This window comes from Choloepus didactylus, chromosome 18, assembly GCF_015220235.1.
Source record: "Choloepus didactylus isolate mChoDid1 chromosome 18, mChoDid1.pri, whole genome shotgun sequence".
In the NCBI taxonomy this organism is placed as follows: domain Eukaryota; kingdom Metazoa; phylum Chordata; class Mammalia; order Pilosa; family Megalonychidae; genus Choloepus; species Choloepus didactylus.
In genome coordinates this window covers 2,201,786-2,345,964 of record NC_051324.1, presented here as the reverse complement: position 1 = coordinate 2,345,964, position 144,179 = coordinate 2,201,786, and the positions used below count along the sequence as shown (strand labels likewise).

Sequence of the window (144,179 nt, the reverse complement as noted above, 5' to 3'; positions counted from 1 at the left end):
TTCTTTTGATTTTTTCATCTTTTTTTTTTTTTTTGTCAGAGTTTGGCAAGTCTTGCTTTCTCACATAGCCTTTTGCTTTTCCTTTGTGTTTTCTCAATTTGGTTGTCCTCACAGCATCACTGAAGTTTTCATTTGCTTGTTTCTCAGCTCTTTGTCTCAGGCAAAGGCAGAATATCCAACAGCAGGTTGCCAAACCTCATTTTCACAAATTCCTTCAACCACAGCATGTCGACCTGGGGCCCGCGGGCCTTCTGGGGGCCCCCCTTTCTTCCCTTTGCTGGCGCTGAAGCCCTCTCTCCTATCTTCAGATCATGAAGGATTTCATTAGCAGCACTAATGAAAAGCCTCTCTGAAGATTTTTACCCATCACAGCAGATCCGGTAAGTTGTTTTTCTTACCAGGCCGTGCTCCCACATAATCCACCATTCTTCCCAGGGGTCCTGGGGAGGAGGTGTATCTCTTTCAGAAAGATTTTCTTCGTTGCTTTTCCTTTCTCCTGCCTTTCTAGAATCCCAGTTTGCACCAGATGCCTCCATTGCTTTGCATTTGTCTGTGATCTTCTGTGTGAAACCCACAAGGTACATAACTACAGTTCTTTACCTATAAAGTCTCCTTTAGTAATTTTTTCATGTAATTTGGCCTTCCAGTTTTTCCCTTGCTTTCTCTAAAGTCTTCTGTTCCTTTATCTTCTGTCCAGCATCTTTTTTAACTTGATTTGAAACTCCGGCGTTATGTGTTCTCCAGTTATGTGGCTTCTTTTGAGTTTTTGGTTTTCCCAAAACTCTAGAATCTTTTACAAGTGTTTCTTGTTTGAATTCTTCTTGTTTTCAGAAGAATTCAGCCTTAACAGTTTACCAGCTGCACTATTCACACCAGAATGTCCTGGTCTGAAGGGGTCCTCCGTGGGTCCCTGCAGGCTGCACCCACCCACAAGCTTACAGTTTATTTTGTGTTTTCAAACCCTGATCATTAATAGAGTACTAGTAAGTATTGAGTTTTGAGAAGGGTGTATCTTAGAGGCTTCGGAGATTATGAGAACTTTGATTTCAGGACAAGAAAGATCATTTCAAAACTAATACTGATGTCATCTGGGAGGAAGCATAAAGAGAAGGAGTTGTAAAAGGTCCCTGTCCTGTTAGAACCCTGGTGCTTGAGTCGAACATTTAACATTGTGGCTTGTTGAGTCTGCTCGGCAGGAAAATTTGGACCAGTAAACAAGCCTTTAGCGAATAAGGATTACTGAGGCAAAAGGCTCTAGTTTTTTTATTTTTCATGAATACTATGTGTAGTTCTATCCCAATCATTGAATTAATCAGGCTGTTACCTCAAGAAATCATCTACCAACAATCATTCAGTTGGTTTAAGGAAAAGTTAGGAAGTGAGCTTATTTGAACTAATAAAAAATAAGCTGTGTACTCCTTGGCCGTTCCTCGGTGGGTGAGCTGTGTGTGCTAGGAACTTAGAGTGACCGTGGCTGACGCTGACCAGAGACCCAGCCTGCACAACGTGGTCTGCGCTGACAGCCCTTTTCTACAGGAACTGGCGGGAAGTGCTGGCGGATTGATGTCTTCCTAAGCCAGTATCCCCGTCAGTGTTTTATTTTGCTTTTTAAATGTTTGCTGCAAATACAACAGCAGATGATGGTTTCTTTCAAGCAAGGAGAGAAGAAAAATCTAGAACTCTAAAACAGTTTTTCAATTAAGTACTCTATTATGGAAGAAACAACAGTTTTTATTAATGATAATATTCCTTAATGCTTTGACTGGAATTATGTAAGTAAAGAATATCAATGTCTGGAAGTAACAGCTTTTTAAAAAGAGCATTTTTTTAAGTAAAATTATACATGAAATCTACATTCAATTTTGGCTTCGTCTACTAGGATTCATGTTCTCACAAGCCATGAAGAAATGGGTGCAAGGAAATACTGATGAGGTAAGTTCTACTTTTAGTGAAAAAGATTCCTGTTCTTAAAGGCCACCTTGTCTAAGTAAGGTTTCGAGTTTCCTCTTACTTTAGTTGCCATGTTTAAACAGGCGACGGGTTGATGCTCTCTTATCCAGAATGGAGCAAGGAGGGGTGGCCCTAATAGCTTCTAACAGTTGCCTGGTGGCAGCAGTGGAGGCAGTATCCATGCATTCAAGTTTACATAAACAAATAAGCATTGAAACCAGTGTAGAAACAAAAGCTCACGTGTTTTTCTCTGAAAGTTTTACTTTCAGAAGTGGAAACTTGATTTTTTGAATATTCAAGTACAATATTGAGAGATGGGACTGGAGAAAGAAGAGTGTTTTATTTTGACCATTAAACATGAAGATCATTAGGGTATTGAGAACCCAGTAATGGACTCTGGAAGACAGTGAATGCGTGTTAGTGTATCACAGCCGGGGTGGCCCAGATCCTTGCATATGTGGGAATGTCCATCTCATCCAAATAAATAGATAAATGATAAGCACACACAGGTGTGTTTAGAGTGGTGATAGTGTGCTTCTTGATTCTTCTAATAAATAACCATTATGACATTATGAATTACTTCTTTTAGGCCCAAGAAGAGCTAGCTTGGAAGATTGCTAAAATGATAGTCAGTGATGTTATGCAGCAAGCACAATATGATCAACCATTAGAAAAATCTACAAAGGTAAGGAGATTCACGGTAAATGTGTGTGTGTGTGTGTGTGTGTGTGTGTGTGTAGAGAGAGAGAGAGAATGAGACATAAGGGGACTTCTACTTCTGCCTTTGAGGGATTAGCTGCTGTGGGAATTGCCCTCTCCTCATGCAACTAGAAAACTGATGACAATAAAACAGCTGTTTCCAGATATTGGACAGTAGGCAATATAGGATTGTAATCTTTGAAAGAGGGTTATATTGAGGTTGCCCTAGCTCACTGCCTAAAAGCAGCTTCCGAAGTGCAGACAGGGGAATGCCTCACAGACCCCAGTAGTCTTGCTGAACTGAGAGTGAGAAAGTGAAGATTGGAGAGCCCAAGGTGGGGCTACAGGTTATAAGCCAGGATACCAGAAATGAGGGCTCCAGGGGCCTGTAATGGGAGGTCCCCTAGAGTCCTTGACTGAATACTGAACCTGCATGGGGTCGAAATGCACACGACCAGGGGAAAAAACTACCAAAAAATAGATGCCCTGAACATTTCCTGGAACGTAAGGCCAGCAATAGTTTGCATTGCTTCGGGCCAGAGTGGAGATGCCTGGTAATACACGAGGCGTTGGATAGTGTCCTCTGAAAATTACACGTTAATAGTGGAGCTAAATTAGTCCTAGACGAAAGCACCTTAAGTCATGCTTAAGAGCAGATTGTAAAAGGTTCAGATGGATTTGTAAGTAATCTAACTGCATGCCAAAACAAAGGCTAACCCTCTTTAAAGGAACACAGCAAAATACAGCACTCAACAGTGTAAAGCTCACAATGTCTGACATCTAATATAAAATTACCAGACCTGCAAGGAAGCAGACAACCTTGGCCCATCACCAGGAGAAACGTCAATCTTTAGAAACAGATCCAGAAATGACAAATAAGATGAATTTAGCAGACAACACTTAAAACAGCTATTTTATGTGGAAATATTAAACTTCCCCACCTGAGGAACTCCTGATACTCTCTCAAGCCTTCAGGACTCCCAATTTAATAAGTCAAGCCCTTGATCTTGAGGCTTGCCTTTCTGAAACTTATTACTGCAAAGGAGAAGCTAAGCCTCTTATAATTATGCCCAAGAGTCACCCCCAGAGAACCTCTTTTGTTGCTCAGATGTGGCCTCTCTCTCTCAGCCAGTTCAGCAGATAAATTCACTATCCTTCCCCTCTACGTGGGACATGACTCGCAGGGGTATGTCTCCCTGTCAACATGGGACAGGACTCCCAGGGATGAGCCTGGCCCTGGCATCATGGGACTGAGAAAGCCTTCTTGACCAAAAGGGGGAAAAGAAATGAAACAAAATAAAGTTTCAGTGGTTAAGAGATTTCAGATAAAGTTGAGAGGTCATTCTGGAGGTTATTCTTATGCATTATGTAGGTATTCCTTTTTAGTTTCTAGTGTATTAGAATAGCTAGAAGGTAATACCTGAATCTGTTGAACTGTAATGCAGTAGCCTAGATTGTTGATGATGATTGTATAACTGTATAGCTTTTATTATGGGACTGTGTGATTGTGAAAACCTTGTGACTCATGCTCTCTTGATCCAGTGTTATGAGCAGATGAGTAGTAAAATAAAGACAAAAAATGTATATAAATAATGCGGGGGGTTAAGGAGTATGGGATGTTTTGGGTGTTCTTTTTTTATTTTTATTTTTTTCTTTATTTTGGAGTAATGAAAATGTTCTAAAATAGATTGTGGCGATGAATGCACAACTATATGATGATACTGTGAGCCATTGATAGTATTCTTCGGATGGATTATATGGTGTGTGAATTTATCTCAATAAAAAACATTTTTTAAAAAGCAGCCATTTTAAATATTAAAATATGTTCATGAATATCAAGGAAAACATAAGTATAATGAGTATAGAGATGGGAGATACATAAAAATTACCCAAATGGAACCTCTATAAATAAAAAATTCAGTATCTGAAATGAAAAATACAACTGCATGGGATTAACAGCAGATTAGAAACTACTGAAGAAAAGGACAGTGAAAAACAGTGGAGACTATACAAAATGAAGTACAGAGAGAAAAAGAGACTGGGAAGAAAAAAATAAAATCAGAGACTCAGGGAAGTATGGGTAATATCAAGTAATATCACATATGTTTAATTTGAGTTCCAAACAGAGGGAGCGAGGTGCAGGGAGGAAGATAAATTGAAAAATTTCCAAATGTGATGAAAACTGTAAGCCCACAGATCCAGGCAAAACAAAAACAAACACACCGAGGCATATCATATCAAATTGCTGGAAGTCAGTACTAATGAGAAAATCTTAAAAATATCCAGAGAAGGAGATATTATATTACATACAGGCAAACAAAAATAAGAACAGCAGACCTCTTGTCAGAATCTGTGTAAGCCAGAGGACACTGTAGCAACAACTTTAAATTACCCAAAATGAAAGGCCATCAACCTAAACAGTGAAGATATCTTTTAAAAATGAAGTTAAAATAAAGGCATTTATCAGTCAGACAGAAGCTGAGAAAATTCTTTCCCAGCAGACCTACAACTAAAAGAAATCTTAACGTTCTTCAGGAAGGCGGGAGTGATACCAGGCAGGAAAACGGAAGTACACAAAGGAAGTGGTCAATAGGTGGGTACATACATGTAAAAGACTCTTCTCATTTCTAAATCTGTTTTAGAGATAATTGTTTAAAAGCAATATAATGTTACATAGAAGTAAAATGTTTGATGATAATAACACAAATGACAGAAGGGAGAAATGGAAGTTCAGCGGTTTTAAGGTTCTTACACTAAATGTGAAGTGGTATGTTTTTTGAAGATATGTTGTGATAAGTTAAAGACATACATTGTAAACCTTGAGAGCAACCACTAAAAGATAAAATGGAGAGGTATAGCCAGTAAACCAATAGTGAGAGATAAAAGTAAACCCTAAAAAAATACTGAACCTAAAAGAAGACAGGGAAAAAAGGAACAAAGAAGCAATCGGGCAAATAGAAGACAAATAGCAAGATCAAATCATGTTGATAATTCCATTACATTTAAATTATCTAAAAAGTCTAGTTAAAAGGCAGAAATTACTGAATTGGATAATAAGGCAAAACCCAGTTGTATGTTATCTACTTTATAAATAAAGTCAAAGTAAACTTCAAAAATAAAGTATTACTAGGCACAAAGAGGAACATTTCATGATGAAAAGTTTAACTCAAGAAGACATATCAGTTCTAAATGTGTATTCACCAATAACAGCTTCAAAATACACGAAACAAAAATTGATAAAACTGCAAGGAGAAATACACAGTGCACAATCCAAATTATTGTGGGAGATTTCTACCCTCTGCTTTCAGTAATTGATAGAAAAGAAATAGACAAAATCAATAAGGACATAGAGGACTTGAACAACACTATCAACTAACTTAAATGACATATTCTTTTCAATTGCACATGGGAACAGTCACCAAGATGTGTCATATTCTGAGCCATAAAACAACTTCTAATGAACTTTAAAGGATTGAAATCATACAGAGCCTGTTCTCTAGCCACAAGAGAATTAAACTAGAAATCAGTAATAGAAAGATATCTGGAAAATCCCTAAATACTTGGAATTCTTTGATGCAAGTAACCCATGAGTCAAAGAAGTCAAAAGGGAAATTAGAAAAGATTTGGGACTAAGTTAAAAAGAAAATGCAACATAACAATATTTGTGGGATACTGCCGAAGCAGAAATCTATAGCATTAAATGTTTACATTACACAAGAAGTAAGGTCTAAGTCTTCAACTTAAGCTGGGAAAAGTGTACATTAAGCCCAAAGAAAGCAGAAACAAGGAAATAATACAGGTGAATGGTTATCGATTACATATAAGCCAGGCAAACAGTTGGAAAAACTCACAAGCTGCCTCTTTAGGAGAAAAAAAACAATTAAATTGATAAACCTCTACCCAGAATAATTGAAAAAAAAAAAAAAAGATGGGAGACCCCACTGCTGACCAAGGTGGCAGTGGGACATGCTTCAGGATGCCCTTCCCCTCCGGAATCTGTGGGCATCCAGCAAAGACTGATAGACCCAGCTTCCTCAAAACTCCAGAAACGAGTTAAATGGTTGTGGGAACTGGGTGCATGCCTTATCAAGAAAACACAGCTTTACAAGTGGCCAGAGAAGCTCACTGTGCCCTTCCTGGCCCTTCCTCACCCTCCCTCCACCCTCTTCACGGCCCGGTGTGGATGGCGCTGTGCTCCCCTTGTACTCCCGGGCCCTTGGCAGGCTGGAGCAGGTGGAGAAATGGAAGTTGCTGACTGGCGGGCTGAATTAGAAGGTATTTCAGGGGCCAGCTGGATTTTTAGTTGCAAACCTGGAAATGTCAGTATCGGTAGGTCTTTTTTCTCATCTGTTTGCATTTCTTCAAACAAGAATCTACCGTGCCTTGCCCAGCTCCAGCATTCTGGAGCAGAAAGGGCCTGGAAGGAGTGGGGACAGGGGAGAAGTCCACCCCACTGTTCAATGTCGAGTTTCCCTGAACCTCGCTGCTTTCACTCGCGCGTCTCCTGGGCTGCCCTTTGGGCCTGCCCTCACCGAGCCTGCCCACTCGGGTCGAGTTTCGGGAATGTACCTCCTGTCTCCTGCAAGGTGGGCGAGGACAGGCTGGAATGGGGTGGGGACCTTACTTTCAGACTCTTGCTCTGCTTCCCCGCCCCCTTGACCGCCGTCTGCTTCGTACCTGTTACCTGAATTCCTGAACCTTTAGGATTCTGAAGGGCAAGTTGGCTCCGTCTGTAGACCTGCCGGTCACTCCTCAGGCTCTGGAGTTGACCTTCTTTTCCCCTGCTCAGTCGTTTCACATTCCCTGCCTGCTTGTTTGGCCTTGTATAGGTGTTTGCTAAGTGCACAGAAGATGGGTTTAATACTTTGTTTCTAGTTTTTCTTGTCATTTTGGGTTGGGTTTGTGTTTTTTTTTTTTTAAGGGGAAAGAGAAACGTAAGTTTTTGTCTCAAAACTGAAAGTCCTTATATCCCTTTTAAAAAGTAATTGTGTAAGTTATGATTGATTCGCGAGCCTGATTTTTTTTTTATCCCCTGGCTTAATTTTTATTTATTTTATTATTTTTTTAAAGGTAAGACATTCTATTTTACATACAAAAAGGATGAAAACTGAGTCCGTTTCTCCCCAAGTTGAGGAAGAAGTAACTTAAAGATCACATTTGTGTTTTCATGGTGCCCTAGGAAATGGGCTATTCCAGGATAACATATTAGGACCCATTTTCCATTTTCTCCAAAGAAGGCTACTTCCTCTACAGAGGAGCCTTTCCTAATGGTGCACAAACCTCTCTTCTGGAGGAACTATTTCAAATATACTTTAAAATGACATTCAAGTTCAAAAATACTACATGTTTCATTTTTACAGCTGAGCTTTGCAACCAGTGCCAGGGTTTACCAAAACATTACATATCTTTAAAAAAAGATTTAAAAAAAGTTGTTTTTAGTTTTATTTTTGAAACAATGTAGGTAGCAATAAAGTGAGCTATGCATAGTAGAACAAGAAATCAGTAGTAATCCACAAGCAATGAAGTTATTTTGTAGAAATGTTGAAACTTTTTTTAACTATGGCAAAATATTCAGAACAAAATTTAGATTTTTTTAAGTGTATAGTTCAATTGCATTAAATATTTAACCATTAAATATTGGCAATGTTTTTAACCATCACCACTATTTCCAGAACATTTTCATTATTCCACACAGAAACTCTGTATCCGTTAAGCAATAACCCACTGTTCCTCCCTCCCACACCCCCTAATAACCTCTAATCTACTTTCTGTCTATGAATTTGCCTATTCTAGATACCTCAAATACGTGGAATCATGTGGTATTTGTCCTTTGTGTCTGGCTTATTTCACTCAGTATCATGTTTTTAAGGTTTATCCATGTTGTGGCGTGTATCAGAAACCATTCTTTTTTATGCCTGAATAGTATTCCAATGTGTGGATATACCTCATTTTATTTATCCATTCATCTGTTGATGGACACTTGGGTTGCTTCCACCTTTTGGCAATTGTGAATGAACCGTGGTGAACGTTGGTATACAAGTGTCTGTTCGAGTCCTTGCCCTCAATTCTTCTGGATATATACCAGGGATTGGGAATGTAATTATATGTCTAACTTTCTGAGGAACTGCCAAACTGTTTCCACAGCAGCTGCACCATTTTACATTCGCACCAGCAATGCACAAGGGTTCCAATTCCTCTGCATCCTCACCAACACTTATTTTCTGTGTGAGGTGGTATCTTGTGATTTTTACTTTGCTTTCCTGGAATGACATGATGTTGAGCATCTTTCCCAGTACTTATCAGTCATTTGTATATCTTCTTTGGAGAAATGTTTATTCAAGTCCTTTGCTTTTTTTAAATTGGGTTGTCTGTCTTTTTGTTGTTGAGTTGTAGGAGTTCTTTATATGTTCTGGAAATCAAACCCTTATGAGATATGTGATTTCTAAATATTTTTCTGTAGTTGTCTTTTACTTTCTTGACAATGTCCTTTGCACTAAAGTTTTTAATTTGGGTCAAGTCCAGTTTGTCTATTTTGTCTTTAGCTGCTTGTGCTTTTGGTGTTATGTCTAAGAATCCGTTGCCAAATATAAGGTCATGTAGATGTACTATTATGTTTTCTTCTAAGAAGTTTATTGTTTTAGCACTTCTGTTTTGGTTGTTGAGCCATTTTGAGTCCATTTGTTTATATGATGTTAGGTTGGGGTCCAACTTCATTGTTTTGCAAGTGGATTTCCAGTTGTCCCAGCACCATTTGTTGAAGAAGCTGTTTTTTTCCCCCACTAAATGGACTTGGCGCACTTGTCAAAAGTTAGCTGGCCATAGATACGTTTTATGGATGTTTTTATAAAGTTTAGAACCAGTTTTAAATAGAGCAGAAGCTTTAAGCAAAAATGTGTAAAGACATACAGAAAAAAGTGCACTATGTTAAACCTCAATTTGATATCAAGTAATTGCCAACCCCATAGTTGAAACACTGACTGCCCCTGTGTCCACACCACCTGTGTTAGGTCCCTCAGTCTTTGTGTGTGCTTCCCTCTGCTTGGCTAATTCCTTCTTTGAGGTCTCAGCCTAAATGCAGCTTCCTAAAGAAGCCTCCCCTGCCACACATCTGTCCTGTTCTACCTCTCTGAAAAGTGTTTTTGTAATTGGTCCTTTTCACTATTTGCAAGTACATCTTTGTGTCTTTATTGATTTAGGACATGCCCCCCCCCCACACACACACACACACACACAGGATTGTAAGTGCCATGAGGACAAGTTCTTCACAATACTCAGCTGCACTTTCCTTTTACGGCCTGAAGAGTGATCCCATTTGCCTGAGTAGCTCCAGAAGCCGAGATGCTGAACTTCGACTTCAGCCCATTAAATGCAAACTCAGCAGCTATAATTATTTCTGCTTTTCCCCCCAGCTTTTATTTATAAAAGTTATAAACCACATAAAGTGCCCTATAGTCCACAAGCCTGGTTAGGAAGAACAGCATTCTCCCCTTCCTCTGTTTAAGTTTCCTAGGGTGCTCGCAGCAGATTCCAGAAGTGTGTTGGCTTGAGCAGTGGGAATGTATTAGCTCACAGTCTGGGGTCCTGAAAATGCCCACATCACGACCGGCTGCCGGCGATCCTGGGCTCCTCCGCTGCACGGCCAGGCACACGGCGGCATCTGCTGCCGTCTCCCTTCTCTTCTGGGTGTCGTTGCCTTCAGCTTCTTGCTTCTGTGGCTTTTTTTCTCTCTCCCTGTACTCATTGCGTTTATAAAGGGCTCCATAAGAAGATTAAGAGCCATCCTGAATGAGATGGGTCTTCCTTAACGGAAGGAGCCGCATCAAAAAGTCTTACTTAGAAAGGATTTATGCCCACAGGAATGGATTAGATTTAAGGACTTGCTTGTCTGGGTTCTTACAGCTTCAGACCACCACACTCGCCCTCCCATGTTTCCATCCTGAGGCAACACCTGCAAGTCTTTTTGTAAATCTGTCGGTGCTTCCCTCCATGTCTTTAAATACCTGCCTGCGTGGGTTTTCTTGGTTTTTCCGTTTTTGTCTCTGAGGACCTCCTTCTCTGAAAAATGAGGATGTCGGTGTTATTTATCACCCCTCCCCCCACCTATACACTTGACCCAACGCCTTGCCCTTCCAGCAGTGGTTAAATCAGTCCCCAGTGTCTACGTTATTAAGACTGTAAACGTGACTGATAGTTGAGCCAAGAGTATAACATGATTACTTTTCCTTTTCTGAATAAATTTTTGTTTTTCCTGGAGATAAAAAAATAGTTTTTCCTTCCGTTTACTTGATTTTCTATGTATTTATCACTGATGCAACACTGAACTTGGCACCAGTTTTCTAACTCCGCTCTCAGTGTGCTCGGAGCTGTTGGGTACCATTGGTACCACGTTCTCGGTGAGCTCTGTCCCGGAGCCCCCGGCGGGCTCCTGGTCACCCTCTCTGCCCAGGGTACGTGCTTCCTCCGGGGTCCTCCGTTTCCCGAGTCTCACGGCATCTTTGTTGGCTTATTTGCTTGTTTTGGAGCGAGACATTTTTCTTATATCTTCCTAAGAAAAGATACTTTGGTTGGGATGGTAACTTTTCTGAGAACTTGGATATCTGAAAGCTTTTTTCTGTTTGTTCTTTGGCCTGGCGTTGTGTTCTAGACTGGGAGTCGTTTTCTTCCAGATTCTGGTTCTATCCTCTGTATAGCCCCTGCCCCCCGCCCCCTGCCCCCTTCTGGAAGATTGCAGGATCTCTTCTTTATGCCAGTCTGAAATTTGAGGAAGTGCGCCTTCGGTATGGGTCTAGTTTTAAGCCATTGTGCTTGGAAGCCCCTTTAGGCTGGAAATACAAGATATTATCTTGAATTCCCTCTTTGCTCCCCACCACCCCTTTTTTCTCTCTGTTCTGTCTTTCTGGGATTCTTATTCAAATACTGAACCTCCTAAACTTGTCTTCTAATTTCATCTTTTCTCTGTTTTCTAGTCCTTTGTGGTTTTTGATCTGGGAGATTTTCCCAACAGGAGATATTCCAAACTTCCTATTGGGTTTTTTATACCTCTCTCCTTTTTGTGAAATACAGCGTACATACAGAAAAATGCATACAATATACATACATAATTTGATGAATAATTGCCATTTATTTTTCTTGTGTGTTTTTAATTTTCAAGCACTTTTTGTTCTCTGAATGTTGCTATTAAATAACTTAGTTTTGTTTTTTGGCTGTGGTACTTCTTACAACCTCTTGGAGGGTGGTTATAAGCGTCCTCTGAGTTTTCTTCTCTGTTTCATTGAGGTTCCTTCCTCTCTCTTTTTGTCTCTGTCTTTCATGTTAGAGGCTTTCTTCAGATTTCTGTTGTTCTCTGGTTGTCTACTCGTACATAGTGTGAGGTTCTAAAACACTGTTTGGTGGCTCTGAGAGTGTGGTTGGGATTCGTCTCTGTAGAGGACCCGGCCAGGCATTTCCTTGGGGAACCGTGATGTTGGAAACTTCTTTTTAAGTTTTTTCTTCTTGGACTGGTCATACTCCCCAGAGAAAACTCTGCGAAAGGCCAGGCTGCCAATGTTCTAAAAGCCAAAAGGAAGGAAGCTAGTGGGGTCTCAATATTCATTATATACACCCCTCCTTCATCTCCCTGTTTTCTGTGCAGCAGCCTTCCCCGCTGCCAGGCCTCCTGTCCCTTAGCCCAGAGAAGAAAGCTCAGATTTTTCTGCTAGGGTTGGGGTAGTGATGGTTGGGGTAGTGCCTTGCTGATCAAAACTGCAAAACAGTAACTGTGGATCTGACTGCTTCTAAAGCAGTCTTTTCACAAGTCCTCACGTTTGCAGCACTCTCATTCTCTTTGCCACGGGTACTGGTGCCACCCGTTCCCCAGTTTTTGAGGGATCCTGCAGTGTAAGGATTGGGCTTACCGGGGTCCAAGTCCTTTACCACATACTCATTTATTTCCAGCTTCTGAAGTTGTGTTGCTCTTGCCTCTTCTCCCGTTTTTCCCACTCGTGTGTGTTTATGCTTTTAAAAAAACAAAAGTGTTATTTGGGGAAGGAGTGAATTTAATGGGTGTGCCATCTTTACCTGTGAGTCAGACAGCTATAATTATTGGGGAATTATGACTCCTGCAAACTAATTTTCTGTTTCTCTGTAGCTTCACAACCGGTTCTCATTTGGCCCAGGAGGTGCACACAGATCAACTCGGATCCTTCTCTGTGTGGCCTCTAGAAAGGTGAAGGCAGCCACTGAGTCCCTCACCGAGTCCCTCTGAGTCTTTCCTCAAGCCAGACATTCCCAGTTCCTTCGACAGTTTTACCTTCTCTGACTCCATGTGATAGGAGAGTCTCTGCTCATACTCTTGTGAAGGCATTCTGCCTCTCCTCTAGTGTTTACATTACGCAGAAGTTAGGAATCAGAGGAAAATCATGTTCACACGACTCCCAAATAACTGTCAGTCGTTTTGAGGGCTTGGATTTAGGTTTCAGTCCAGCATCACTCCTTCGTAGCCAGCTTTCTAGCTGATACTTTACTCCATTTTAAGAACTTTATTACCAGAGTTTAGTTTAATTTTGGATTTTGTGCTGAGCCAATTCATCTCACCAAAGCCCTGTTCACTTTTGCAGACTCTATCCTCTTTCCTGTGGAAGGGTGATAATTTTTGTCTATATTTATCTTCACTGGCTCCCTCAAACCTAAAATAGCTAGGAGCAAAATAAAGGTGTATCAGTGAAGTGCAAGATACTTATTTTTGTGTTTATTGTGATGATGCTCAAATGTTTGACAATATGAAAATGTTCCTTAGAAACCATTTTGGAAAGCAGATGTTTAAAATCAAGGCTTTTGAGTTGTATGTGCAGATGTCAGTACCATGCTTTTTCTTTTTTGGAACATCCATTTTGCTAGATTGGGTTTTTGTAAGTCGGCCAGGCCTGCTCGTGAGTGGGCCAGGGTGTCTCCTCCTGCTTCCTTCAAGGATGAGCAGTGCATTCGTGTGAGAAAAGCAGCGGACTAGCCAGTGCAGTCCCTAGGTGGTCAGTCTGTGTTTCCTTCTCCAGTCCCTCGTCTCCTCCCCATCCTCGTTGTGTGACTTTACGCCTGTGAAAATCCTCACGTCCACGAGGGATTCCAGCCTCTTTAGCCCGTACTCTTCCCCTTGGCTCTGAAGGCCGTTTCTCCATGGGACTACGTAACGGGCTGGTGCGTGTGCTGTGAACTGCCACATCCATACTCGGTCGTTTCGGTGTTTTCTCCCTGCTGCCACGGGCAGAGGAGGGACTCTGCCTCTGAGCTCGGTCCGGGGACGAGATCCCAGTTCTGGTTTTCTTTCTGAAGGCTGTGGGGTGTTCCGTGCTCTGGCTCTGACAGCACTCATGGCTCCTCTGTGCGTGGCCATTTAGGTCGGTTCTGGGCTCCCCGTTACAGACAGGAGTTCGGTGACTGTGTGCCTGTGTCCCTCCCTCCCCTTGAGTGTGCCGTGGGGTTGACACCCAGAAGGAGAACAGCTCTGTCAGGGTGGGACTGTCGCGCACTCTGATGGCTAATGCAAGGAGAGAACGAAACAAGCAAGCCTAGGCGTTAACCCTTGCTTGTGACGCTAGGTAAGTTACTCAGCCTCTGGCAGCTTCTGTTCATCTGTAAACAAGGATAATTAGAATATTTTACCTCACAAGATTGTAGTCGCTTCTGCCTGTCATAAGCTCTAGCACATAGTAAACACTCACCAGGAGCTGGTTCTCTTCCTAATCTGTAACTATAATATGTCACTGATTTTAGAAATGTACTTTACCTTTTCTCTGTCTCTTATTTTTTTCAGCTATGACTCAAAACCTGAGATAAAGGAAATCTGCTTTTGAAAAATACAAGAACTTTTTTCCTTTGGTTGGATTCTTCAACACAGCCAATGAAAACAAAGCACTGTATTTCTTTTCACTGACCTGTCGCTGCTGTTCCCGAGAAAGAACAGCGGACAATCCGAGACTTCCACCCCAACCCCGAGTAACGTGTAGACGCATTTGATGCACATGATGTTCACTCAGTGAGAGTCACAAAGAGACTAAGTGGCATTGTTTACACTGCTAGAAAATTGTTAGTTTTCCAATGGCAATAACCCGTTCACGAGAGTGTTTTAGCCCACTGGGCTAGACCAGGGCCAAATGCTGCGGGAGGCGGCTCTGCGTGGAGCTGATACCCGATGCCCATTCCTTTAGCACATCATAAAGCAAGTACCACAGGTGCGTTGCTTTATCCTCCTAAAACGAGAAGGTGAACCGGTGGCTCGGAGTGGCAGTGCGGGGCTGGCACATTGTTTGTCTTCGTTGGCGAGGGTGAGGGTGCAGCGTGCAGTCTCCTTTGCAGAGGCGTTGGTTTAGAAGGAGGCCGACAGGTCACGGGGAAAGACTCCATGACACTGTCCTTCCCTTTGGGGGCAGTATACAATTTTCACATTTGTTTGCTCCTGAGAGGCAGTCTCCATAAAACCAGGCTCCCCAGGGCAGCCCTCTGCTGACAAAAAGATGACCCTAGTTTATGTGGAGCACTACAGCTTTCTCTGGTGTTCTGCACTCCAGTTACTTAGCTTCCCCTTCAGAGTACACGTGGAAAGACAGACAGAATAGCGAGCACTCCAGTTTTTCCCCTGTGGTACCCTGAACAAATTGTTTATTCCCAGATTGTACTATTTTTTCTAAGAAGGTGGAGAGGGTGGGGAGGAAAGCACCCAACGTTGTTTGCTGCCCCCTTTCTTTGTGCTGTGCGCTGGGAAGTTTGCAGTCGGTGGCCTTTTTCCTTTCTGTCTTTAGGACAGTAAGAAACTCACTCCCTGCCCCTTTGCTTAGTTGGCTGGCATCTGCCCCACGGAGCCACTAGCAGGGCTGCCCCTGGGGCAGCAGCTCCACCAGCCCCGTGGGCCGAGGCTTCTGTGTGCCAGGCGTCTGCTGGGGGAAAGAAAGTTCTCTCGGGCGTTACTGCTTTTGCTCAGACTTCGCAAAAAATATATATATAATTATATATATATATATAATTATTAATCACCTCTGTCCTTTGGAAAGTCTTGAATGAATAGAGAATTTATTCCATTGCAATATTTGATTGTATAGAGGCACACTATTTCATCAACAGAAGAAGCGGAAAGGCTGTGTATGTTTTTGGTACTATGTACCACCTCTGTTATTCTGAAGCTGAAGTATTCATGTACTTATTCCGTATTCTATTTAATTGTGTTTGATTTAAAATATATATATATGAATTATATTTAAAATGGTGTCAACTTTCTGCTTTCAGGGGCTTTATGGCTCTTCTATTGAAATATCTTGATCCTTCCAAATTACCCATTTGCTTTACAAAAACCCACAGTATGAGCCCTTAGCCTTGTGTTTGGAGTGTGTGGCACAGACCCTGATGTTTTTATTAGATTTATATGCTGTGATTAACTCACTTTGCTCTTTTAACAAAAGACTTCCATCTGTTTCACATTGCTTCAATCTTTAAGTAGCAGCAGAGCAAGATAAAGGTCACAGAATAAAATGTGGTTTTGGTGACTCTTGCTGCCTCTGCATGTTCTGGAATGACAATTTCTGTAAGACTCCAGCCTATTGAAACAACTAGTGTTTTTAGTCACAATCGTTTCTGATCACTTCCGTGTAGACATCTTGTGTCTGAGCTGGAGGTGCTGTGGTTATAAGCGTCTTAGAGAGAAAAGAAGGGGGAACCTGAGGCTTGGTTACCATGTTCTGCCCCACCAGCCACGGGGCCCAGAAGCTAAGTGTGCCGGAAATCGTCAGCCAGTTTATGGTTGATCCAGAGTGGATCCTTCTGCTAGTGTTTAACTTGGAGTTGGACTCCTCCACGGTGAGCACCCACTCGCTTCCCAGCCCCACGCAAGGTGCCCATCTGTGCTTCCCTGGCAGGTGCTTATTAGTTCGAGGAGTCATTTGAACCCCTTCCTCTGAAAGGGTGGTGGTCCTTATCATGTCGTTGACATCAGCACACGTTTTTGAAAGAGAAGGAGGAGATGTTGGAGAGAGTGAAACCTTCTGTGACCTGACGTGTCTTCCCCACTCCTGTAAAGTTCATGCAAGTAAATTGCAAATGTCAACAACAACAAAAAAGCAATGTCCACCAAACCCAGTGAAGAACAGTAAAACAGGAAGCAACTGCTGTAACTTTTTCTCCTTGGGTTTCCATAATCAGTAGAGCTTTATGAAATGGGAACAGTTTGCAGTACTGGAGCTTTGACTAGTAATTGGAATTTGGAGGGGAACGTCACTGAGCTGTAGAAAAGTACAACTGTCTTTGCCATTTTATGTATGTGCTGATACCTGCACACCTGGTGAAAAGGCTGACTTCTCCCTGGTGACACTGCCAGGTCCCTGCCCGGCTCACAGCGACACACACGGCAGGGGACTGGACCAGGGATGAACTGATCCGAGCAGGCCCAAGCTCACCAAGCTCATTCCTTATCTGAGGAATTTCGCCTGGGGAAGGAGAGACTCCCCCTCTGGGATGGCGCCTGGCTGGGCCCTCGTGAAGCCGGGGCCCCGGAGCTGCCCTGTGCCCGGCATGCGGCGAAGGCCGAAGGGGAGCTGCAGAGAGAGCCGCTGCCTCTAGTTCGAGTCCTGCATTCCTCCCTGGAGCTCTGTTAGTCCCTCAGATATCCGTGAAATGAATTTTTGTGTTTTGTTTTTCTTTAGTCAGTGTGAAGTGAGTTTTTATTATGGAAGGATCCTGACATGCTCACATGCACACAGCATGTTTGCAGCTCACACAGAACCACAGGATTCTGGAGAATAATTTTTCTTGCATAAATGCTCCTCATCATTTCGTATGTTCTCTCAAAATGGAATCTGAAACGGTTGAAGTGCAAGGCTCACCCTCATTTTGACAGTGAGGCCTCACCAGGCCCCGAAGGGGCAGGCCATGGCCCTGTCGTGGCACTGTCACCTTCAGAGCCCAAGGCCTCAGGGTCAGGGCCTTCCATGCTCCCAGCATCCCCCCCTCCCCCCCGCATGCAGCCACTATGATAAACCCAGAAAGGGGCGTTTTCAGCTCAAGGGAAACAGGCTTACAGCAGGGGAGGGGAGGTAATGGAAATATCATAGATTTTTCACATGCTGCCCCTTTCTCAGCACCACATGAATCTCCCACCCTTGGAGAGTAACCCCTGGTCAGGGCTTCACGGTTACAACGGGAGTGACCCCCCATTCGCTGCCCCGAGGCCCAGTGAGCCCCAGATAAGCTTCGTGGGCACAGGGAAGAGCAGAGCTCCCCTGCCTGGGCAGGCTGGGTCCCAGGGAAGGTCAGGGTTTGGGACAGGTAGTAGAGGCCACGAAGGGCAGGGGAGGGACAGCTGTGAGCCACAGCCCAAGGGCTGACACATTCATGGAGTGGCAGCTCTGCCTGTAACAGGGTGGGGTTACTTCTGCCTCAGAAACTGCAAACAAGTATTTCCTCACTTGGTTCCCTTCCATGCAGCCCACTCAGCACCTCAGGGCTCATCTGGGATGGCCAAGCCTCTTGCCTGGGGGTGGGGGTGCACCTAGCCCCTGCACCCCCGAGGCACCCGAAGACAAGCCTTGAAGTGAGCCCCAAATGGCAGTACGAGCCCAGGCCTGGGGGCAGCTGTGGGGGTGGGGAAGGTACTTGGAAGGGTGGGCTGATGGAGCTGGGATTTGTGGCCTTTCCCCCCAAGTCCCCTGTACTGGATGTACCTCACCCCAGAAATCCATCCTTCGAATTTGCCCCCCCCCTAATCAGGCTCATCCCTCAGTGACCCCAAGCTGGCCTCTGGCTGCCTCACAGTCAGCCCCACATGTCCCATAACTAGAGAAAAACACTGCAGCCCCTAGAAGTACCTGGTGGGGGCTTGGTCCCCCCACCAAGCTCAGCTCCCCACGGCGGCCAGCGGAGGAGCACACCAACCTCCAGTGGGCTCTACCCAGACCTCCCTCTTCCTCATTTTAGCAAAGAACAGCCTGGGTCTCTAACTGCAGAACCATTGGCTTAGCAAATGCTCCTCTGTTCAAAATTATTTTACTGCTGCTGAGGCCAGGCACTGTTTCCAGTTCCTGGCACTTCTTTCCACTGAGGAGATGTGAACTGGAAGTTCCACCTGAAATGTGTGCCAGTGATTGGACTCAGTGGGCTTTCTGAACCCAGATTTAACCCCAAAGTTCTAGAAGTCGCAGGCCCTCCCGCGGGCCCCTCGCTGCAAGACTTGGGGACTTGGCACTTGCCGGGTACAGGCACCTACTTGGCACACTGAGAAGGGCGAATTCTTCCAAATGGGAAATGAGATTCGTGGGAAGTCATTGCCTGTGTGTGATAGGAAGTCACTACCTTGGAAGATCCCGAGCAGTGCTCCGCTCCTTCCAAGCTCAGCTCCAGTGAGGCTGCTGCCAACTTCCAGCATTGCTGAGCACCTGCCGAGTGCCAGGCATTCGCTCACTGGATCCTTAGGACAGCCTCACCAGGTGAGCTTTCATTTTTTCCCTTCTTGTAAACAAGTCGAAGAGGGAAAGAAATTTCTCTGGGGTCTCGGCCAGGAATGAAAGCCAGGGGGTGAGACTGCTTCTTACCCACTTCCACACCCTCCTGCAGACGTGCACTTGCTGCCCATGGGTGCCTATCGCAGACGCGTCTAGCATATGTGGCAGGTTTAAGAGAAAGGTGGGAGCCTGGCAGCTTCCAAGTTGAAAACTTCCATCCCTTACCTTGAAGCAGTGGCTCACCGGGGTGTGGGGCTGAGAATTTGTAGTTTTAGCAAATCCCCAGGTGATGTAGACGCTGCCTTGGACACCACGCTTCCGAGAACCACTGCCTTCAAAGTCTTTCCTGTAAATCGGGAGCTGAGCATCTCCATTCCCTTTTATTGGAATTGCCGTGCTACCCAGAGATGTAATTTGAGACCTCTTGCTCCTGATTTACTCAGAGAAGCCCAGAAATCCTTTATTGTGTTTATCAAGGCGAGAGTGCCCGGGCACCCCGCCTTCTCAGTCACTGGAAGCCTGGGCGAATCTGAGACCGTAAAGCGAGGGTCTAAACGGGGTGAGGCTTAGAGGTGACCCCAGGATCAGCTCCACTCCGGAGTGGTCTGCTCCCCAGCCCCCAGGGCACCCGGGATCACAGCCAGGGCTGGGCGGGAACTTGGGCACACACCCTCTGGCCCCGTTCACCACCAGGCCCCTTGCGTGCGTCCTGAGGTCCTCGCCATTCGTTTCCTGATCTCTCCCTGCCCGGCCTCCTCCCCAAACCCCTCTGCTGGACACTCATTCCTCCCCTCTTCCTTCATCTCTTCCTCCCTCCTGCTCTCCCTTCGGCAGGTACTTCCTGAGGTCCTGTCCTAGCCGGTGGGGACACAGCAGTTTCCAGGACAAACTTGCCACCCGCCCTCGGTGTGGGCTAGAGAACAGGTGGGGACAGGCCAGTACCCAGTTGTGATTCACAAACCTGCAGCCTTCACCCAGGGCACCCCCCGTTCTGCATGTGCATCTTCCTTCTGGGGATCCTCTTTTCAATCCTGACCTGCAGGGGACTCCCCCTGCCCCCCACATTTCACATCAGCATTGACCCTGCCGCTTCCCTTCCTCGCTCCAAGCCCTGCACCGAGTTAAAACCCTCCTTACCCGGAGACTGCACCTCTTAGTGCTGCCGTCTGCTCGGCTCCAGGACCCTCCATGTCCTGGCTCCACCTTCCCAGCCCCCTCCAGTCCTCTGTCCTGTCCCGGGAGCTCTCGGTGCCTGGTTTCCACCTGCCCGCGCTGCTCTGGGTTCTTTGGCCTTTGTTGGTTCCCAGCAGTTGTCTCCTACTCCTCGGTGCCCGCCACGTCCAATTCCCTCATCCCCGCGATTGCTCCTCTCACAGTTCAGCCCCAAACAACCTCAGACGACGCAAGGTTTGTGTCCGTAGACTTCCCACGCCAGTGGCTTAAAGAGGAGAGGGAAGAAATTCAGTAATTATTGCAGGGGGTGTTCCCTCACTATTCCAAGAGTCTGGTCTTGTAAACCAGCCACCTTAAAAGCACTAAATTTTGTTTTACGGATTATAAACCTACACCCATGTGATAAATGGGGCATGGGAGGTGGGGAAGGACTGTCCCAAGGTAATGTGGGATCATACTTTCCGGTGAATGTCACACATGTATTTTTTTTTTCTTGTGCGTATTGTAAGTAGGACCTTTTTTTTTTTTAAATAATTCAATTTTATTGAGATATATCCACATTCCGCACAGTCATACAAAGCGTACAATCAGTTCACAGTACCACCATATCATTGTGCATCCATCACCAAAATTAATTTTTGCACATTTTCATTACCACACACACAAAAGTAATAATAATAAAAATTAAAGTGAAAAAGAACAATTAGAGTAAAAAAGAACACTGGGTGCCTTTTTTTTTTTTGCCCCCATTTTTCTACTCATCCATCCATACACTGGGCAAAGGGGAGTGTGGTCCATATGGCTTTCCCAATCACATTGTCACCCCTCATAAGCTACATTGTTACACAATTGTCTTCAAGACTAAAGGGTCTGGGTTGTAGTTTGCTGGTTTCAGGTATTTACTGCTAGCTATTCCAATTCACTAGAACCTAAAAAGGTTGTCTATATTGTGCGTAAGGGTGCCCATCAGAGTGACCTCTCGGCTTCTTTTGGAATCTCTCAGCCACTGAAACTTACTTCATTTTACATCCCCCTTTGGTCAAGATGTTCAGACATGTATTTTTGAAGTGCTGCACCTCAACCTAGTGCAAGTATGACGCTTCCGGAAACTTCCACTCTGGATATGATAGAGACACTGACGCCAAGGTGCATGCAGATAGTTTGAATAAAATTGTTCTTTGAAATGTGCGAATGGAAAAAAAAAAGCAATGTTTTTATTAATGTGTTATTATATATAATGTTATTTTAAATATGCATGTATAACTGAATCAATAAATGAGGTATAACTAGGCATCTCACTATTTCATCAACATTCCTCAAAGTTTAAATATTCAGATTGATAACTCCAATTTAAAAAAAATTTTTTTCATTAGAGAAACAGGGATTTGCCTTAAATATAGTATCACCTGTATCTTTAATGAATTTCCTACTGTCCACAGAATAAAGTCCAAATCCCTTATTTAGCATTTAAGGCCCCCAAGTGATCCAGCCCCTGCGATCTCAGAACACTGGGGCTTTAAACTGCGCCACTGTCCACTCTTTCCTCAGTGGATTCTACGCCGGAGCCGGAGCCTGTGCTCCAGCACTTCCCACAATTTAAAATACCCTCCCTCATTCTGCCTCGAGAAGTCCTTCTCCTCCTCTGGCAGCTGGCTGGCTTCTTCCCCTGCTCCTCTGAAAGCCCTCCCAGATGCCCAGTCTTTTCTTGAAAATGTGATTCTTCTAGCAAAAAAGCCAAATTTCAGGAAACGTATTCACCATTGTGAGCTTCATAGCTTCCCAATATTTAGACATTTCTGATGAGATCCAAATAGCAAATTGCAATATTTTTGATATTGTATAATGAAACATGTCAACATCTGGAAGTTCTGCATAACTCAGTGAACCGACATTTTCTAAATGACCAATTTGTGATGTGCGGACCCAGGCACAGGGAAAAGATCCACTCAAAGGGCAAGATCAGCCAATGGATTTTCACGTAATGGTATGAAAAGTGCATCAATGTGGTCTCAGATTCCACATCGTAAGTAACCTTTAGGAAACATGCCAAAGAAGAGTTCCCCCAGTCACCTAAAAAGGCTATTAAGACCTTCCTCCTCTTTCCAGCTGTGTATCTGTGAGGTCAGGTTTTCCTCATTTCCTTCAACCAAGACAGCATATCTCGGCAGATTGAATGCAGAACAGATATTGAATGAATCCAGCCATCTTCTCAAGCCAGACATTAAAGAGACTTAGAAAAATATAAAACAAGACTCACTAATTTTTTTTTGCTTGTTTTGGAACATATAGTTATATTTTAAAATATGTTACTCACGTGTTAATATCTAGTAGGCTTATCATTCCTTTTAAGTGAATCATTAAATAAATAATTTTTTTAATCCTCAGTGCTAATTTCTAATACATGTCAATAGATGTGATCCACATTAAAAAAAAGCTCTTTGAGGTCTTCAAGCATTTTTAAAGCAATTTTATTGAGATATATTCACACACCATACAGTCATCCAAAGTGTACAATCAGTTCACAGTATCATCATATAGTTGTGCATTCATCACCACAATGAATCTTTGAACATTTTCATTACTCCAAAAAATAAGAATAAAAATTAAAGTAAAAAAGAACATCCAAACATTCCATACCCCACTGCGGGACACTGATTACGTGCTTCAACTTGGCGGGCCTGGGCTGGGGGACCTGATCAGCCCCTGGGGAGGGTGGTGGGCACGGGCGACAGCGCCCTCCGCAGCCCCCCAGGCCTGGGAAAGTGAGGCCGGAGGCAGGCCCCATTTCCTCACCCAAAATACCACTGTTAGGGGAGGCTTGCCGGAGGGAACCGCCTTTTCCCCCACCCCCTTATCTTGCCCGGACACTCCCCGTTGCCAGTGCAACTCCCATTACCACCAGTGCGCATACATTGTTGCCAGACACCGTTACCAGAGCAACTCTCGCCCCTTTTCAATCAACCTCCGCGCCCTCTCAGAACCAATCCAAGCCTTTAACCTCTACAGCTACCCCGCCCTCTAAACGCCCGATATAAGCTTGTACTCTCCCCTAATAAAGCTCTCTCTCTCTTGGTTTCTTCACCCTAAAAAGAAACGTGTCCCGCCTGTTCCTTTCTCGCCGCCCTCCATACTTTGCACGCCACCCCGCCGGGGACCTGGCCAAGTCCCCCGCCTCGCCCTCGCCTCCGGGAAAGAGCCCCCGCCGCCGGTACCCTCCAAGCAATCCTGAGAGCCTAGGATTAGCAACCGGCCGCCACTCCCCCCCCCCGACGAATCAACTGCGACCGCACCCCTCCTCACCCCCTATTGTTAATTTACTTCTTAAAATACAGTTTTATTGAGATATATTCACACACCCTACAATCATCTACAGTGTACAGTTATTCACAACACAATCATACAGTTGAGTGTTCATCACCAGAATCCATTTTTGAACCTTTTCCTCACTCCAAAAAAATAAAAATGAAAGCAAAAAAGAACACCCAAAACTTTCCATCCCCTCCATCCCACCCTATTCATCATCCAATTTTTGTCTCCAGTTTTCCACTCATCTGTCCGTACACTGAATAAAGGGAGTGTGAGCCACAAGGTTTTCACAGTCACACAGTCACACTGTGCAAGCTACATAGTTATACAGTCATTTTCAAGAATCCAGGTCACTGGGTTGCAGTCTGACAGCTTCAGGCATTTCCCTGCAGCCATTCCCACACACTAAAGACTAAAAGGTGGTATCTGTATAGCACATAGGAAACACCCTCCAGAGTGACCTCTCGACTCCATTTGAAATCTCTCAGCCACTGGAACTTTATTTTGTTTCATTTCGCTTCCCTCTTTTGGTCAAGAAGATTTTCTGAATCCCACGATGCCGGGTCCAGGCTCATCCCCGGGAGTCATATCCTGTGTTGCCAGGGAGATTCACACCCCTGGGAGTCAGGTCCCATGTAGGGGGGAGGGCAGTGAGTTCACCTGCTGAGTGGGTTGAAGACTTCTTTTTTTTTTATGTGTAATTTTATTGAAATATGTTCACATACATGCAATCATCCAAAGTGTACAGCAGTTCACAGTTTCATCCTGTAGTTGTGCATTCAACACCACAATCAATTTTTGAATATTTTCATCACTGATAGTTCTTCTGTTTCTTCAATTTGGCATTTGCAGAGTCTTACTCCAGTCTATGTCCTCCTCCAGAATTTTAAACAATTCAGAATTGTCCCTTTTTCCATTGAATCTCTGGAGAGAAGTTTTCGGTAGCTGTTTACATTGCCATGTTGGTGACGTCACTCTCTTCAAACATTTTTAAGAGTGTTGAGCTGTTCTGGAATGAAAGGTTCCCTGGTCTGACCGCAGGCTGGTTGGCAGTAGCCAGCCACAGAGGCCAGATTGTGTCTGCACTGTGCTGTTTGCATGGAAGTAGACTCAGTTCCGGGGTGCTCTACATCCTTGTGGGAGCTCGGCCTCCCCCTCACCTCCCCGGGGCTCTGTGTCTTCTGCAGAAATGGAGAAAATGCTGCCTCAGCGGCTAGTGATGTGGGCTGCAGGGTTGGTTCTCCAACGTTTGGTGACGTGGGCTGCAGGGCTGGTTCTCCACCACTTGGCAGTGCTATCAGGAGGCCTTGACAGTTTATTATAGTGTAAGTAGCATGAAGAGTTGGTTCTCTTTGGTGTGTTACAAAGAAAGACCCTCTCCAATAATCTCATTTCCAAGGCTGCTCCCCCAGTTAGACCCAGTGGTTCCCCATTAGAGAAGTTTCTCATTGTGAGGATCTATTTGTTGCTGTTGTGTAACTGCCAACACAGGGAAACTGAGATTTCCCCTTTTCTCCCACTGTGGTGAGAATCGCTGAGCTTCACCAAAGTCGAGGGGAAGTGGGCATCCTGTCCCTTCGTGGGGCCTGAGGTCAGCCGCAGAGTGCAGCTGGCAGCCCGGGCCCCCTGAGGAAGGACGCCCTGTGGAGGCCGTGGCCTTCCTCAGAGGAAGGAAGAAAACAGAAGCGGCAGCAGCGGGGGCGAGGGCTGTGGGCCCTCTCGGCCCAGAGACCAGTGCCAACCAGGACGCCCAAAAGCAGGCTGGGGGGTGACAGACCAGGGGCGAGACCCCCACACGCTAGCACCCCAAGGCCCCATGGTGGGACCATCCCGCCAGAGCGTCCGCCCCGGTTCAGGATCCGGAGCTCGGCCCGGCAGGTCCACGAGCCTGACCTCAGATCCCCAGGGATGGAGAGTGGGAGCAAGTCCCTCTCAGATTTTGTTTCCAGTTTCAAAGTTAGAATGCATGGTTTAGAAGGAAAGAAGGAAAAGAGAGCTGGTTACAGGTTTGAGGGAATTGAGGAAAAGGGAAAAGCAGAGAAAGGGGGACAAGTTTGGGGAAAATCTTGACACACGGTAGAGGCAAGAGGGCCAATGTTTGATTATGAGAAAAAGCTTGACTTGGAAGGTAAAACAGGTCACGTCGCTCCATCATAACCCAGGGAAAATGACCCGTTTTTCAGCTCCTGCCTCCCTGCCTCAGGGCCTTTGCACTGTGACTCCTTCTGCTTGGGATGCGCGTCCCCAGGTGGCCCCTGACCCTTCCTCCGGCCATCCACATGGGTCACCCTCCCTCCTCTGGCTCCTCACTGCGCTGTCCCCGGTCACCTTTCCACTCCCCTGCCTCCTTACTTCCTGCCTCCCGCCCCAGATTCCCTGTTCTCCCTAGCGTCCTGTGCATTGTCCTTACTTCTCCCATGTATGGCCCGTCTCCCCCACTAGAGAACAAGCTCCTTGTGGAGTTGTGATCACTCACAAGTACTTGTTGAGTGAGTGAGTGAGTGAATGGGCTGCATGGGGGCTGGAATACTCGTCCCGGTGATCATCACGGACCCTCTCACGGGAAAGCTGCTTGGGAGGCCTGAGTGAGCTGGCGTCGGAGCCGAGGGTGCCCGCTGGCCTAGGTGGTGTTTGGGGTGGCACCCTCACCCACTCCGGCCTTGCCGGGCAGCTAAAACCTTCACCAGAACTCCCCTTTCCCCGAGTTGACTCCGTGACCCCACCTTTTGCTTCCTCCGAGGTTCCCAGCCCCTCTCAGATTGGCAGCGTCTTTCTTAAATACGCTCAACCTGGAGGTCTTGCTAAGCGTGGGAGTTACGGTTTTTTCCTCTGTGAACTCCTGTGTAGCCTCGCTGTGAGCCATCGTGTGCTGACTTTGAACCTTGCCTTCCAGAGCCAACCGTAAACACACAGACTCGTAGCCCTCCCGTGAAACTACGTCTCTTTCGCACGTCTCCGTCTCGGCAATCCTGGTGAGCGCGAGTGCTCGCAGCACAGCTGGTGCGTGTTGAAGACTGAGTGTGGCTTCACGATACACGTGTGCCTCCTCTAACAAATCATCCGGGGAAAACTAAAGAGCAACTTTGAAAAATAGGGATTTCATTCTTTAAAATTATTGTTTAGATAGTTATTAAATAGGGGTTTCCTTTTTAATACCTTAGCCAAAGCTAAATTTCAGATGGATTGAAGAAGTAAATGTAAAAACAAAATAAAAGGGTCTTCCAACAGAGACAGGAAACCCAAAAGCTACTAGGGGGTGGCGGGGGACAGTGACAGATACTTGAAAATTGAAACCACATCATGAAAGATGCCGTTAACAAAGCCAACAAATGATAGATTTTGGAAAAACACGTTTTCAAGGCAAATGACAAAGTGTGTGTGTGTATATACACATGTGTGTATATGTATAGACAACATATAGATATATTTTCACAAGGAGCTCTTACACATTGCCAAGCATTAAAATAGGCAAATCACAAAAGAACAAATCTAAATGGCCTAAGAAGATATGAAAAGTTGTACACACTCCTTGGTTTCTAGGGAAAGGCACAATAAAGAAAAATGAAATACTGCCATTAGGCTGGCAAAAATCAGAGATGGAAAGAAGTATGGCAGCATTTCAGAAAAGCAAACTGGAAAAATCTATTGTAGTTAAAAGTCCATTACCCTTAGACCTAGCAATCTTACTCCTAGGAATCTATTCCAAGAAATGAAAGCAGCACATAAAGGATTAAATAATGAAGTAGAGCATTCCCACTGTCAGAGCTCTACCTCAGTAAATAAAAGCATCAGTATATGAAGGATAATAGGAAGGTAGTGGCTGGGTTTGCTATAGCTGACAAAATGCAACATACCAGAAACGGGTTGGCTTTTACAATGGGGATTTATTAGCTTACAAACTCACAGTTCTAAGGCTGTGAAAATATCCCAGCTAAGGCATCAACAGGATGACACCTTCTCTGAAGACCGGTTACTGGCAAGCTTGCCAGACAGACAGGCACATGGCGAGGTCTGCAGGTCCTTCTCTCCCGGGTTCTGTTGCTTCCAGCTTCTGGCTGCACGGTCTCTCAGTTTCTTTGGGTGCTTCTCTGAAATTCATCTCTCAGCTTCTGTATGTATTTTATCCTCTCATAAAGGACTCCAGCAAGACGATCAAGACCCACACTGAATGAGGTGGGTCACATCTCAGCTGAAATAATGTAAACCAAAGGTCCCATCCCCAGTAGGTCTGTACCCACAAGAATGGATTAAAAGAACATGGCCTTTCCTGGGGTACATAACAGCTCCAAACCAGCACAGGTAGCATAGCGTTAAATACACACACACACACACACACACACACACACACAGAGCAAGAGTCAATGTCTAACAATAAAGGAATGGTTGATTATTTTATGGTACATACACACAATTAAATGCTATTGCCTCTACCATAAGTAAAGATAAATATGATTTTTTAAATTAGGAAAGATGTCTTAAGGCCCTCCTGCTAGATGCTTCGATGGCTCCCTCTTCCTCACGAGATCCATTTTGGGTTCCCGAGGCCTGTCCTCCCCTCCTCTTGTCTCGAGCGCCTCAAACTCTCTCACCGCTTTATATCCTGAATGTTCTCTGGTGGCTCCCAAACGTCCCTCTTGTCCAGGTACTCAGCACATGGTTGTTGAATGAATAAGTGATGTGGCTCCTCGTTACCTTCTTCACGTCACCTCCCATCTTCCCCTACTCAATCCCTGCCCCCCAGCCCTACAGAGGTATCTACAGCTGCTCTCCCTGGCCACCAGCTGCTGCCTTGGCCTGAGCACTTTTCCTCAGTCCACCCAATTCACTTCCCAGGTTCACTGAAACACCATTTCGGCCTCACTGACTCCATCCAGATGGGATCAGTTGCTTCTGACCTAGTTCCACTTCTAGTTCTGCTTTCGCCCTGCCCAGTGGGAGGCCCCTCGTCACTACATGACAGGCCTGGGGCTGGGATTGGAGGATAAAGATGCCTAAGACATCATCCTCAAGACCAAGGAATTTGTAAGTTAGTGGGAGAAAGACAAGAGGAAATAGCTGTGTATTAGTCAGGGTTCTCTAGGGAAACAGAACCAGCGGGAGATATCTATAAATATGAGATTTTATAAAAGTGTCTCATGCAGCTGTGGAGATGTGCGAGTCCAAATTCCATAGTGCAGGCTGCCAGCTGACAACTGTGATGAAGGTCTTCGATGGGCTCCCCAGGATAGGCTGGCTGGCTGAAGGAGAAGTGAAAGTTCTCTCTCTTCTCCCTTTAAGCTGATTGGATTAAATCCAGCTGATTTAATTCTCTCGTTGCAGAAGACGCTCTCTTCTGTTGATGTAATCAGCCACAGATGCAATCAACTGGCTGATGATTTAATAAACCAGCCTTCTGGTTTATTAATCAGCCACAAATGTCCTTGCAGTGATGGTTAGGCCAGTGCTTGCTTGACCAGACACCTGGGCACCATCACTTGGCTAAATTGATACATGAACCTAACCATTGAAAGCTGCTACAACAGGACCGAGTGACGAGGTAAATCAAGAGACAAAATTTATTCATTCAACAAATTGATCCTTGTCTACGTGTCTGGCACTTTTCTAGGCATGGGGGAAACAGATCCCTGCCCTACTAGAGCTTATCTTTAGTGAGAGGAGACAGACACTATACAGGTGTAATGTAAAATAAAAATGGCCACCCTTCTTGGGCATGGCCAGGAGGGACACCTTTCTAAGAAAGGATTTTCCAGAAGACAAAACACTTGACCTGCACGGGCTTCCCAAGACAAAGGAATAATGGAGCCCACCCTACAGAAATGCAGATAAGCAGCCCTGATGATAAACCAGTTTGGGTCCAGGAGAGAGAGTTTATCAGACTGGACACATCATACTAAACCCCCTATGGATAATGGAAACTTAATGTCAGCCAATCGGAATATTGCCTCGCTTGATTCCGCGCTGGCCCTATATGAGCTTCAACTAACCAGTCCCTCGGTGGAGCTCCGTCCACTTTCTGAGCAGGATGCCGCCCGATTCACGAATCACCCAATAAGGCTGTGTGTCCTAAATTGCATGAAAATCATTCTTTTATCAGGCAGATGGTTAAAATAGATTGGAAGGAGGGGAGGGAGCAAAGCCAGGTGATAGAGGAGTGCTCCAGGCAGATGGAAACAGGATGCAAAGTGCCGATGTCGGGTACATAACATGCTGTGGGGAGACAGTGGAAGAACTGGAAAATCAGAGAGCACTTCCCAGAGCGGGGCCTTGAAGAATGAGAAGGGTTTGGGTAGGCAGACTAGAGCCAGGCCAGGCGGAGGGATGACAACAGCAGTCCATGTCTCGGAGGGGTAAGGGGCAGGTGCGTTTGGGGAAAGGCCAGTGCATGGAGTGGCCGGGGCAGAATTCAGGTGGAAGGTGAAGATAAGGTGTTCTCGTTTCTCAGCTGCCAAAGCAAATACCAGGCGATGACTTGGCATAAACAATGGGAATTTATTGGCTGTGTTTTGAGGCTGGGAGGAGTCCAAAACTGAGGCATCAGCAAGATGACGCCTTCTCCCCGAAGCTGTGGTGTTCTGGGGCTGACTGCCGGCGATCCTTGGTCTTTGGCTTTTCTCTCACATGGCAATGCACGTGGCGGTGACTTCTCCTTTCCACTGTGGGCTCTCTTGGCTTCCAGCTTCTCCTCCTCCATGGGGCTTTTCTCTCTGTGGCCTTCTCTAGGTAGGTGGACTCCATTGAAAGGTTAAGACCCATCCCGACTGAGGTGGGCCACACCTCATCACAGGTCCTACTTTCAGTGGGTTCCCACCCACAGGAATGGATCAAGAGGAACATGTTTTTCTGGGGTACTTATAGCTCCAAACCACCACCCAGCGTTAGAGAAACAAGCTGGAAGGGATCCAGGAGCTCTCAGCATAGGAATTTGTTGATGCCAGGAGACTGGGAGAACCAAGATTAAAAAAATACTATCCACCTCCACCAATTAACTTCAACTGATTTTCAAATCACCTCTGTCCACCAGTTCGTAAGATGTTGTGATGCTCCACCTCTGTCCCCAGTTCCTTGGGATGTCCCTGGGCCTTCTGATGCCACTCATGACCTCTGAGGATGTGATTTAGGCTGCACTGTCAGGACCAACAAATAGGGAAAAAGAAAAAGACTGACAATACTACATGCTGGTGAGAATGCAGCGTGGCTAGAACCCCCATAGTCTGCTGGTGGGCGAGTAGATTGATACGCTGCTTTGGAATTTCCAAGCCATGTTCATAGCTGGACTGTTTGAAATAGACATAATACACTAGACATAATAGACCTCAATGTTCCTCAAGCGTAGAATGGATAAATTGTAGTTTATTCACACAGTGCACCACTAAACAGCCGTGAGAATGCATAAAGAATTACAGGAAACAGCAAGGAGGGACAACATGGATGGATCTCCATATACTGCTGAGTAAAAGAAGCCAGACATAAACCAGACAAAACTAAATTAAGAATTTGGGGTAGGTAACGCATTGGGGGATAGTGACTGGATGGGGCATGAATTGGTTTCTGGGGCAGGTGAACTGAGTTTCCAGATATATGAGTGAATCTAGTGCTCAGAAGAGACTTAGCTCTCCCAGTCAGCCCCTGGCTGTTCAAGCCATGACTTTTTTGTGGTGCTAAACATTAGAGTGAGGCTGTCTTGGATCCTCCAGCCCAACTGAGCCACCACAGCCGATACCACGTGGGACAGAGGTGCACCAGCCACCTCTGATGAGCCCCGTCCAAATTCCTAACTCACGGAATTGCAGCGAAAAGCAAATGGTTGTTGTTGCATAGATGTTATCACAGTAAAGTTAAAAGCAAACAAACAACAAACCAATTAGAGCAAAACTAAAAACAAACAAACAAAAAAACAGCATTATTTCATCATCATGGATAATCTTTCTTTGGGATTCTCTTTGATCCAAAGGAGGATGACTGTAGAGAGAAATTTTGTGTTTCGATAGAAACTTCTAGCACACTCTTGTAGGTTATCCAATTGTCTTCCTGTTCATTGTCTTTGGGCTATTGCACCCCTTTCTAAACTGCAGGTAACTACATGGTTTGTTCCTACCTGTAAATTAGACTGGATCCTGTCATCTTGCACGTATTGTCCATCTTTACCAATTTTTCAATTCTTACAGTCTCCTTCAATATCTCCAAACCAATGTTTTCAAATTTCCTCCTACCCTCTTGATTTGATGTCACTGAAAACTAAAATCCAACTGACCAAATCCTTAGTGAGACTCTAGGCTGCCTTGGAGATGGCCTTTGGTCCATTGTGGTTTGGAGCTCTGCACCCCAGAAAAAACATGTTCTCAAACTTAATCCATTCCTGTGGGTGTGAACCCATTGTAAGTAGGACCTTTTGAGGTTACTTCAATTAAGGTGTGTCCTTTAATGAGTCTTAATCCCATTACTGGAGTCCTTTGTAAGCAGAATGAAATTTAGACAGAGAAAGCCATGGAAGCAAGAAGGTGAAATCCAGTGGAACTCAGAAGAGAACGGAGAGGCCAGGGGAGGCCACTGTGCGCATCGCCACGTGACCGAGGAGCCCAGGATCAGGGATCGCCGGCAGCCGGCCCCAGAACAGTACTCTTCGGGAAGAGAGCATCACCTTGATGACAACTAGATTTGGAGTTTTTCTAGCCTCAAAGCCATGAGCCAATAAATTCTCATTGTTTAAGCTAATCCACTGCTTGGTATTTGCTTTGGCATCCAGGAAACTAAAACACCCAGTGTGTAAGGGAGCACCATGAACTAATGTGTTATCTCCGAGGACTCAAAAGACTCAGACCACAAAGGGCACATCAGATGTGCAAATCACATGTACAAATCCACAGAGGCATCAGCTGGATTTCTCCCTGGACACTTCTGGGTCACTAAGGAAATCTGACGTCCCTCTTTTTTTTTTTTAATTAAATTCAGTTTTATTGAAATACATTCACACACCATACAATCATCCATGGTATACAATCCACTGTCCACAGTATGATAACATAGTTATGCGTTCATCACCACAATCTATCTCTGAACATTTTCCTTACATCAGAAAGAACCAGAACCAGAATAAAAAATAAAAGTGAAAAAAGAACACCCAAATCATCCCCCCATCCCACCCCATTTGTCCTTTAGTTTTTATCCCCATTCCTCCACTCATCCATACACTAGATAAAGGGGGTGTGATCCACAAGGTCTTCACAATCACACTGTCACCCCTTGTAATCTACATTATTATATAATTGTCTTCAGGAGTCCAGACTGCTGGGTTGGAGTTTGGTAGTTTCAGGTATTTACTTCTAGCTATTCCAATACATTAAAGCCTAAGAGGTGTTATCTATATAGTGCATAAGAATGTCCACCACAGTGACCTCTCGACTCCATTTGGAATCTCTCAGCCACTGAAACTATTTCGTCTCATTTTGCATCCCCCTTTTGGTCAAGAAGATACTTTCAGTCCCACGATGCCGGGTCCACATTCATCCCCGGGAGTCATATTCTGCGTTGCCAGGGAGATTTACACCCCTGGGAGTTGACATCCCTCTTTTAAGATGCCTGACCCTATGACAACTGACCATTTAAACCACCTTCTTGTGGATGGTTTGACTTGTTTTCCACCAACAAAAAACCATTTCAACAAGGAGCAGTAGGACCAAGTTGTTCAAGGAAGAGCCTGATGTTGTTTTTGAACAAGAGGCGGGACTGATGGAGACTGTTTTTCTTTCACTTGACCAAGCTGCCCGCCATGATTCTCACCACCCCCCGCACCCTCCCCCACCCTGACTGCCTTAAAGTGGATCTTGAAGTGCCACTTAAAGTGGGAAAGTACCAGTAGGTCAACTAGTGAAAGATGCCAGAGAGAGGTCGGGAAGGAGGTTGATAACTTGGAATAGCTAGTACCTGAAGTTGTCCTTTTTCCCTGAAGTCTGAGTTGTTTTTCTCTGCAGCCCCACAGCCACAGGATCCAATGTCCAGAGGACTCACCTTTTACCGGGACTATAAGGAATAAATTTGTGAGACTAGCTCCATCATCCCTGAAGAGCTCTGTAGTCGCCCTTCTCTGTAGGTCAGATATTACTGTAGGAACTGCTGTCACTGAGCTGGAATCCTTAAACACAATGGGGATAATCGGGTCCCGAGTCAGCAGAAGCCAAGTAGCTGCAGTTAATCGCCACAGACAAGGTGGACAGGGCTACCATAATGGGAAACAGGCTCAAAGCAGCAATCAAAATAATGACTCGCAGAGACTTATGGCGTTGGCTAGTGGATCATGGAGTACCAAGTAGTAAAATAGATGGGCAATCGACTAAATTCTTGTTTGAACTATATAAGCAGAAGAATTCTAGGTCAAGTGAACGAAAATCTCCCTTGAATTACAAAAACAGAGAGTCACGGCCCCTTAATCAATTCCCAGACTTGAGACAGTTTACAGATCCAGAGCCCCTTGAATGAAGGGAAGGCCGGGTACCCTTGGGGAAGGACCCTGTCACACTGCCAAAAATGTATACTGTTAATCTTCCTCCCAGCCTTCCCCAGAGGGACCTAGGCCTTTTACCAGGTTAACTGTGTATTGGGGGAAAAGGAAATGATCAGATATTTTGTGGATTATTAGACACTGGTTCAGAAGTGACGTTAATTTCCGGAGACCCAAAACGTTACTCTGGTCCACCAGTCAGAGTTGGGGCTTATGGAGGTCAGGTGATCGATGGAGTTTTAGCTCAGGTCCATCTCACAGTGGGTCCAGTGGGTCCCCGGACCCATTCTGTGGTTATTTCCCCAGTTCTGGAATGCATAATTGGAGTAGACATGCTCAGCAACTGGCAGAATCCTCATGCAGGTTCCCCGTCTCGTGGAGTGAGGTCTTATGCTCACAGCAGTGGATGCCAGTTTTCCAACACCACTGGTAACCTCTAGTCTACTTTCTGTGTCTATGGTTTTGCTTATTCTAGCTGTTTCTTTTTTTTTTTTTCTTTCCAGCATTTTATCATGAAATTTTTCAAACACAGAGAAAAGTGAACACCCATATACATACCATCTAGCTTCAACAATTACTAAAATTTGGCCAAATTTGTCTAGCTGTTTCATATAAGTGAAATCAAGTATTTGTCCTGCTGTGAATGACTTATTTCACTCAACATGATGTCTCCAAGGTTTATCTATTTGTATCATGTATCAGAACTTCATTCCTTCTTACAGCTGAATAATATCCGGTTGTATGGATGGGCCACATCTTGTTTACCCATTCATTTGTTGATGGACACTTGCATTGCTTCCACCTTTTGATGCTTGCGAATAATGCTGCTTTGTATATTGTTGTGCAAATACCTGTTTGAGTCCCTGTTTCAGTTCTTTTGGGTATATACTTAGCAGTGTAATTGCCGGGTCATACGCACTCTGTGTTTAACTTTCTGAGAAACCACCAAGCTGTTTCCCACAGTGATTGCGCCATTTTATATTCCCACCCCAGCAAGGATGTTCTGCAGTGAAACTGGCCTTTTGGTCTTTGATGGTGAGCACATGGTGTGAGGAATTCACTGACTGTTAGTTCAGAGCCTCCACCTTTATTCAGGCAAAGGTGACCACAGTTTGACCCTCCCTTGCTTTTGCTCCATCAGTGCAAGTACTGATGCGGTGAAAAAGCCAGGGAATGTCATACTGTTATTAGGAAAACAGCTCTGACCTCGCAGAACCCCTGGAAGGTCTCGGAGAGCTTCAGGAGTCCTCGGACCACACTTTTTTTTTTTTCCCAATAAATCTTAAGAGCATTTAATACAAAAAATTAAAGCCAAATATAAGATTTTACACTTAAAAAAAAAAAAAAAACTCACTTGCTGAATATTTATTATAATATCCCAACTGTTAAAGAGAACAACATTTAAAAATAACAATGCCAAGGAAATTGAGGAAGTCAACTTCTTAAATATAAAATAACAAGGCCATCTAAATCAGTAAAAAAATTAAACTTTAGGGCAAGAAAGTAAAAACTTTAAAAAACCCCAATAAAACCCTTTTGCCTTTTCAAATTAGTATACAAATTTCAGAAGGTTACAAATGTCAACAGCAAAACACAGTTAATTCACATGTAGATTACCTTCTGGATGAAATTTTTCCTCTGTCCATTTGTTTATTTTTATTTTTTTTTTAATTAAATTCAGTTGTATTGCGATATATTCTCATACCGTACAATCATCCATGGTGTACAATCATCTGTTCACAGATCCATCATATAGTTGTGCATTCATCACCCCAATCTATTTTTGAACATTTTCCTTACACCAGAAAGAATCAGAATAAGAATAAAAAATAAAAGTAAAAAAGAACACTGCAAAGGAGAGGCTAGGCCTCCCTATGGTTGTGCCTAAGAGCCTCCTCCCGAATGCCTCTTTGTTGCTCAGATGTGGCCCTGTCTCTCTGGCTAAGCCAACTTGAAAGGTGAAATCACTGCCCTCCCCCCTACGTGGGATCAGACACCCAGGGGAGTGAATCTCCCTGGCTACGTGGAATATGACTCCCAGGGAGGAATGTAGACCCGGCATCGTGGGACGGAGAACATCTTCTTGACCAAAAGGGGGATGTGAAAGGAAATGAAATAAGCTTCAGTGGCAGAGAGATTCCAAAAGGAGCCGAGAGGTCACTCTGGTGGGCACTCTTACGCACACTTTAGACAACCCTTTTTAGGTTCTAAAGAATTGGGGTAGCTGGTGGTAGATACCTGAAACTATCAAACTACAACCCAGAACCCATGAATCTCGAAGACAGTTGTATAAAAATGTAGCTTATGAGAGGTGACAATGGGATTGGGAAAGCCATAAGGACCACACTCCACTTTGTCTAGTTTATGGATGGATGAGTAGAAAAATAGGGGAAGGAAACAAACAGACAAAGGTACCCAGTGTTCTTTTTTACTTCAATTGCTCTTTTTCACTCTAATTATTATTCTTGTTATTTTTGTGTGTGTGCTAATGAAGGTGTCAGGGATTGATTTGGGTGATGAATGTACCACTATGTAATGGTACTATAAACAATCGAAAGTACGATTTGTTTTGTATGACTGCATGGTATGTGAATCTATCTCAATAAAATGAAGATTTAAAAAAAAAAAAAAAAAAAGAACACTCAAATCATCCCCCCCATCCCACCCTATTTTGCATTTTGTTTTTGTCCCCATTTTTCTACTCATCCATCCATACGCTAGATAAAGGGAGTACAATCCACAAGGTTTTCACAATCACACTGTCAGGCCACACTTTTTGAACCACTGAATTAATCTCTCAGCTTCACCAATATTCTTGTAAAGGTTAAAAAAAAAAAAAAAAGAAAAGAAAAAAGTATTGACGTTTCTATTGTATCATTTCTGGAAGCGAAACTTGCAACAACTTTTGACGATGTTGAGCCTTTTCTGAGCCCTGTGATCCTGGAAAACAGCCAAGGTGAGGACCCCCTACCCCCATCCTTGTGTTCTGGAAAATAGTTACTGCGAAGAATGAGCCTTCCCCTCACGTGACCCCTTTGTTTAACTAGGTTGAGGCCGGACACACACACTCCGAATCTCCATACTTTGCTTCCTAAAGATTATTAGCTGAACTGTTTGTGTCCACTGATCAGTCGGATTAAAACACTTGTTGATCAAACTTTGGTTAAGCTTCTGTCCTTACCCCAGGCTTCCAAACTTTGGCCACACACAGCCTGAGCCAGCCTGGGCCCTTCTGAGAACACCCTGGGCTCCCGGGCAAACCACTCCCCGGTTCACTGTCTGATCCACACTTGCATCCCACTTCCTCACCCCAGGTTCTTCCTAGAAACGAAAACCCTTTTGCCCTAACCCTTGAGGTGCTTGCAGATCTTATGGGCAGTGCTCTCTCTTCTCCCCCGTTGAAATAATCCTTTCAAATAGATCCTCCCCTACCAAGTCCAGACTTGTTTTTTATCAGACACTTTCATTTTCCAAATGTTTAACCGTTCCCATTTTCATAATTTTCATTAAACTCAGGGTAAGATTCATAGAAGTTTTTCATTCTAGGATAGCCGCTGTCTTTCAAGGTCCAAGTCTTCGTCGAGTTGTCGTTACTTCACCCCAACTTTCAGATATTTTATTTCCTTCTTTTTGCTATGTGATATGTGGTCATAAATAAAAATTTTTTCAGGAAAGATTTGAAGTGTTTGACTTGATTTACACAAGTGTGGTATCATCCAGAAAGGACTGAACACAGTGACTAAGCACCAGATTAAAGCATCTGGAAGTTTTCCTAAAAACCAGGCTGAAAGACGGGACTTTCGCTCTGGCCTTACCCTGGCACTGTCGGCACAAACTCCCGTGACATTTTCACATACTTATTTCTCATCAAAACCCATCTTCCTTGAGTATTGATAATAATATTTGATATATGACTTCAGATATTGGTCCCTCTGCCTCCACATAAGGACTCATTAAACTATCTTCAAAGTCATAAATTTTGCATTTTAAAGTACATTATTAACATACTTTTATGTGAAGCGATAGATGTGTCATTGAGAATTGAAATTTTATAAGCATCACTCATAAGGATTTTCAAAAAGTTGCTGAGTAGCCTGGGAATTGGGCTGCCCCAGAGCCCTGTGGGAGGAAGCTCGAGCTGTCCGGGTGGGGAAACAGAGTAGGCAGAGAGCAGCTCCTGGGCAGCCACTTTGGCCCACTGTGGGGCAATGCATCTGGACATTACTGGCTCCACAGCTTTCTGCTGGGTGCCCCAGGCTTTGCCAGGCCTGCATCCCATTCTTGTCTCTGTCCAGACCTGCTCCCACCTCCTTCCTTTCACAGGTATTGATCTCTAATAAACATCTTGCACCCCAACTCCATCTTGCACCCTAACTTTGGGTCAGCCTCTCTTTCTGGAAAACCCAACCCGGGACAATTCATCAGTAGATGGATGTTTTACAACAACAGGGACCATACATCTCAATTGCAATGATAAATCTGTATTGATATTCTTATTTTGTGGCGTTCTAATAAATGCATTATGACTGAAACTGTTCTATTTTTTTTCTTTATTAGAGAAGTTGTGAGTTTACAGAACAATCAAGCATAAAATACAGGATTCCCATACACCACCTGTGCTGGTTTGAATCTGTTATATACCCTATAAAAAGCCATGTTCTTTAATGAATCTTGTGGGGGCAGACCTCTTCTGGGTGGGATCTTTTGGTTAGGTTGTTTCCATGGAGATGTTACCCACTCAATTGTGGGTGGGAACTTTTCAGATTATTTCCGTGGAGATGTGACCCCGCCCATTCAGGGTGAGTCTTGATTAGTTTACTGGAGTCCTTAAGAGAGTTTAGGGGCTGACACAGACCCAGATGCTTGGAGTTGAAGACAGAAAGATGTTTGGAGATGCTAAGCTAAGAGAGTTTGCCCTGGAGAAGCTAAGAGAGGACTCCTGGACACTTAGAAAGCTACTGGAATCAGAAGCTGAAATCAACGCAACCTGGGAGCAAAGGACCAGCAGACACCAGCCACGTGCCTTCCCAGCTGCCAGGGGTGTTCCAGACGCCATCGGCCTTTCTTCAGTGAAGGTGTCCTCTTGATGCCTTAGTTCAGACATTTTTATGGCCTTAGAAGTATAAATTTATGAATGAATAAACCCTCATTGTAAAAGCCAATCCATTTCCGGTTTATTGCATTTCCAGAAGCTTTAGCAAACTGGAACATCACCCCAGCACCAGCAACTTGCATTGGTGTGGAACATTTGTTATATTTTCCTTGATGATAGCACGTTTTTATAATTGTACTGTTAATTAAAGTCCATGGTTTAATGTACACTGTGTAGTGTAGTTCCATAGATTTTTAAAAAATTTTTATCCTGTTACCTTATATACACTCTAACATTTCCCCCTTTTAATCATATTCAGATACATATTTCAGTGCTGTTAATTGCATTCACAAAATTGAGCTACTCTCACCACCATCTACTCCCAAAACATTTCCATCACTCCAAATAGGAACCCTGTACACTTTAAGACTCAACTTCCTGTTCCCTGTCCCCACCCTGTCCCCTGGTAACCCATATTCTACATTCTGACTCTATGAGTTTGCTTTTTCCAATTATTTCAAATCAGTGAGATCATACAATATTTATCCTTTTGTGTCTGGCTTATTTCACTCAACGTGGTGTCCTAAAGGTTCACCCATGATGTCACGTGCATAAGGACTTCATTCCTTTTTATGGCTGAATAACATTCCACTGTATGTATATACCACATTTTATTTCTTCGTTCGTTGATTGATGGACACTTGGGTTGCTTCCAACTTTCGGCGATAGTGAATAATGCCGCTGTGAACATTGGGATGCAGGTATCTGCTCGAGTTCCTGCTTTCAATTCCTTTGGTGTATGCTGAGTGGTGGGATTGCTGGGTTATATGGTAGTTCTATACTTAGCTTTCCGAGGAACTGCCAGACCGTCTTCCACCGCAGCTGCACCATTTTACATTCCCACCAACCATGAATGAGTGTTCCTATTTCCTGCATCCTTTCCAAAACTTATTTTCCATTTTTTTAAATAGCAGATATGCCAGTTTGATTGTATTATGTCCCCCAAAATGTCATTATCTTTGATGCAATCTTGTGTGGGCAGACATATTAGTGTTGATTAGATTGTAATTCTTTGAGTGTTTCCATGGAGATGCGCCCCACCCAACTGTGGGTGATGACTCTAATTCGATAATTTCCATGGAGGTGTTGGCCCGCCCATTCAGTGTGGGCCTTCACTAGTTCACTGGAGCACTACATAAGCTCAGACAGAAGGAGCGAGCTTGCTACCGCCAAGAGGGACACTTTGAAGAATGCACAGGTGCTGAGAGAGGAGCTGTAACTTAGAGAGATATTTTGAAGATGGCCATTGAAAGCAGACTCTTGCTCTGGAGAAGCTAAGAGAGAACAAATGCCCCAAGAGCAACACTTTGAAGAATGCACAGGAGCTGAGAGAGGAGCTGAAACACACCCCAGGATCAGCAGATGCCAGCCACGTGCCTTCCCAGCTAACAGAGGTTTTCCAGACGCCATTGGCCATCCTCCACTGAAGGTACACGATTGCTGATGTGTTACCTTGGACACTTTATGGCCTTAAACCTGTAACTGTGTAACCAAATAAACCCCCTTTATAAAAGCTAATCCATTTCTGGTGTTTTGCAAAAAGGCAGCATTAGCAAACTGGAACAGCAGACATTCTAATAGGTGTAAAATGGTATCTCACTTTGGTTTTGATATGCATTTCCCCAATGGCTAATGATGTTGAGCATCTTTTCATATGCTTTCTGGACATTTGTATATCTTCTTTGGAGAGATGTCTGTTCAAGTCTTTTGCCTACTTATTAAGCGGGTTGTTGGCCTTTTCGTTGTTAAGTTGAAGGATTTCTTTATATATTCTGAATATTATCCTTTATTGGATATGTGATTTCTAAATATTTTTCCCATTGTGTAGGTTGTCATTTTACTTTCATGATAAAGTCCTTTGAGGAACGAAAGTTTTTAATTTTGATGAGGCCTCATTTATCTATTTTTTGTTGTTGTTGCTTGTGCTTTGGGTGTAAAGTCTAAGAAACCATTGCCTAACTCAAGGTCCTGGAGATACTTCCTTACATTTTCTTCTATGAGTTTGCTAATTCCAGCTCTTATATTATTAAGGTCTTTGATCCATGTTGAGTTTATTTTTGCATGTGGCGTATGGTAGGGGTCCTCCATTTTTGGGCAACGGTTCTATTTTTTAACCATACAGTAGATTCTGTTTACATTTTTTATTATACTTTTCAAAAATTTAAGATGGTTTTCATTTTTGTTATTGTCACATCAATAAAATGTTTTTTCAGGTGTTTTAATAGTTTAAGTGGTTTATTTGGAAAATGGATACATGATGTTCTTTAAAATTTATATCAGTGATGTTTGCAAATATTCTTTATTTCAACCACTAGCAGTAACAGACTTTATTGTCACTCCTATAAAATATGTTTAGCACTGTTAACTTTTTTTTTTTTATTCAATAAGCTTTAATGCTTTTGTGCATTTTTTACTATAGTTTCCATCAGTAATTGCTGGCATGTAGAAAAGTGCTATTGATTTTCTAACACTTTCTATTTTGAAGTAATTTCAAACTTACAGGATAGTTGCAAAAACAATACAAAAATCTATACAGACAACTCCACCCTACTCCCATGCAGATACCCAGATCCACCAATTGTTAACATTTTGCCACATTTCCCGTACCACTCTATCCATCTATCCATCCATCCATCTATCTATTTTTTTATCTAATTTCTAAACATTTGAGAGTAAGTTGTATACATCATAGCACTTTTATCTTTTAACGATACAACTTTTGAGCACCATTTGGATCCATGGATTATGACAATAGCAAAAAAATAAGCCATCTTGGTGTTTGGTTGAAACTTTCAAATTGTTTTCATTTTAGAAAGTCAAATTTTATAATGACTTTGCACAGCATAAAAGATGTTCCACAGTATTCTGATATCTATCAATTTATTATTGACATCATTTCAGAAAATTTATGTTTATGATTCAGAAGATTTGTGGTTATGAGATTTGCAAAATATTTTAAGGAAAAAATATACACCTTGCTATCTCTTCCTTTTATGTGCTTATTTTCAATATTTTACCATAAATTCTTGAATGTATAAATATCAAAACACTGCACACTCACTCTACACCAGACTATCAAAGCACCAGCAGTGTAATCAGGGTTGAAACAATATAACCAAAATAGGAGCAATAGCAATGATGTAATTTGAAGATAATGATAAACTGGTGATTCTCCTAAATCTCAGCTTCCAACCCTGCCCACCAGAACATGGGGTCAACTCTCAACTCAGGCTGTGAACATCTCAGGTGACATCACCAGGAGGTCCCTTTATCATCTCCACTACCTATAGCAATGGCTGACAAACTGAGTTCACGTGACACTTTATATTGCTAATTAATTTTACTTATTGCAGTTACCACTATACTGTTTACTAACTGGTAGTGAAACATTTCAATATTTGCTCAGTATATACATATGCACACACAGTTAATAGGTGTTCTGGTTTGCTAAAGCTTCTGGAATATAATATACAAGAAATGAGTTGGCTTTTACAATGAGAATTTATTAGCTTACAAATTTACAGTTATAAAGCCATGAAAATGTCCCAAGTAAGGCCTCAATAGGACGATGCGTTCTCTGAATAAAGATCGCTGGCATCCAGGGTTCCTCTGCCAGAGAGCAAGGCACATGGCCAGCACCTGCTAGTCCTTCGCTCCGGGATTTTTTTGCTTTGAGCTTCTGACTTCAGCGGCTCTCTCAGCTCCTCCAGGGGCTTTTCTCTGTAAACTCTCTCCAAACTTCTCTGGGTGTTTCTCTCTGAGCTCTCTGGTTTTTTTTTTTCTGTCCTTCATCCTCTCATAAAAGGCTCCAGTGAAGGATTAAGACCCACCTTGAATGGGCTGAGTCACGTCTCAGTTGAGCCAAAGGTCCCACCCACAGGGATGGATTACAACAACGTGGCCTGGAACCTAGAATGAGAGCTTGTTATTCTGTACAGGTTAATATGATACCCTGATGCACCCCAGAGTACCTGGGGCAGAAAATAAAAAAGTATTTGCAAAGTCTCCTTGAGGGACTGGGTAAAAATGTGGAAATATTAAATTTCCCCACCTGGGGAATTCCTGATATTCCCACAAGCATTAGGGAATTCCAATTTAATAAGTCAAGCCCTTGATCTTGGGACTTCCCCTTTTGATACTTATTCCTGCAAAGGAGAGGCTAAGCCCAGTAATAATTATGCCTAAGAGTAATCCCCAGAGAACCTCTTTTGTTGCTCAGATGTGGCCTCTCTATGCCAACTCTGCAGGTAAACTCACTGCCCTCCCCACTACGTGAGACATGACTCCCAGGGATGTAAATCTCCCTGGCAATGTGAAACATGACTCCCAGGGATGAGCCTGGACCTGGCATCATGGGATTGAGAAAGTCTTCCCCACCAAAAGGGGGAAGAGAAATGAAACTAAATAAACTTTCAGTGGCTGAGAGATCTCAAATTGAGTTGAGTGGTCATTCTGGAGGTTATTCTTATGCATTATATAGAATACATAAGATTCCTTTTTAGTTTCTATTGTATTAGAATAGCTAGAAGGAAATACCTGAATCTGTTGAATGGTAATCTGGACTTGATTCTTGATGACAATTGCATAACTGTACAGCTTTTATCGTGTGACTGTGTGATAGTGAAAACCTTGTGACGGACAATTCCTTTATCCAATGTATGGGCAGATGAGTAATAAAATAATGACAAAAATATATATAAATAATGGAGGGGGGGCTAAGGGGTATGGGATGGTTTGGGTATTCTTTATTATCTTTTTTGATTTTTTATATATTTTTTTCCTTTATTTTGGAGTAATTAAAATGTTCAAAAGTTGATTGTGGTGATGAATGCAGAACTATATGATGATACTGTGAGCCATTGATTGTATATTTTGGATGGATTATATGGTGTGTGGGTATATTGCAAAAAAAAAAAAAGAACCTGACCTTTCTTTGGGGTACATTACAGCTCCAAACTACCACACTAGGACAAAGAAAGATCAATAAAAATGAACCAAATTGTCATCTTTGAGTGATTTTAGAAGCAAATGGGAAATCCCTTTTGCCTCGTTACAGAAAGAAGCCTAAATGTGACCAACGGTGAACACTGACAGGTTGGCGGCCAGCCCCTTCGTCCAGAATTGCATCCTCGGACCCTCGTGGGAGTCCCACGACCAGGCCACACAACCCTGCCATCCTCAGCGCCCCTCGCCTCAGCTGAGCCCACCAGAATCCCTTCCCCAGGAATTTGGATCTGAGACCGCCATGTGGAAGGTAAACCGAGGCAAGCAAAGAATGAAGCAGATGCACAGGTGGACGGGCTGCCCTCCTGGGGTCGCTGGTTCTTCTGTCAGTGTGCCTTTTTTTTTTTTTATTAAATTCAGTTTTATTGCGATACATTCACATACCATACAATCATCCATGGTGTACAATCAACTATTCACAGTACCATCCTATAGTTCTGCATTCATCACCCCAATCTATTTTTGAACATTTTCCTTACACCAGAAAGAATCAGAATAATTGAATAAAAAATAAAAGTAAAAAAGAACACCTGAATCATCCCCTCATCCCACCCTATTTTTCATTTAGTTTTTGTCCCCATTTTTGTACTCATCCATCCATACACTGGATAAAGGGAGTGCGATCCACAGGGTTTTCACAATCACACTGTCACCCCTTGTAAGCTACATTGTTATACAATCGTCTTCAAGAGTCAAGGCTACTGGGTTGGCGTTTGGTAGTTTCAGGTGTTTACTTCTAGCTATTCCAATACATTAAAACCTAAAAAGTGTTATCTATACAGTGCATAAGAATGTCCACCAGAGTGACCTCTCGACTCCATTTGGAATCTCTCAGCCCCCTAAGCTTCACTTCATTTCATCTTGCATCCCCCTTTTGGTCAAGAGACTGTTCTCAATCCCAGGATGCCAGGTCCAGATTCATCCCCGGGAGTCATATCCTGCGTTGCCAGGGAGATTTACACCCCTGGGAGTCAGGTCCCATGTAGCAGGGAGAGCAGCGAGATCACCCACCAAGGTGTCTTAGCTAGAGAGAGAGGCCACATCTGAGCAACAAAGAGTTTCTTGGGGAGACTCTTAGGCACAATTATATGCAAGCTTAGCCTCTCCTTTGCAGTAATGAGCTTCGTAAGGGCAAGTCCCATGATAGAGGGCTCAGCACATCAAACCACCAGTCCTCAATGTTTGTGACAATATCAGCATCAGTCCAGGTGGGGATGTCCAACACTTCCGCACTTTCCCCCAGATCCTCAGGGGGGCCTTGTAAATATATTTTTATTCTCTGCCCAAATTACTTTGGGATGTGTCACTATTTCACTCTAACCTATACTAACCTACCATATGTCACTTCCTATTCAAAGTTCCATGTAATTGTGGTGTTTGAACAAACCGACTGTAGAGTTCTACTGTTTAGAAAATATAGATCCTGGCAGTGTGTTTTTGAGGCTGTGAGCAGGCATTCTGGAAGGCACACCTGAATCTATATTCATTCCTTAAAAAAAATTTGTTTTAATTTATTATATTTGGCATTTGATATTTGCTGCCAAATTCTCCTAACTAAATATTTCTTTAGCAAAGCCCCTCTCCCTCCCCAACCTCTTTTTTCCGATAATGAACCTCAGAGGGCAGAAATCCTTATGTGTGCAAGTGCTTAGGTTTTGCTCTTCAATGACTTTATTTTCAAATACATCAAGTATTTTTTTTAAACTTTTATATTTTAAATTTTATTGTAGCAACATATATACTATATAACATTTACCATTTTATCCACTTTCAAGTATACAATTAAGTGGTGTTAATTACACCCACAATGTCGTGCTCCTGTCACCACCATCCATTACCCCAAACTTTTCTATCACCCCAAACAGAAACTCTGCACCCACTAATCAATTACCCCACATTCCCCACCTCTGCACCTGGGAACCTGTAATCTACTTTCTGTCTCTGTGAATTTGCATATTCCAGTGATTTCATATACGTCAGATCATACAATATTTGTCCTTTTGTGTCTGGATTCTCATACTTGAGTTTTTGAAGCAAGGTGTGCTCCTGGGATATCTGCCTGCCCTGTGAGTACAGGACATGATGCCTAGAGCAGCTTATTCTTTTCTGTAAACCTGCAACTGCTCTAATAGCAATTAAAAAAAAAAAAGAAAAGAAAAGAAAGATCTCACTTGGGAAGACGAGGTAGGAGGGAAGGGGCACTGTTCTGGGGTTGTGGAAAGAAGCTGGAAAGAAGGAAGTGCCTGGGGTGGGGCAGGGGGTTAAGAGTAGAGATGGAACTTACCACACCTCACCTGCTTCCTGGCCCTGCCGAAGGCTAGCTTTATCCCACTGGATTTATACAAGTAAAGTATGACTCTTCTTAACAACCCAAGGAGGTAGCTGATGCTATTGTACTCATTTTATAGACAAGGAAACTGAGGCACAGGAGAGGAGAACCAGAAAGTTGCTCAGGGACCTATACCGTTGTAAGATACATATATATTCCTGAAGAGCTATTATTTACTGAATTTTAACATTAAATTTACAGAATTTTGGCATATTAAATACACAGTATCTTCTGAATATTGGCATATTCAATTCTACTTAAATATCCAGTATTTAAAAATATATATAGGGAATTTTTCAATGAGATAAGGAATCAGCCCCAAATCATTCTTGGGTATATGTGCAAACCTGAATGTTGGTATTTGGGTTTGCTTAACTAGCCCTGGATTGAATTTTTGAAGGCTCAAGTTGGGCCACATTTTCAAGTAGGGGTGGAATTACACAGGTGTGTACAGGTATAGCGGGAATAGAAACCCAAGGCCTTGTTTTTTGAGCTTGCAGAGAAGTGAGGTTTGGAGGATCTCAGGGTCGCTGTCCACCTTCAGAGGTCAGTTTGCAGGATGGTCTAGGGAGGGCAATACGACTGCGTTGCTGAGATACAACCTGACAGCAAATACACTAAAAAAAACTGAACACGCAGTGTGGTATTGGGGCTTGAGTTTTCTATGACGTCTTCATGTGCCTTGTTTATAAAATGATTCAGTAAGGCACATCCTGGAAGGAAAGTTCGCAAATAAGATCCTTGCCACTTGAACAACTTTAATAATCAGGCAGGAAAGAAAGGTCTTTGAAGCCATTCAAGGTGAGCAAGAGGTCAAACTGGTGTGACGGGTGGAGAGCCTCAGTTTGAGAAGCAGTTCTCCTGGGAGCCCTGGAAAATAAATGCAATGCTGAATCTGCGGGATTTCCTGGCAAGAGGGTCTCGAGTTTTCACCAGCTTCTCAGAGTGCTCAAGGGGACCCCCCCCCCCAAAGGTGCATCAAATCCCTTGCACCATCTCTTCAGGGACCCTGGCTTAGGAAACGCAGAAGGGCCAAAGATGACCAGAGTCAGGGACCCTGGGTGAGTAAACGCACAAGGGCCAAAGACGACCGGGGTCAGGCCGCACGGCCTCTGGCGTGGCCTCGCCGGGTCCGTGGAGCCCACACTGCGCACGGGCCACCCCCAGCCTCCCGGTCCCCCCGCGGCCAGAGCTAGAGCCCAGCTGCTCTCCAGCCCGCCCGCCGTACCCTCGAGCCCGGGGCGTGGCCTGCTCTGATCTGCTCCCCGGCCCAGCGCGGAGGCTGCCGAGGGAACCCCGCCGTGGCCACCGAGAATCGCGTCCGCATCCCCGGCCCGCGTGGGTGAGCGAGCCCGCCCGACGGCTGCCGCCCGCGCGCCCCGAAAGCGCGCACTCCTTTCCGTGGCGGAGGGAGCGGGCGCGGCTGCGCGCTGCGGCCTACAAGAGGCGCTGACGGCGCGGAGGGCCGGCAGTTGCGCGGGAGCGGGCGGCGCGCGCGGTGCGGTGGGCGCGCGAGGCAGACGGGCGCGGGCGGCGCGGCCGGCCAGGTCCGAGGGCGGTGGCCGCCTCCTCAGCAGCGCCGCGGGCGGAGAGGGCCGCCGAGCCGGGCATGGGGAGGCCCGGGCGCGCGCGCGGCCCCGGGGGCGCACAGTGACGGCGGCGGCGCCCCGGGCCCGGCAGCGCCGAGGCCGCTTCGCCAGGGAGCCCGCGGCCGGCGGCGGGCCGGGCCATGAAGAGCGGCCGGGGCCGGGCCGGGCCTCGCTGACCCCGGCCCCGCGCGGCGGCGGCCTCCCCCGTTTCCGCCCCGGCCTCTCGGCATGAGCGTGCGCCCGGGCCCGGGGCCGCGGCTGCCCCAGGCCGGCCGCCCGTGGGCGCGCTCGGGGTCCGCGGGCCCGCGGCGCTGATCCCGGCCCGCAGCCCGCCGGCCGCCCGCCCGGGGCCGCGCCATGGAGGTGGTGGGCGACTTCGAGTACAGCAAGAGGGACCTCGTGGGGCACGGGGCCTTCGCCGTGGTCTTCCGGGGGCGGCACCGCCAGGTGAGCGCCTCGCGCGGCCCGGCCGGACCCCCGAGGTGGGGGGGGGGGTGTCCCCAAACTTTGCGGAGCCGCCGGCTCGAGGCCCCTGCCCCCGCGCGCCGCCCGCGGCCTCCATTGTGCGCGCTGTCGGGGTCGCGGGGCTGGTTTGGGTCGCGGGAGGAGGGTTCGGAGGCCGGAGCCGCCCGTCCGCCGCGGGTGTCCTCCCCGCGGGGAGAGCCGCCCCCAGGGCCGTCCAGAAAAGCCCCCTCCCTCGGAGTCACCCCGAGCCCCGAATCCCCGCGCGGCCCCGAGCCCCTCTCCGGGCGCAGCGCGCACCGTGGGTTCCCTGCCCCCGCGCGCGGCTCCCGGGTCTACGCCCGTGGGTGGTGGTCGCCGACCCGGCGGAGAGCGGGCGGGTTTCCCGCTGTCCGGGGCCTCCGCCGGCTCCCCCGCACCCTACGCCCCTTCCCCTCCCGGGGTGCGGTCCCCGGGCCCCCGGGGGACAAAAGGAGTGGCCGCTTCACTTCCAAGCCAAATAAGCACGAAAGCGTGTTAAGCCTCTTGGGTGAGTGTGCGTCTCGCAGACAGGATCACAGGAGGTTTTAGAAATTAAAGGATTTTGGAAAGGGCATATCGGGACTGGAGATAGTCATAAAGGGTTTGGCTGTTCGTCTGTTGCCAAGGAGCATGTTAAAAGTGGGCTGGTTTTGGTGCTTATCAGATAAAATCAATGCTATTTACTTGTCATTTGTTATGAAAATAACTTAAAGCTCGAGGAAAAAAAATTAAACCACGTGATGGTCCTTGGCAGGATGATAACAAATACGGTTTTCAATTAGCCATACCACCTTTTGGGTTAATTTTCCACATTTCCCCATAACTTAAGTGTTTGTAAACTGTTTTCTAGAACACTTCGTGGTCTTCCTGTCTGTTATTTTTAGTGGCAGCGTTGTAGGACATTAATTGGCTTGTGTCACCATAATTTATGAAATAATTTTCCTGCTGTTGGAGATTCAGGTTCTTTCCACTTTTCTCAGTGTTTGTACATTAAGTTGCTAAAAACATCTTTGTGCTTACAGATTTTTCTGTGAAATAACTTCCAGAGAAGTAACACTGTTTTTCCTTTTCAGAAAACTGATTGGGAGGTAGCTATTAAAAGTATTAATAAAAAGAATTTGTCAAAATCACAAATACTGCTTGGGAAGGAAATTAAAATCTTAAAGGTATGTGGTGTTTCATACTAAGTTAAAATTTCTTTTGAATTAAGTGAATGCGTGATGACATTCTTTGCCATTTTGGTGGTTGGACCAAGTTTGAGAATTTTCAGCTGTTGCTCTCATTTTTTGCATGCTCAGTTTTTTTTGAAACACTGAGGGGTCTCAAACTATTTTTAAGAATAGATGTTTATGGCTCTTAGCCAAAGTTTGGAGGGATTCTATGAAAATTAACTTCAGCTTTTCGTGATTTCTTTCCTTCTTTTTTCCTAGTTATTGTTACAGTTTGAGGCCAGGCAGTCCCTCTGACTCATTGTTTACATCTTCTTTTGACCCTTTTCATATTATCATTAATTTTTGGGGGGGAGGTGGGGGTTGGGGGGGGAGAAGAGGTTGGGGTCTTCCTTGTAAATTGAAGAAAGTTATTTTCCTTGGAGGTGACTTTTCTAGTTCATTCCTGATCAGTGTTATCAAGTAGAGATGCTTTGAGAAAAAAAGGCTTTCCTGGTCAGATAAGTTTGGAAAATCCTGTTTACTGAATACTTTCTTGGGGAGTCACAAAGCACTTGGCTCATTCAAGAGAATGAAAATAAAGAAACCAGTTTGAGTATGCTGAACCCAGTGTTTCCCAAATTACTGTAAATACGTAACCTTTATCTAATACTTACCAGCTTTCTTCAAAACCAATATTCTGTGGTAAATTAATATTCTCTTTGGTAAACATTGTTCTTGAGCAAAGAATTATACTTTTTTTTTTTTTTCCAGGCAGATAGTGCACTTTGTAAAAGCACTTTGGAATTTTGTGCCTCTTGCTGTTAGAAATTGTATTTTAAATTTAGAAGACTTAGCAGAAAATCTGGGGCCATAATAACGATAGCATTTATTTAGTAAATGAAAATACTCAGCTTCTTGGGAGTCAAAAAATGATGGTGGTACAAGAAGCTTTTAGGCCCCCACTGAGTTTTGATCAAGCACATTTCTTGTTCTTTAATAGATTGAATTGTTCTTGTCTAGCAATAGAAGTATGTAACATACTAGAAATAGTATATGTATGTGTGTGTTTGTGTCTGTATATGTGAATCAGTTTTACTTGCATGTTACATATATTAAAATTATTAGAATAAATGAAAATATTTTAAATTCCAAATTTCCTTTACAGGAACTTCAGCATGAAAATATTGTAGCACTCTATGATGTTCAGGTACCTTATTTTGGACTTCTTTAAAAGTTTGTATGTCTGATAATAAATAACTTAAAGTAAGTTTCTGTTTTTCATACAATTTTAAGTGAATCTTAATGGAGATAGCAAATGGCCTTAATTCTCATTGAAAAGATATGTAGCGTGAGTATATGTTTATTAATCAAAGAGGAGTCTAAAATAGCGTAGTGCAATAGGCTAAAATAAGTAATGTGCTGAATGAGTAAAATTATTAACAATTGATAATATGCTGATGGGGTATTTATTGTATTCTAGATCAGTTACAGGAGTATCGACACCACCAGATAATCTGTAACAAACCATGCGGATTCATCCCCCAGATATATATGAATATTGAATTTTATTTAGGGGTAGGGAGGCTGGGTTCTCAGGTCATCTTTTAGGGCAGAATTTCTTACTGTCAGAAGTACCCTTGGAAAAATATCCCCTGCGTGGAATGGTTAGGGTGGGGCTGAGCACCAGATGAAGTAGTTGGCTTATCCGTAGGGGCAGTTCTGTTTCTGTAAAGATCCTCCTTTTGGTTTGGGGTGCACGGTTGGCGGGTGCAGTGCTGGCCCTGTGAGGTGCTGTGGGGCCCAGGACCTCGGGGAGCAGCAGAGCCGGGTGCTCTCAGTGCTCCCTCCAGGGCCGAGCTCTGCACATTGTTGTCATGCTTTCTTTCCTTCTTTAGTTTTGCTCAGTGGACAGTTGAATTCCAGCAATGTAAACAGACATGTTATGTGATTCTGTTTACATATTTCTAGCTGAAACATTTTCTGTATAAACTTCATTATTCGAATTCCTTCATTTTGTGAGTTTTTGAGTGGCTTCTATGTGGCAGGCCTTGTTGTAAGTGCTAAGAATAAAGCAGTGAATACAAGTGAAATCCTTGCTCTCGGTGTGTTTAGTTGTAGTGGAGTGAGACAAATGAAGAATTTTATATATAGTTTTTTTTTTCATGTAGTCATTTGAAAGACTACATTATACCCCAAAAGTATTTAACTAATAAATCTATATTTTAACATGTTTAGGTTTTTTCCATTACAGAAAAATGCTGTCAAGAAATGCATACCTTCTGATCATATCTTTGGTTATTTCTTTAAGTTCACTTTCTAGAATTAGAATTATTTGGTCAAAGAGTACACAGAGTTTTAAAGCATTTGATTGTAGACTATGGTTGCTCTCCAGAAAAACTGCAGTTTAACCTCCCATGCATAGAATGTGTGAGTGCTGTGTGGTTTATTTTATTTATCTGTTTAAATAAATGTAACTCATTCCTACACTGGAGAAATTCAAAGCAATGTAGAAAGAGCGAAAAAACTTGAAAGTCAAAACTAAACTCATCTCACAAGCCTTGGTTGAAATGTCCATTCTCCCCTGTGCTGCTTGTGTAGTTTGTCTTAGTCTGTGTGACTAGAGGACACCAAGTGGTACAAGTCAGTGCCTAATACATAAATCATTCAGGAGCATTAACTCTAAAGTTCCCGTTCTTGGAGAGGTACAGAAAACCCTGCCAGTTGTGGAGCAGTCTTACTTTCAGGGTGGAGACTGTAACTGGATGTTTTTCCCATTAGAATGAAAAGTACTTTTCAGGACCAGCTTTGGTTATAGAACGAGATGTCATTAGTGAGAACATGTCCTCCAGAACCTGAACTGTCAAACCTACCAGGAATTCAGGGAGCCAGCGTAGTTTATTTGTGCATTGTGTGCTACTGGAGCTAACATAAAACTAGGCTCGGGAAATACCAGTCAAATGAACGTAGCCTTGAGCATTTGGCTATCGGGTAAGCAGTGTCGATCTCATAGTTTGGATTTGCTTCCTGGATACTAATTGTTCCTCAGGAGGCATAGTTCCTCGGATGCCAGTGCAGCAGTTTTGTCAACTTGAGCATAATTTGCATTGGCCATTGGTTTTGGAGATACTCTAAAATGCGTGTACATATTTCTGTTTGTTACAATCATGTTTTCATTTAGATGACACTTTAAAAAGCCACATTTTCCACTCTAATTACAAAAGTGATATATGCTCATGGTTAAAATCATCAAACATTGTCATCAAAAATGAATAAATTAGAAAGGAAATGACAACTCCCAGAGGTAACCACAGTTTGGTATATTTCTGTTAGAGTTTTCTGAAAACACACACACACACACACACACACACACACACATATTAATCTGTAGTCACATGTGCTTAGTTTTTTAAGCTTTTCATTATGAGACATTTATTAGAATTTTTACAGAAATGCAGTTTGTTTTATTATAATTTAATGTATCTTGGATACTTTTTCATATTAGTATTAAATTGTAGGACTAAATGATTATTTAGTTACTTAAAACCCATAGTAGGCCATTTGGGTTGTCTCTTATTTTTACCTCTGTTTCTGCAGAGAAAGCTGTGTACATATATCTTTGCATATTTGTGTGAGTATTGCTGCAGAATAGATTCCTGGAAGTGGGATTGCTAGGTCAAAGATATTACCAGGTTGTCTCCCAACTAATGACACCAGTGTATTTTGGACAACAGTGACCTGTCCTTTTTTTTTTTTTTTTTTTAACAATCTCATAGAAGGAAAATATCTTAAGTTTTGTTTGTAATTTCTTAAATCATTAGTGCATTGATCATCTTCATGTTCTATTTGCCTTTTGGTGATTCTGCTGTGACTCTCCTCTTGCTGTTCTGAGATGCTTCTGTTGTGTTCATTTTTCGTACTGTTCTCTTGATTAGTATTTCTTGGGCCAGTTAATGAGATTTGCAGGGGTGTAGTGGTGAACAAAACAGAAATAGTCCTTTCCCTTGTGGAGCTTACAGTTTACTGGGAAGTTGACAGGAAACAAATAGTTACTAATTCCAGGTGTACAAAGCGCTGTAAGGGAGAAACAGTACAGGGGTTAGAGTGGGGCAACCCACTTTGTGGGCTTAGGGAAGGCTTTCTGAAAAAATGGTGTTTAAACAGACTTGGTGGGCAAGTGGGAGGAGGCTGGGCTAGGGGTTGGTGGGAGAAGAGCAAGGACGCTTCCCAAGCAGACAGAGCCTTCTGTAAAGCCCCCAAGACCAGACCAGTTGCTGAGTTGAAGGAAGGGAAACGAGGCCAGTGTGACAGGAGCACAAGAGTCGGGGAGAGCACTGCTCGAGATGCTGGAGAGGTTAGCAGGGGCCAGATGAAATCTTTATTCTGGGGGCTCTGCAAAGCCATTGAAGCATTTTTAAAGGAGGAGAGTGATGTGTCTTTTTCAAAAGATGAGTCTCCATGAGCATCCTGAGTGAGGAGCTTACCAGCATGTTCGTCAGTGGTCTGGGTACACAGTCACCTCTTGGTAATGTTGAGTATGGCAAGAAAAAGACGATTCATTCACTAGATGGTGCTGGCAAAACTGAGACAGCTGAGAAAAATAAAGTTGCATCCCTGCCTCTCATTTTCTAAAATAATTTCTAAATGGGTTAAAGGTTTAAATATATAAAATAAACAGTAGCAATTTTAGAATAACATTTAGACAACTATACATAATCCAGGAGATAGGAAGGCATTTAAAATCAAGATGAGAAATTCAGGCCCAGTGCCTCGATCAGGATGGCAGAGAAGCTTCAGGGCTTACTGACCGGATGCAAATCAACTCAGACTCATGGAATAACCTTCCCTTAGTATATCTCAATAATACCAGCTACACCAAAAGTTGCAAAATATTCAGAATACAGAACACTGATCTCAAATAAATTTATAAATTAAAAACTTAAGTACCTGCCTAATCTGAACCTGATTTGCCTACAATTCTTCAAAATGCCTAAATCCTACAAAAAATGTCATCTTCTTCGGCAGTGATCCTCAAAAATGGGTGAAAGGTGGGATAACTGGTGTGGGGCTTTCTAGAAAATAAGTTGAGTTCCTATACTACTCCTTTGCACAAAAACAAATTCCAGAGATCCAAGATATAAATGTGAAAAAGTGAAACCGTAAGGACTAGAAGAAAATATGGGGGAACATTTTTATAACCTTGGTGTTCTGGTTTGCTAATGCTGCCGTTATGCAAAATACCAGAAATGGATTGGCTTTTATAAAGGGGGTTAATTTGGTTACAAAGTTACGGTCTTAAGGCCATAATGTGTCCAAGGTAAGGCATCAACAGTCGGGTACCTTCACTGGAGAAAGGCCACTGGCATCCAGAAAACCTCTGTTAGCTGGGAAGGCAGGTGGCTGGTGTCCGTTTACTCCCAGGTTGCATTTCAAAATGCCGTTCCCCAGAATATTGCCCTTGGGGTGTTTTGTGCTCTGTTAGCTGCAGCTCCTTTTCAAAATGTTACTCAGTTTCTCTGAGGTCCCTCTGTCTGTGAATTCCTTTATACTGCCCCAGTGATTCAGTTAACACCCACCTTGAATGGACAGGGTAACACCTCCATGGAAAGGATCCAATCACACTTTCCTTCGCAGCTGATTGAGTCACATCTCCATGGAAACAGTCAAAGGATTCCAATCCAATCAACACTTACACGTCTGCCTCCACAAGATTGCATCAAAGATAATGGTGTTTTGGGGGACATAATACATCCAAACTGGCACATTGGGATGGAGAAATCTTTGTATGATATGAAACCTCTAAAGGTCATTAAAGAACAAATGAATAAATTTGACTATAAAAGAACTTCTGTATACAAAAAGAGGTTAAAATAAGAAACCTTCCCCTGCCAAATAAACAAATTGGAAAAAGTATTTCAATACATATGACAAAGTATTGTCAACTCTCATTGTGTCTCCACCTCCTACAGTCCAAGTACCCAAACACTGCTAATTCTGTCTCCTAATATCTCGCCAGTCTGTCACATCTCCCATTGCCGCTGATGCCGCATCATCTCTCACCCAGTGGATGCAGCAGCCTCCCGAGTGGCTGCCCCAGGTCCACTTGTGCACTTCTCCGTGATCGCCATTCCAGTTAGTTCCTAATGGAGATTATTCCTTTCTCTCGCCTAATGGCTGCCTGATACTCAGATATATGTACTTTGTTCCTGGTGAAAAAGTCCCTGGAATGCTAAATTAATCAGAAGATGGCCCAGTGAGAACCAGGGCTGGGGCTGGGGCTGGGGCTGGGGCCTGGAGAGCTGATGCTTAATGGGTACAGAGTTTTCCTTTGGGAGGATGGAAAAGTTTGGTAAAGGATGGTGCTGATGCTTGCACAGCGTTGCAAGTGTAGTTAGCACCATGGAATGGTGTGCACTGTACTTGAAAATGGTTAGAATGGGAGATGTTGTATATCTGTTACCACAATAAAAGTTTTTTAAACAAATTTCCCAATGATTATAGAGAAAGAGCAAGCAAAAGTGGATAGTTTCCCCATGAAGAAAATTGTTTTTTTTGTTATAAAAATATATGCTTGTTGAAAGAGTCAAAAATCACCTTAGTCTTGCCGTCTGAGAGAAGCTCCATTAACATGTTAATGATCATGCTTCTGTGCACCTATTTAGAAACACACACATGCACAAAGGAAGTGTGCCTTTTTTTTTTTAATCATGGGCTTTTTATAAAAGTGTAGTCCAATTCCACTTATTTGCTTACCTTCACCTTTCCCAAGTAGGCAGTGCCTACGTCTGGTTTGAATCCTTCCATTCCTTTCTCCTGCTCACATAATTATAAATTAAACATACATACACTCAAACACATACACAAGTACACCCATGTTTTGTTTTGGAAAAATGGGATATAAATACATGTCTGAATATTATTGCTTTTCTTACTCAGTAATGTACTGTGGAAATCCCTTCAAATCAACTGGATATAGTAACTCTTTCTTTCTAATAACTGTAATTTTCCATAGTGTGGAAGTATCTCTGTTTATTCAGCAGTTCCTTTATGAAGGAACATTGCCGTTTCCAGTTTTGCCCATTTTAAGCAATGGTAAAATAATGATTCTGTACCATGTCCTAATTCTCATGCTTTTATAATAAGCTGTGGAGTAACTGCCGAGATTCTGCATTGCTTAGTAAAAGGGCATCTGTGTGTTTAATGGTAACAGATATTCTTCTTCATTCAAGTATTTTTCAACTACCTGCTATACACAAGACAACATTTTAGGCACTGATGAGAGCAAGTAAGCAGAAAGTGAACAGATAAACATGCCCTACCGTCTTATGTTCTAAAGAGGAAGGGTCAGAAGACAAACAACATAAGTAAGTGTATGTGGTATGTTAGAGGGTGATAAGTGCTTTGGGGAAAAGTAGGGAAGAGGTATAGGGCGTTTGACTTGGGGTGGCTAAGGAGGGCTTCGTTGAGAATGTGGTGCTTGAGTAAAGACTGAATATCTCAGACATGCCTGTGTGTACCACAGAGATACAGAGATGGAGATGTCTCTGTGCACAGCGTGTCTGGATGAAGGTGGTCCTGGGCCAAAGGGAAAGAGGGACAATGGTGCAGGAGGAGGGGGTGTTTCAGAACAGCAAGGAGGCCCGTGAGGATGCAGCAGAAGCAGCAATGTACAAAGCGGTGGAGGATGGAGTTTTGAGGATCACTGCACAAGAAGAGGACATTTTTTATAGGACTGTTAAAAACAGGATTTAGGCAATTTGAAGAATTACAGGCAAATCAGACTCAGATTGGGCAGGTATTCAGTTTTCAATTTATAAATTTATTTGGGATCAGTGTTCTGTATTCTGAATATCTTGCAGCTTTTGGTGTGGTTGGTATTATTGACACGTACTAAGGGAAAGGTTTTTCCGTGAGCCTGTGCTGATTTGCGTCTGGTTGGCAGCTAGAACTGGCTTGCATGCATTGCACTTTGCATCTGTTTTTTAGGGCATGATCTGAGAGGAAGAGCCCTGGATGGCAATAAGGAAACCCGAGACTGTTCTCATATATAACTAGGTGTAAAGGACCTTGGGACCTTGTTAGCCTCTCCCCCAGTGAAGTGAGGCCAGTTCCTACCTGCTTATTCCTAGGATGTGATGAGGATAAACCCCAAGGAAACAAGCCTGAGGAGGGCAGGAACGGTGTGTGTTTGCGCTTTCCTGTGAGCTGACCCACGGGAGTTGCCTGAAGGATCGAGAATGAACTAAGAAATGTAGCAGAGAAACGATAAGATCTGGGTCTTTGGACCTGGGACATGGTCTTTGGCTCTTTTCTTTTCTGTTTCTTGGTTTCCTACTGCTGGATTCCCCATTTCTGCTTCTAGGCTCCTGAGTTCTGCTTGGTGTGGTCATTTAATGACTAGACATCCCTTTTCCTCTGCACTGTAGTGTCACTTTTGCCATAAATTAGTGACCACATGTGTGGGCTTATTTCTGGACTCTCTCTGTTGCCTAGCCAGTACCACACTTCCTTAATTGCTGTAGTTTTATGTATGTCTTGTTAGCTACTAGGTAAATCCTCCAATTTTATTTTTGTTCTTCTAGATTGTATTTGATTGTTATTAGCCTTTTGAATTTCCACATAAATTTTAAAGTCAGCTTGTCAGTTTCCACGCATACACAAAACCTCCTGGGATTTTGGTTGGAATCACATTGAGAATTTCTTGGGGGGAATGTTTAAAATTACAGTTAAATTTCTTTAATAGATATGGAACTTACCAAATTTTCTATTTAATTTTAGTTTTAGTAAGTTTGTGTTTTTCTAGAAATTTGTCCATTTTATCTAAATTTGCACATTTTGGCACACAGTTTATAATAATTCTTTTTAAGAATTTGTTTTTTTATTTTAGTTAATGGCGTTTGAGTAGGCAACTGACATAACTTAATTTTGTCTTTAATTTTGTTGATGGAAGTGGTGGGGAGGAGATGAGGATTTCTTGATAGTGGGAAAGGAGAGTAGAACATCTGTGCAGCTGTGGAAAACCTTGGACTGGTGCGCAGGTTCGTGTGCCTTATTTTTCAGCTTTTCTGAGCCTACGAGTATCTCTTTTCCAAGTTGTTTCCCAGGGCTGCAGTGCCATTTGATTTTTGGTTTGTCTGCAGGTAACTTGATTGATTATGTTAGAAAATGAACACTTTTTCTTTCTCCTTTTGTTGGCTTTCTTGGTTCTTGCAATTACTAATGCTCTAGATTACTTTAATGCTTCATTTTAAAAATTTTGCACTGTTTGATGAAGGGGGCCTGAAAGAAGGAGGGTGTTTCAGAGAGAGGATTGATTGAAAGTGTGGAGATTTTCATTGCTTCAAAGATGGGCGAAGGAAGGTTTTACATGAGAAGTCAAGGATGCCAAAAATATTTCTATCTTATTATTTACTGAATAAGTGAATGAAAGAATGGAGAAAACTACTTATGTATACCCCCTAATTGGGAATATTAAAAAGGGAATTTGACCTCTTCATATAGTGTGAGCAGAAGTTTATGGGTGTTTAGCTTCCCCTTAAGAAATCCTAGCTAGCTCTCTTTTCTCTTTCATAGTTAGGGTGTAGTAGTAGTATGTGATTAAGCCACACGATTTGAGGTGATGTTTGATGTTTTTGTATTTTATACTTGAAGAAAATACTGTTGGGAGTTGTTAATGTTTAGTGTTTTCCAGTATTTTTAGGGATGAGAATATTTCAGTCTGAACAGGTTTTGTGATTAAAACCATCCAGTTCATTCATTATAATATGTAAACCCATAGACATAAAATGTAGAACATAGATTACCAGAATACAGAATGAGGCTAAAGAATAAGGAGGAGTTGTTTGGTATGTGCAGAGTGTTTAACTAGGGTGAACTTAGACATTTGGAAGTGGATAGAGGTGATGGTAGCACATTTTTGTGAGAATAATTAACAGTACTGAATGGTGTGTGAGTGTGGTGGAAAGGAGAAGTTTAGAGTCATGTCTGTCACCAGAGGGAAAGCTGGAGGTTAAAACATGGGAATGTATAACACAGTGAATCTTGTGGTGGACAAGTCTGTGATTAACTTTACAAATATAAAATATGTAAAAAAATTCTTTCATGAACTAGAACAAATGTATGACACTATTACAAGGGATTAATAATTGAATGGCATGTGGGGAGAAATGTATCTATTACAAACTATGGACTAGGGTTAACAGTAATATTTTAATATTCTTTCATCAACAGTAGCAAGTGTATCCCATCAATACTATGGGACAATGATGGGGGGGAGAATAGAGGGTAGAAAGGGGTATGGGAGGATTTGGGTTTTATTTTTTATTTTTATTTCTTTTCTGGAGTAATGAAAATGTTCTAAAATTGACCATGGGGATGTATGCACAACTGTGTGATGATACTGTGAGCCAGTGATTGTATACTTCCAATGGTTTGTATGGTGTGTGAACATAATCTCAATAAAATTGCAAGAAACTCACAACTATCCAGCTCATAATAGAGATGATTTTAACTCTTAGAATAGGATTTTATTTTTATTTCTGGTCTTCTTGAGAATGAGTGGAGTCATCCTAAATCACTCAGCTTCTTGCAGGAAGTAATTGAACGTTCCTGTCTTGGATTGAGGCAGCCTCGGTCCTTGATGAATGTGGTGAAGCAACTTGGTGGCGTTCCCTGGTCTTGCTCTTCTTTGCACAGAAGTGCTCTGGACTAGCTGCTGGGGAAGACCAGTTTTTAGTTCCAATCTGTCGTGAGCTGGTAGTTTTATAAAATACAATAAAAACAAATTGTTAAAAAATGAAATAGAGAGGACATACAAACAGAAGTCTGAAGTTTTTATTACTTCAACAAACGTGTTAATTCAAACTGCCCTAAGCTTTTAACAGCCCTCTCTTAACTTCTGGGTCACCTCACTTGGCCCTGTAGCACGTGCTGGCTCTCGGTGGCCCTTCTCCTGACCTGCCCCCATACTGCCCTTTGCCCTTTTGTCTTCTCACACCGCACCTGAGCCTTGAGCTGAGGGCCTTGCTGAAGCCAGGTGCTACTGGAAACAGCTGTCTTGATTCACGTTTGAGCACTGGCTCAAGTTTAAGCCATAGGGAAGCACGATTTAAAATGTAATTAACATTATGAAAATTGCCATCGAAAAATCAGTCTTTGAGTTTCTTACAAGCAGCAGACCTGGAGCTGTATGAACATGAGAAACTGTGTAAAATTCCTCACATCAATTCCTTAGAATCAGTGTGTTGCCAAGATGTGATGAAACATCTTTCCTTTGGCAACAATTGCCTGTTAAAGTGATTGCCCAAAATAAATAAACGTGAAAACCAGAAAAACAAAAATACTGAGCATCTCTCGAGTCGTGTGATCCGGAAATTGGTGCATTTAGCACGCTGGGAGGATTAGTCATTTTGCTGCCCTAAGTCATAAGCCTTTCAAAGTAGAAGAGCTTTCCTGAGGACGAGGGAAGGCTTTCCTTTTCCCACGAGTGATGCAGTCACCGTGTTTTTGTCTCAGATGTTTTAGGTCATTGTAACAGAAAGGTGAATCTTCTAGTTCCATAGACAGAATTGAACTTCTTGATGATGACATACATGTTGCCCAAACTCAATTTGGTTTTAAGTATAGTATTTTTATTAATTCTCATTATTTTCAAAATTTGCATTTAATTTTTTTCTCTAAATGATATTTGTTTACTTTTTAGGAATTACCCAACTCTGTCTTTCTGGTGATGGAGGTAGGTAGTGTACAAGCTTCTGTTTAATTTATTTCAAATTCCTTTTGATTAACATGCATTTTAAAATTGATGGTAGGTTATTATTTGAAATTTTCAATTATTAAAATAAATTCAGTGATTTAGAGTCTATTTTAAGGAATATTAAATTTTAAATTTTGCTTCTGTAATTCTTACAGTTTTTATTTTGGATGAGATATATAAAATGATTTTTTGATTAAAATTAACTGAAAATGGATTGAATTAATCTTGAATCAGCGTACTTATTTTAACTACCTTTTCTTTTACATGTGTCAGTATTGCAATGGTGGAGACCTGGCAGATTATTTGCAAGGTAATTTTTGTGTGTGTGTCAGTGTTCAGTAAAGACAGTAACATAGTCTGCTGAATCCTGAGTTACTTGTGACAGAGTGCTGCTTCCCTATTTCCTGTGCTTGTATAGATGCATTCAATAAATGTTTGTTATTTGTTCACGCTGTGGCCGCTTTGCTGACTAGCTGTTGTTTATTATGGTTTTGTTCCTAAGCTTCAGTTGTATATATAAATACTTATCCCCTCCTGGGAGAGAAGACACCAGACGGAATTTCTGTCTTCAGAAGACTCCTGGGTTACCTCCATCGAACTTCTAGTCTCTCACTCTTTTTTTTTCCCTATCAACATGAAAAAATCTTAATGGGAGAATATATCCAATACTGTGTTTGTTAATGTGAAAGTTTCTTGTAAATTTCAAGGAAAAAAGGCTTAAGGAATTAAGGGTAACAGTGAAATTATTTCTTGGTACTGAAGTACCCAAAATGCATACGTGGAGAATAGAAGCATTCAGATCAAATTTACTTTCTTCCAAAGTATTTTTTCAACAAGGTAGTGAGGCCGTTGGCTACTTGTTCACCCCTTAAAGATGCAAGGGAAATATGCAAAAAGATTGCTGAAATTAATGCACTATGAATAAATCATGCCAATTGATGGTAAAATTGCTAAGATCTCAGTAGATACATGCACAAAGGGTGAGGATCATTTACAAAAGAGATACAACATATTAAAAAGGTTTGGTTTCACCTAGTAATCGGGGTACAATTAAAAATGAGATACTTAGAAATTATTAAAATATTCAGTATTGCAGATATTTAAAAGCTGTATCATATAAAGAACACTGGTATGCATCCACCAAAAAAAGGCAGACATAAATATAGTTGGAGCTCCCTATGAGCCCCTTTGCAGTCCATTCCTGCCCCCCCCCCTTTAGAGACAACCATTATCCTAAACTTGTTAAAAAGTAATTAAATGTCATATAATACTAGGATGCAGTGGCGGGAGGGAGATGGGTATTTTAATGCCCATGCTCCATTTTGAGCAATCTGTTCTAAACTAGTACTCCCAAATATAGACGGACATTAAGGTACCAAGATGTTGATGCAAGTGTGCTTGGTATTAATGGCAGGGTAGGCTGGCATGGGAATGGTTTACTAAAATGGTAGAACAGAATGTAACCATTAGACATTTTAAAAATTTAAGTAGAGTACGTTGGGAAAATAGTTGTCATAATATTAAGGGGAAAAGTGTGATGCAAAATTGAAGATGTAACTGGTTTTCACTTATATTTAAAAATGTATGTTAGAAGGAAATATCTGGAACTAACCATTTTAAATATTTTGGTATGGGTATTAGGAGTTATTTTTAAAAATCTTCTTTATATTCTGTATTTTCTAAATGTTCTATATTAGGCAGGTATAATGAAGAAAAGTAATTTATAATACAATAAAGTGCCCCCTTCTTATGTCCGAATACTTAAGGGGAGTTGGGGAACGAGAAAGGAAGGTCCCCCCGTCATCGGGTCTGTCTGCTTTCCCGCATCCCGCTTCTGCCTTCTCGATACCTTCTCGAGACCCCTCGCCATCTCTGAATCTCAGTTCCTTGCGGTTCTTGGTGTTCCAGCGGAAGCACCTTTCCCCTGGGGTCAGATCACGCGGTATCTGCTCGGTTTAAAGCCCTGGTTAGCACGGCAGCTCCCTCCATTCACAGAAGTGCTAGTCCGTAAGGGAGATTCTGAAAAGAAAATTTGGTCCTCAAGGAATTGTCTGGAGCTGTGCCGTCCTGTACGGTGGCCCTAACCACACGTGGCTGTTGGCCCAAATTGAGATGCGTTACAAGTGTGAAACGGACACTGGATTCGGAGCACGTCCTGGGGAGAAAAGGATGATAATATCTCTTAAGATTACAGATGGGGTATTTTGGAAATACTGGGTTATGTAAAATGTTGTGAAAGTTAATTTCACCTGATTCTTTTTAATGCTTAAAGTGTGGCTACTAACAGATCTCAAGTTTCAGATATGGCTCACGTACTTGGAGAGCACTGATCTAGAGGTCTGATAAATAAATGCCTTTCATGTTTCCAAAAGATAGGAAAAAAGTGTTATTGCAAGTTTAAAGTAAAGCAGATTCTACATTAGTAAGTTGTACTTTAATTCTGTGTCCGTGGCAGCCAGCTCTGAGCTTACTCTCAGTGTTAACTTGCTCAAGAATGCATTCATTCCACAGAGTTTTGTTTAGTTTTTTTTTTTTTTCCCCCATTCCAGAGAGTTTTGCTGTCAGCAGTGCCTTCAAAAGTCTTAAGTTCTTAACATGGGAGGGCCATTTTCTGGGACTGTGTTGAGGTGTACATACCACACTATACTTGATATGCATGGAGATATGTGAATTTCCATCCTGTTTTGTGCCCAGAAACAGCTTAAATGAGACACTGTTTTTTCCCTCTTGATCACAGTGTTAGAATTAAGACTCTGAATCAAAGAAATTTTAAATATGTTCAATAGTATGTCGTAGGGCAACAAAACAGGTTATAAGCAGCTATAATCATTTTAAAGTAGCAAAACTGTTCTAAGTCCTAGAATAAAAATGTAAATGAATGAAATGGAAAAAAAATACAATTTTATTGTTGTAATGTAATTTAAAACATTCCAGAAATAAAGATCTGGTTGTTGAGTTGACCCACCCACTAATATGAAATAGTTGATTTATTATTATGAGCAAGAAAGTAAATCTGGAAGCATATATTCCAAGTTTTAACAGAGTATATCTCCAAGGGATGGGGATTATGGAAGATTTCACTTTTTCTATAATATATTTCAGTGTATTTTGAATTTTTTTTTTTACATTGAGCATGAGGAAATAAAATTCAAAGATTCCAAAAAAAGAGAGGATAAGTTAAGAACAGTCCTTAAAGAAAAAAGTTACTTGATAATTTTTAAACTATGGGGATAAATTTTATTTGAAGATTTAAGGATATAAAATGTCATGTAACATGTCTTTAAAATGATTTTAAAACCATAATATTTAATCTTTTCCATGGGTTGATGTTATTTTTATCTTAATTGCATAGAGAAAGGTTGTATAGAGCATATTCTGAGAGTTTTTTGGGTAGAAGTATGTTCACCAAGGATTTAGATAAGTTCTTGAATATTAAATACCTAGTATAGATTCAAGGGATTATACTTGTGACTTTTAGATTAATTATAATAAAAAGTTTATATTTGCATATTTACCGTATCTGTGTACTTGTGTGCCAGGGCTCTTTCTAAGTTCTTCGTCATAAATGTGTTATCTGGTCTAACCGTCACAACAACCCGTGTGACTGGCCCATCATGCAGTTTTGCAGATGTCGAGATGGGCACAGACAGCCGCTTTCCAGGGCCCCTCCAAGTGCTGCAAGGGCAGCTGCTCACCCTTACATCCCAGCACCCATAAAAAGAGCACATTCTGTACTGAGTAATGTTTGCCTTCAGACAGTTCATACGACCCTTTGTGATAATAAAAATGGGCGAAAACATTCATTCTTAAAGACCTCGGTGGTCAGGAAGGGTAATGAGGGAGCTTGGGGATGGGAGAACCCAGAGGCGCGGGCCCTCACCTGTGACCCCCACCTCCAGGCAGACGGCTGCTGCACCCCAGTCTCTCTGGTCAAGGATCTGATGTGTCTTGAATTTGTGCTCACATACTGTAATTAAACACCAGCGTTTATCCAGTTACTTGACTCATAGGAAGGGGAGCGGCTTTTGGCTTGTAAAGGAGACTCACATTGTTAGGTGTTCAGAGTAATGTGAAAACGGGGAAGGGAAAACAAAAGATGAAAACACGTCAGTTGTTATAACAGTGAGAATTTTGAGAAACCTGATCCTTCTTCAGAGATTTAAATCATTATGGTAAAAAAATGAGTAAATGTGAATCCCAGTTCCTTACTCCCTCCGTTCTATCCTTAACAACTCAGTTTGGTGCGGGGAGCCTGCAGGTGGTCTCTGATCTTGTGGATTCCTTCCCCCCAGCTAAGGGGACTCTGAGTGAAGATACCATCAGAGTGTTTCTGCATCAGATCGCCGCCGCCATGAGGATCCTGCACAGCAAAGGGATCATCCACAGGGACCTCAAACCTCAGAACATCTTGCTGTCTTACGCCAGTCGCAGGAAGCCCAGCGTCAGTGGTATCCGCATCAAAATAGGTAAATGCCTCGTTTTATGCCAGGCATGCTTTTGAAACTCGGTATTCTTAGATAATTTTAGTCCAGCTTTGTTAGAAAGATGGACTCTACTGATGCAATTTTGAAATTTTTTCTGGAGTTTGGTCGAGTTTTTGGCAGCATACACGAAGTCTCAGACTGGGCCAAAGGGCCCCTGCAGGAAGCTCCGTGTGTGCAGCTCAGCAGCAGCTCCCGCTGCTCTTCCCGAGAGAGAAGCTGATGCGTCCGGGTTGCTGGCAGCCGGTTACAACCCTGGTTCTGTGTGTATAGCTCGTGGGATTTTAGCATCAGGAGGCATCTAAGACATCATCTAGTTCAGCCTTATTTGACAGTTTTTTTAGTGCTCTTGTATCTCAAAGTTATTTGAAGCAGTTAGTAATGCTAAAAATTTTAAGCTTTTCTATTAGTTGGAAAAATAATTTATTTCATTGGTATTTTAAAGTATTTCTGATATTATATTTCTTCTGAAGAAAGAAAAAAAGTTCAAATTCTTTACATGGTGTTGATATTTAATGCAAGTTATGTTGATGAATCATTTATTATAATTAGCATTTTCTCTTTGCAGAGCGGTTACCAAAAAAAAGAAACTGGCAACAGTGAGATGTACGGTTGATGATTACTAGAATTTCTTAGCTTGTTGAAGCCGAGGGAGCTACTTTTCTCTCTGGTGTGCATCTTACTCAATAAGCTGTTTATTTTTTGCACCTATTTTGTGCACTCTAGTGTCCTGAAGAATCGTATGGTTAAGTGTGGACAAAGGTATCACTTGTTTTTCTACTTTTTATCTTGTTAATAGCGGATTTTGGTTTTGCTCGTTACCTGCATAGTAACATGATGGCTGCGACGCTGTGTGGCTCCCCGATGTACATGGTGAGTGGGTGTTGGCGCCTGGTGATTCTGTGTTGTTGTGTTAGTGATGTTAGCCGTCTTATCGATGCTGCTGTAATACACAGGTATCGTCTGCTTTGGCTTAGCGGACTGTAAAAGTAAGTTATTTTTGCCCCCTGATTTTTATTTTTTAATGTGATTTGTTGTTATGGTAGAAATCCCTTATTAGATTAAATTAGATTAAATTGGTCGTGGTATACTTGATGTGTAATATTCAGAATACTTTGCCTTTTGGGGCACCTTTTTAGCTACAGGGCATCTTTCTCTTTTGCTTGTTGTTTCCCTTGACAAGAGCCCTGGATTGTAGAAGTTTTTCCATTGGTGCCTCACTTAATGCTGAGAAATCTTAGCTTTCCTCTTTATCCTTTCATATAGACATTAATCATGTCTGGTAGGGCTCAGCTATAAAATTTCTAAACTAATGTGAAGTGTTAAGTCTGGAAATCCCTTAATTCTGGGGAATGAGAATTCTTCCAAATAAATAAGTGTACCTATTTCAGTTCTAAGTTTAAAATGGATTTTATGTTCAATTGGAATTCTTATAATCTGAAATCAGTTAACTGTGAGATCAGGGAAACTAGTATTCAGAATTCAAATTTGTTTACATCAGACTTACCTTCTTAATCATAATTTTATTGCTTATATTTAGTATATTTTATATTTTGATATAACTTAAGAAATTATTCTCTGCTTCCTGAATATGAAATTAGTTGACCCTTGAGGATAGAATGTTTGAGCTGATTATTAAAGGAAGTTGCTCAGTAAGTAGTTTACTAGGGACAGTAGCTAAAGATGTTATACCTGACCAATATAATGTAACTACCTTGAATATTTGATGTTTGTCCTGATTAATGGTATATTTAAAAAGTAGCATCTGATGAAAGGGGAATTATCTGTTACAAAGCAGCCTTTGTTTTTTAAGACAATTTTTAATGTATTTTGCATCATAGTTTTTAATATTATAAAAGCTCTCAAATTATCAAAAAGGTTTAGGGAATAAAATGGCCAACATTCGTATTTTAAGTTTGCATTTTGCCATTATTTGCCTCTATCTTTTTAAAAGAAAGAAGCAAAATAGTTCAGAGACAGGGTTGAAGACCCTTCTGTCCTTCTCCCTGGTCCCATTTCCCACGCTCGCACATGATCTCATTCCTCGAAAGTAACCTTTATCCTGTCACTGGTGTGTGTTTTACTTTCCTTTGTTTTACTAATACTCTTACTGTAGTTTATGTCCGTAACAACATGTAGAAATGTTGGTTTAAAATTTTTACGTGTCTGGTGTACATATCTTTCTACAACTTGCCTATTTTCATGCAACATTGTTTTTGAGATTTATCAATAAATCTTAATATAATGTAGTTCTAGTTCTTTGCAGTATCATTTGATTAGAGAAAAAGCACAATGTGTATTTTTTTTCCCACAATGTGTTTTTTAGTTTCCATTTTAGTGGTTTAGTTAGGAGTGTGACCTTTACCAGTTAATTAATATATGCTGTTCATTATGTAAACCACATAACGCATGTCTCTTGGATTTTTCTATCCCAGGCTCCCGAAGTTATAATGTCTCAGCATTACGATGCCAAGGCAGACTTGTGGAGCATAGGGACAGTGATCTACCAGTGCCTGGTTGGAAAACCACCTTTTCAGGTAGCCTGCCTTTTTCCTGTGTACTCAGTTTTGGGTTCTTCTCATTCTGCAGTTGCTTCTGACTTATAAAAAGGGAATATTTTGAAAGCATCCCCCATTTGGTTCCTTGGTGAATTACTTTGATTTCATTACGGGCAAAAGCTGCTCTAGTGAGCCAGAACAACTTTTGCTTTTCTTTTCTTATGTGGGCTTGGCATGAAGCCTACTGTGTGTTTTCCAGGCTCCTGGGAGCCAGCCAGGGCCAGGGCATGGTGGGGACTGGCTGTTCAGCAGGCGTTGAGCGGTGACATCAGCGCTTCCTGCTTAGCCTGGTTTTGGGGTCCTGGAATCCAAGCGTGGGTCAGAGCTGGTCTGGGGGGACCACTGGAAACTGCACCTCCAGCTCTCCGTCCCTGAGCACTGCTGAGCTAGGGGTTGTTAATTGCTTAGGCTTTATGGGAAGTTATTTGGGGTCTTGCTTCCACTTCTCTTCTACCCTGATGTCCTGTCCAGAAGTGTCCTCTGTACATAAGTGAATGTCTGTGTTCTCAGGAACACACATGGCAGTGCTAAGTGGTCAAGGAGCATGATACATCATTTTGTTCTCAGATATTTAGAAACTAGGTATAACAAATGTGCAAAAAGTTAAAAGGTGGTAAATCTGGGTATCTGGATAGGGGATATATTGGAGTTCCTTGTATTTTTTAAAAATTATTTTTGCAACTGTCCTATGTTTGAAATTTTGTTTCAGAATAAAAAGTTTTTTAAAAATGGCCTTCTGGAATATAATCATGATGATTTCTCTTTAATTCATATTGCCCATGTTATAATTTCTTAAGTTTCAAAGAGCTCTTTTGAATCCAAAATCTAAAACAAAGTGAAGTTATTTGCCCCTGAAGTTAATGTAAAAATCATTGCATTCTGCAGTCTGGTTTGTGTGCTGGCAGCTTCACGCCTCAGCAGCTCTCACTGTGAGGTCCTGCTGTGGCTGCGGGAGACTGGAAGGTCCTCTTCCATGGTTTCACACAATAAAAGTGCACCTAATCAGCTTGGCCTCCAGAATAGCCGTTTTCCTCATTTTTCCCAAGTTTGAGGCTTCTCTGAGTTTCTGACCTCAGAAAAGGTACATTATGTCCAGATAAACAGAATTTGTGCTATTTTGAGGTTTTGAAAGTTCTGAAGCCCCACTGTGGCTCCCTAGCAATCCATGGCTTTCAGACTCAGGCTCAGGCTCAGGTTCTATAGTGAGGATATATGAGTACTGAGCATATGGTTTGGAATTTTTGCCCCTGTTGCTTAGGAATTTAAATTTCTTTTTCTTTTTTCTTTTTTTTTTTTTAAAAAAAAAAACAGGCCAATAGTCCTCAAGACCTAAGGATGTTTTATGAGAAAAACAGGAGCTTAATGCCTAGGTATGTATTTTGATTGCATCAGGTTTTACTCTTTGTTAATACAAAATTATTTACTTGAACTTTGTGTTTTATATATTAATTTTGTTGAATATTTTTTCAGTTGACATTTGTTATAACAGGAAGTGAGAAAGTTACCAGAGCTTTGTGGCACCCACGAAGTGCTCTGCTATTTTTGTTCTTTATTAAAATATAAAGTTATTTTTTCCTGTAAAAGAATAAAACTACAGAGTTACATGTGTCCTTGTGGGGAGGGAGGTGCAAACAACAGATGTGCGTAACATTGAAAGTAAAATCCCTGCTAGGGTTTTCCCGACTCCCAGGGATAACAAGAGTTCACCAAGTGTCTTTCCAGATCTTTTTTGTGCAAGTGCTTAATACAGGCTGGAATGCCTGGTTATGTATATGTTTGCACACATGCATGTACTTGAATACAGTTTCCATCAGACTTAGCGAACCGTCCTGCAACATCTTTTTACTCTGCAGTGTTTCATGGAAGTGTTCAGCGTCTGTGTGGACAGAACTACTCATTCTTTTTTTTTTTTTTTTTGTTAATTCAGTTTTATTGAGATATAGTCACATACCATACAGTCATCCATGGTATACAGTCAGCTGTTCACAGTCCCGTCTTACAGTTGTGCATTCATCACCCCAATCTATTTTTGAACATTTTCCTTATGCTAGAAAGAATCAGAATCAGAATAAAAAATAAAAATAAAAAAAGAACACCCAAATCACCCCCCGCATCCCACCCTATTTTTCATTTAGGTTTTGTCCCCATTTATCTACTCATCCATCCATACACTGGATAAAGAGAGTATGATCCACAGTGTTTTCACAATCACACTGTCACCCTTGTAAGCTACATTGTTATACAGTCGTCTTCAAGAGTCAAGGCTACTGGGTTGGAGTTTGGTAGTTTCAGGTATTTCCTTCTAGCTATTCCAATATATTAAAACCTAAAAAGTGTTATCTATATGGTGCATAAGAATGTCCACCAGAGTGACCTCTCAACCCCTTTTGAAATCTCTCAGCCACTGAAGCTTTATTTGGTTCATTTCGCATCCCCCTTCTGGTCAAGAAGATGTTCTCAATCCCATGATGCCGGGTCCAGATTCATCCCCGGGAGTCATATCCTGCGTTGCCAGGGAGATTTACACCCCTGGGAGTCAGGTCCCACGTAGTGGGGCAGGGCAACGAGATCACTTGCCAAGTTGGCTTAGCTAGAGAGAGGGGGGATCACATCTGAGCAACAAAGAGGTACTCAGGGGGAGACTCTTAGGCACAATTATAAGCAGGTTTAGCCTCTCTTTGCAGCAACAAGCTTCATAGGGGCCAGCCCCAAGACAGAGGGCTCAGCACGTCAAGCCATCAGTCCCCAATGTTTGTGAGAACATCAGCAACAATCCAGGTGAGGAAGTCCAACACCTCTGCATTCTTCCCCAGCTCTTCAGGGAGGCCCCGAATATATATTTTTATTCTCCTCCCAAATTATTTTAGGATGTGTTGCTATTTCATTCTAATCTATACAGACCTACCATAGCTCACTTCCTAGTCAAAGTTCCATGTAATTGAGAACTACTCATTCTTTTGAATGGCTACACAGATGGAGTCCCATAGTCAGTTGTGCCATATTTTATTTACCCAGATCCCTGTTGCTTTCGTTTTTTGATTATTATAAACAGACTTTAACAAAACCTGTGTGTGTATGTGTGAGTGTATATATATACTTTTGTGTACTTGTACTTTTCTTTAGAATAGATTTGTAGAAATGGAATTGTTGGACCAAAAGGTGTCCTCTTCATATGGATTATACCAATTTACACATCTTAGAAGTATATGAGAAAGCACCTTTCTGCACAGTTTTGCAAACAAAATGTTATCACACATGAAAATCTTTGTCTCACAAACGGAGGAGGACAAATTAGCTATCATTGTAATTTGCGTTATTCTCACTGGCATCTATATTTATGCATGTTGTTATCATCATTGAAGATCTTTGTTTCTTCATATTGAGATTGCTGTTTTTATAAAATGTTTAATACCCCTTTGTATTTTTCACTCCGTGAATTGTATATTCCTTTTATTTACTCGTTTTTCCAGTGCTTTGTTTGTCTTTTCCTTTTAAGAGGCTGTATGATTTCTCACTTGTGTTTATTTAAGCCCTCTCCTTTTCCAGACAGATTTGACGTGCCTATTTATTTATTTATTTATTTATTTATTATTTTTAACTTTTTATTATGCAGTACTTTGAAACTTACAGGACAGTTACAGAAATAATATAGGCCTCACACAGAGAACTCCAGCATACCACTATCCCTCCAGATACCCAGATCCACCAGTTTTAACATTTTTGCCATGTATGTTGTGTCTGTCTATCCATCTGTCTCATTATTTTCTCAGTCCATTTTCTGAGCACTTGAGAGCAGGTTGTGTATATCAGGCTCCTTGAGCACTTAACGTTTCCATGTGTATTTCCCAAGCACAAGGGCACTCACTCATGTAACCATCTTAAGTGCAGTTATCAAGCTCAAGAAATTCAACATTGATATGCAGCTTACAGTCTATATTCCAATCTTTTTCATATGTCTCAGTAATGTCCCTTTGAGTCTTTTCTCCTCCTTTGCTAGATCCCATCCAGGATCATGTATTGCATTTAATTGTTATTGTCTCCTTAATTGTTCTTTTTTTTTTTTTAGTTGTGTGAACACACACACAACATAAGCTCTCCCGTCTCATCCACTCCCAAGCACACCATTCAGTGGGATGAATCACATTCACATTATTGTGGTAACTTCACCCCCTTCCATTAGTAAAACTCTCCCTTCTCCCCAAATAGAAACCCTACATCCATCGTGCATTAACTCCCCGTTGCCCCTGCCCTCCACCCCTAGTAACTTGTACTCTACTTTTTGTCTCTGTGAGCTTGTATGTCCTCTGATATTTTCTTTGTAGTTAACCTGGGGCCTAAATTTAACATCCTAGATCTTTAACAATCCCATTTGCTTTGAAACCAACTTAACTTTAATAGTATACACAAACTATGTCCCTATCCCTCTCTGTTCCCCCACCTCTGCGTAGCTCTTGTCACAGATTACATGTTTATACATAGGTTTATCATTACATTTTATACATTTTTCTTTTAGATCCCTTAGGAAGTAAAATGTGGAGTTACAAACGAAAAGTATAACAGTACTGGCATTCATATTTAGTACAATTGTACTGGTATCTATATTTATGCATGTTGTTATCATCACTGGAGATCTTTGTTTCTTCATGCAGCTACAAACTATTGTGTGTTGTCCTTTCCTTTCAGCCACTCTTCAGCATCTCTTGTAAGGCTGGTCTGGTGGTGATGAGCTCCTTTAGCGTTTATCTGGGAATGTTTTAATCTCACCCTCATTTTTTTTTAGGTCATTTACTTCTCTTCTTTTAATGCATTTTTAAATTGTGAACTTTCACATGTATACATAACAGTGATCACTTTCAAAGTGTGACTTAACAAGTAGTTAGCAAATTTCAGAGACTGTCATGGGTCACAGTTCCACAACTTCAGCTGTTTACATTATTGTAAAATATAGCATACATACAGAAAAGTGTTAACTTTAGATGTCCAGCTCAACAAGCAGTTATATAGGTAATTTCAAAAATTGTGGGTTCCAGTTCCACATTTTCAGTTTTTTCCTTATTATGCAAGATAGGATATATACGGAAAGGCGAAGACTTTTAAAGCTCAATTCAGCAAGCGGCTATAGAGCAAATTTCAAAGGATGTTGTGGGTTACAGTTCCACCATGTCATTTACCTCCTTCCAGCTATTCCAACACCCCAGCATCTAAACAAATACATTTATATAAAGTTTCAGTATTCATAGACTTTCGTTAAATCTCATCTTGTTTGCTGCTACCCCTTCCTCTCACTTAATCTCTTTCTCCATCTTCAGGGGTGTCTAGGCAGTGAGCACCCTAACTTGTTCATATTGAAAGGCGGTGTTGACAGTATGGAGAAGGGAGCCACATCTGATTATTGTTCTTAAAGAGGCTGTTGCCTCTGGGATTTAGGACTCTTCTGGCATAGGAACACCCTGGTGGATTTAAGTTTTTCCTGCTGGTTTTAAGCAGCTTTTGTCTTGACTCAGCACTCGCCCTGTTACTGCCGCCTTTCAGCTGTTCTCTGGAGCTTTGAGAAAGGTGTTTCTCCAGTTTTTGCTGGTGATTCAAAGCTTCTGTGGGGATGGAGCCCTGACCTGCCTTACTCTGCCCTCTTTATCAGGAAGGGCTCCCAAAAATTGTGGTGGCCCTTTTTTAATAGAGAATGCTAAGGCTGAGCCCCTGATCTTGGGGTTTGCCCTTATGAAGTTTGTTACTGCAAAGGAGAGGCTGAGCCTACTTATAATTGTGCCTAAGAGTCTCCCCCAGAAAACCTCTCCTTTGCTCAGAAGTGGCCTCTCTCTCTAGCTAAACCAACTTGGCAGGCAAACTCACTGCCCTCCCCCTACATGGGACCACTCCCAGGAGTGAAAAATCTCCCTGGCAACATGGGACATGACTCCCAGGGATGAGCCTGGACCAGGCATCGTGGGATTGAGAAAGCCTTCCTGACCAAAATGGGGAAGAGAAATGAAACAAAATAAGGTTTCAGTGGCTGGGAGACTTCAAATGGAGTCAGCGGTCATTCTGGAGGTTACTCTTATGCATTATGTAGATATCCCTTTTTAGTTTTTAGTGTATTGGGATACCTAGAAGGAAACGCCCAAAACTGTTGATCTCCAGCCCAGTAGCCTTGACTTTTGAAGACGATTGTATAACTATGTAGCTTACACAGTGTGACTGTGTGATTGTGAAAACCTTGTGGTTCACACTCCCTTTATCCAGTTTATGGACAGATGAGTTGAAAAATGAGAACGAAAAGTGAATAATAGGGGGGTGGGGAATGGGACTTTTTTTTTAATTTAAATTTTTTGGATGGGATGTTTTGGGTGTTCATTTTTACTTTTATTTTTATTTTTATTTTTATTTGTTTGGAATAATGAATGTGTTCAAGGGCTGTTTGTGGTGATGAATGCACAACTCTATGATGATACTGTGAACAATTGATTGTACACGGTGGATGATTATATGGTATGTGAATATCTCAATAAAATTGCATGGGGAAAAAAAAAGGAAGTAAACCCTGCCAAACATCAGGTAAAAAAAAAAAAGAGAGAGAGAGAACTTTACTATTAGTGCAAGGTTGAAATTGTATCAAAACTCAAAACACACACACTATTGTCTGTGTGTGTGCTGTGCTTTATTCCTGCAGATACACTCAAACAAGAATGATACATACAAGAATACAATATAAACAAGAATAATAAACACAATATAAGAATCTTCTCAAATTGATGCTGGTTCTCAAAGGCAATTGTTTACTTGTTTGTTTATTTTTTTTTTTTCTTTCAAGGTATAAGGCTATATGGTGATCTTCTTGGTATAAAATATAGTATTTGTGAAACTGCATATACATTTTTGTTTACCATAATGAAGGCAGAAGTCTTTTTTTCTCCTTTCTCCAGTATTCCCAGAGAAACATCACCTTATTTGGCAAATCTCCTTTTGGGTTTGCTTCAGAGAAACCAGAAAGATAGAATGGACTTTGGTAAGTAATATTTTCAAGTTTTATGTTCCTTCTAAATTTTATTTTGATATATTCTGAAAGATTTCTTTAAAAAAAAAACACTATAAAAGGTCCAGAAGAAAATTAAGTCAATTTCATTTGTCATTCTAGCTTACATATTTTTTTCTTTCTTTTTAAAAAAATATTTATTGGGGGTCTACTTATTTACCAGGTATCAAGACACTAATAAGCAAAACCCTTGTCCTCACGTAGCATACATTCTAGTGGGGAGAGACACTATAAAACATTATAAATTATAATTATGTAGTGATAAGTTCTGTGGAGAAAAATCAAAAGGGAGCAAAATGGGAGTGGGTGGGGTGGGGATTGAAGTTGTAAAGAAGGTGGTCAGAAAAGACCCAGCTGAGAAGGTGACACCTGCACCCAGACTTGCAACAGCCTTGAGGGACTGAGCCCGGGGGGAATCTGTGGGGACAGGTTTGTAGGCAGAACAGACCCCAGGACCACTGCCCAGAGCTGGGGGAAGAGCTGGAAGGCTCTGGAAGGACTCAGGCCTTGGACCATGGGGAGATGGGGGACCGCCAGTGGGAGAGTGTGAGCAGAGGAATAATGTAGTCCGACTCAGGTTTGTAAAAGGACCAGTCTGGCTGCTGTGTTGAGAATAGACTGTGGCAGGGGCCAGGGCAAAGCTGGGAGACTAATTAGGAAGCTGTTGACATCGCCCAGGGGAGAGACGACATAGCTTAGACCCGAGGGAGAGTAGTGGGGTGGGTGGTGGGAAGTAAGTGGATTCTGGATCTTTTTAGAGGTAGAGGCAGCAGCGTTTACTGATGGATTGAATAGGAGATATGAGAGAAAGAAGGCACAGGGTTGACTCGAGAGTCTTTGGCCTGAGCGGTGGAAAGGATGGAGTTGTCAGTTACAAAGATGGGAAAGACAGTGAGGCTGGGGCAGGCTCTGGGGCGAGATGAGGGGTTTAGATTGGACTTGTTAAAGTTCAGATCCCAATTAGACGTCTAAGTGCACTTGGATTTCATGGGAGAGGTTTAGGCTGGAGTGATATTTGGAAATTGTCAGCCTGTGGGTGATGCTTATTAAATTTTTATTATTTTATGATTATTTTCTATTGTACCATTTAAATTCCTTTACTGTTTTTTTTTCCCACTATTTTCTGAGTTATTTTCATTGTGGTTCTAAGGATTGCAATATGTGTCTTAACTTATCACAATCTACTTCAAATAAGTACTAATTGAATTCTAATAAAATACAGAAACTTTGTTCTATTATGACTTCATTCCCTTCTACCTTTGTGCTATTATTGTCACATACATTATGTATATACATGCAACAAACATAACACAGCAATGCAGGGTTATAACTGCTGCTTTATGCAATCTTATGCCTTTTAAAGAAGTTAGAAGAAAGGGGAAAAAATATATTTATAGTGTCTTACATTAACCTCTGTATTTATCCTTTTTGGTGTTCTTCATTTCTTGTGGATTCAAATTACTGTCTGGTGTCATTTTTTTGCTCCAGTGTAATTCCATTCCCTCCCTCCTTCCCTGTGTATGTACAACAGCTTTGTAAGTCCAACAGTACAGTTTTAAAATGATTATTTTATGCAGTTATCTCTTAAATCAGTTAAGAAAAGAGAAAAAACACATTTATTCTGTTTTTTATAATTATCTACGTAATTCCCAGTGTCCCTTATTTTCCCACGTGGATTTGCGTTACTGTCTGGCTCCCTGGATCTTCCTGTTAAATTTCTCGCTGGTCTGCTGGCTGTTGCTCGCCCCAAGCAGGATTAAGACCTCATGCTAGCTGCAGTGTGGCCTTTTCCTGATTACTTGCCACTGAAATGACTTGGTTTTGGCAGTGCCTGTGGTGTGGAATATTCTGAGCTTTTCTTCAAATAAACTCTGCTCCTCCCACCCCATCTTCAGAACTTCTGCGGGGTCCGCAGCATCACCCCACGGACCTGCACAGCCTGGAGCCGCTAGGGAGAGGACAGACAAGCATAGCCCCAGGCCAAACGCCAAAGTTTTATCGAATTTTCTTAGTTTGCTGTATGCCTTTGACAACCTTCAGTCTTTAAATGGTTGTGGGTTCTTTTTTTGTTGTTTTTAAAATTGTGTTCAATTTTCTTATTGCTTTTGGGGAAAGGATTTACCAAGCTATTCGCTGAGCTATTTCAAAACTCCCACCCCCTCCCTGCTGCTTTATGAGTAGCATTTAATTCTGTGAAATTGGATGAAGTCTCCAGGACAGCCGCTGTAAACAGGGAAGAGGTCTGGGGCCGGAGGGGCACCGGGAAAGGAGACTGGAGGAGCCGTCAGCGAGGTGGGGGGAGAGCAGGAGTGGTGTCCTGGGGGCCAGTGGAGCACGGGGTGAAGGACTGGGTGCCGTGGGGCTTCAGCCGAGGATCCACCGAGCAGCAGTTTCCGTGGAGGGGGAGGAACAGCCAGAGAGAAGCCAGATCAGGAAGGGTTTTTATTTTTTATTTTTAAAAATTTATTATAAATAATTTCAAGTGTATATGAAAATTCCATATACTTCTCACCCTGATTCAACCATATCAGTATTTTGCCATACTCGTTTGATTTATCCTCTTTATTATTTTCTCCCTTCCCTCCTTTTTTATGTTTTGGTTGAAGGATTTTAAGGGAAATACTAGATGTTACGACATTCACCCCTCAAAGTTTCATCTAAAGAAATTAAAGCTCCACAAAATATTGCCATTTTCTTACAAAGTCACCAACTACCATTATCACACCTGAAAAAAAATAATTCTTTAATATTTTCTAATACCTGTCTATGTTGTAGTTTCCTGCTTACTTCCCCAAAGGGTCCCTTCATGTTTGCTTTGTTTGGATCAGGATCCAAACAGGGCAAACGCTGCCTTTGGTTGTTGTGTTTCTTAAGACTTTATTCTAGCCCACGCTCTTGCTGTATCGCTGCTTTTTTTCTTATTCCCATGCCACTGACTTGTTGAAAAACTCAGCAGTTCTTCAGATATTCCACATTTTAAGTTTGTGGGATTGCTTCCCCTAGAGGCTGTTCCTCTCTCCATGGTAAAGTTAGATCTAAAGATTTGATAAGATTCAGTTTTAACTTTGTGGCAGGAAGAGGTGGCGGTGGTCGCCCTGATCCCCTGAGTCTGGGAGTGGGTTATCTTGCCTGGCAAGAGTGAATTAACGCTGCAGAGGGAAGGAGGGTGGCTGGTTAGTTTTCTGAGAGGTGAGTAAATCACCTGGATCATCTGGGCGGGTCCAGTGCTTTCACACCGGCCTTTAACGGTAGGGGAGGCGCTGCCCCCGGGAGCTGCAGGGCCACTGCTGACCCCCTGGGCTCAGCCAGAACCGGAAATGTGTTCTTTCAGGGGCTCCAGCAGGAGGCTTCTGGCACCTTGGTTTTAACCAGGCGAGCCTGGTGTAGACTGGCGAGCCGTCAGACTTCTTAACGCCAAAACTGTTAAGATAATGGTCTGCGTGCTTTATGTGTTAAATTTGTGTTAATTAGTTGTGGCTGCAGTTGAAAACCATTGCATTGATCCTCTGACTGGACTGCTTTTGGGGAGAGCCCGGTCAGACTTGTTTTAAGAAGGGGGACATCAAGTGCGTTTGTGTGCTGGTGGGTACAGTCCAGAAGAGAGGGCGATTTGACGTTGCAGGAGGGAGGGGAGAATTGCTGGAGCCTGTCCTTTTGGGTGGTGAGAGGGGCTGGGGTTTAGGGTGTAGATGGCAGATGTTGATGATTTCCGAGCCTTAGACTGTCACTGCATTCCTGGCCCTGCTGCTTTTTTCACTGTCCTTGAATTTGATTTGGTATTTTATTTAGGGTTTTTGCACTTATGTTAGTAATTGAGGCTTGCTTTTAGTTTCTTTCTTACCTTCTTTTTTTGTGCTGTCCTTGTCCAGTGTTATTGTCAGTTTGCTTTACATTCTCTTTAATCTGGGACAGTTTAATATTGTAGAGATGTTTCAGGCTGTGAAGATTATCTTTACAATCAATTGATTGAGGTATAATTTGCAATAAATTGAGTAAGTCCCAAGAGGGAAATTAATTGGTTCCTATGGTGACGACAGTGTGGTGCAGCCTCGTTGCTTTATATTCTCCCAACACTGGGTATGGTCAGTCTTTTAAAGTTTAACCATCTGATTGGTGAGTAGTGATCTTTTATTGTAGTTTTAATTTGTACTTACCTGGTGGCTAAAGATGTTGAGCATTTTTTCCTGTGCTGTTTGGCCATTTGTGTATCTGTTGTGAATTGTCTGATCCAGTCTTATGCCCATTTTTTATTGTTTTGTTTTTTCTTTTACTGTTTGGTTGTAGAAGTTTTTTGTAACTTTTCAATACAAGTTTAATAGTGTCTTGAAGAGCAAAGTTTTGAATGATGATGAAGTCCAACTTACCAATATTTTCTTTTATGGTTAAAGTTTTTTATGTCCTAAGAAATATTTACCTACCCAGGGTGTTGAAGATTTTTCTGTTTCCTTCTAGAATTTTATAGTCTTAGTTTTTCTGCTTAGGCATGTGGTTTGCTTCTAGTTAATTTTCATTTCTGATGTCAGGGAAGGGTTAGGTTGTTTTTCTCCATGGATGTCCAGTTGTACAAGCACTGAGGGTGAAGTCTGTTCTCCCGTTGATCTGCCACTGTGCCTTTCCTGAAAACCAGTTGGCCGTGGGGGTGGGGTCTGTTCCATTTGTCCATTGGTCTGTCTTATGACAGAACCACATTATCTTCTGCATCTTTTGAAATGGTAATTTTCTCCTTCATTCTGTTGATATGGTAGATTATATTTATTGATTTTTGGATATTAAATCAACCCTACATTCCTTAGCTTGCCCTGCATGGGTGTGAAGCATTATCCTTTTTATATATTGCTGGATTATATTGGCTGAAATTTGTTTTAAAGAACTTTGATATTTCTGTTCATGTGGGATATTAGTCTATAGCTTCCTTATACTTGTCAGGTTTTGGTGTTTGGGGTGTGTTGGCCTCTTAAAATGAGTTGGGAAGTGGTCCCTCCTCTTTTCTGGAAGTTTGTGTAAGATTGGTGTTCTTTCTTCCTTAAATGTGTGATAAAACTCACCTGTGAAGCCTCCTGGGCCACAGGGCCTTACAGCCCGTTTGGTTTTGGTTTCCAGGTCTTTGCTGACCTCATAAAACAAGCTGAGATGCCTTTCTTCCTCCTGTGTTTTTTGGAAGACTGCGTGTATGATTGGAATTATCTGATATTTAGATGTGTGATAGAATTTACCCATGAGACCTTTTGGCCCCAGAGTTTTCTTTGTGGGAGGACTTTTACATGAGTTAGATTTTTTAAAATAGAGTTGGGCTAGTCCATATTTTCTGTTTCTTCTTGAGACAGTTTTGGCATTTTGTATGTTTCGGGGAATTTGCTCTAGATCGTTGAATTTATTGCACAAAGTTGTCTATAATAAACCCTTATTATCTTACTAATGAAAGGCTGTGTTATGATATTCCCGTTTCATTTCTAATACTCGTAATTTCCTTTTTTTACCCTTGCTCAGTCTAGCCAGACGTTTGTCAGTTATATTCATCTTTTTATAAAACAGTTCTTGGTTTTGTTGTATGGTTTAACTGTTTGACCATTTTGAAATGCATTGATTTCTGCTTATATTTTTATTATTTCCTTCCTTTGGTTTTTCTTTGTTTTTAATTTGCTGTTCTGTATTAGATTCTTAAAATGGAAGCTTATTATCTTTGATTTTGAGCCTTTCTTCTTTTATAATGCAAGCATTTAAAGCTAAAAATTTCCCTCTAAGCACTTTAACTTATCACAGTCTATCTTCAAATAATATTTACCACTTCATATGTAATGACAGAACTTGAAACACTGAATATTCTAGGGATTATCCAAGTTGTGAAGGCTTTGAAACTGGGCCCCAGCAATTCTTTGGGAGAAAGTTTCTTGGCCATGTTTGTTCTTGTCACTCTTACGTAAGAAACAGCAAGACTCGAGAATGACTAGAAACACCGTAAGACATATTTAATGAAAGTGCTTGTCAAACATCCTGAAATTTTTAGAAAAACATGTTTGATTTTTCCTATATTAATAGTTGTAAAAGTAACAGAGATTTTGCAAAAGTGTATTCCAGAATTTTAGTCTGTTTAATGTATAAAATGGAAATCCACATAGGCTTTCAGAGTACGATTTAACATGTTGGAGAGCAAATTTCAAAGAATGTTATGGGTTACAGTTACATAAGTTCAGTTATTTCCTTTTTGTGAAGTATAACATATATACAGAAATGTGATAACTTTCAAATTATGATTTAGCTATAGAGCAAATTTTGAAGCATGTTACATGTCACAGTTCCACCATGTCAATTATTTTCTTCTAGCTATTCTAGTAGCCTAGAATCTAAAAAGTGTATACTTATATAAAGATTTGGCATTCATAATCCTTTTTAAAATCCTGTCTTGTCAGTTGCTATCCCTCTTTCTTGTTTGATCACTTTCTCAATCTTCAGGGTTATCTGGGCAGGGACCACCTAATTTGTTCATGTTGAAAAGGGGTGTCGACATTATGCGGAAGGGGGCTCCATCTGATTGACCACATAGGCTGTTTTTTTCCTCTTTTTTTATTGTAGAATATAACATATATACATAAAAGTGATAACCTTCCAAGTGCAATTTAACAAGTAGAGAGCAAATCTGAAAGAATATTGTAGGTTACAATTCCATAGTTTCATTTGTTTCCTTATTATGAAATATAACATGGGTGATGTACATACAGTGCTCGTTTGACTGATATGTGCAGCACCCAGTGCATAGTGCCTGTTAAGTTCTTAGTAAGTGATGGCTTTCATATGGAGTAGAAAACGAGAGTAAATATTTGTTTTCTTAAGGTTCTATAATTGGAATGAAATGTCAACTCATGTAGTTGAAAATATTTTTCTGGGGGTGAAATTAGTCTGAGAGTTCTATAACCACAAGAAATATGGATCAGTAGTGAAACAACATACTCATGGACAATAGTTTAAAACTATTGATCAGATTAAGTATTTATGTCCATCCTATACCATAACAAGGGATTTGGAAGGTGGTTTTGGACTATTTGCATGTAGTTAGCCCAGAAGTTTCCTCCCCATTGTGTCTTTCGTAAAAATCAACATTAAAAAAATCTTACATATGAAACTAGAACTTATGCATGTGTGCATATTGATTTTCATTCTAAAAAAGTACTAAAGTGGAAAACATTTCTTTCTGTTCAGAGCCCTCATCATCTCTATTCTTCAGCCAGTCCTTGTGAGTGACATTTACTCTTGAAGGGTTTTGAGAATTTGTTTTAGTGACACTCATGGGATCATTCAGAGTAGAAGATAATTTAGATTACACTTGAGTTGCGCTTGTTTCTGAGCTTGTGCTACCTGACCTATAGCTCCATGTTGGTGCTGTTCTCCTGGTCTACCTGTGACATCCAGATATTGCAGATAGCTGGAAGACTGAGACTTGATAAAGGAGATTATCTTTGTGAATTTTTAAAGAAATAATGAAATACCTTAAATATACCAGCAAGTAAAGAGAGTAAAATAATGAACTCACATATACCTACCTACTGGTTTATCTTTGACTGATTAGCAGATTCTTTAAGTTTTATCCCTTGTGGGTAAAATGTGTTTGTGTGCATGTGGTGGCTATTAAAAAAAAGGAAAGTCAAGTGATTTTATTATCAAAGGAGTAGAAAACAAATTACTTAATAGCTGAAGAAATTAAATAAAATTAATTGAATTTCTTAAACTGTGAAACCAGATGCAAAAATATTTCTTCTGGGCTAGAAGAATATTGTACAAAGCAGCCAAGACGTCCTCTTAGGAAATTGAGCAACAACAGCCATGGTTCACAGTGTCGTTGGCAAGAGCCTGGTGCTCACTGTGCTCCCCTGGGAAGTCTCCTTGAGGGTGGCCTGAAGTGGGGGGCACTTCCCTTTCAGAAGCCTCAAAGGGGGTGTTTCAGAAATTCACGACTATTATTTTACATTTCCCATTAACATTCAATTATGATTGCTTTTTATAGTTGCCTTATAAAAATAATATGCTTTTACATTTAACAGAAATAGAGGCTTTTACATTTAAAGGAAATACAAATTAATAATAATAATTTAGGACCTAATAATAATAATTTAGTTGAATACTTTGAGATTATCTGCTATTCAAAGTTAATTTGAAGGTTGATTCTCATTTTTCATTACAGAAGCATTTTTTAGCCATCCTTTCCTTGAGCAAGTTCCAGTAAAAAAATGTGAGTACCCATTTCTTACATTTTTACTTAAAGAATGAATTCATGGTTAAAGAATAATTAGCATTTTATCTTACAAAATTAGTTTTTTACTGTGCTTCTCAAGATTTCATTGAGCTTTTATTAGATACCTGTAATTGTGTTTATTTAGTAACAGTTGTTTTTCCTTTCAAATCCAAGCTGAAATGTTTTTAGTAATTGCTGCATTTTTAGTTTTGTCCATGGAAGTTGTAATAGGTGAATGCCAGTTTTGGTCAGTGCAGAGATACAGTAGTTCTGACAAGTTTTCCTGTTGGATGACAAAGCGATATATGCCTGCATCTGCATTTTCTTCCTCCAGCTTGCCCAGTTCCAGTCCCCGTGTATGCTGGTTCCGTCTCCGGAAGCTCCTGTGGCAGTTCTCCGTGTCGCTTTGCCTCCCCACCAGTGAGTTCTGGTTGAATTAAAACAATTTCAGAGCTGATGCTGTTGTGTCTGTTCACCAGTGGAGCCTGCAAGTACACCATGAGTATTCTTCTTATCGATAGCGTTCACTGAAACAGCTGGGTTTAGGGGAGAGCGTATGGCAGGTCGTGTGAGCCTCGTTGTTTGGCTGTAACTAGGTTACATTTCAGCAAGAAATGTCCCCTGAACAGTGAGGAAGTACTGCTGCCTTTTTATGCCCTGTGGGGTTTTGGTGATAATACTCATAGACAGGGAGTACCCATTATGGGTGGACAGACAATAAATTTTACCCAAACGTCATAAATATCAACTTGGGTGTTTCCAGTGGTGGCAGAGTGACCTCTGGGCTTGATTTCATTGGCTCAGGTTCTCTTGCTCATGCTTACTGGCCCTTCAAGATTGCTGCCTTTCAAAGCTCTCCCTGCCTGTGAAGTTCCCAAGCCATTTCCCCCAGGGCTGTCTTCCTCTTACCTGAGTGCTTCCCCGGACCCTGGCAACTTCTGACCACTTCTTCCTCCTCCTCTCCCCTCCCAGGATCTCACCTTGCACCCTTTGTACTTTTCCAGACTGACCCTTCCCCACATCTCACTGCAGCCTAGGAGGGTTGTGAACTCGAGGCTTTTCCCAAGCAGAAGGTCAAGGGCTCGTGTCAGCTATTGCGGGTGTTTTCCAGATTAGCTGGACAGATATGAATTTGTTGAATTCTGCTGGCAGAAGGAGGGGAATCCACTAAAGGGGGCAATTGTGTGATTAGCCAGTTGAGGCAGCTCAGGTTTCAGAGCATGGACTTAGGAGCTTGTTCATCCCTTTAATATTAGCACATTAACTGGGACAAGTGACTTAATCTCTTTCCGCCTCAGTTTTCACACATGTAAAGGGAGTGTAATTTGCCTACTTGATAGGATTCTTTAAGGATAAGTGAGTAAAGCCGGCATCCTAGAGTGTCTGTTGTATATTGAGTACTCAGGAAGTGGCAGCTGCTATTATTATTTTCCAAGGAAACCAACAGCTAAAGCAGTTGCTGAAGAATCTGTCGCAAAAAGATGAGTCCTAAAGCCAGCAAAAGTCCTTTCAACCCTGGAAAGTCAAAGCAAGCAAAAAGCAGATGTGCTAATAATAAGACTCACATTACATTCCTGTGAATTTTAAAAATTAAGAGGGAGAAAAAAAGCTTTGTATATTGTCTGTTTCAGCCTGGAATATAAAGCACTGGGGAGGGAGGGATGCAGAGGAGGTGTATAGAGATGGAAAGACCACCAGCTTCATTGGGAGTCGGGCAGACCTGGCTTCACTCCAGCCCTGCTGCTTGCTTGCTGTGTAACTCAGGGCGGTTAGCAGAGCTGAGCTGTAACCTAGTTGCAAGGCTGGTTGATCTTGGCTTGCAAGGTGTTCGTGGTGGTACATGGAAGGTGCCTGCCAGTGGTAAGTATCGGGTACGTGGTAGCTAGTGTGATGATGTTTACATTTGATACGATGTGTCACATCACAGGAAAAGCAGAGCTTATGCTAGAGAAAGGAACATTGGGGAAGAGTCAAATCGTGGGAGAGGTTGGGAGGTGAGAATAAAGGCACCTGTGGGATGGTAGAGGGACCAAGGCATTAGAAAAAGAGGGGCCAGTGGGAGGGATGTTGAGCTGTAAAGAACTTTGACTGGAGAGAGCGTGTTGGGGTTTTTGTTGAGGGGGAGCATTGGAAAGGCAGAGCAGAACAGGAGCTGGCTAGGGTTGTGGAGGAAGAGAAGAGAATGAAATACTAACAGAAGTGAGGAGAGGTACAGGAGGGATGGGCATATTTAGAGGCTAAAAGCATGGGTGGAGAAACCATTTTTAGAAGGCCTTTATTAAAAGCTACTACTTGAAGTGAAAATGAAAATAGGAAAGTTTGTGTAATTTCCAATTAGTGAGATTAGAAAGTGTATTTAACATACCGGTCGCAGGATGATTTCCTCCATGCGTCCCATTTTCTTCCATCAAAGGTTGATACACACAGGCATGCATAATGTATATATAACATTCCTGAGCAAACATCCAGCTGCTGCTTTATTTCAGAGAAATCTTTAAAAAGTTAAAAAAAATAACCAAAAAAAACCCAACAATCCATCCACAACCAAAACTAAAATCTCTCTTTTAATTATGCTATTGGCTGTAGGTTAAGTGGTATTTAGATAGTATCTCTTCACCATCTATTCATGTCATAAACACTTATTGAATGCCTACCTTGTGTGAGGTTCTGTTCTGGTTTATACTAATGAGTAAGATGACAAGGTCCCTGACAGTAAGGACGTTTTAATTTAGTTGTGTGGAGAAGAGGCAGGTAACTTAGTCACTATCAGAAGTATGTGCATATATATCTTTGTAGGTGGGAACGTGGATGAGGGACATCAAAATCAGACCAAGATAATTAAGTTAGGTAATATTGTCTATAAAAATGTGTAATTTTGAAGTAAGTTTATTGTCACACAATACTCATAATATGAAGACATTTTAAAAAGAGGGTAGTTCTTTGAAATAAGCTATCCCAAGATGACCATTTTTAGGGTAAAACTTCCTTAGGTATGTAGATTTTATATACTAATTTGTAGAGTGTTAAACATGTATAGTAATATTTCATATCTTAAAGGGAGAAGAATGAAATATTTAGTGTATTCAAGTCCAATTTTTAAAAACATGGGGATATTTTCAGTTCTTTTATAGAAAGCAAAAACACTAGAAATTATGAAAACATGACATTCCAAACGTGAATTAGATTTGTATGTAGCAAAAATGTTGTATTAGTAAAACTATCAGGTATTTTTAGTTTCAGTAAAATATTTTCTTCTCAAAAATAAATAAATAAATAAATAAATAAACCAGAGCAGGGCCTCATGGAAGGCTTCTCCCAGGAGGGGATTGTCTGAGCCGAGTTCTGAGGAGGGACCTGGCGAGGTAAAGAGGTCAAGGAATGGTGTTATGGGCAGAAGGAACCCCGTGCCCAAGGTCAGGGGAGTGCGACCTCCCAGAGGAACGCTCCTCTGTGCTGCCCAGGATGGCGGCCTAGCGCCCCAGGGGTACTTAAATGTGTTAGAATTAAATGGAAGTTAAAATTCAGTTCCGTAGTCACACTAGCCACATTTCAGGTGCTTGGTAGCCGTGTTTGGCTGGTGGCCACCGCGTCGGACAGCTTGGATGTCACACTTCCGTCATCGCAGGAAGTTCTTTGGGGCAGGGCTGCTCTTAAGTAGCTCCGAGCTTTTGTAGCATGGAGGAAAAATAAAGCTAGCGAGGAAGATGGAGGCTGTATCTTGATGGGTTTGGGGTGCTGAGCCATGGAGTTGGAATTTAATCCTTAAAACTATGGGGAGCTATTTGAATGATCTTAAGTGGAGGAGTGATTTGCTCCACTGCATATGTTAGCTAGATTCTTCCAAAAGTAGGGTAGAGAGAGGCAGAGAGCAGAGAGGTTTCTTTACTAGAGGGTTTTTGTTTTTGGTTTTGTTTTGTTTTTGTTTCGTTTTGTTTGAGAATGAGGGTCTGAACTAAGGGCGCAGTAGGAGAGGAGAAGAGGAGGGGCCAGGTAAGAGAAAGGTAAAGAGCACAGAGTGCAGATCATGGAGATTGGACTTGGGTGTTAGGGAAGAGGGACAGTGGTGACAATGGATGGATGATGGTTGAAGCAGTTTGTAAAGGAACTTGGGAAAAGCAGTTTTGAGCATAAAGATGATGAGTTATGGGTACAGGCACGGGCATGTTGTAGAGGCCAGTGAACACAGGCGTCTGGAGCTCACCGGAGAGTCAAGACTGGAAGTGGGAGTTCGGGATCTTTGCCATGTGGTGGTGGCTGGAGGTAGGAGAGAGAGAGTGGCCACCAGGTGAGGAGTTCGGGGCCCAGGGGGAGCCTTGGGGAAGTCAGTGCTGCTTCTCATCCTCAAGGGGCACATGAGGAGCAGGAGCAAAAGCAAGAGAGTGGGGTCACCGAATGAAGGGCAGAGTGCCGGGACAAGGGTCCGCAGCACAGACCTGACGGAGAATTCAGGTAACTTAGGGAAGGAGGAGGTCTCCCAGGCTTGGCAGTAGAAACCTGGTGGCAGATAGCCTTGTTAAGCTTAATAAAGCCAATTTCGTGGGAGGGTCGAAGGCAGAAATTGGTTGATGGTGGATTAAGGGATGCATCGGAAGTGAGGAATTTGAGTCTATGAAGACTGACCATTTCAGGAAACGTTGTAGGAAGTGAAGAAGAGAGAAAAGATGGTAATTAGAGAAGGTTGCAGGAATTTGAGGTGTGAGAAAATTAAATATGTGCATGTGCAGAGGGGGAAAAAGGGCACAGTAAGGGAGAGAGTGAAAACATCAAGAGCAGAAGAGTTTGATGGCTGTCCCTGAGTTGTGGAAGAGAATGGGGTGCAGAGCACGGGTGGGGGAGATGGCTGTGGATGCAGACAGCTGTAAGTAGTGGGGGGGGGGGGGCATTGGGAAGGTTCCTGCCTAAACACTGGAAGGGGAGTGTGGGGTTAGGTACAGAGAATCCCACTCAACTCGACTTTTTTTTTTTTTTAGCTGTGTGACTTTGGGCCAATTACCTGATCTTCTGAGCTCCATTTATTTATATGTGAAGTAGGTTCAGAGTAGGGCTGCCGAGAAGAATAAAGTTGGATGATAAGTGGGCAACCCTCGGTGTCTGGCCCGTGACTGATGCTCAGTAATGTCAGTCCTTCCATCTGCCCTTCCCTCTGCTACCTGGTGGCAGGAAGTCTCATCCAGAAATGATGAGGCTTTGCACCTGATTTCATTGCACAGAGACATTCAGAGGAACAGGGGCAGGGAGTCGAGTGCTTGGATTTAAAGAGCATTATGCAGTAGTTTTCCCCTTCTTAAATAGAGGGAATCGTTAGACAGGGTAAGGGGACTTAATGAAATAAATGATGAGGTTCACTGTTTTAGAAAATCATTGTATAATCAAGACATTCAATTAGCGTTGTCAGTGTCCTTATGTAAAGGCATCTTTAAACTGTGCTTTTTTAAGGGAAAGATTTTCCAAAGAGACACTTGTGAAATCTTAGATGGAATTGAACTTTATGCCCAATTTTATGGAAAAAAAAATACCTTAATCAATGGCTATTCTGACTGCATTTGGTTATTAGCCCCGTTTTAATTTTATGTTGTTAATTTTAGTCCCTTCCAGATATGCAGCATATTCAGGAAGAAAACCTATCTTCCCCACCATTGGGCCCTCCCAGCTATCTACAAGTGTCCAAAGATTCTGCCAGTGCTAGTAGCAAGAACTCTTCCTGTGACACGGACGACTTTGTTTTGGTTCCACACAACATCTCGTCAGACCACTCATGTGAGACACTTTTGTACTTGTACACATTATGTTTCTTAGTTTTCTAGATGAGCCTTTTTTTTTTTTAACCTGTGTTTCACACTCTCTTGTTTAGGGTACCTTTTCAATGGGGATTTTATTTAGTTGTTTGCATTCTCAGAATTATATACTCATTTTTCTAAGATTTGCTCAGTCATCTTCCATAAAATGTTAAGTTTGGATTCTTTATGTAGATGGAAATTATAGGAAATGATCTCACATTAGTTAAATTGTATCCAAACAGAAAGGAGAGAAGCCAGTATAATGGCAAAATTAACTTTAGGAAAAGGAATTCAAGGAGTAACTGATTTGGGAAAAAACCTAAGAGTTGAATCTTAAAAACAATCTGGGTGTCCTTCAGAACATAAGCTGAGGAATGTGCACCGTCAATATATAGGAAGGATTTTTATAAAGGAACTAGAAACTACGTTGACTAAACGCAGTGATCTTTGGAACACTGAAGGATACCAGCCAGACCTACAAAAAAGAGAAGGTAGGCAGAACCATTACAAAGGAAGGAACCATGCTTTGGTATTGAAGGAATAGTGTCAGAAGAACTGGAAGGTTGCTCACTTTGTAGTTTAATGGTACCGAGTGTTGACTCTGTGCAGGTGCTGATGGTGGAGGAGGTAGTGTCAGAGGTCTGTTCAGCTGCTTGTCAAGTACCTGTTTAATTTAATCCCTGCTTGTGCTGGGCTCCGTGCCCTATTCCCAGACCAAACACCACACACACGCGAGGTCTTCCAGCTGGGGCAGGGAGGATCCATGCACCACGGTAGCAGGACAGCTGGGAGTTTCCTTAATTCATCCCATATGGTGGTTCCATTTCTTTAAAAAAAGTAACAGACTTTTTAAATGATGAAATATTTCAAGCAAAATAACACAGGAGATATCCAGGTAACCTGCTATCCTGATTTTATGTATGTCAACATTTTGCCATATTTGCTGCAGATTTCTTTTTTAGAGAAATACAATGCTTTGGGTGCAGCTAAAGCACTTTTCCCTTCTGCTCTTGTCAGAGATGTAATCTTCCTGTAGATAGTTCTACGCTTCTGCATACAAAATGGAGTATTTTTGTGTTTTTAGAATTTGTGCCTATAGTTTGCTCTTTTTTTTTTTTAAAGAATGAGATAAACTCATATATCGATAATGGGGCACACACCAAGGTACATGTTAAGTAAAGGCAGAGACGGCTGCAGAACGTTACTGTCTGAGCAAAAAAGTAGTCTTGCAGTTTTCTATGGTTTGCTTTTTTATTCATACTTTTGATATGTAGCCAGACACATGTCTAGATATGTTGTAGTATCTAAATTTTATAGTAAAAATGAACCACAGTTTATCCATTTCCTTACCAATGCATCCTTGGGTTGTTTCTGCCTATTCACTGTTATCAAATGCATTATCACAGATGTCCTTGTGCTCATGTGCCAGAATTTCTTCCAAGTAGATACCCTAGATATGCGTGACTTCAGCGCGATAAAATATCAGTGCGTGTAAGTTGGGGAAAAGGAGCAGTGGCTGCCATGCTGCCCCGGTGATGTGGGCGTTGTGTAGCGGGCGGGTGGGTGCTCCTGCTGTCGTGTTCTTCAGAGCTCCCCTGGGTGTTCTTGGCCGTTTTTCACCATATATAGCTTAATTTCAGTGTGGCAGATTCTACAAAACACCCCGTTGGGGTTTTGATGGGAATCACGTTAACCCTGTTGAGGGACAGTTAGGCTATGTGTAATATTGTATGGTCTGCTCGAGAGCGTGTGTGTAGGTTTCTCCATGTACCTAGGCTTTCTTTAATGTCTTTTGATAAATCCATTTACTTTTCCACTCAAGGGCTCTTCTGTGCCCTTTGTCTTATTCTAGTTATCTTTGTTTTTTTTGTACTGATGTCAATGTCTCTTTTTTTATTTTTATTTTTATTATTTAAAAAACTTTTTCAACACTGCTCTTGTCCAGGTCTTTGTCTTTTCAGATCCAGGGGCAGTTCTCAGTCCTCGTCTTGATGTAGCCCCAGTGTGGTCGTAGTTGACCACACCCTTCTTTTTAATTATTAGAAATGTGTTACTGGGAAATATACCATACATACAAGATATTTAAAACAGCTACACAGTTTTAAAGTAGCAGTATGACAAATGTCTGTGTATCATTCTCTGATTTTCCATCTTTTTGTCTTAATGCTCTACCTTTAGGGAAATTTCCTTAACTCTTTTTCTAACATTTCTATTGAGTTTTTCATTTATGCTTTCATATTATTAATTTTCAGAAGTTCTTTTTTCCCCTCTGAGTGTTGTTCTTGTTTCAGGGTGCAATTTTTTCTTGCTTTATCTTTGAGGATATTGATGGAAGTTGTGTTTTTTTGGTGTGGGTTGTTTTTTTGTTTGTTTTTAAACTTTTCCCTGCACAGTATTTGTGCCGGTTTGAATGTATTGTGTCCCCCAAATGCCATGTCTTTGACGTCTTGTGGTACAGACGTTTTGGTGCTGGTTAGATTTGCTTGGAATGTGCCCCACCCAGCTGTGGGTGATGATTTTGATGAGATGTTCCCATGGAGGCTTGGCCCCGCCCATTCAGGGTGGGCCTTGATCAGTGGATCCATATAAATGAGCTGACTCAAAGAGAGGGAACTTAGTGCAGCTGTGAGTGATGTTTTGAAGACGAGCAAGCTTGCTAGAGAGGAACGTCCTGGGAGAAAGCCGTTTTGAAACCAGAACTTTGGAGCAGACGCCAGCTGCCTTCCCAGCTAACAGAGGTTTTCCGGACGCCATTGGCCATCCTCCAGTGAAGGTACCCGATTGCTGAGGTGTTACCTTGGATGCTTTGTGGCCTTAAGACTGTAACTGTGTAGCGAAATAAAGCCCCGTTTTATAAAAGCCTATCCATCTCTGGTGTTTTGCATTCTGCAGCATTAGCAAACTAGAACAGTATTTCTTTCTTACAGGTAGTTTTTTCTTTTTTCTTTTTTTTTCCAATTTGTTTGGGACTCTGGTTTTCATATTAGATGTTTTACTTGAATGTCTAGATTGTTCTTTGCTCCTAATTAAGAATGGAGAGTTAAAAAGTTGTTTGAAAGCCCTGTATGTGGGTGAGCCTCTACGTTGGGTGACATGGCTGGGCCGTTTCTTTGGGGTGTTCATTTTTGGGAAGCCTGCTCAGTTCCCCAGAGAGACTCATCCAGTCTTCTGCCTAAAGAGAATAGACCTCATACCATTGCAGGGAGAAGGGACAAATGGGAAAGGCGGCTGGCGGTCTCAATAGTCAGCACTTAAAATTGCACTCAGTATGCCCCCTCCCCACTTTGCCCACGGTGGTGGCTTGGCCTTTAGGGCCTTCCACTCACCCTTGTGTCCTGCAGGCCAGAGGCTCTTCCTGTCCTCTCCCAAGTGTAAACATCCCCCCTCTTGCTGGAGTGGGGTAAGGGCATTGCCACAGCTGCACAGCTGGGGAAAGGATACAGAATGTTAACTGCTTTTAAATAGTCTGACTTTTTTTAAATGCAGTTTTATTGAGATATATTCACATACCATATAATCTATCCAAAAGATACAATCAGCGGCTCACAGTATCGTCATATAGTTGTGCATTGATCGCCACAATCAATATGGAACATTTTCATTGCTCCAAACTGGAGAAAAAAATAAAAAAGGAAAGAACACCCAAAACATTCCATACCCCCTACTCCCTCATTATTTATATATTTTTTGTCTTTATTTTATTACTCATCTGCCCGTACATTGGATACATTCACAAGGTTTTCACAACCATGATAAAAGCTATATAGTTATACATCAACACCATTCATTACCAAAAGTTTTCCCTCACCCCAAACAAAAGCTCTGTACCTATTAAGCATTAACTCCTCATTCCCCACACCCCACCCCAGCCTCTGGCAATCTGTATTCTAATTTTTGAATCCTGTGAAATTATTTGCATATACTAATTAGACAGGTGAAATCATTTGTTTGTCTTTTGTGTCTGCCTTATTTTACTCAATATGATGTTTTCAAGGGACATCTGTGTTGTCACATGTATGCTTCATTCTTTTTTACAGTTGAATAATATTTTGTATGTATACACAGCATTTGTCAATCCATTCTTCCATTGGTGGACACTTGAGTTGCTTCCAGCTTTTGGCAGTTGTGAATAATGCTGTTATGAACTTCAGTGTGCCAATGTCTGTTTGATTCCTTGCTTTCAGTTTTTTTTGGTATATGTCTAGAAGTGGGATTCCCAGGTCATATGGTAATTATGTACCTAACTTTCCTAGAAGCCACCAAACTATTTGCTGTACTAGCTGCACCATTTTATATTCCCACCAACAGTGTGAGGGTTCTTTTTTCTCCACACCCTTGCCAACACTTGTTATTTTCCATTTTTTCAATAGTAGCTATTCTATAGGTGTGAAATGGTATTTTGTGGTTTTGATTTGCTTTTCCCTGATGGCTACTCAAAGTTCTGTACCTTTCCATATGAATTTTATGATTGGCTTTTCCATTTTGCAAGGAAGGGCATTGGAATTTTTATTGGAAATGCATTGCATTTGTCAACTGCTTTTGATAGAATTGACATCTTAACAATATTTAGTCTACCAGTCCATGAACATGGAATGTCCTTACAGTTATTTAGGTTTTCCTTGTCTTCCTTCAGCAATGTTTTGTTGTTTTCCATGTGCAGGAAGTCCCTTACATCCTTGATTAGATTTATTCCTAGGTATTTGATTCTTTCAGTTGCCATTAGAAGTTTTTTTTCTTGATTTCCTCTTCCCATTGTTCATTACTAGTATATAGAAACATCACTGATTTTTGGGTAGATTTTGTACCCCACCATTTTGCTGAGTTCACTTATTAGCTGTAGTAGGTTTGTTGTGGACTTTTCAGGATTTCTATATATAGGATCATAACATCTGCAAATAGGGAAACTTTCCCTCTTCCTTTTGCAGTTGTATGCCTTTGATTTCTTTTTCTTGCCTAATTGCTCTTCTAGAACTTCCAGTACAGTGTTGAATTAACAGTGGTGACAGTGGGTGTCCTTTCCTGCTCTTGATCTTAGGGTGAAGCTTTCAGTCACTCACCGTTGAATATGATGTTAGTTGTGGGTTTTTCACATAAACCTTTTATCAGGTTGAGGAAGTTTCCTTCTATTCCTAGTTTTCTGACTGTTTTTATCAAGGTGGGATGCTGGATTTTGTCATTTGCCTTTTCTGAGTTAAATGAAATGATGTGCATTTTTTTCCTTTATTTTATTAATATGATATGTTAATTGACAAATTTGTTGAACCACACTTGCATTACTGGGGTAAGAGCCACTCGATTATGGTATATAATCCTTTTAATGTGCTGTGGATTCAGTTTACTGGTATTTTTTTGAGGATTTTTGCGTCTGTATTCATGAGGTATGTTGGTCTGCAGTTTTCCTGTGGTATCTATCTGGCTTTGGTATTAGGGTAATTCTGGTCTCATAGAGTGGATTGGGAAATGTTCCTCCCTCTTCAGTTTTTTTGAAGAGTTTGAGCAGGATTGGTGTTAAGTCGTCTTTTGAGTGTTTGGTAAAATTCACCAATGAATCCATCTGGTTCTGTGCTTTTCTTTGTTAGGAGGTTTTTGATTGCTGATTCAATCTCATTACTTGTTGAGATCTTCTGTTTCTTCTTGGGTCAGTGTAGGTAGTTTGTGTACTTCTAAGAAAGTGTCTGTTTCATCTAGTTACCAAATTTGTTGGCATACAATTGTTCAAAGTATCCTCTTATACTCCTTTTTATTTCTGTGGCTTTGTTAGTAATTTTCCCTCTTTTATTTCTGATTTTAGTTCTTTGTGTTTGCTGTCTTTTCTGTCACTCTAGCTAAATATTTGTCAATTTTTTTGATCATTTCAAGGAACCAACTTTTGGTTTTGTTGATTCTTTCTGTTTTTTGTTTTTTTTTTTTTAATTTTCTATTTCACTTATCTCCAATCTTTGTTGTTTCCTTCCTTCTGTTCACTTTGGATTTGGCTTGCTCATTTTTTCTAGTTTCTCCAGGTGTGAGGTTAGGTCTCTGTTGAGATCTTCCTTCTTTTTTAATGTAAACATTTAGAGCTATAGATTGTCCTCTCCCACTGCCTTTGCTGCATCCTGTAAGTCTTGATATGTTGTGTTTTCGTTTTCATTTACCTGGAGATATTTCCTAATTTCCCTTGTGATTTCTTCTTTGATCCTTTTGTTGTTTAATTTCCACATAATTGTGAGTTTTCCAGTTCCCCCATTACTGCTTTCTTGCTTCATTCCATTGTTGTCAGAGAAGATGTATTTATGATTTTAGCATTTTAAAATTTATTGAGACATATTTTGTGACCTAGTATATTGTCTATCCTGGAGAACTAGCCATCCTGGAGAATGACCCACGTGCACTAGAGAGGAATGTGTATTCTGCTGCTGTTGGGTGAAGTCTTCTTTGTATGTCTGTTAGGTCTAGTTGGTTTATAGTATCATTCTAGTCTTCTCTCTCCTTATTGATCTTCTCTGTTGGTGTTCTATCCATTATTGAAAGTGGTGTATTGAACTCTTTTTCATTGTCATACTGTCCATTTTTGCCTTCAAATCTGTCATTGTCAATATTTGCTTTGTATATTTTGGGGCTCTGCTATTAGGTACATGATATAGTTATTGCTGTTTATATTTCCTTGTGGAATTGACCCCTTAATCAGTAGATAGTGTCTTACTTTGTCCCTCTTAACAGTTTTTCAAGTAAAGTTATTTTACCTCATACTTGTACATATACCCTGGCTTTCTTTTGGTTCCTATTTGCATGGAATATTTTTTTCTTCCTTTTACTTTCAACCTACTTTTGTCTTTGAATTTAAGGTGAGTCTCTTCTGAACAGCATATAGTTGGGTCATGCTTTTATATCCATTCTGCCATTGCCTGCCTTTTGATGGGAGAGTTTAATCCATTTACATTTATAGTCACTACTGATTTGTAGAACTTTGTTCTGCCCTTTTATTATATGGTCTTTGTATGTCTCATACCTTTTTGTCCCTCAATTCTTCCATTACTGCCTACTTTATTTGTTTTTTATAGTGAACCATTTCGAGTCCCTTCTCATGTCTCATATTTTTTCAGATATTTTCTTTGTGGTTACCATGGGCTTACATTTAACATCCTAAATCTATAACAATCATGTTTAATTTAATACCAACTTAACTTGAATAGCATATACAAACTATGTTCCTATATCCCTCTATCTCCCTACCTTTTTGTAGTACTTGTTACACGTTGTATCTTTATACATTGTGTGTCCAAAACCATAAATTTATCATTACTTTTTTTAATATTCATTTTATTGAGATATAGTCACATACCACTCAGTCATACAAAACAAATCGTACATTCGATTGTTCACAGTACCATTGCATAGTTGTACATTACTTTTTATGTATTTGCATTTTAGAACCTGTAAGAAGTTAAAGGTGGAGTTACATACACAAAATACAATACAATGGTACTGGCATACTTAATTACCCGTGTGGTTACCTCTACTGGAAATATTTATTTCTTTATGCTGCTTTGATCTACTCTCTAGTGTCCTTTCCTTTCAATCTGAAGAACTCCCTTTGGCATTGCTTTTAGGGCAGCCCTGGTGTTGATGAACTCCCTCAGTGTTTGTTTATTTGGAAATGTTTGAATTTCTACCTGATTTTTGAAAGACAGTCTTGTATAGAAAATACTTATCGGCAATTTTTTTCTATTGTCACTTTAGATATATCATCCCACTATCCTCTTGCTTCCTTGCTTTCTAAGGAGAAATTGGCTCTTAATCTTTTAGGACTCCTTTATACATGGCACATTGCTTTTCTCTTGCAGCTTTTGGAACTCTCTCCTTTTCCTTGACATTTGACAGTTTGGTTATAGTGTGTCTGGGCATGGCTCTCTTTGAGTTTATCCTCTTTGGGCTTCTTGTGTGTATATATTCATGAATGTATATATTCATTGTACATTCAGTACAATGCTGTAACTGTGTTCTATACCTCTGAGGAGGATGGCTTTGCTAACAGAAAGAAACACTATTTCATTGAATATTCCTTCTTCATCAGTAGCTCCAATCTGCTATTGAAACCCTCTAGGGAATTTTTTATTTCAGTTATTGTGATCATCAACTCTAGTATTTCTGTTTGGTTCCTTTTTATAATTTCTATTTTTTATTCAGATTCTTACTTTGTTCATATACCATTTTCTTGATGTCCTTAACTTATTTCTCCATGTTTTCTTTTATTCTTTCAGCATGTGTAAGATCATTTTTAAAAAGTCTTTATGTCCCTGGTCTGGTGTTCTTCATTGATTGTTTCTCATGTTTTATCTTGTTCCTTTGGATGGGCCATCAATTCTTGTTTCTTTGCCTGTCTTGTAATTTTCTGTTGCATGCTGTTTATTTAATATTTAGTCCCTGAGGTTTCTGTTCCTTAAGTTTGTATCCAATTAGTGATATGACAGAGATTTCCTTGAGTTCCAGGAGGTGACAAAAACAAACAAATGCAAAAAAACACCTTTCATAGTCTTTGCAAATTGGCTCTGTGTTCAGTGGTGTTCTCCATCAGAGTTCAGCCCTCCTACCAAGAATGTCAGCCCAAGGCAAAAGCCCCGGACCCTCTCAGTCTTTTCTGAGCATGCATCTTGTCCTGGTCATGTGCTTGCTCATGGCCTTCAGAATGTCCCCTCTTCTTCCTATGAAATAGACGCCCCCTCCCTGCCCAGGTGCTCTGTTGTAGGTATTAAAGCTGGCACACCTTTGTCCTTGGCCACTTTGGTTGGATCATTACGTACATTGAGTTAGCTGTCTACGAGCTACCTCTGTGTGCAAGGCAAGTTCCCAGATAGTGAGCCAGAAACGAGAGTGTAGTTGACTTGTACAGGCTGCCACCGGATCGATTGGCTCAGACATACACGCACCCCAAAATGTGCATAGGGGTTACTTCTCTCCCTCATAATGAGACCGGGGTCCCCCCCTGAGAGCACAGGCTGGCCCCACAGTGACCCGGGGAGTGGGGGGGGAGAGGCTGCAAGGGTACCAGGGGCTTTTTCTACTGTGTTTAAGTTACATTTTATTGATTCTGAGCTCACCCAGTTTAGTACAATGCTGTAACTGTGTTCTAGACCTCTGAGGAAGATGGCTTTGCCGTTTTGGTAGTTGTCCAGAGATACCGTGAGGGAACAGAGCCCTGGATCATCTCCTGCTGCCGTCTTGGTCGACCCGGCCGTGTCCCTTCGGTTTCTTTTAATCTGTACGTTTCTTCTGTGTTTTTTTGTTTTCTTAGCATTTACTTGTTGAAGAAGCTGTGTCATTTGCCTGTAAAACTTCCCATTCTGGGTTTTGCTTATTAGACTAGCCTGATAGTAATTTAGTAAGTTTCTCTGTACCTTGTATTCAGGTTTGATTTGGGGGAGGGCACAATACTTCAGAGGTGACATTGTGTCCCCTCCATGGCATCACCGTAGGAGGCACTTAGTGTCTGCTTGTCTCTTTTTTTGTGATAAGACCTGATTTAGGTGTTATCAGCCTGATTCATCCATTTTAAAATTCCCTGTTGGCTTTTCACCTAATAGTTTGAGCAACATTGGTGATCGTTATCAAGATCTAGTGTTTCATTAGGGGCTGCAAAGATAAATTTTATGATTACCCTTTCTTTTATCAGCTGGAATTCTTTTATAAAGAACTTTCCCTTAACAATATTTGATTACCCTGAGGTAACCTTATTTCCTTTTATTTACCAGATTTCAGGATAATGAGTTGGTTCCCCGGCAGCCTCCAAAGGCTAATGGTAATTGGTTTTTAACAGATCAGTAATGAATGCACATATTTTAAAAATACTTGATATGTTTCAGTTTATAGTCATTATTCCTTTTGGTGTTCAACTCGTCCCATCCTTCACTAGTAGGAGCCCTTCAAGGTGACTCCTGTGTTCTGTTGTCACAGCTGATCTTCCATGGCTTCCTTGCTTTCTGGTGTTTCTTAAACAAGCATTATAATGGAACTGATGACAGGTTTCTTTTCCTTTTAGATGATATGCCAATGGGAACTGCTGGCAGACGTGCTTCAAGTGAATTCTTGGTGTGTGGAGGGTATGTTTACATATATTTTACTGAAGGAATTTTCATATTATTTTTGTGAGTGAAGTTACAGAACTTTATGTTCTGATTCCAAGATTTTTGTCATTTTACAAATTACCATTTCTTTTGCTTCTTTTTGTAATAGAGAAGTTAAAGATTTACAGAAAAATCATGCATAAAATATATAGAATACAGAGTTCCCATATACCATCCTATTAACATCTTGCATTAGTGTGGTACATTTGCTGTAATTCATGAAAGAACATTTTTATAACTGTACTATTAGCTGTAATCCATCATGTACAACAGGGGTCCCTGTGTTGTACAGTCCTATGTGATTTTTTCCCTAGTAACATTTACACAACCTAAAATTTCCCCTTTTAACCACATTCACATACATAATTCAGTGCTGTTAATTACTTTCCCAATGTTGTGCTCCCGTAACCACCAGCCAACACCAAAACTTTACAGTCAACCCAAATAGGAACTCTGTACAATTTAAGCATTAACTCCCGCTTGCCTACTCCCAGCCCAGCCCCTGGTAACTAGATTCTAGATTTTGACCCTCTCTGAGTGTGCTTATTCTAAGTGTTTCCTATAATTGAGATCACAACGATATCTGTCCTTTTATGTCTGGCTCATTTCACTCAACATGACGTCTTCAGGGCTCATCCATGTCATTGCATTTATTTGGGCTCCATTCCTTTTACGGGTGAATAATATTCCATTGTGTATATGTTCCACATTTTATTTATACATTCATTGGTTGACTATTTGTTTTTAATATGAAATATTTTAACCAAAGTTCAGAGAAAAGCAAAGTGTGTAGAATGATGTAATGATTACGTGGACACTCATCCCTTCACTTTGTTAAATCCTAACATTTTGCCTGATAAAAACGTTTTTTAAAAGAAATAAAAGGTCATAAGGACAGTTGAAACCGTATAGATACATATAAATGAATATATGTTTATATGTTATCCACTTGTAGAAAATAATATTTTTATATGTTTTATATAGGAGGCATAATATTATATGTATTATTTCCAAAAAAGTTTTTTTCACTCACCAAGTAAGAGTTAGAAGTCTAAGATGTGATTTTAAATGTGCTGGCCTGCAGTAAGTAGTGAAGAAAGTAAGGGAGCCTGGACTTGAGAGATAGGTGAATACAGGAAGAGACTGGCTTTCTCTACTCTTTTGTTTGTTTTCTTTTTTATTTTGTCTTGGTATCAGATGTCTGTAAAGAGACATGGGTTGGTCAGCTTTTGCTAGGTTAACAAACAACACCCAAACTTCAGTGGCTTAGAAAGCAAGGATTTATTTCTCATGGTGACTGCTGGCTGTGGATCTGCTGCGAATCAGCTGCGACTCTGCCTCACAAACCTTCATTCTGGGATCCAGGTTGAAAGAGCAGCCCCTGTTTGGGGCATGGTGTGTTCTCAGAGGGAAAGAGCAATGGCAGAAAGGAAGTTTTGAGGGCCATGACTTGGCTCTGCCAAAATAAAATGCCATGGAAACGCACTAAATTGGTACTAGGGATTTTGGGACTATGTAGTAAAATAGGCTAAACCAAAAGTTCCGTTAGTGTCTCAGTGATTTTTTTGTGATGCCTCTAGGCTAATAGAAATACTTAACAGTTCCATTTGTACAAAGTTGTGCCCAAACTTAATTGTAGTTTGAGAATGTGACAGTAGTAGAGTAGTTTGCATAGTGTCTGAGAGATGTCACTGTGTTTCCTTCAAAAACGTAATAAAGTATTCCAGGGTACCCTTCTGCATTTGCAGTGGCACCCTAGGGTGCTACAACACATAGTTTGGGAACCATAGGGTTAAGCAGCTTTTTTACAAATGTGTCCTCTGCCTTTCTTTGAGAATATGTTCATATGGGAAGTGTGTGTCTCCAGATCTTCACTTTTTTTGGTGTGCTCTCCTTTCTTAAGTTGTCTTTGTCCCCCTTTTCGGCTTTCCTCTGAGGAGTATAGCTCTTGAGCTTTTCTGTTCTTCACTAATGAGTGCACTGTCACCGAACGAAATACTTCTTAGTAATAATTCCTCTCCAGTGTCGGTACTGCAGGGAGTATGAGAATTCATTCCTTATGCACTCAGGCAAAAAGTAGGTGCACACGTAGGAGCCTGGCTCTTAAAGTTTTGAAGGCCAGGTGCCATCAGCCACCGGCAGAGGCCAGCTGCACCCCCAGGATGTGACGCCTTAGGGTGCACCTTCTCTGGCTGGATTGGTAACTTTCTCACTGCCTCCCTCACAGCCACTCACTTCTTTCTCGCTGGACCCTCCTCCTGCTTTACATTGCAGCTGTAGGCCCGTACACAGCATAGGCCCTTACTTCTCTGTGCTGCTGTGGCTCCTGGGTAACTGACAGCTCTTCCTCCTCCCCCTGGCTCACCACCATTTAATACCACGGGTCTCAGCTCACAGCAATGGCTAGGCGTTTGGGTGCAGGGATTCGGCTTCCTGAGAAGTCTTATATGCATAGGTCCTTCCCTCCTCTCTCCCTCTGTCCCTGGTATTATACTCTAGCTGTATATTAATTACAGCTGTAATTAAGTGGGGAAAAACGGGAGATTCAATTTTTTTCTTACATAGTCATAAAGAGCAGGATGTGAGTAGATGAAGCAAGGCTTTGCTGGCCTGTGGCCGCCTCGGATTTTGTAGGAGCCGACTCCAATGCTTGTTACAGGACTGGGCCTCACTGTGCACATGAATGCCCAGAAAGTTCTTTAAATGACAAATGTGGTTTGTGGCTTGATGTATTTTGTTTGTTTTTACTTAAAATTTTTTTTAAGTTAAAGAAGTTGTAGGTTTACAGAAAAATCATGTAAAAAGCACAGCATTCCCACATACCTGCTTATTGTTGACACTTGACATTAGTGTGATACCTTTATACAATTGAATATTAAAATCGTACTGTTAACTATAGTCCGTAACTTACGTTAGGTGTATTTTCCTGGTATACTACCCTATTATTAACACCTTGAATTAGTGTATAATTCATGAAAGAATATTTTTATACTTGTTCTATTAACTGTAACCGATTGTCTACAGTAGGGTTCACTGTGTTATGCAGTACTATGTTTTATCTTTTAAGTTTTATTCTAGTAACACATACAGCCTAAAATTTCCCCTTTTAACCACATTCACACATAATTCAGTGCTGTTGATTATACTCACAGTAATCCATCACCACCATCCATTTCCAAAAGTTTGCAGTCAGCCTAAGTGGAAATTCTATACAAATGAAGCATCAGCTCCCCATTCTCTACCCCCAGTCCATTCCCCAGTAACCTCTATTCTAGATTCTAACTCAATGAGTTTTCTTATTTTAATTAGTTCATGTCAGTGAGGTCACACATCATGTATAAGCTAGTCCTTTTGTGACTAGCTTATTTCACTCAGCATGATGTCCTCATGTTTCATCCATGTTGTCACTGCTTCAGAACTTCATTCCTTCTCACTGCTGAATATTATTCCGTTGTGTGTATAGACCACATTTGGTTTATCCATTTATCTGTTGATGGACACTTGGGTTGCTTCCGTCTTTTGGCAATTGTGAATAGTGCTGCTGTGAACATCAGTGTGCAGATATTTGTTTGTGTTTCTGCTTTCAGTTCTTCTGGCTATTTGCCTAGTAGTGGGATTGCCAGGTCCTATGGCAGTTCTCTGCTTAGCTTCCTTAGGAACCACCAAACTATCTTTCACAGCGGCTGCACCATTTTATGTTCCTTCCAGCAATGAATGAGTGCTCCTGTTTCTCCACATCCTCTCCAGCACTTGTAAATTTCTGTTTTTTTAAATAGTAGCCATTCTAGTGGGTGTGAAATGATATCTCGTTGTGGTTTTGATTTGCATTTCCCTAGTAATTAGTGATCTTGAGCTTTTCTTTTCCTGTGCTTTTTAGCCTTTTGCATATCCTTTTTGGAGAAATGTTTTTTCAAATTTTTGCCCGTTTTTTAATTGGGTTGTTTGTCTTTTTATTGTTGAGTTGAAGGATTTCTTTATATATTCTGGGATATTAAACCCTTATTGGATATGTGTTTTCTGAATATTTTCTCTCGTTTTGTAGGTTGTCTTTTCGAGGCAAAGTCCTTTGATGCACAAGAGTGTTTAATTTTGAGGAGTTCTCATTTATCTATTTTTTTCTTGCTTTGGGTGTATAGTTTAAGAAACCATTGCCTAACACAAGATCCTGAAGATGCTTCCCTACATTTATTTCTAGGAGTTTTATAGTCCTGATTCTTGTATTTTGGTCTTTGATCCATTTTTAGTTCTTTTTTTATAGGGTAAGAGGTAGGGGTCTTCTTTCATTCTTTTGCATATGGATTCCCAGTTCTCCCAGCACCATTTGTTGAAGACACTGTTCTTTCCAGTTGAGTGGGCTTGGTATTGGTTTTATGTGTTTCTAACAAGATTATTTCTTATTCACATACAGAACTGAGCATTCGTCTTTTTCTGGAATTTTCTCTAAATATCACCAATGGGTCACATGGAAGAAAAAGGTCTTAACCAGTTTTTCTTTCCTTTTTAAATATTGTGGTTGCAGGCAGTGCCAGCCTGCCATGTCTCCTCACAGTGAGACGGCACCCGTCCCAGTTCCGACTCAGGTGAGGAACTATCAGCGCATCGAGCAGAACCTTACGTCTCCTGCCAGCTCTGGCGCAAATCCACATGGGTCTCCAAGGTAAGCCAGTACTTAGTTTCCTTTTAAAATTTTTGTCTTAAAAACTTTTGTTGTCATTATTGAAAGGTCTGTTACTTTCCAGGGTACACTTATTTAGACTCTTAAATTTATCTGTGAGACATTGTACAAAATTGGACAATAAAAAATCTTTTGTGATGGGTCCATTTAAATGGTTGGCAGAATAATATAGGATGCATATGTATGTATTTGTCCCCAAGTAAAATTAGTTTTGAGAAGTGAGGGGAGAACTTTAGGAGATGAAATCCCATCAGGTGTAGCAGATTATTTATGTGTATTTATTTCATCTACATCCTGAGACCCCAGTGAGGTGGTGGCAAAGGAATGACAAATGTATAAGTCCAGAAAGACAGAAAAAAATAGGAGTAGGTGTTGAGTAGGTGGTAATTTGGGAAGCAGGAAGAGACCGAAGAGAGGGGCACGTGCTCCAGCAGGGCAGGTGTCGGTGTGTGTGCGGGCGGGAGTGCTGGCAGAACAGGAGCCCCTGCCCCACGGGGCCGCAGTGAGCCCGGGTGGAGGGAGGAAGTGAGGGATAAGCTGAAAGGGAAAACCCAAACCAGGAGGGAGTAGCAAGAATGCAGAGAAAAGAAGAAAACTTAATAAAAAAAAAACAAAAACAGGACTCTCAGGGATGGAGAAGATATTGCGTCCATTACAGTATACCGAATAACAGATTGAATGCGGAGGCAGTTATGAGAATCCAGCTGTCTTTTATTCAGCCAGATATTAGAGATTTGCAAAAATGTAAAATAATGGCACACTTCTCACTAATTTATTTTGTTTCAGAGATAAATAATTTGGAATATAGTTATTTTTCATCAAATCATGTTATTTATATTATATGTGATGAGTGTTTTAATGAAGTAAGAAATTAAAATTTTTTCAGTTTTAATTTCTAATATTGTAAATATCAATATGTATAAGTTATATAAGCCGAACATTTTGGGGTTCTCAAAAATTTTTAGCAGTGTAAAGAGCACCAGAGATGCAAAAGACCTTTTATGTAAAAACAAGGGGAATTGACTTTATATTCAGTGTGCTTGTATATGCATAAAGAAGCTCTGGAAGGATAGTCTTAAAACTAAAAACAGCGGTTACTTCATGAGTAGGATTGGGGAGTGCTGGGAATTAGGCAGAGAGAATGCAAGAGTGGGAAGGAGACTTCACTATATGTAATTTTATTTTATATTTACATTGTATTTGTACCCTGTGACTATATTGCCATATCACTATGGGTTTCAGAAAACAAACAAACAAAAAACACAGGAATAAAGGGAGATCCTGAAACCTGCCAGAGAATGGTATTGGCATTAAGCAGAAGAATGCCAGGTGCTAGAAGACAGTGAATAGATACCTTGAACAGGAGCAAAAAAAGATGTGGAGGCTGGCAAAAGGCAAAGTACAAATTGAAAAGTGATCTTGAAAAATGGCTCGTGCTTTGGGTAAGAACAAGGAGTGCCTGTGTCCTTCTCACCTTGCAGCTGCTGCTTTCACCCGGTCCCACCCCACATCCATCTCAGAGGACAGTAGTTTAGTCAGCTGGGGATGGCCATGAAACACGCGCGAGAGAGAGGCAAAATCAGGAAATTAATGGGGAAACTGCAGCTTTGCTGCATGAGGTTACATTCCTGGTTGGGGTGAGTGGTGGTCCAGCCACAAAGTTAACATGGAGGTTCTGGGAATGAGAAAACAATAGGAGGGCCAGCTGAGTTCTTCACATATCCCTGAACGTGTGGGAAACCACGTGCATATACAGGGGAAGCCTGAGAAAATTCAACAGAAAGTAAAATCTGAGGGAGATGTGTGAGTTGGCTGAATTTTGAGTGTGCTCTACCAGGTTCATATTCAGATTGATTGGCAGAGAGCCCCGTGGGTCATGGTGTTTAGTACAGCCTCTGCCCAATCATCAGGTAATTACTAAGCTAGGCAGACACAGGGTGGCCCCTAGGTAGGAAACTAGTCCAAAAAAAAAAGAAAAAAAAAACACACTATAGAGCACAGATGTCAGTAAATGTATACCACGGAGGAGTCAGTGCTATTTAAATCCAGGCATCTTACAGAAGTAAAGAATCCCCACAGAAAAATAATTCAGAACTCAGAGTTACTACAGTCTGTTACCTGAAATGTCCACTTTTCAGTAAAAAGTTAGGAGACATGCAAAGAAATAGGAAAAAGTGATCCCTGATCGGAGAAAAAAGTAGAAAAAGTCAGTATCTGACTGAGCCCAGATAGTGCAGTTGGCAAACAAGGACTTCAAAGCAGCTATTGTAAACATGTTCAGAGAATTAAAAGAAAATACCATGGCAGTGACTTTTTTTTCCTGTTTTTTAAAATTTATTAATTTGTTTTTTTAATATTCATTTTATTGAGATATATTCACATACCATGCAGTCATACAAAACAAAGCGTACATTCAGTTGTTCACAGTACCATTACATAGTTGTGCATTCATCACCAAAATCAATTCCTGACACCTTCATTACCACACATACAAAAATAACAAGAGTAATAATTAAAGTGAAAAAGAGCAATTAAAGTAAAAACACTGGGTGCCTTTGTTTGTTTGTTTTTTTCCTTCCCCCGTTTTTCTACTCATCCATCCATAAACTAGACAAAGGGGACTGTGGTCCTTATGGCTTTCCCAATCCCATTGTCACCCCTCATAAGCTACATTTTTATACAATCGTCTACAAGATTCATGGATTCTAGATTGTAGTTTGATAGTTTCAGGTATCTACCACCAGCTACCCTAATTCATTAGAACCTAAAAAGGGTTGTCTGTATTGTGAATAAGAGTGCCCCCCAGAGTGACCTCTCGGCTCCTTTTGGAATCTCTCTGCCACTGAAGCTTATTTCATTTCCTTTCATTTCTCCCTTTTGGTCAAGAAGATGTTCTCTATCCCACGATGCCGAGTCTACATTCCTTCCCGGGAGTCATATTCCAGGTTGCCAGGGAGATTCACTCCCCTGGGTGTCTGATCCCACGTAGTGGGGAGGGCAGTGTTTTCACCTGCCAAGTTGGCTTAGTTAGAGAGAGAGGGCCACATCTGAGCAACAAAGAGGCATTCGGGAGGAGGCTCTTAGGCACAATTATAGGGGGCCTAGCCTCTCCTTTGCAAACCCTTTTTAAAGACATGAATATCAGGGAATATCAGTAGAGAAATAGAAGCTAGAAAAAAGAACCAAATGGAAATTCTGAGGTTGAAAAGTACAATATAACCAAAATGGAAAATTGATAAGATAGACTCAACAACAGATTCAAGATGGCAGAAGAAAGAATTGGTGAACTTGAAGACACAGTGGTAGAGACTGTGCAGTCTGAAGAACAGAGAGAAAGAAGAAGGAAGAGGATGGATCCGGCCTCAGAGACCCCAGGATGATGTCCAGCATCACAGCAGAGGATGTGGGTTCTCTAATGGGTTCTCAGGAGGGGAGGAGAGGAAGGGGCAGAAAAAAATACATCATCAATGTGACGCGTGGCTGACAAACTGGGAGGCCAGGAGGTGGTGGGGGGACACACTTCAAAGGGCTGAAAGCCTAAAAGTAGAAACGAAAAACCAGTCAACCAAGAGCTCTAAATCCAGTGAAAGTTAAGACATTCACAGCTGAACAAAAACCAGGAGGATTCTTGCTAGCAGACCTGCCCTACAAGACACGATTATAGGACCTCCTTTAGGCTGAAAGGAAATGACACACAGGGTAACTTGAATCACAGGAATGGAGACCACAGGAAATAGTAAAAATGTGGGTAAAACTCAAAAGATTGAATATGTGTACACACATACGTATATATATACATACACATAAGTGTGTGTTGCAGGTGGAGTAGGGCCCCCCCAAAATTCATGTCCACCTAGAAACTCAATATATGGAAGTAAGGTCTTGATGGACGTCACAGGTTGAAGGTGGAGGTGAGCTCACACTGGATGTGTTCGGGTGGCCCCAGATGCAGAGAGTGATGCCTTACAAGAAGAGGGGAGCATGAAGAGAGACACGGACAAGGCGCTGTGGCGACGAGCCTGGCAGTGCCGAGGATTGCCGGCGGGGAGAGCAGGCCGGGGAGATCCCTCCCAGAGCGTCTAGGAGGAACGAACCCTGTGGGCACCTTAGTTTCAGACTCCTGGCCTCCTCAACTATGAGGATAAATTTCTCTTAATCATCCAGGTTCCTGGCAGCACTAGGAAAATAATATGGTTTGTGTCATCTCTTAATTTCTTTAAAAAAATTGTTTAAAGCAATAGCTATAACAATGTATTGTTAGATTTGTAACATATATGGATATACTATATAGACAATAATAGCACAAAAGAAGAAGGAAATGGAACTGTATTGGTGCAAAGTTGCAATGTGTTAGTGGTATTAAGTCAGTATTAATATGAAGTAGATTGTGATAAAGATGAATATTGAAATCTCTAGATCAACCATTACAAAAATAACTAAAATATATAAGCAGAAGGATTAAAACGATGAACTAAAAAATCTGTATAACACACAAGGCAGTAAAAGTGAAAGAGAAGAACCAAAAAGTCTTGACACACAGAAAACAAATAGACATAAATTCTGCCCTCTCGATAATTACATTAAACACTCTGTTGAGAAGACAGAGATTGTCAGATTGTGTATGAAAGCAACATCCAAAAATATACTGTCTACAGGAGACACAGTTCAGATTTGAAGGCATGAAGAGGCTGGAAGTGAAAGAATGGAGAAAGACGCAGGATCTGGGGGTGGTAAATAGATGCCCCGGTGACAGCTGTGCAGAAGGCCTCGGAAGGAGGAGGCAGCGCTCGAGAGGCGTCTCCGGAAAGAAGGGGGCCAAGAGAGGCTTGTGATGCAGTCTTGCCGGAAGATAATACGTAGAGGTAGAAAAAAACTTTTAGCTGTTTTTTCTGGCATTTACCCACACAGTTTTTAAATACACTTGTGATACTATTTCTAAATTTGTCAGTTTGAAGCATTAACTGCTGACTTTCTGTATGAAAGATGAGAAATTATGCCAGTCCCCACCTCATCCCTACCCTCGCTGTAAAGTTATTACTCTTATTAGTAATCAGTGGACTCTACGATCGAGATTTATGAAACGGTTTTGTAAATGTTTGTGGTGGAACCAGGTGTTTTGTGAGGAGTGGGGAGTGTGCCGCGGAGGGCTGGGGCTCTTGTCCGTTACAGGTCCAGGCATTTCTATCTGGGACCTTGGGTGCCAGAAGGTTTCTGAAATCAGAATTTCTCAGATCTTGGAGAAGTATACTGAATATCATGATACCCTCTAGTGAAGGCCAACGTATTGACTGACTTTCAGTGAAACGGCTGCATATTCACACTGAATGGACTCAACACTCCAGTGGCTCTACCGTCTGGCACGAACGGCCTCCCTGTCAGAATTTGCTCCCGAATGAATTCTGATGTGGTCAGATTTTGTCACCAAAATACTTGATGAAAAGACCTTTGACTTTTAAAACTTGTTTGGATTTCAGAATTACAAGCAAGGAATTGTGGACTTGTTTAATCTCTGTTGTGCTATTTTATTTTTAGACTGTGCGTGTTACTGTGATAAAAAGTAACATTAGAAAAGGAAACATGAAAAAAAAACTACCTTTTTATACTGCTCTTATGTATGTCCCTTATAATACTGCGTCTTATAACTGGGTCTATGGTAAGTGTTCAATATGACTGTGCTGGTTGTTTGATTCAAGTTCCCTAAAAGAGGACAATTAGATGTTTCACTAGGAGAGTTTAATTCTCATCCTTGCATAGTATATTGATTAACTGAAAGTTGTGGGACGAGTTTGGTCCTATAATAAAATGCTGGGGAAATTGTGTCTGATTTCCTTAGAGACTGAACACACATGATTTAAGAGAGTTCTTTTAGCCCTTTCTCTGTCACTATTAGAGTACTATCTGCAGTCTCTCCCTTAGGTTCCCTGAATTCTCTTATTCATTGATTGCACAGGTAAAATGAAGTCTTTCTTTACAATTATAACTGCCAAATACTATCACAAAGCTGTTTGTCAAATCATGTTTTGAATAAGGGGGATGTAAATAGTAGGTATGTAAATAAAAATTACGTAGGAAAATTGATCACCTGTTGAGGAAATTAGTTTTTACTTAAAGATCTCATCTTATGTTGGCATGGTTGGTTAGAAACGATGAAGGAAGGTGATGTGTCAACACGTGCAGTGATGAAGGTGATTTCCTGGAAGTGGGTAATTTTCCTTTTCTTTCCAGATCTGCAGTGGTGAGAAGGTCTAACACCAGCCCTCTAGGTTTCCTCCGGCTGGGATCCTGCTCCCCAGTTCCAGCAGACACAGCACAAACAGCTGGACGAAGGCTGTCTGCTGGGTCCTCCAGGCCTTACTCTCCTTCTCCTTTGGGTAAGGAGGATCAAAAGCAGCTGTTTTCAACCTTTCCTGCACCACAACAAAGCTGACATGACGCACCCCCTTTAGAAACAGTGGCTTGGGATGGCCGTGGTTCTCCCTGGCTGGCAGCCACGTCCATCCCTCTGACTCTCCCACCCCAGGCCCTCTGGAGGGTCACTGTGTAGATCTGTTAGGACCTCTGGTGGAAATATAGTCATATCAGTGGATCTTATGTATGGAAAACATCTCCTTGGGTTTGGACTCGAAACACAAAGTCAGAAATCCTAGGTTAAAGTGCGTAAAATGCCTATCCTACTCAGGTTTATGGGAATTAAAATATGGCACCAGTTACGTCCACGTGGGGCCTTCCAGCTTCAGTAGGAATAGGGCGATAGCTCAGGTAAAGGCCTTTCCACTTTTCCTGGAAACCACACACAGCAGCAAGCAGAGTGTTAAAACCAACCAAGCAACTAACGCAAAGCAAACGACCCAACAGAAAAATCACAAACCACACCTTTAGTGAAAGTGAGAGAGCAAGAAAATGCTTGAATTCCAGCATACATGCAAGAGGGCCAGGGCAGCTGGGACCACAGAGGGCGTGTGGAAAGCAGAGGGCTTCATGGCAGCCGGCCCCAAACTTGCAAAAAATGTTTCCTTCCCACCCCTGGTCAGCACTGCCAAAGGAGTATAAGGTGGAATGGGAAGAAATCTCAGGGTGGCAGAGAGGAAGGGTGGCAGGTGCCCAGGAGCTCTGTGAAGTAAGTAAATAACACAGATACAGTGTTTCAAAAAATAAGTTTAAATTACCAAACCTCCCAGTGCAATATTTTGGTGCTGTTTGTAGCTGAAAACACTTGAAACAAAATCATGCCCCCCCACCCCCACCCCTGCAGCAACCTCTGGGGCCTTCCAGAGTCTCTGAAGATGGGGGTTAAACCTTATCCTTGCGCTCAAGGAAAGGCCCTTCTGCCTGCTTCCCTAAAGACTTGGTCAGTGCCCCTTCTTTTGATAGACTTGTCTCTTGTCTGCTTAAACTCCCTGAAGTAACCTCAGCACTCCCTCCGTGCTAGTTTGGGTTCTCGGAGAGAGAGATGGCATTAGAGTTACTGGGGGAAACACCGTGAACAGTACAGGGGAGGGTGCAGGTGACCGAGGGCGTGGCCCCAAGCACTGGCTGTCACTTAGAGGAATTTGCAGACCCGCTTGTGGGCTTGGCTTAGTGCCCCCGACACGCTCGGTCTCTCGGCTGGGAGCAGCCCTGGGGGAGCATGGCCCTGGCACGACTGCTGGCTGCAGCAGGCTCCTTTGAAGGTCTGAGCCTTTCCACAGCTGCCACGAGCCCCGCTTTGTCACTGTTTGTGCGACCTCTGCCAGGTACACACACCTCTACAGCATTTGTTTATTTACACGGCCTTCTTTCCTGATGATCTGGTTTCAAGATGGGGTTTATGGGTGTTTTTTGGGCGTTCTGTCTTCCCCAATTCTGATTAAGGAACATTGCTCTTACCTCCCCAACTATATCTTACGTTGGGAGCCCTCCTTAAGGGTTTCAGAAACCCTCTCTGATGGAGATGAGGGCGCACATGCTCTGATCTCGCTGGCCACAGTGGGCTGCAAGGCGGCTCCCAGAGGTACCAAGTCCTAATTCCTAGAGCCAGCAAATTTGGAAAAGGTCCTAATCCCTGGAACCTACAAATTTTACCTTATTGGGGAAAAGGGTCTTGGCAGATGTGATTAAATTAAGGATCTTGAGCTGGGGAGATGAGCCTGGTTTCCTGGTGGGGACTGAATGCCATCACGTGCATTCTATGGGTTATTTTTTATCTTAATGAACCCCATTGGTCTCAGTTAGTGTTAGTTGAACTGAATCTTTGCTAAGTGAGGTTTTTTTTTTTTTTTTTAATATTCATTTTATTGAGATATATTCACATACCACACAGTCATGTAAAACAAATCATACATTCGATTGTTCACAGCACTGCCACACAGCTGCACACTCACCACCAAAATCAATCCCCAACACCCTCACCACCACACGCACAAAAATAACCAGAATAATAATTAAAGGGAAAAAGTGTGCTTCAGGTTTTAAAGCAGGGAAGGATAGTGAGGCATTTACCTTGGGCCCCAAATTTAAGGGGCACCAAAAAACTCAGGAAATAGTATTTGAATGCAAGGTTTTAAAAAATCAAAAGTAATGCAAAAAGTCCATGGTGAACAAAATATCAAAATTTCAAATACAGATAACATTGGTAATGGTGCCATGCCAAGCCATTTAAGAGCATGATGCAAAGGTAGAATATCAACAATACTAATTTTTTTTTTTTTTAGAGATAACAGTAAAAATAATGTTTATTGTTTATTTTCTGATTACAACACAAATATATGCTCCTTGAATAAAATTTGGAAAACATATAAAAGTTTCAATGAGAAAAAGTAAAAATTACATATAACCCAACTTTTTAAAGTAACCAAATTTCTTATTATATTTCACTGATTTTTTTTTTTAAATCTTCATTTTATTGAGATATATTCACATACCACGCAGTCATACAAAACAAATCGTACTTTCGATTGTTCACAGTACCATTACATAGTGGTACATTCATCACCCAAATCAATCCCTGACACCTTCATTAGCACACACACAAAAATAACAAGAATAATAATTAGAGTGAAAAAGAGCAATTGAAGTAAAAAAGAACACTGGGTACCTTTGTCTGTTTGTTTCCTTCCCCTATTTTTCTACTCATCCATCCATAAACTAGACAAAGTGGAGTGTGGTCCTTATGGCTTTCCCAATCCCATTGTCACCCCTCATAAGCTACATTTTTATACAACTGTCTTCGAGATTCATGGGTTCTGGGTTGTAGTTTGATAGTTTCAGGTATCTACCACCAGCTACCCCAATTCTTTAGAACCTAAAAAGGGTTGTCTAAAGTGTGTGTAAGAGTGCCCACCAGAGTGACCTCTCGGCTCCTTTTGGAATCTCTCTGCCACTGAAGCTTATTTCATTTCCTTTCACATCCCCCTTTTGGTCAAGAAGTTGTTCTCCGTCCCACGATGCCGGGTCTACATTCCTCCCCGGGAGTCATATTCCACGTTGCCAGGGAGATTCACTCCCCTGGGTGTCTGATCCCACGTAGGGGGGAGGGCAGTGATTTCACCTTTCAAGTTGGCTTAGCTAGAGAGACAGGGCCACATCTGAGCAACAAAGAGGCATTCGGGAGGAGGCTCTTAGGCACAACCATAGGGAGGCCTAGCCTCTCCTAAGTGAGGTTTTGTGAACCGTAACATACCGTGTGATTTGTGCATGTGCGGCCTGTTTCCTGTGTGCTTATTTTTCAGTCTTCCTCCACCCCCTTCCTCTCTGCAGTGGGTGCCGTTCCGGAGCAGTTGTCGCAGTGCTGCTGTGGGCGACCCCAGGGCCACGAGCCCAGGAGCGGGAGCTCCTCAGGTAGGAGGCACGTGCAGGCGCCGTCACAGGGCACGGGTGGGCTGGGGTCACGTCTCCTGCCTTGTCGGCCTGAAGTAGTTCCTCTGCCGTCCATTTACATCCCTGGTATAATACCTTTCAGCAGATCATGTAGCTAGTGGGCCTCTCCTTTTGGGTATAAGATTCCTTGATGAAAATAAGCGTTAGGAACTAAATAACAAGCCAAATTTTGGTCACTGTCACTCTGATAATGAAAATCAGTCTAGAAAATGAGGTTTCATTCCTTTGGTTAATACTATTCTAGGTAAGAGCTGACAGTCACCATTGGGTAAAAAAAGAAATATTTATTTGCTTTATTTTATAATATATATATTTTTGAAAAGATCTGTATAAATCATACTTTTAGAAGCCAAATTCTATTTCTACATTTAGGAGTTGGCCATAAGAAAACCCTGTATTATTTAGAAAAGCACTCTTTCTTGACTTTGGTTTTTCATATTTTGTGTTTTCTTCAAAATTGAATAACTAACACTCTCCAGAATCAACATTTTGCCACTGATTTTATTTGTCTATTTCTATAGAGAGCAGAACACAGTTCTGAAAGATTGAATCTCAGGTTTGGGTGAGATTAAGCTAGGAGTGGTCAGTAGCAAAGCTCTTAGTCTGTTTTTGGAAAGGTGGTGGTTACTAAAAATATTTGGATGTCCTTAATGTTACTGATGGTAGTTTGGCTTTCAAGAAGCTCCCGAGAATTTGTCACTGGCACTCAAGGCTTAGTGGAGCTGAGGTTGGCAACACGGTTCATGAGAGGAAAAGGGGGACCCACCTCCCCAGGCTCTTGACGTGTTGTCCCCTGCGGTTGCAGTTGATTCGTCTGGGGGGGGGGGAGGTGGCGGCCGGTTGTTAAATCTTAGGCTCTCAGGATTGCTTGGAGGGTACCGGCGGCGGGGGCTCTTTCCCGGAGGCGAGGGCGAGGCGGGGGACTGGGTTTGGTCCCCGGCGTAGGCGTGCAAAGTATGGAGGGCGGCGAGAAAGGAACAGGCGGGACACGGTTCTTTTAGGGTGAAGAAGCTAAGAGAGAGAGAGCCTTTATTAGGGGAGAGTACAAGCTTATATCGGGCGTTTAGAGGGCGGGGTAGCTGTAGAGGTTAAAGGCTTGGATTGGTTCTGAGAGGGCGCGGAGGTTGATTGAAAAGGGGCGAGAGTTGCTCCGGTAACGGTGTCTGGCAACAATGTATGCGCACTGGTGGTAATGGGAGTTGCACTGGCAACGGGGAGTGTCCGGGCAAGATAAGGGGGTGGGGAAAAGGCGGTTCCTTCCGGCAAGCCTCCCCTAACAGTGTTATTTTGGGTGAGGAAATGGGGCCTGCCTCCGGCCTCACTTTCCCAGGCCCGGGGGGCTGCGGAGGGCGCTGTCGCCCGTGCCCACCACCCTCCCCAGGGGCTGATCAGGTCCCCCAGCCCAGGCCCGCCAAGTTGAAGCACGTAATCAGTGTCCCGCAGTCCCCTTAAGCAGGATTCTCCGCGGTCGAGTGCTGGCTTTGTGGAGGTCACGGATGCTTCTGGTTCTGAATGTGTCATTCACGAAACTGACAAAATACAAAAACTCTCCTATGCTAGCTATTTTTAGACAAATGAAGTCAAATCCATGAAAGATGCGTTATGGTTCTGATCTTTTTTCTTCCTTTTCTCTATGTTTGGTTTTGTGTTTGTTATTTTGAATAGGGTATTTTTCTGGGTTTGGAAAGTTTCTTTTAGTTAACTGTGTGAGAAAAGAGAATAATCACATTGATTTATCCAAGCATGTATTCGTAAAAAGAGTAGAAATCATCCTGTTCATTGACGACTTTTGTTGTTTTCATTATCTTTAACCATTATCTAGAGCTCTCTTTTTGGTGCTGATCAGACCTTGCATTTATCTGAGTTGTTTCTGGTCGTCCTGTCATGAGATCCTCCTCCCTGAGAATACCAGATGGTGTCCTTGTCCCTGTTCTGTAAAGATGCCAGGAAACGGTCTCTTCCGAATAAACTGCTTTTAGAAGACCTCATGATGCATGGGACATTGGTCAGAGTTCACATGTTACTGGTTCTTGTTAATTCTTAAGCTTCTGCCCTTCCCTTCCCGGTAATACTGTGCCCGTTTTCGTGGTAGGTTCTCCGGTGCCGCAGGCTCAGTCGCCACAGTCTCTCTTGCTGGGTGCCAGGCTGCAGAGCGCCCCCACCCTCACCGACATCTACCAGAACAAGCAGAAGCTCCGGAAGCAGCACTCGGACCCCGTGTGTCCTTCCCACGCTGGGGCCGGGTACAGCCCGTCCCCCCAGCCCAGCCGGCCGGGCAGCCTCGGGACCTCCCCCACCAAGCACATGGGGTCCTCCCCCCGGAGCTCCGACTGGTTCTTTAAAACTCCTTTGCCAACAATCATCGGCTCTCCGACCAAGGTGTGTTCAGGTCATGAACTGGGATGGTGCTTTGTGGAAAGGACTTAGGAGGAGGATAGCGGGACTTTCATGAACAATTACTATGTGTCAGTGGACTGTATGTGCTTTATATCAAAATTAGCCCACTTAATCCTCAGAATAGCCCTCCGATGGTAGGTATGACTGTTGTCCCTATTAAACGGGAAAGGAAGTCGAGGCTGAGAGAGCCGAGGCACTGCCATGTCACACAGGCTGTGTGGGAAAGCGGGTGCTTGAATCCAGGTTTGACTGACTGCGGTCTGTGCTGTGTCCACTGTGCCGTGCAGCCAGGCAGTTCCGAACCTCTCATACACTGCGTTAACTGTACTCCTGTTTCCTTAGGCCACAGCTCCTTTCAAAATCCCCAAAACGCAGGCGTCTTCCAACCTGCTGGCTCTGGTTACACGCCAGGGTCCGGCTGAAGGTCAGCCCAAGGACGGGAGTGACACCCGGGAGTGTGCCCCTTGTCTCTTGGTGCCCGGAGGGGAGAGGCAGCGGACCGAGCAGCACAGAGCAGCCTTTGGCAGGTAGGAGAGGCCCTCTCCTTCCCGGCTCTGCCGCGGAAGCAGTAATGTGACGCATCTTTCTGTTAAAAATACAACGGGGCAGAATCCCTGTAGTACCTGGCTGTGGCCTGTGGTTAGTGCTGTGGACTGTAGACGCTGAGAATCTCTGAAAATCACAGATGCTTCCTGTAACTTCCTGTGACTGTGTAAATATACCACTTCCTGAGCTTCTTGAATATTCTTTTTCTGCTTTTTGTTTATTTTAGTTACTGAAGTTTATCTCCACCCTGAATTGTTTGGTATCTATTTTTTGTCTCCTTGTTCTCTGGCTTCCCCTTAACCCTTTCATGGTTGGCTTAAATCAACCTTAGTATTTAAATATCTGGCTGTTTTTAAAGTGTCATTTTCTATTGTTAATTTCACTTTTTTTTTTTCTTTTCCAGATCTGTCAGTACTGGGAAATTGGATCAACAAGTAAAGCCATCCTTGGGTGCTCAGCTCCATCAGGGTAGTACGGACAGTTTAAATTCAGAACGACCTATGGATATAGGTAAGAAAATTCCTGATGTCTTTTTATGCCGTTAATTTGTCAGCATGTGCATTAGTTTCCTGTAGCTGCTGAAACAAATGGCCACCAGCTTGGTGGCTTAAAACAATACAAGTGTAGGATCTTACAGTTCCAGAGGTCAAAAGTCCAAAATGAGCTAAAATCCAGGCCCAGCAGGGCTGTGTTCTTTCCAGAGGCTCTAGGGAAGACATTTCCCTGCCCTTTGCAGCTTCTGGAGGCCATCTGTGTTCCTGTGCGTGGCCCTCTTGCATCTTACAGGGCCCTGTGATTGCACTGGGCCCACCTGGATGGTCCCGGATTTTCTTCTTAAGTTTGCTGCTTAGCAACCTCAGCCTACCCCCACCAGGTCCCATAACATTCACAGGTTCCAGGATTAGGACATGGATAGCTTTGGGGGTGAGGGTGGGGGTGGGAGTTCGACCACAGCGCGCTGTGCTTCTCTTGGCTGCCCGAGGACCTGTCAGCCCAAGCTCCTCACTTGCCCCTGTCTTCCCATCACCCCCTCAGTGGCCCATCCGGGCACACTCTTACTGCCCATCCAAGGTAATATGCGAAATCTTGATGCTCGGCAGTCTCCCAGAGAGTGGCTGTGAGTGAGAAGGAATTCTGACCGAGATTACCAGTAGCGTGATGCCGGCCAGAGCCAGCACAGACACACAAGCACTCTCGAGTCCTTGTCAGCAAGTTGAGCCTGCAGAGAAGCGCTCTGGGCCTGCATTCCAGGAGCTGTTGTGTCAGATGACTGGGATTGCCTGTCAAGAAGAACAACAGAAATGGGGCGGATTCCAGACCCTACCACAGACTTGCTTCATCACATTTCCGGGTGGGGGGCTCTAGGAATCCAGATGTTTATCAGCTCCTCAGGTGGTCATTATGCACCCGCGTATTTGAGAACCTGTTGTGAACCTTTCCTTCTTTTCTCTGTAGTTGTTTTACTGACTCCCCTTGAGCATCCAAAGGAGGAAATAATCTGGGCCAGCAAAATATTTGATTGGACGTGGTTTTTAGTGCAAAGGGGAAATGTAGGACTTAACAGCAAGCAAGAAGAAAGTTTATTCCAGTATATAGCTTATTTTAACATGGAATCGTTAATAATCATGTGCATTATCCGTTAGTTCTTCAAAAGAAAGTGACCTGTTGGGCAGTTGCCCCCAAATAAAATTATCCTTTAAAATATTTTCCTCATTTGATTTTTTCCCCTAACATGAATTTTCAGTATCTTCTGTTTCATTATAATAAAAACAGTGCATGTTTTTGGTGGGGGGGAAAAAAAAACTCGCAGTACAGGAAGAGGAGGAATGAAATTTCATCTCATTTCATTTCATTTCATTTCATTCCTTTTTCCTTCCACCCTTGTTCCACCCCGCACTGGGTGGGGTGAAAATGGCTGGTAACCGATTATGCAGCCTTCCTGAAATGAAACATGAAGATAGATCTATGCTTCGTTATTTTTAGTGGTGGCATAATATTACATCCATTATCTGACTACACTGCAATTTACTTCACCAGTTCTCTGTGGGGATTGTTGGCAATACCTGTGTGTGTGTGTGTGTGTCCCACAGTCCGTGCCGCTGCTCATTCATGCAGCCCTGGCTGAAGATCGTGGAACTTACATTCTCTACCATGGTCCTCCACCCAGAGAGCTATGTGTTCCTCTTTAAGATTATCTAGAGTATAACTGCGGGTCAGATATGCATTTGAAGTTTTCACAGGTAATTGCCAAGTTGCCTGCCAGGGAGGTTGTATTAATTTGCACTCTCGCTAATAGTGTGTTGTGGTATTTTTTGTATTTTAATAGACTGTTTCTCTGTATCCCTCCAACAAGATATGATCAGACTTATAATTTTTTCCAGTCTTTGTCATCATATTTTAATTCACAGTTCCTTGATATAAAAAGTTTTATGTTTACTGATTTAAATTTTTCTGTGTGTTGTCTTTTCATGAATCTTTCTGTTTTTCTTTTGGCTTGTTTATTACTATTCAGCTTGCTTGTATATTGAAGGATTTGGCCTTCTGACTGTCATCATGTGTGTCGTAAACATGCACACTTTTGTTCAAGTTTTTTTTCTAGTCCTTTTTTTTCCCCTAATACTTTTCTGTTTGCTTAAATTTATTTAAACTTTTGATTCATTTGGAATTGATTTTGATGTATCCTGAAACAACTAGCCGTTTGTCTCAGTATCATTTATTAAGTGAACCCTTTTTCTCCCCACTCATTTGAAAGGAAGAACCCATTTATCCTAAATTTCCATTGTTTGAGGTCAGTTATTGGACTCTCTTCTGTTTCATTTTTGCTCTGTTTGCCTATTCCTGTGCTTATACCAAACTTTTGGAGCTAAATAATCCTTTAAACACATGAGAGGGCTAATAACCACTGCTGATTTATTTTTGTTTCAGAATTTTCCTCCTATTCTTTTGTACTTATTTTTCCAGGTGTGCTTTAATATTCTTTTGTCGAGTTCCCAAATAATCTACTTGGTAAATGGATTGGCATTATGTAAAATCAATATATTGTTTTAGAATGAATTTCCATCTTTGTGATATTGAAACTTAATATTCAAGAGCATCGAAATTCCTTCCTTTTATTCATGGCTATTTTGTAATGATGTAGTATTTAATGCAGGCATACTGGAGAATATACATGTTTCTAAAATACTGGCTGTAAAATAATATCTGTTTATTGAGAGATTTTGTCCATTCATTTGCTCTGTGAAATTTCAGAGCTGTTCCATGAAGAGAAACGGCCTCAGCAATATAACGGTTAGGAGTACATCAACTCTTTTTGAAAATTATGAGTTGAATAACTTTTCTTCTTCTTTTTCAAATGCAGTTTTATTGAGATATATTCACACACCATATAATTCATCCAAAGTATACAATCAGTGGCTCACAGTATCATCATATAGTTGTGCATTCATCACCACAGTCAATTTTAGAACATTTTCATTACTCCAAAAAAATAATGATAATAAAAATTAAAAAAAAAATAAAAAAAACACCCAAAACATCCCATACCCCTTTCCCCCCTATTATTTATATATATTTCTGTCATTATCTTCTTATTCATCTACCCATATACTGGATAAAGGGAGTGTCAGTCACAGATTTTCATTCTCACACGGTCACACGATAAGAGCTATGTAGTTATACAGTCGTCATCAAGAATCAAGGCTGCTGGGTTGCTGCTCAACGGATTCAGGTGTTTCCTACTAGCTAGTCTGATACACTAGAAACTTAAAGGAATAGCTATTTAATGCATAAGAATAACCTCCAGAAAGAAATCTCTTAGCCACTGAAACTTTGTTTAATTTCTCTTCCCCTTTTTGGTCAAGAAGATGTTCTCAGCCCCACGATGTCAGGGCCAGGCTCATCCCTGGGAGTCCTGTCCCACATAGTGGGGAAAACTTTTTTTCTTAAAATGGCATTTGAAGACATGTGACATACAAATTCAGTATTGAAATTGAGAGCCACAAAATAGGGAAATGAATTTTGTATGCTGCTTGCATTTATGAATTCAGCTCCATATTTTGTTGTGATAAAATTTAACATTAGTGTTCTCCTTAAAAATACCAAGTTTAAGCTATTTCTTTTTAAAAGAGATGAACTCCTATATAAATTATTTAATACTTTGGCTGGGACAGTTAGTGATGATTGATTTATTTAATATCCTCATTGTAATGGGAACCAACTGTTGGTATAGATTTCTGGTAGCAGGTACTCTTCAGATAATGATTTCTGTAATTTGTGATTTGGGGAAATTTTTCTTTAGTTAAAAGTAAATTATAGATTATCTCTTTTGCATGCCCTTTTTTAACAGCCCATAAAGATATAATTCACTTACTGGACAGCTCACCCATTTGAATTGTATAATCCAGTGGTTTTTAGTATATTCACAGAGTTGTGCAACCATAACCACAATCAATTTTTTCACCATCTCAAAAAGAAACCACCATTCCCTACTTCTCCCCAACCCCCTCAACACCCCCCCCCCCCCCGCCGTAGGCAACCACTAATCTACTTTCTGTCTCTATAGATGTGTTCATTTTGGACATTTCATTAAATGGAACCCTGCAAGATGTCCTGTGTGGTCTGGCTGCCCTCGCTTGGCACGGTGCTTTCCTGGTTCAGCCACGCTGGGGCACGTCACACCCTCCTTCCTGGTCAGGGGTGACTAGGGCCGCGTTGTGTTGTTCGTGGACTCATAACGGACGGGCTTGTTTGATTTGGGGCTGTTACGAGCAGCATTCCATGAGCACGGACACGTTTCTCTGTGGGCATAGGTTTTCATTTCTGTTGGGTATACCCCTGGGTGTGGAATTGCTGGGTCACATGGTAACTCTGTCTAGCTTTTCGAGGAACCGCCGCACTGTTCACAGTGGCTGCATCATCTTGCGTTCCAGCAGCAGTGTACGAGGGCTCCGGTTTCTCCACAGCTGCGCCAGCACTTGCAGTCTGTCTTTGTTACAGCCGCCCCAGCGGGCGTGAAGTGGAAGCTCCTGTGGCTTTGATTGGTGTTTCCCTAGTGGCTAAGATGAGCACCTTTTCACATGCTTATTGGCCATTCGTGTATCCTCTTTGGAGAATGCCTAGTCAAGTCCTTTGCCCATTTTTCCCCCAGCTCTATTTATTTTTAAAAAGACTTGGTATGTAAAATTTTTAAAAGAATTTTCAGTGTGAGCACTATTGACAGTTAACATGTGTGGCAGCTTAACCTACCCAAATATGAATGAAGTTTAAGAAAGCAAAACTGCTGGCTTTGTTAAAAGGAAAGTTGTGTGACAGGTTGTTGTTATGGTTAGCAAGGCAAGGAAGAGCACCTCCCAGGTCATAACTTTACAGTTTGCTCCATTGGGTTATGGATTTGTCAAATGTTAGACTTCACACAGGCACAACTGTGATGCAGTTCTCAAATCACATACCTCCTCAGATATAATATTAGGAGCAGAATTCAACATTTCTAACACGGTATCATAGGTAAAAGCCAGGAATCGTTCTCACCCGATCGCTACCTTGTAACCTCAGTAATCGGGCATACTGGTCTAGAACTCACTACTACGAATTAACTAACAGGCCTTCTTCAAAGAAAGGAGACTTCTTTTTGATGAAAACAAAAGCAAATTGAAGTCTGAATTGAGAAATTTGCTTAACAGAACTTAAATGTACTCATTTAAAAAATGTTGGGACATAAACAAGTTAACCATAAGGGATCAGTTTAGCCTCAAGAAGGACAACTCAATCAGATTTAAAGGTAAGATTTGCTTTGGCACTTGGGCACGGCTTAAGTGGTACACCTCTCCTCGCTGTTTTCACTTTAAGCCATGGGGCTCATTCTATTTTCAGTAAATATTTGACAGGTTTTTACTTAGTAACAGCCTCAGCACTTTTATTAAGCATGCAAGCCTAAGAAATCTTTGGCAATACGTGAGTGTAACCCACTGATGAGAGAACTGACAGTGCCTTCCCAGTGTGGGAACTGTGCTGCGGGTGTGTGAGTCCCCTCCCGGTGAGCAGACTCCTCTGCGTGTGCATCCAGGGCGAGGGGAGCTGGCGCTGGGCCCAGGCCGTCACTCCCCTGGGTTTGGTGGGCGGTTGGGAAACCTCGAGCTGGAGCACACCGCTCGTGTTCGTCCTCCACCAGCGCTTCTTGGGCGCTCTTGGATAAGTTCTTTCCACAGCTCCTCTCCTCTGTTGAATTCGTCCTCGTTTTCCACCCACCTTCCTGAGAAGGGCCCTCAGCAGTCGCTTCTCCCTTCTGGTGGTCGGGCCGGCTCCGCCGTGACTTGGCTCTTCACGGCACGGCACTGGTGGGTTTTGACCCAGTCCTGTCGGCCCCGCAGGTCTCCACGGCAGGCGCTGTGCCTGCCACCCCCTTCTCCAGGCCCTTTGCCTGTTTTTCATTAGTTTGTTTGTCTTTTGTTATTGATTTGTAAGAGTTCTTTATATATTCTGAATACAAGACTCTTAGCAGATTCATTATTTGCAAAGATTTCCTCCCATTCTCTGGGTTGTCTTTCCACTTTCTCGTTGGCCTCCTTTGAGACACAAACGTTTTTAATTTTTGAAGATGTCCATTTTATCTATTTTTCCCTTTGTTTGCTGTGTGCTTTTGGTGCTGTACCTAAGAAGTCTTTGCCTAACCCGAGGTCACAGAGATTTACCCCGTGTGTTCTTCCAGGAGTTGTGTGGTGTTAGTTCTTACACTTACGCCATGATCCACTCTTGGTTTCTGTTCGTGGCTGGTGTGAGGACGACTCCAGCTTCCCCCCTTTGCAGTGGACAGCCAGTTGTCCCAGTGCTGAAACGGCTGTGCCTTCTCCCACCGAGTTGTTTCGGCAGCATGGTCCAAGCTCAAGTGACCGTAAATACGAGGATTTATTTCTGGGCTTTTAATTCTGTTACATTGATCTATGTGTGTATATATTTGTCTTGATTACTGTGGCTTTGTACTAAGTTTTGAAATCAGGAGGTGTGAGTCTTTCAACTTTGTTCTTTTTCAAATCATTTTGATTATTCTTTGGTACCTTGAGTTTCCACATGAATTTTGGGATCATCTTGTCAGTTTTGCAAAGAAGCCAGCTGGGATTTTGATAGGGATTTTGTTAAATGTAGAGACCAACCCGGGAGCATTGCCATATTGACAATATTAAGTCTTCTGAACCATGAACATGGGATAGCTTTCCATTTATTCGGGGTTGTTTTTTGTTTTTTGTTTTTTGTTTTCCCAATTTCAATAGTGTTCTGTTTAGAACATTCAGAGTACATGCTTTACGCTTCTTTGTTAAATTTATATATAAGCATTTTATTTTTTTTGATGCTATTGTAAATAGAAATGTTTCATTAATGTTATTTTATGATTGTTCATTGCAAGTGTATAGAGATACAGTTGCATTTTGGGGGGGGTTGAATTGACATCTTTTTAATCATATTTATTTATTTATTTATTTATACATCATGTATTTATAGAAGTGGTAACTTTCCAAGTGCAATTTAAAAGTAGTGTGCAAATTTAAAAAAATAGATTATAGTTCCACAGTTTCAGTTATTTCCTTATTATGAAATATATGAAATATGATATACGAAGGTAATATCTTTCAACAATTTAACAAGTAGATATATAGGTAATTTCCAAAGTAGATATATAGGTAATTTCCAAAGTTGTTATGAGTTACCGTACCATAGTTTCCATTATTTCCTTATTGTGAAATATAACATACACAAAAAGTTTAAGCTTTTCAAATTACAATTTAACAAGTAGCTATAGAACAAACTTCAAAGGGTGCTATGGGTTTCAGTTCCACCATCTCAGTTCTTTCCTTCTAGCTATTCTAGTACCCTAGCAACTAAGAGAAAGAAAATTGTATAAATATTCAGTATTCATGATCCTTTGTTAAATTCCATCTTGTCTGTTGCTCCAATTGCATTTTGTGTATTTATATTGATTCTTGTAATCTTTTAGTGGACTCGTTAGGATTGTCTGTATACAAGATCATGTCACCTGTGAATAGAGAGTTTTACTTATTCCTTTTCATTCTGGATGACTTTTGTTTTATTGAATTTGGTTTTATTGAGATATATTCACATACCATACAATCATCTGTGGTGTACAATCGGCTGTTCACAGTACCATCATCTAGTTGTGCATTCATCACCCCAATCCATTTTTGAACATTTTCCTTACACCAGAAAGAGTAAGAATAAAAAATAAAAGAACACCAAAATCATCACCACCACCCCCATCCCACCCTATTTTTCATTTAGTTTTTGTCCCCATTTTTCTACTCATCCATCCATACACTAGATAAAGGGAGGTGATCCACAAGGTTTCTGGGTGGCTTTCGTTTCTTGTTCTTGCCTAGTTTCCCCAGCTAGAACCCCCAGTACAAGGCTGAGGAGAAGCAGTGAGAGGACATCCTTGTCCTGTGTCTCATCCTGGGGGGAAGGCATCCAGACTTCCACCACTGAGTGTGGTGTTGGCTGTGGGTTTTCACAGACGCCCTTCATCAGGTAAGGAGTTCCCTTCTATTCCTAGTGTGTTGAGTGTTTTTATCAGGAAAAGTTGTTGGTTTTTGTCACATGCTTTTTCTGGGTCTGTTGGGGTGAACATTTTTTGCCCTGCATTCTGTTGATGTAGCGTTGCATGTTAAACCGACCTTGCCATCCAGGGAGGGTCCCACTTGTGCCTGGTGTACAGTCATTTTCATGGACGTTGAGGACGTTTGCATCTGCGTTCATAGGAGAGGCTGGTCTCATCTTCTTGTGACGTTCTTGCCTGGTTTTGGTATCGTGGCAAGACTGGCCTCAGAATGAGTTAGGAAGTGTTCTTCTTGTCAGTTTTTTTAAAGAGTTTGGGAATAATTAGTTTAAATACTTGGTAGAATTCACCAGTCACGTGTTTTGGGTCTGGGCTTTTCTCTTTGAGAAGTTTTTTGGATTACTGATTCACTCTCTTGTTGTAGATCTGTTCAGATTTTCTAATTGCTTCTTGAGTAGGTTTCTTTATAGGAATCAGGACAATTTTTGAAAACTGTACCTAAATGACTATATTATGTATCATTTTTATTTATAAATAAGTTTAAATTTTACAGAGTTTATAAGTTTTAGGCATAAAATGCATCTGTGATAACTTATAATTTTCTCTTCTGTATTTTTTTTCTTTCTTGCACATATAATTCTTTGACCTTTAATATCAATTGGAATTACAGATTTCTCTTTCTAATTATGAAGTTTCAGTTCCTGAATTCAAAAACTGTTAGTAGGAGACACTTAAGATCTTAGGGGGAGGAATAGGGTCACTGGGTCTTAAATATGTTTAGGAATATCCTTAAATACTTTATACCTGTTAAATAAAGTCATCAGGATATTACACTAAATAAAGAGAACATCTACATCATTTTATGTATCTTATGTAACAGTAGGCACTGTATCATTAATTTCCACTGCCTCCTGGTTACACTGGTCTCAGAAATGGAAAGTTTTGTTTTGTTTTGTTTTTTTAATTTTATTTTATTGAGATTGTTCACATATCATACAATTATCCAAAGATTAAAAGTGTACAGTCAGTTGCCCACAGTACCATCATACAGCTGCGCATCCATCACCACAATTAATTTTTTTTTTCAAATTTTAGAGCATTTTCTTCACTCCAGAAAAGAAATAAAGACAAAAAAGGAAACTCAGATCCTCCCATATCCCTAACCACCCCTCCTCCATTATTGATTCATAGTATTGGTATAACATTTGTTACTGTTGATGAAAGAATGTTAAAACACTACTAACTGTAGTATATAGTTTGCAATAGGTATATATTTTTTCCTATATGCCCCTCTATTATTGACTTCTGGTTATAGTATCATACACTTGTTCTGGTTCATGAAAGAGAACCCCAGTATTTGTACAGTTAATCACGGACATTGCCCACCACAAGATTCACTCTTTTATACATTCCCATCTTTTAACCTCCAGCTTTCCTTCTGGTGACACATGACTCTGAGCTTCCCCTTTCCACCACATTCACACACCATTCGGCACTGTTAGTTATTCTCACAACATGCTACCATCACCTCTGTCCATTTCCAAACACTTCAGTTCAACCTAGTTGAACATTCTGCTCATAATAAATAACTGCTCCCCATTCTTTAGCTTCATTCTATATCCTGGTGACTTATATTTCATGTCAGTGAGTTTACATATTATAATTAGTTCATATCAGTGAGACTCTGCAATATATGTCCTTACGTGTCTGACTTATTTCACTCAATATAGTGCCCTCAAGATTTCTTCATCACCTTTTTTTTTTTTTTTTTGAGACGGTTTTGTTCACACACCATACATTACTTCCTAAGTAAACAATCGGTGGTTCCCTGTATAGTCACGTATTTATGTATTCAGCACCATCACCACTATCTATATAAGGACAGCTCCATTTCTTTCACAAAGAAGGAGGAAGAGTCAAAGAAGGTAGAGAGACAAAAGAAAAAAGAAAGAGAAAAAAATCAAAACAAAACATGACAGCTAGGAAGCAACAAAAGGAAAGATAGAATTAAAGTAGAATAAAGAGTCAGACAACATCACCAATGCCAAGAGTCCCATACCCTTCCCTAAAGTCCCCCTCTTACATGCATTTTGCTTTGGTATATTGCCTTCGTTACATTAAAGGAAGCATAATACAATGTTTCTGTTAACTATAGTCTCTAGTTTGCATTGATTGCATTTTCCCCCAATACCACCCTATTTTTAACACCTTGCAAGGTTGACACTCATTTTTTCTCCCTCATGTAAAAACATATTTGTACATTTTATCACAATTGTTGAGCATGCTAGGTTTCACTGAGTTATACAGTCCCAGTCTTTATCTTTCCTCTTTCCTTCTGGTGTCCCACATGCTCCTAACCTTCTTCTTTCAGCTATACTCACAGTCATCTTTGTTCAGTGTACTTACGTTGCTGTGCTACCATCACCCAAAACTGTGTTCCAAACTTCTCACTTCTGTCTTTTCCTATCTGTCTGTAGTGCTCCCTTTAGTAGTTCCTGTAGATATCTTGTTCACAAATTCTGTCATTGTCTGTTTGTCAGAGAATATTTTAAACTCTCCCTCATATTTGAAGGACAGTTTTGCCGGATGTAGGATTCTTGGTGGTTTTTCTCTTTCAGTATCTTAAATATTATCACACCACTTCCTTCTTGCCTCCATAGTTTCTGCTGAGAAATCCGCACATAGTCTTATCAAGCTTCATTTGTATGTATCGATGGATCACTTTTCTCTTGCTGCCTTCAGGATTCTCTCTTTATCTTTGACGTTTGATAATCTGATTATTAAGTGTCTTGTCATAGGCCTATTCAGATCTATTTGGGGTATGCTGCACTTCTTGGATGTGTAATTTTATGTCTTTCATAAGACATGGTAAATTTTCATTGATTATTTCCTCTATTAGCTTCTGCCCCTTTTCCCTTCTCCTTCTGGGACACCCATGACACTTACATTTATGCCTTTCATGTTGTCATTCAGTTCCAGGAAACATTGCTCATATTTTTCCATTCTTTTCCTTATCTGTTCTTTTGTGTGTAGGATTTCAGGTGTCTGGTTCTCCAGTTTCTGAATGTTTTCTTCTGCCTCTTGAGATCTGCTGTTGTATGTCTTCATTGTGTCTTTCATCTCATGTGTTGTGCCTTTCATTTCCACAGATTCTGCCAGTTGTTTTTTCGAACTTTCAATTTCTACCTTATGTATGCCCAGTGTTTTCATTATATGGTTCATCTCTTTTGCCACATCTTCCCTAAACTTGTTGAATTGATTTAGCATTAGTTGTTTCAATTCCTGTATCTCAGTTGAAGAGTAAGTTTGTTCCTTTGACTGGGCCATAGCTTCGTTTTTCTTAGTGTAGGTTGCAGTTTTCTGTCATCTAGGCATCTGGTTTCCTTGGTTACCCCAATCAGGTTTTCCCAGACCAGAACGGGCTCAGGTCTTGGAAGGAAGCAGTAGTTTCAGGTCTCCCTGAGGGTATGTCTTAGATGATTGACACACCCGGTGAGCCTCAAGTCACTGTGCTTTTCCACCCAGCAGTTGGCACCTGTCAGCCTGTCGCTCCCAACTGGTGTAAGGATGTGTGGCTGGTGGCTGTTTTTCCCCAGGCTCTGGGGTCTGGTTCTGAAAGGAAGGCGGATAATAGAGCTTGGCACTGCCTCTTTCCTCTTAGGGAAGATACACCCCCTGGGGAGATATCATCTGCACTTAAGTAGGTTCTTTGTCTCTGCTATCTCGACCCTTGTCTGGGGCAGAGTGCTGGGAACTGAAAATGGCTGAGGTTTCCTCCACTGAGCTGAAAAAGGGACAGAAAGCCCTTCAGTGCCAGTCCATGGACCCCCAATTTCACTCGTTGGCCAGAGGTAACACCTGGTCTTCTGGGCTCCCCGTCCTGGGATAGTGGAGTCTTCTGGTTCTTTAAGGTCAGTCATCAGTAAAAGCCTCTGTCTGCTTGTTGGAAATTTGTAGCTTGTATTGAGCGGTCCACACTTGTTAATTAAAACCCCAGTTGGAGCTAAACTGAGCTATATTTGCTTGTTCAGAGAGTGCTGCTTTCTACCACAGCGAGGTTTTGCCATTTGGCCTGCCATGGGGGGCAGGGGCTCCCAGCACATTTCCTCAGCTTTTAAAGACTTGCAGATTTATTCTGTGATCTCAGGTATTCCTCCCAATCCAGGTTGCTGTATGAGTGGACAGTCATGGTTGTCCCCCAGCAGTTATTCCAGATTATTTACTAGTTGTTCCTGGTTGTTTATTAGTTATTTCAGGGGACTAACTAGCTTCCATTCCTCTCTATGCTGCCATCTTGCTGCCACTCCAGAAATGTACATTTTTTCAGATGCTTGCACATGAAAAAGCTTCAGATAACTTTTTTTTCTTTCTTTAATTCTGCTTGCCTCGGCAGGTGGGAGATTTTTCACCTACTTTTCATATGGCCTGTGCCGACCCCCACCCCTGCCCTTAGACACCTGGCCCACCTTCCTTCCTTCCTTCCTGGCAGACGTAAGGGGCGATTCTAAGGCACACATGTGCTTTGTCTCAACTTCGTGTATGTTTTTAAAGCACCATTGCAGCGGAGACTCCTGGCCTCCAGTCAGCTTTAGCTTTACCTTTATTCCCAGTTCGTTCCTGCTTTTTGAAAGTATCTTCAGGACTTGCGGTCTGTGTATTTTGGAAATATGCACAAGTAACTCTGAATACTAGAATTTGGTGTGAAGAAAATTTACAGCTGGGAAGAGGTATCTGTAAACTATTGTTGGAAATACTGTGTTGAGTTTTGTGATCTTGAGAGTAATAAATGCTTTCTGTATAAAATACCTAACATAAAATTAAAAGCCTCCTGTAGTAATACCCCGTGGAGATAAGCACTTTGAAGGTAAAGCAGCATCTTGTGAACTTGTCGTTGCAGCTCCTGCAGGAGCCTGTGGCGTGGTGCTGGCACCTCCTGTCGGAGCAGTGGCGAGTTCCAGGGCCGTCCTCTTCACCGTGGGGTCCCCTCCGCACAGCGCCACAGCCCCTGCCTGTACCCAGATGGTCCTCCGAGTGAGAACTGCTTCAGGTGAGGGGTGCTTGCTGGTGGCCGTCCTCAGCCGGCATTTCGAGGGTCACCTTGTCACCAGATGAGTCACCCAGCCTCTTGGGCTTCAGTGCCTGCACCAGTGAGGTGGAGATAGCTGATTTCCTGACCTTAAAGGACTATACACAGCAAATGAGTCCACATTTATGGAGAAACTTGGGAAAGGAAAAGTGCTGTAATATATAACATAGAATTATAGTATTATAGTATTATAATATAAATTTGATTTCTCCTTAATGAAGCAGCTATGCACATATGGTGCTTCTCAACTCATATATTTTTTTATCTTCATTTTATTGAGATATATTCACATACCACGCAGTCATACAAGACAAATCGTACATTCGATTGTTCACAGTACCATTACATAGTTGTACATTCATCACCTAAATCAATCCCTGACACCTTCATTAGCACACACACAAAAATAACAAGAATAATAATTAAAGTGAAAAAGAGCAATGGAAGTAAAAAAGAACACTGGGTACCTTTGTCTGTTTGTTTGTTTCCTTCCCCTATTTTTCTACTCATCCATCCATAAACTAGACAAAGTGGAGTGTGGTCCTTATGGCTTTCCCAGTCCCATTGTCACCCCTCATAAGCTACATTTTTATACAATTGTCTTCGAGATTCATGGGTTCTGGGTTGTAGTTTGATAGTTTCAGGTATCCACCACCAGCTACCCCAATTCTTTAGAACCTAAAAAGGGTTGTCTAAATTGTGCGTAAGAGTGCCCACCACAGTGACCTCTCGGCTCCTTTTGGAATCTTTCTGCCACTGAAGCTTATTTCATTTCCTTTCACATCCCCCTTTTGGTCAAGAAGATGTTCTCCGTCCCACGATGCCGGGTCTACATTCCTCCCCGGGAGTCATATTCCACGTCTCAACTCATATTGAAGTCTTATAGTAGAGTCAATATTAAGTGTTCTGAAAATGTGTTTTTTGTTTTTGTTTTTAGAAACAGAAGTGTTAGCTTTTTTTTTTTTTTAATACTTTGGTTTCCAATATTTGCCCTTAAATCATAGACACACATTTAGACAGGTTAATTGAATTGTTTTATTATTCATACTCTAAGTAGGTTATTGATACTGAAAATTAAATAAGAAAGTATTTACATTGAGTTTGAAATCAGCTGTCATTTAATATTATCTTATATATTATACCTTATGTCCTTTAAGTTCTCTTACGTTAAATCTACCAAGATATCAGTAGATTAATAAGCAAAGATTATAATAGAAAATGAGAGGAAATAGAGCTAATACTCTTATTTTTAAGACTATAAAAAGTCTTAAGAAATGAGAAAATACATTTTAAATACAAGAATGTGAATTTAAGGAAGTAACACTTCACTTGTATTAACTAAATCAGCTTTTTAAATAAAGAGGTAAAATACCTGGTGGTGGTGAGGTCGTGGTAGGGTTCTGTGTGCTTACTTACTGCTGCTTTAGAAAGTAGTGCGGCAGTTCCTAGAAGGAGCTGTAAAAATGTGTATGATGTTTGACCCCTGGTTAGCCCTTTCCTATTTATAATACCACTTTCGAGAATTTCTCCCAAATAAATTATTGACAAGAAGGTAAAAACTGTGTGTGTTACAGTGTTAATTTATAATTTGAAAAAATCAGAAATTGATCAAACCTCCCAGGTGAAAGAATGGCTAAGGAAGTGATGTATATGCATCCATTGGGTTTTACAATTATGAAGAGTGTGGAGCAACCTGGAGAAATGAGTATGATAGAAATTTGTTTAAAAAAATGTGCATATGGACGAGGAGTGAAAGTACATGGGGCAATAGAAACCATTGCTATGCTTACGTTTCCGTTGTTGTTTGACGTGGGCCCGGGAGCGGAAGCCTCTGGAAGCCCTTGGCCTTGTGAGCTGACGGGGGACTGCCTGGTGTCCTGTTTCCTTGCAGGGGGATCCAGCAGCTCCGGGGGCTCCCTGTGCCCTGCCAGCGGCCGAGTGTGCGTGGGCTCCCCACCCGGCCTGTGCGCGGGGTCGTCCCCCCCGGGCGCGGAGGCTGCCCCCAGCCTGCGATACATGCCTTACAGTGCCTCACCCCCCAGCCTCGAGGGGCTCATCACCTTCGAAGCCCCCGAACTGCCCGAGGAGACGCTGATGGAGGTAGGGAGGCTGCAGGACGCTGGCTCGGTGTTGGAGGCAGTGGGAGCATGCTGGGGTGACGAGGGCAGCAGCTGGCAGGGTACAGAGTGTTTTCCTACGTTTAACTTACTTCTTTCCGATTTGAACAGTACTGCTGACATATTTTCAGGCTGCGTTGGCTTCGATGCTCATCCCTGCTAAGCTCTGGCTCTTAGGGAGTGCCACAGAGATTTGGGGTTCCTTGTTTTTTTATCTGAAGTTTATTTACTGTTTATTGGACATTTGAAACATAATTTTTGTACGAAAAAATAGATTTTTAGTCCCAGAGTGCGCTTTTCTACAGAAGATAAAATAATACACTTGAACTTACGTTTTAAAAAAATTATAGACGAGAACACCAGTTTTGTTATTAACACTGAGAAGTACAGCTGTCAAGCAGACTTTCCTCTGATGGGGCCACATCCCAAGAAAAATACATTGTAATTCGGAGAGTGCTGAACCCAAATTCAGAACAAGGGAAGTTAACTTTATGATTTCCAAGTCTGTGCTAGTTCAATTGCTCAGTCTCAACTGTAGGACAACATTGGATGTGTCCTCAGTCCCTGGATACAATGCCAATTTAGCCCAAGTTTTTTTTTAATGCAGTTTTATTGTGATTTATTCACATATCGTACATCCCATCCATAGCCTGAGTTTTAAGTTAAAATTGTCAGCTCTTCAGACTAACTGATGAACAGATTCTCTGTCTTGTAGGGCCTCTAGAATTTCTATTTGGTGTGAGTGAGAATGAAGATAAATGTTTTACATGAAAGTTATAAAATATTGCATGCAAAATTTTAGTAATGATTTTGTAGTAATTATGGTAGTAGTTCAGTCTCCACCAGATTAGACATAAATTCAGTCTGTTGCAGTATGTGTTCCAAGTGTATTGGAACATGCAGTCCAGTTTGCTGGCTGTCGTAGAGCAGAGAGATTTTCAAAGGTGGTTGGCTTATTCTGTTCCTAGGAAAATGATTCTCATCCTTTTTTAAGCATAAAGGAAGGGTGAGAAGCTTTCAGTCTTATTTGAGATTTCAAAATACATCTATAACTCAAAACAACATTAATTTTAGAACAATTGACTTTGCTGCAGCGAGAACACACAGACACCCTGCGGCACCTGAATGCAATGCTGATGTTCACGGAGTGTGTGCTGGACCTCACGGCCGTGCGGGCCGGGAGCCCGGAGCTGTGCACGTCCGCCGTCTCCGTGTACCAGATCCAGGAGAGTGTGGTCGTGGACCAGATCAGCCAGCTGAGCAGGGACTGGGGGCGGGTGGAGCAGCTGGTGTTGTACATGAAAGCTGCTCAGCTGCTCGCGGCTTCTCTGCACCTTGCCAAAGCCCAGATCAAGTCCGGGAAGCTGAGCCCGTCCACGGCTGTGAAACAAGGTACGGAGAGGATGGCGGCACGGGCACACAGGGGCGCCGAGTTGCCCACTGCCCATGATGCCAGGGAAGTTTCGATAAGGAATCGCTGTATTATTAGATATTCGTAATCACAAGGGAGAAGATGCTGGGATGTTTTCCCTTTTGCCATTAAAATTGATACAAAGAAGAGTCGCAAGTGCTTTATTCTCTGTCTTAACTGAAAGAGAGAGCATGGGGAAGAATCTGGTATCCAGTCATTTTTTTCACTGATTATGTCACTGTGTCTTCATTTCTGGAGGAAAATTGAAATTAATTCCCATCTCAACTTTTTTTCAGTTGTCAAAAATCTGAATGAACGATATAAATTCTGCATCACCATGTGCAAGAAACTTACAGAAAAGCTGAATCGCTTCTTCTCTGACAAGCAGAGGTTTATTGATGAAATCAACAATGTAACTGCAGAGAAACTCATCTATAATTGTGCTGTAGAAATGGTAACCCCTATTTTGGTTTAATACTGTACAGTGCTAGTTATCTTTAAAAATATACTTGAGTTGAGTACATACTTATTATCTGTTTCTTTTTAAAAAGCTTGATCCCCATCACCCTCAAAGCCAAGTATTGTAGATTTGCCTGCTAATAAAGGAGTAATTGGATGTAATTAACATTTAAGTAACATTTAATGTAGGTTATTTAATGTGGTTGATACAATTTATGCTTCTGGTTGCCACATTTGATAAAATTCGATTATTTCTCTTAAAAATTGCTAATATTAGGCATGAGCTAATCTTTTCATAAATTGCATTCAGAAGCTTTGACTGGATCTGTTTCTGCTTTTTCTGCTATTTAAGAAATTTTGGCTAGATAAAGCTGTTAGGAAAAACAAGATAAAGCTTTGTTAACCAATCTACAAAAATTCTGTGCTCTGATACCACTTACTGACCTTACTTAGATCAAGACACAGTAAAATCTATTTTTCTAGTTGTCTGGTTACTACTGGAAATGATTTTTTCAGGGCCATTATAATAGTCATATGAAAATAACTTGGATATAAACTGTTGACAAGGGTAATATTATGTTGCTTTTGACTGTTGATATGAATAATACACATTGTCTCACTCTATACCCAGCTAAGACTTCGTACAAAATGTATGCTCCTGAGGAATTAGGTGCTTCTTTCCTTTCTGATAATCAGAGCCATGCAACTTCAATAAGTTCTTCTTTTTGTCCTGGCTGCTTAGGAAGCTTAGAGGACTTAGATTTCATTACTTCTTTCTTGTTCCTTTTCACCGCTCTGACTCAGAGCATATTAACAATAAGTTAGGGTGCTAGATTACCGACAGTTCTGCATTTCATCATTACAGAGAAATTCAGAAAGCTGTTGGGGACACCCCCCCCAATACTCATTAACCCCGTGAATAACAGCTCCCCTCTTCCTGGAAGGCACCTCTCCCCTCCCCCCCCCCGACCCTTTCCTCCTTGAGACTCGGCCTCAGCATCACCTCCTGTGGGCTCTTCCTTAAGGTAAATTGCACCAGCTGTGCTTCCTCCTGCAATAGCACTCGTCCCTTGGGATTAGAATCCATGTTTCGCACCCGGAACCCCCCAGCCACACGCTACCCTTCGTTATGTGGCACTTAGTAGGTGCTCAGTAAATACTTTTGAATGAATGAATGGATGAGTGACTAAGCCAGAATGACGCGGAAAAGAAGCTGATAAGTGATTTTAACATCATTTCGTTATATACTGTAACAAAGTCTACTTTAATGAGATGGCAGGTCACCCTAGTGTGAAAGTGTATGTTTAAATTAAGCTTTTTACAAGGTGTCCAGTATAAATGTTATGAGTCACGAATCTCCAAGAAGTGCAAGAAGGCTACGTTTCAATGCAGAATAACTCTTTTGCCAAGAAATTCCTTTATATCTTACATCCTGATGAGTCTTCATTTTATATAGTTTGGTAGATTGTCATTTCCTCAAAATGTGTGGGTTCTAGGTAGAGTCTATATAAAGCTACATTGCCCAAATTTGGATTTGTATTTTCTTGGGAATGTTGAGAACCCTCTCATTTTTGTTGACTGACTCCAGGTTCAGTCTGCAGCCCTGGATGAGATGTTTCAGCAGACTGAAGATATTGTATATCGCTATCATAAGGCAGCCCTTCTTTTGGAAGGCCTAACTAAGATTCTCCAGGACCCTGCAGATATTGAAAATGTACATAAATGTAAGTTGACCTATAAAGTTGTGTATTTATCGATTGCAACTTAGGAAAGAGCTTGGAGTTTTGAATCATGGATTTGAATCTTGTCTTTCCAGCCTTGAGCAAGTTGCTTACCTCTCTGAGGTTTCAGTTTCTTCCGTAAGATAGGAACACCCACATCTAGTTGCAGAGTGGCTGTGAGGACTGGAGACCGTGCTTGTCAAGTCCTGTCGCCAAGCGGGTGGGTGGATGGTTATTATCCGCTGCAGCGGTTTTAAGCCTCATGGGCTCGGTGCTGAGAAAGATGGATCCCCTGTGCACTGTGGATTTGACAGATCGCAGGGTGGAGACTGGTGGGATTTCAGGGTGCTGTGATTCCAAATCAAACATAAGCCCAGTGCTCTGGTTCTTGGGGAGGTGGTGCTGCACCCATAAATGCCTGGCAACCCTAAAATTAGCTGCACATGTGAGCCTACTCCCTGTTGAAACTCACATGTTCTTTGCCTGACCTGCTTATCTAAGCTCTACCGCCGTGCTGCCTGCAGCTAGAAATCATACCTAGACCATGACCACGTAGACAGCAGGAAATTTGTTCCGCCCTGTTGTTGTGAGGCAAAGATAGAGCAGAAACAGAGGTGCAGATTTAGAGTTAGTGATTTCTTTCAATTCTGTTACTTCTCCCATCCTTGGTTTTGAAGATATAAATGATTTTTATCATAAATTTAACTTTTGTTTTATTTCTAGATAAATCTAGTATTGAAAGAAGATTGTCGGCACTCTGCTACAGCCCCGGGACCCTGTGAACAGCGGCCTGTCCTGTGGACCAGTCGGTGGGAACGTGGGGGAGACGTTGGGATTACACTTTGGATTCTGTTGCTCCATCCCCAGGAAACTAATTTCTTAGTGGTGACTACCAAAGAACAGCGGTGATTTCAAAAAGGAAAAACTGTCCAAAAACTACGTATTTGTAGGAAATCTGCCTTATCGGAGAAGTCACCCCCTTCCCCTTTCCTTTGTGGAAACAGAAGCAAGAGTATGCCACTTGGCTCTCAGTTTGAGCTTGGTAAATAAATGTCCTTTAAGAACTAGAGTGACCAGTACAGTTATTCTTAAGGATAATTAACAGGGAAACAGTGTGTGGCTTTTCCCTCAGTCACCAGAGGTGAAATTCCACCTGGATGAGAATGATGGAAATGGGTCTGCCAGTCCCAGGACTACTGGAGAAGGACTGAGGTACAGGAAGTAAAAAAATCTACATCTCATCCAGGCAGTGTGGTATTGGGGTAAGTCTGTCTGAACCTGAGCATGCATCCTAAAACAGCTCAACAAGAAGTAGCTTAAGAAGAACTTGCAAAAGATGGCCCTTGGAAGAAATTTTGAGATCTTCAGTTTGACCTAACATGGATGCATTAATCTTCTAAAATATTTCATATTGCACTAATTTATTAAAACAACCATGTGTTGGATTTTGCAGTTTAAGACTAAATGCACAAATGGACTTGTTTAAAATATTTTACTTGATATATACATATACCCTTTCCAGAATTCAGATGTAATCTTTAGTGGACTTTTAAACGGTAAAAAGTTGTATTCATGTGAACCTTTGCATTTTTTTACCTATTCATCTGCAACCACAGATTTTGTCAGTAATATTTTGAGTTGCTGGTTGTTTGCTTTTGTTTGCATTTTTAAATGTGCATGCAGAATGTACACTGATGCCTGTGACCTCTAGGTTTATTAAAGGGTAGGTTTATTTGGGCAGTGTTAGAACAAATATCATAAACTGAGAAAACCTCTCAAGAACTGTAATAGGGCCAAAACAGTTGGTGATCTAAAGGCTTGTTAGTGATGTGGCGTTTCTATATAAAGCTAGTGGAAAATGTTTATTTTTAATTGAAGCTTGTTTTCTCTTAGGAAAATGGGCAGGTTTCTCCAGAGTGCCGTGTTTTTATGCTAATCCTGACAGTTCACCAGATCGCTAGTCGTGGAGAAGGCGGGCAGTCAGCATCCTCCAGAAAGGGTTCCAGCAGTGTATATCACTTTGTTTCTTTTACTTACCTGCTTGAATACTTGAATAAACCATCCTCTGCTTTTAATCCTTTTATTTGAATCCTTTTAGGTAATATAATGTGAACTCTGACAAATTGCACAGACGCTCTTTGGCATTAATCTAGTTTTAGTGTACTGATGAAAACCAACTAACAAAACAAACCCATTTTTTTCCTTTACTTTGACAAAGTAATGTAATTTTTACCTTATTTATCTGAAATTCCAGCAGTTAATTTGAACCTTTATTTATACGATGTTTGTATTTTTAGGTCTTTAATACCGTGTTTCTACCTCTCATTTGTAACTGCATGCATTATTCTTGAAACCAGGCGAAGCTCACAGAATTGTCGTGTAATAGCCTTTTTATTATTGTCTGTACAAATGTATATTAAGGTAAAATAAAATAGACAAAGTGTTTCTAGGGTAGAGTTGACTCCGTGTTAAGGAGCTTGTCAAGCCAGATAATTCCCCAGTGAGTTTGGAGACTTGTCCCAACATCCTTTGTCCTGCCCAGGACCAAAGGTTCGTGGTGGCTGCCAGCCAGGCCGAGCGTGGGGGGCTCAGCAGGGAGGCCGGGGGTGCAGCACTGTTACTGAGGACACTGTAGCCTGTATGAATTTCCATAGTTTCCAGTGCATGTTCACTTGTTGTCTCGGTTGTCACCGTTATCTCAGTTGATCCTCAGGTGGGGGTGCCCCCCCACCCCCCCACTTTAAGCACAGGATGAGGCAGGATCTGAAGTCAGGCAGCGAGGGAAGTGTCAGGCCAGGCTTTGGTGACTTCCAGGTTCATCTTTCTCTGTGTAATGAGAGTTCTTGTGGTAGGTGGTTTGTGTGAAACGGTGACGTCTGGACCAGTGGAGAAGAACAAACTGTAAATTCATGGACAATGGTTGTGATCATACTTCCATTATCAAGGCTAATTGCTTTAAGAGATTTTGCCTTGATTGCAGCAATAATAAAAAAATGCTTTATGTTTCCTTGAGTGTTTTTTAATTCTGTATCATTTCTTAAATGGCAGTGGAGCAGTCCACATATTCATGGGTTGATTCAAGCCATGACCTGGCAGATTACTGACCACAGTAATGTAAATAACAGAAAGATTGGTGAACTTGGATGTGGCTGTTCCTGCCGTAAGGATTTGCTCTAACCCTTCCCTTGCTGGACTTGAAGGTGTGCGCTTTAACTCATGGTTTCCATTGCCCTGTGCTCGCTTCTCGCCGTCAAGAGCAGTGACCCGAGCATGAATTGTCCCGCCCTTCCTGGAGTCATGGTGCTCCACGGGGCATCGGGGAGAAAGTGGAGTGGGACGCAGTGGACACGGTGGGGGGGGGGCGCCCCACACCCATGCACCTCGCAGAGTTGGCTTCCCCGTGCTGCTATGCCCTGCGGGAGCAGGCTGGTCTGCGGCAGCCTCTGCAGACAGTTTCCGTCCTTCCCTCCAGCTCGCCCGTCGGCTCCGCGACTACAGTTTGGAATAGCTGCCCCCTGGTACTTCTGAAAATAGCAAGTTTATAAATTCTGACACCCAATTTTAATAATAAATTAGCATATCTCCTAGAGCTGAGAGAAACAACATTCAGAAAAAAGGAATCAAACTACCTATAACCCATTGGATTCAGATATGTAAAATGTCCTGGAGGTGAAGTAAGTGGTTTGAGCACAGGCTTTGAAGGAAGGCTTCCCATTTTTAATGTGTGCTCCCTGGTAGTTTTCAGAAGCTGTCTTAAATTCTTCCTGGAATAAAGTGAGGTTGATCGGTATTTCCCTAGCAGGATAGCCGGCTGACAAGCCATTCAGGGAGTGACTGCTGCTCAGAGAACGTGAAGTCATTAAGCCACTGATTGACGCTTCTTGGAGACATCTGTGCCCACCACAGACTGCCTGGGGACAGTCTACTCTGGGTCCTGGGCCCTTCACCTGCTCCCACAGAAGCTCCCGGGTCCTAACCAGGTGTCTTCCATGTTATCAAAGCCCTTGCAGGAATACTTGCTTGGGGGGGGGGGGCAAGGTGGGAATTTCCTCACCTGAATCAGAGGAAACCACGGGAGAACCATCCACCCAGAAAGCTCTGCACAACAGGAAAACAAAATCAGTCCCCAAGTCTCAGCAGTTGGGAAAGAGGCAAAGCCAAATTGGTAAAGGATCTATGTGAATTCAGTGGTCAGACTACCTGAGAGAGCAGCAGAGCCTGGGCCTGCCACCTGCCAGGGAGCCACAGCAGCTGCTCAGACCCAGGCCCCACGGGCCACAGCGGCGCTGCTGGCAGGTGACATCGTCACTGGGCCCTCTCCTCTTAGCCCAGCTTTTAATGTACCCAAGGTGCCTCCTGTGAGTGGATCTAGGACCATTGGAAGCTGTGGAGGTGGCTGAGCACTGGGCATGAGGAGAGCCAGAGGCAGAAGGAGTTGCAGAGATGCCCTTTGGCAGTCCGCCCATACGTGGGGTGCAGGGCAGCCGGTCCTGGGTAGGGCAGGCATCTGGGAAGGGTCCTCAGTGGAGCCAACTCCGAGCTGCACTGAGGCCGTCCGTTCTTGGGGACTTTGCTGGTAGCATTTGAAAATGTCAGCTCGAACACTTGTTCTTATTGGGAACTAGTTGAAAATGATTGTGCACCCCCTTGGGGCCTCTGCAACCAAATTTGGCAGCACAGCTCAGTTAGCGTGAGCTCCAGAGGCGGATCCTCTGCTAAAAATCCACTGGCTGATACAAGGTCCTGAAGATATTTCTGTTTTCTTCTAAGGGTTTTATAGTTTTACATTTAGGTTGTTGATCCATTTTGAGTTGATTTTGTGTATGGTGTGAGGTAGGGGTCACTTTCATTCTTCTGAATGTGGAGATCCAGTTTTCCTGCACTATTTGTTGAACAGAATATTCTTTTCCCATTGAGTGGATTTGGCACCCTTGCCAAAAATCCATTGGCTATAGATGTGAGGGTTTATTTCTGAATTCTCAGATCATTGAGAACTCATTGTTCTATATGTCTGTCCTTATGCCAGTACCACCATGTTTTGATTACTGTATCTTTGTAATAAATTTTGTGATTCCTCCAACTTTGTGTTCTTTTTCAAGAATGTGGCTGTGCCTTTGTCCTGCCATGTGGATTTATGATTAGCTTTTCCATTTATGCAAAGAAGGCTGTTGGAATTTTGATTGGGATTATGTTTAATTTGTAAATCATTTTAAGTTTTATTGACATCTTGATATTATCTTCCAATCCATGAGTACAAGGTGTCTTTCTATTTAGGTCTTCTTTAATTTCTTCAGTAATGATTTACAGTTCTTTATAATAATAAGTCCTTTTTATATCCTTGGTTACATTTATTCCTAGATATTTTATTCTTTTAGTTGCTATTGTAAGTGGAATTGTTTTATTTTTGGATTGTTCCTCACTGGTGTACAGAAACAACACTGATTTGAGTATTGATCTTGCACCCCACCACTTTGCTGAACTTACTTATTAGCTCTGGTAGCTTTCTTGTAAATTCTTCTGGAGTTTCTATATATGGAATCATGTCATACAGATAGTTTTACCTCTCCTTTCCAATTTGGATGCCTTTTATTCCTTTTTCTTGCCTAACTGCTCTGGCTGGCACTTCCAGTACAATGTTTGAATAGCAGTGGTGACAGTGAACATCCTTGTGTTGTTCCTGATCTTAGGTGAAACTTTTGAGTCTTTCATTGGCATGTGACCGTAGCTGTGGATTCTTCTGTGTGGCCTTGAGCAAATCACCTGGACTTTCTGAGCCTCATTTTTCTCCCCATCCATTAAAGAAGATAAAAAAAGTAGCATCTAAAAAGATTTTTGTGAGGAAAATGCTCTTTGCCCCATGGCTGGCCTCTAGCAAGTGCTCAACACATGGTGGTAAAAAAAAGCAAAGGTGTCCCTGGCTAGGCTCGCTCTCCCCGCGCCTACAAACGGCCGCCCGGGGCTCCTCTAAGGCTAAATGCAGCCTGCGTCCGGACGCAGGAGTCCGGGGGCCTGTGCTGGGCCGACGCCGGCTGCGAGGGGCGCGGGGCGGCGCTCTCGCCTCACCAACACTGGAGCTCCATTTTCTTGATTCAAAAAAAAAGAATGTATTGGGTAAGCCCTGCCCTGCGCAAACTGAAACCATTTCCTTGGCGGTACCTGCCCCTGGACCCCCGTGCCCAGCACCAGGCCGGCGTCCTGTCCCGGCGAGGGGCCCGCCGCCCCCGGCACCCCCAGTCCCCCGAAATGTGCGCGCTGGGGGCCGCTGTCCTCGCTGCCGCGTAGGTGCTACCGGAGGCCGGCACGCGCAGAACCCGGCCGGGGGGACGCTGCCGTCGCCCCTCCCCGCGGAACCCCGGAGCTGAGCCCGCGCCCACCGGCTGGGGGGCTCCGGGGTCCCCGGGCGCGCGCTTCCCGCCCCACGCCCCGCAGCCGCGGTCCCGGGCGCGCCGCAAAGATAGCCGGCCCCGCCCCGTCCGCCCCGAGGCCCCGCCCACCGGAAGCCACCGCCCACCGGAAGCCCCGCCTCCCGCCCGCAGACGGCACCGTCCCCGCGCTCTGCAGGGCCTCGGCCCGGGGCGCGCGGGGTGAAGCGTCGGCGTTTCCTGCCGTAGGAGGGGCGGCGTCCTGTGCGGGGAGGCGGGAGTCGGGTCGCGGAAGGGAGACCTGGTTTAGGTTGAAAGAGTAACGCTCCCTCTAGAGGCGTGTCCTTAACTTTTGGGGGTCGCCGTCGTGCACCCCTTCGAGGCTCTAAGGGAAGCCTCAGACGCGTGCACCAGCGGGCGGAGCTGCCCCGGGCGCCCGCGTTTTCCCAGCGCCCCAGAAGCCTGTTTCCCAGCAGCCCCCACCCCCTCCCGCAGCTGCTCTCGGGCCAGGTGCCCCCGCCCCGCCTTTCCCTTGGCGGGGGGATGGGGAGAGGGGCTTGCCCCGGAGGACAGAGCGCGACGACCCCTGAGCGCGCTCCCCGGAGGGGTGCTCCGTAACCGCAGGCTGGCCGCTGGCTCGCGTCCTGGGGAACCCCAGGAGGCCCTGCGTCTTGGAGTTAGGGGTGAAGGGGGTTGGGTGAGGCCGGGGTCCAGGGAAGGCATTTGCCCCCCTGTGGATGCTGCCCGATTTCTCCTTCCTTTAGGAATTCAGGCATGTTCGGTGGGCCTGGCACCACGCCCGCCGCTGGGGGCACAGCGGCCAGCGAAAGAGGCCTCTGCCCTCACCCAGCGGACACCGCAGGCCACGCTTGGATAGATATAAAATGACAGTTGTGACTAGTGCCACAAAAGAAGGATGGATGATGATGTTTATGGGGGCTCGTAGTGGGGGGCACATCCGCGCCAGGGAGGCCGGGGAGGCTGAGAAAGGAGGAACGCTCCAGACGGGGACAGCATGTGCGGAGGCTCCAGGCAGGGGGAACGTGGAGCAAGGAAGGAGGTGAAGGTACAGTCGAGTCACTCCGAGTCCCAGGAATGCTTCGCTTTCTGCAGCCCAGTACTGTTCTGAAATTATCCTGTGCCTTTATATTTTTACTTGTTTATTGTTCTTTTCAATTCACTGAAGTGTCAGCTCTCTGAAGCCAGGGACCTTACTGTCTTACTAATTAATATCCCCAGCTCCTAGGACCATGCCTGACACATAGTAGGTCCTCAACCAATAT

The 144,179-nt window shown here is 42.1% G+C and overlaps 2 protein-coding genes and 1 long non-coding RNA gene across 5 annotated transcripts in view; all 3 read left to right on the top strand.

Annotated features, from left to right (window-relative positions):
* AKAP10 (A-kinase anchoring protein 10) overlaps positions 1–15,877 on the top strand; it is a 112,173-nt gene extending 96,296 nt beyond the window's left edge. The window contains exons 13-16 of one of the 3 annotated variants that reach the window (XR_005212572.1): positions 309–380; positions 509–578; positions 1,880–1,932; positions 2,540–2,602. Coding sequence is in view for 1 of the 3 variants with exons in the window: in XM_037808202.1 (XP_037664130.1) it covers positions 1,880–1,932; positions 2,540–2,635; positions 14,435–14,440 (155 nt within the window). In the remaining 2 variants the exon portion in view is untranslated. Of the gene's footprint in view, positions 1–308; positions 381–508; positions 579–1,879; positions 1,933–2,539; positions 2,636–14,434 lie in introns of those variants that run through there. The other 2 variants (XM_037808202.1, XR_005212573.1) reach the window with 2 other exon arrangements.
* A 3,021-nt stretch (positions 15,878–18,898) lies between these two features.
* Positions 18,899–44,559, top strand: LOC119514289. The gene is made up of 3 exons (XR_005212779.1): positions 18,899–19,088; positions 26,476–26,554; positions 44,286–44,559. It is a non-coding gene; the product is annotated as an uncharacterized LOC119514289 (long non-coding RNA).
* A 3,520-nt stretch (positions 44,560–48,079) lies between these two features.
* ULK2 (unc-51 like autophagy activating kinase 2) lies at positions 48,080–139,546 on the top strand. The gene is made up of 26 exons (XM_037808290.1): positions 48,080–48,598; positions 49,708–49,800; positions 50,951–50,992; positions 61,484–61,516; positions 61,811–61,847; positions 65,830–66,003; positions 66,818–66,891; positions 68,454–68,555; positions 69,888–69,946; positions 75,497–75,579; positions 83,780–83,827; positions 84,165–84,250; positions 89,416–89,587; positions 99,623–99,683; positions 104,227–104,364; positions 110,608–110,753; positions 114,118–114,198; positions 116,330–116,616; positions 116,977–117,161; positions 117,584–117,690; positions 130,638–130,787; positions 132,718–132,926; positions 134,038–134,335; positions 134,651–134,808; positions 136,402–136,537; positions 137,258–139,546. The coding sequence occupies exons 1-26, from the start codon at positions 48,509–48,511 to the stop codon at positions 137,314–137,316; spliced, it is 3,108 nt and encodes a 1,035-aa protein (XP_037664218.1). The 5' UTR covers positions 48,080–48,508; the 3' UTR covers positions 137,317–139,546.
* Positions 139,547–144,179: the final 4,633 nt, after the last annotated feature.

Coding starts and splice junctions, on each gene's coding strand:
- ULK2 (XM_037808290.1), top strand. CDS start 48,509: ATGGAGGTGGTGGGCGACTTCGAGTACAGCAAGAGGGACCTCGTGGGG. Junction 50,993..61,483: donor TAGCACTCTATGATGTTCAG/GTACCTTATTTT, acceptor TTTACTTTTTAG/GAATTACCCAACTCTGTCTT. Junction 134,809..136,401: donor ATAATTGTGCTGTAGAAATG/GTAACCCCTATT, acceptor GACTGACTCCAG/GTTCAGTCTGCAGCCCTGGA.